This window comes from Ambystoma mexicanum, chromosome 4p, assembly GCF_040938575.1.
Source record: "Ambystoma mexicanum isolate Mex_15411 chromosome 4p, UKY_AmexF1_1, whole genome shotgun sequence".
In the NCBI taxonomy this organism is placed as follows: domain Eukaryota; kingdom Metazoa; phylum Chordata; class Amphibia; order Caudata; family Ambystomatidae; genus Ambystoma; species Ambystoma mexicanum.
Window position 1 is genome coordinate 69,471,727 of NC_090927.1, and position 113,668 is coordinate 69,585,394.

A 113,668-nucleotide genomic window follows, 5' to 3' on the forward strand; every position below is an offset into this window, starting at 1 on the left:
ACACAAGAGGTCACCAGTTGGCACAGGCTCTGTCAATACCAGGCAGAAAGACCATATGAAGGGTTAAACAATCTAACAGAAGGAGGAGAGTAATTGACAAGTCACTGGACCAATCAGGGACTAGCTTGTATTTAAATGGAGGTCTGTGTCTACAAATGATGAGCTTGTTTGTTTTGATTATGTTGCCAGGAGACAGGAGCGGAGGAATCGAGTGGTGACGGTTATCAATGGGCTTATTGAAGTTGAATGCTGAGGAAAAGAAAGCGAGTCAGTTTTATAAGAAGAAACAAACGTGTTGCGCCGTTGCGCTAAGTTAAATACTGTTAATACGAGCGATCGTTGAAAGTCGCCGTACAGTTGTGTGAAGAAAATCTGAACGACGGTCTGTCGGATCAGTTGCCGGTGAGAAGCAGAGATTTACGGAAAAGTGATTGTGCCGAGAAAATCCGTTGCCGAGTAAGTAAACAACGTGCTGAGAGGGAGGAAGACGTTGGCATTCCGTGTGTGAGGAAACCGATGCCTGAAGCGAAGGAAGCACTGGAATATCGCTAATTGGGGCTAGAGGTTGTGAAGCACGCAACGCCGGCACCAGGCAAGTTGCGGAGAAGCGTGTTTGAGGAGGGAGGCGGAGCCGACGCCGATCAGCTGAGACGCATTCGCTGGGCCCGTTGAAGGGAAGAGCCACGTACGATCGGACAGCTGATCCGTCCCCGCTGGGCCGAGGTAATTTCGGAACACAGTAGCGGAAGCAGCTGGTCAACGACAAGGGAGGACGAAGGTATGTGCCTGAGGAAGAATGAACTGGGGAAGTGAAAGACAGTACAAAGACAGTTTACAACAACTGATGTGTGTGTGTGTTAGCAAGTCCACGGGAAGTTGATTTGAGACATTTACATAAGACTGTATAAGTGAAAGAAGAAGAGGAGGTATCAAAGATAACAGAACAGAGATTAAAGACTGTAAGGGGAAGGTCTCAAGAAGAGAGAAGTGTTATTTGTGAAATGACCAAAAGAATGGAAATAAAAACATGAACTGCATAGATACCATGCAAGAAAAGGGAATCTAATGCAAAGTCTGATAAGCATAAGGAGAAACCTAGGTAAAGAGAGACTTACCTGGTGATCTTCCTGATGCCCAGAACAGTCATCAAAAGACAAGACGTGTCCTTTTTCCTAAAAGATAAAGAACAGAAAATAAACTGTTAATAAAGGTTGTTGCATTACCACGTTAACCTACTTTCAGTCTCAGTGAGTCTAATTACAGTTCCTATAGCGCGCAAAGGTCACAATGTTGGTGTCAGAAGTGGGATAATTGTCGAACACTGTGGAAGAACTCATTAAAACACTAAGTGAAGGGCAACAACTGTTATAACAGGCCTTACAGTTGCAAAACCAGCAAGCTCAAGCAGATAGGCAAGCTTTTCAGCAGGCGATACAACTTCAACAAGCACAGTTAATAGAGGCAACCAACGTGCGTAGACACTCTCAAGTACCAGCGTCAGTTCTTCAAAAATACTCTGTAGGCGAAGATCCAGCTCATTTCTTTGTGAACTTTGAAAGAGTAGCGAGGAATGCTCAATGGCCAATTGAAAGCTGGTATCATTATATAGCGCCCCTCATGACTGGCGAAATGCAGAGCACATACCAGGCAGCAAACCCAACTGGGGAAACACCTTACCTAGATATGAAACGAGTAGTGCTGGAGCGCTTGGGGCATGACGAAGAAGCCTATAGGATAAAGTTTCGTGAGATAAAACTACAGGCAGAAGAAACACCCCGACAACTATTCTATCGAGTCAAAGAACTAGGGGATAAATGGCTACAGACTAGTTCCAGCACCGCTCATGAGATTTCAGAAAAAATGGTCATGGAACAATTCGTCGAAGCCCTGCCCTTACCAATGCAACGTTGGGTTCGTCAACATCACCGACCCAGCCTGGTTGAAGCTGTTAACATTGCGTCAGCCTATCAAAAGGCTGGACAGGGTAGGACCATGTCGTACGTGGGAAGTACCAAACCGACTACAAGTACAAGTTTGAAGAATCCCTCTCTCCGACCGATCAGTACTACAAGATGGCCCAACTCAATGTTACGGAAACCAGAATGGGAAACAACTAAAATGAGACCACCGAGTGAGAGTCCTGCAGGCATTAGAACCTCTATTGTACTTCCCAAAGGAATACAATGCTTTGACTGTGAGGAATGGGGACATTTAGCCAAGATGTGTCCTAAAAGAGTTAAAGCAGAACCCATGTATGTGGGAAATCTGGAGGTCCCTAAGGAAGAAGAGTATCTAGATTCAACGGCAGTTCCGAAATCATCATATTCATATACCTGCGAGGCTGAAGTTGATGGAAAACCTACAAGAGCCATGATCGATACTGGCAGTTTACAAACAGTAGTAAGTACAAAACTTGTGGGGAATACTGGAGACTCGAATGATCTAATTCCTATACGATGTGTACATGGTGATGTAAAGCCTTATCCTACCAAAGAGATTAGTTTAAAAGTGGCCGGGGAACAGATGGAGGTAAGGGCCGCCCTCATGCCTGTATTGCCAGAGCCTCTGTTGATTGGTTCCGATGTACCCAATTTTTCACGAATCATAAAGAAAATAGAAGAAAGTTGGTTGAGAAATGCCCCTTTTTCGCATGAGGAGATTCCTGTACCGCCGACCAAAGAGAAGAAGGGGAAATCTGAGTTAAGAATATTAAAGAAAGTCTGGGCAGAGAAAAATGTTTGTCCCGTTGCAGTTGACTGGAAAATCGATGAAGGGGGCGATAGCTACCGAATGTCACAAGAAGTCGATCCACTATTAGCAAATGCTAGGGCCGCAGTTCAGTCGGTTGTAACTGGAAATAATCCTGGCTTTGTTCAAGAAAAAGGATTATACTATCGGATCAGTAAGGATGCCACTGGAACTACCGTAAAGCAGTTGTTGGTTCCCAAGAAATATTATCAAACCGTAATGGAAGTAGCACACTTACAGGTTGGCAAAGGTCACTTGGGAACCGAGAAGACCACCCAGAAGATTCTGGCCAGATTTTATTGGCCAGGGCTATATGCTCAAGTGGCTCGATTCTGCCAAGCCTGTCCCGAGTGCCAGAAGAAAAACAAAGCCAATGTGCAGAAGGCCCCTCTACAACCAATGCCAGTAGTATTGGAGCCTTTTAATAGAATTGGCTTAGATATTGTTGGCCCATTGGAGCCCTCATCCAGAGGGCATAAGTACATATTAGTGATTGTCGACTATGCCACAAGGTATCCAGAAGCGTTTCCTCTTAGATCAACTAGTGCCCAAAGCATTTGTGATGCTCTGATACCCTTTATCAGCCGAGTCGGAATTCCGAAGGAGATTGTTACTGATCGAGGTTCCAACTTCATGTCCACTGTTATGGAACAGGTTTGCGGGATTCTACAAGTGAAACTGCTGTGTACCACCCTCAAACCGATGGCCTTGTAGAGAGGTACAATCAAACGATAAAACAAATGTTACGTAAAACAGAAGACCCGGGAGGAAAGAATTGGGACCGGTTATTACCCTGGATTCTTCTCACATTACGGAATACTCCACAGTCCTCGACAGGGTTTTCATCCTTTGAACTTCTGTTCGGGAGGCCAGTGCGGACACTACTCGATGTTTTGAGGGAAAAATGGGAAGAGGAACCAAGTCAAGAGATTTCCCTTACTGAATATGCCTGCCAACTGAGGGAAAGAGTAGAAAAGTTGCAGAACATTGCCAAAGAAAACCTGTTACAAGCACAGACAAAACAGGAACACTATTATAATCGAAATACCCAATTGAGAACCTTCAAAAAGGGAGATAAAGTGTTAGTGTTACTGCCGACGTCTGAAAATAAAATGCTGGCTGCTTGGAGAGGTCCGTATGAGATTGAAGAGGTACTAGGACCACTGACATACAAAGTGAGACAAAATGATAGAAGGTTTTCAACTCAAACCTATCATGTAAACCTACTTAGAAAATGGGTAGAACCTATACCTATAGTGGCTGTGATCAATACCAAGGAGGTACCTATCGAGAACTTTCCTCAATTAAAAGAAGAACTTGGTCCAGAAGTGTTAAACATAAATCAAGATTTAACGGAAGTACAGAAGAAAGACCTCATGAGTCTTGTAGACAGATTTTCAAAGACCTTTTCGTCTTTACCAGGGAGAACGGACATGGCATGTCACCATATTGTGACACGGCCTGGAGAAATAGTAAGAATAAGACCATATAGAATTCCAGAATCAAAACTACAATCCATCAACCAAGAAATTAAGGAAATGCTGGAAATTGGGGTGATAGAACCTTCACATAGTGAGTGGTCATCACCCATAGTAATGGTGCCGAAACCTGATGGGACCGCACGTTTTTGCATGGATTTTAGGAAACTGAATGAGATCTCCAAATTCGATGCCTATCACATGCCACGGATAGAAGATTTGCTCGACAAATTAGGTAAAGCTAAATTTTTGACAACCATAGATTTAACGAAAGGCTACTGGCAAGTACCTCTACATCCAGGTGACAAGGAAAAAAACGCTTTTGCTACGCCAAGAGGGTTGTTTCAGTTTACCGTGTTGCCTTTTGGTTTACATGGGGCCCCAGCAACCTTTCAAAGACTTATGAATTCAATTCTTAGAGGACATGAAGAATATACAGGAGCCTACCTCGATGATATTATTGTCTTCAGTCAGACATGGGAAGATCATTTGGCTCATTTGAAAATTGTATTTCAACTATTACAGAAATCTGGTCTACACATAAATCCTAAGAAAACTTTCATAGCCAATTTTTACACAAGATACTTGGGATATTTTGTGGGGCAGGGTGTGATTAAACCACAAGAAGATAAATTGAAAGCCATAAAAAATGTACAATTCCCTACAAACATTCGACAAGTGTGGGCTTTTCTTGGTTTTGTCGGATACTATAGGAGGTTCATTCCTCATTTTTCAACCTTGGCAACGCCCCTGACCAATCTTCTGAAAACTTCCTCCTCAACAAAACAAGAGTGGTGTTCAAAGGAGACCAAGAGTGCGTTCAATAACCTGAAAAATGCTCTATCAGAAAAAGCAGTGTTACAGTGTCCAGACTTCTCAGCTCCATTCTTCCTACACACAGATGCGTCTGGAACAGGTCTTGGGGCCGTATTGTTCCAAAATCAAGGTGAAGCGGAAAGACCAGTACTTTTCATTAGCCGGAAACTACTTCCACATGAACTCCACTATGCTACGATTGAGAAGGAGTGCCTTGCGGTGAAATGGGCGATAGAGGCATTACGGTACTATTTATTGGGTAAAGAGTTCACCCTAGTGACAGATCATGCGCCTCTTATATGGTTGGCATGGAATAAAGACACAAATCCCCGAGTGCTTACGTGGTTTCTGTCACTACAACCTTTTACGTTCAAGACAATGCATCGCCCCAGAAAGTTAATGGCCCAGGCAGATTTCTTGTCCCGTAACCACTCCCTTCCCGAGCGTAAGGGACTAGAGGGAGGGGTATGTGATAAAACTGGGATAAAAACACACAAGAGGTCACCAGTTGGCACAGGCTCTGTCAATAACAGGCGGAAAGACCATATGAAGGGTTAAACAATCTAACAGAAGGAGGGGAGTAATTGACAAGTCACTGGACCAATCAGGGACTAGCTTGTATGTAAATGGAGGTCTGTGTCTACAAATGATGAGCTTGTTTGTTTTGATTATGTTGCCAGGAGACAGGAGCGGAGGAATCGAGTGGTGACGGTTATCAATGGGCTTATTGAAGTTGAATGCTGAGGAAAAGAAAGTGAGTCAGTTTTATAAGAAGAAACAAACGTGTTGCGCCGTTGCGCTAAGTTAAATACTGTTAATACGAGCGATCGTTGAAAGTCGCCGTACAGTTGTGTGAAGAAAATCTGAACGACGGTCTGTCGGATCAGTTGCCGGTGAGAAGCGGAGATTTACGGCAAAATGATTGTGCCGAGAAAATCTGTTGCCGAGTAAGTAAACAACGTGCTGAGAGGGAGGAAGACGTTGGCATTCCGTGTGTGAGGAAACCGATGCCTGAAGCGAAGGAAGCACTGGAATATCACTAGTTGGGGCTAGAGGTTGTGAAGCACGCAACGCCGGCACCAGGCAAGTTGCGGAGAAGCGTGTTTGAGAAGGGAGGCGGAGCCGATGCCGATCAGCTGAGACGCATTCGCTGGGCCCGCTGAAGGGAAGAGCCGCGTACGATCGGACAGCTGATCCGTCCCCGCTGGGCCGAGGTAATTTCGGAACACAGTAGCGGAAGCAGCTGGTCAACGACAAGGGAAGACGAAGGTATGTGCCTGAGGAAGAATGAACTGGGGAAGTGAAAGACAGCACAAAGACAGTTTACAACAACTGATGTGTGTGTGTTAGCAAGTCCACGGGAAATTGATTTGAGACATTTACATAAGACTGTATAAGTGAAAGAAGAAGAGGAGGTATCAAAGATAACAGAACAGAGATTAAAGACTGTAAGGGGAAGGTCTCAAGAAGAGAGAAGTGTTATTTGTGAAATGACCAAAAGAATGGAAATAAAAACATGAACTGCATAGACACCATGCAAGAAAAGGGAATCTAATGCAAAGTCTGATAAGCATGAGGAAACCTACGTAAAGAGAGACTTACCTGGTGATCTTCCTGATGCCCAGAACGGTCATCAAAAGACAAGACGTATCCTTTTTCCTAAAAGATAAAGAAAGAACAGAAAATAAACTGTTAATAAAGGTTGTTGCATTACCGCGTTAACCTACTTTCAGTCTAGGTGAGTCTAATTACAGTTCCTATAGCGCGCAAAGGTCACACCACCACTATGAACCCTTTTTGCCAGCCTTCTTACACCTCCACACCATAGCAGTCTTTTTTCCAGTCTTTCTTATGTAAGGGGTGTGGATGGTTAAGGATTTCAGTTTGTCTTCAATTCTTTTTGGGGTATTTCCGCAAATGTCTTTCGAGTTGCTGTGTTCTGTGTGTTGAGATGTGAGGTTTGATTTCATGTTGGGGTTCGGGTTTGCGTGGGTCTGTGCTTGTGGGTTATTTTTCAGTCGTTTGTTTTCCATTGAGGTGGGGTTGTAGGTGGAGAGGTAACATGAGAAGAATCTGTTTTTGTTCTGGTCTTGGTCTGCATCCTTATTCCATTTAGTGGTGTCCGCAGGTGGGTTTGGGGTGTTGCAAATTGTGGTAGATGGTATCCATTCCACAGTGGTGCAGCTTCCTTCCTTTTTCTGTTTTCCTTTCTTGTTTCTTTGTCTTCTTTACATTGTGGCATGTTTGTGATCTGTCTATTGATCTGGGGTTTGGGTTTGCGGTATGTTTCCAGGGGCAGATGCTCTCCTGGGTTGCTTTCTTTACTTGGAGTTAGTGGCGCAACTGTCCACTGAAGAGTACCATGGTGTCTGCGTGGCTAAGTTGTAACCCCTGTTTTGGGGCAGTTTTCGATTTTGATATATTGTAGTATATTCCAGGGGCAGATGTTTCGGGGATCTGTTATTTCCTGGTCTCCAGTTTGATCAGTGTGTTTTAACGTTTTCCTGGTTTCCGTTTAAATCTACGTGCCCGACATAAGTCTGTCTCGCTTTGATCGTTGTGTCTCTGTTTTGGGTTTAAAGTAGGTATGTATTGTAAGCTGGTGGCAAAAACTAAAGTTCTAAGTTACTAGCCAGCCATACAAATTCACTCGCCCCCTTAATTCTTTACATACACTGCACACCATTTCTTACTCGCCAAGAGCGAAATATCACTAGCAAATGGCTAGTGGCGAGCGCACATTTTGCACCCTATCGTAAGGTGGGTAAATGAATGGGGAGGCAGACAGTTGAGTAGATCAGTATCCCCTCTAATTATTTTTCTCCAAGTGCACAAATGTTTTTTTGCACACCTATTATGTTCCACCTCCGAAACCGACTAACAAGGTAAGGCAATGAGTGGGCAGGCATAGCTATTGAACTAGCATCTCTGGATAGTGTGCAGAAGGGAGTTTCCCCCATCTCCAACCACTGCAGTTCTTCAGAAATCAGTATGAAAAGGTGCATCTTGCAGAACAGTATCTGTGCTTCTCAGAGACCTCACAAACCAGTCCAGGACTTTAAGACCTGCCACATCACCTTGCCAAAGTACTCCTGTGCAGAGAAATGTATATGAATGAACCAAAAGAAAGCAGTGCACGCTCAGTATCAACAACAGACGCAGTTGTGGTTATTCATTTGTCGGGTGGAAAACTCTGACAGGCAAAGCAGAACATGTTTGTTATACGCTACTGGGAAGAATAAAACGGCTCATGTGGGTAACAAAGAATGACATGGCTGGCAGAACATTCAGTATGATACGTTATTTGCCGGACAGAATATTGGAGGTCAAAGTAACCCTAAAGCAAGCCACTAGAATGAAGTAATTCGAGGCCAAGGGGATTTGCGCCTCTCAGAATGTGTGTGCTGTGAAAAGAACTGCATCAGAATTGCGGCACCACACATTATGATAATCAGAATTCCTTTGCCTCTGCTTAGCATTATTATATTGCAGTGAGAACAGAGCAGTGATAACACTTACTCATAACCAGCTCTACATACAAGAGCCATACCAACCACTTTTACTACCTTTAAACAGACAACTATTCACAACAGAAAATAGGCAGTCTAAATGCACCCAATCAAAATAGGAAGCAATGGACACACAGGAGCCCACCCCCTCCTGATTGCAATGTCCTGGCAGCGCAGGGGAGTTACCTCCCCAAGGCTTTTTGTGATAATCTTTCTTTCAGAAATGTTCTTCGCTGCTTCTGGATTTTTACTACTCTTGATAAAGGTGATAAGCAAATGAGATTACTAATCAACTGCTCTGCACACACTACGACCCAGTGAACATACTCAACCTGCCAATGAACGCTCTGGGATAGAGCAGGTCACCCCCCTTGTGTAGGACATGTGGCATGTCCCGTGCATCACAAAAGGGTGCAAAGGAAAACTGGATCTTAAACTTAGGACTCTGTGGTAGCAATCACTTACATTAATTGCAATTGCTACCAGTAATGTGTGTGCATTACGATGCGGCCTGTAACAACAAGACTTATGGACATCAATCTGTGCTCAGAAAAAACACAGTGGACTCTTATTAGCTCTTCGTCACCCCGGTTTGGATTCATCATGGACTATTCTGACCACTGAGAGGTGGCGATATGGAGTCCCTGCTACACCTGCGAGAACAAAAATGCTTCTATACCTGCTAGGACGAGTGTAGTAGCAGCACCCGTACACTCACAGTGTCGTCTTACTTACGAATTTGATATAAATCGTGCTTCTTGAAGTAACCATTTTGGTGTTTTTGAATTTAACATCTGATGCATTGACTTTAATATACAAAGTTGCATGGTACTAAATATAATGATCATTAGCACCCGGAAGGGGGAGCCAGCCAATCAGATGGCTAGGAACGCAGCCCGCGTTCCAAGCCATCTGACCCCAACCCTCCATCCCTTTTTTTAATCATCCCCTGCCCCCAACACGTACCCCTCATTTCGGTGGTGGGGAGTGCCGCTGCCGCACCTCCCTCTTGGCTCCCGAATGCCGCCATGGAAAGGGAAGAGCCCTGCCTTTTCTTAACATGGCGGCTAGTATCTTCGAATAGTATTTTCCTTCCGCAAACGAGGCGCCGCGAGGTGCCCTTTCCACGGAACGAAACTACTTTTAATACGCCCTGTCCCAGTGCTTGAGACGCGGGCACATGGCGTTAATCACCCGTTCCAAGGGCTGGGACGGGTGGCCGGGTCCCGGTGTCCTCGTCGTAGGCCGAGCCATTGAAACGGGTGCCTAAGGACACATTGTAAATAGATCTGCTAGACTGCCTTCTCCCGATATATTAATCATTTGTATTATAATAAAAGCGTGTCCATGGAAAATCTTTGGGGTTTTAAAATAAAGGGGACCAATGGCTCTAGAACACTGTGCGTAAATCATAAGACTGGCATAATTGTATAGGCGTGATAGGAAGATTTAGGTATGTCAGGGATTTTCTGACCTTCCCGAGCAATATGCACAGAGTTGAGCGTGCTCTAGTGCCTCCACTCGATGTGCTGACGTAGGTAATGCCGGCGCACATGGCTGTACATGTTGAGGATTACAAATATAGCAGTGACCGCCAAATTGCACGGTCAAAAACAAACCGAGAAGCTGAAACCCGAAAGCGAATGCTGAATCCTAAAATGGGCGTGCAGAAGGAAGTGCGTTTGAAAGCTGCTTTGCAAAACTACACGAGAAAACATAAGAGCTACATTGGGACCCTGCCAGTTTGCTGATTGATATATAGTAGCTCCTAGTTCAAGCAAGGTAGCTCCTGCCTCCCGCTGGATGCCCAACTCCTAGGAGCTACTTTTAACTTCCGCTCACCAAATGTCAATTTCGGCCCCTCGTACAGAAGCATTACCATCCGCTCATGTCCTACCTTGATTTAAGAATGTCAGGTGTGTCTGGGTGTAAACAGGGATTCACTCAAGTGCAGTGCTCTGTGGAACCAAATACAGAAGAACATTCATTTTGACTTCACAGAGGGAAAGAACTCTTCAAACAAACTTAACGAACAAAAAGCCTATTGGCATTCAGAGCAGTTCTATTCTTACCCCTATATAGGAATTCACAAACTGAGTTAATGATGTCACCTAGGTATAGCTGTTTGGCACTAGGAGTGCAAAGTAATTGCTGGCAGCAGTTCTGGTTAAGGCTAACAGGCTCTTCTAGACTACAAACAAGAGCTAAGTGGCCCTCAGCAATTTAAATCCCTGATACTTCGTCCCATTCAGGTGGACATTTAGAAAGCAAATCATTTCAAAGCCTTGAACAATAGGTTTTCTGTCAGTAAGCAACTGCACCCCTAATCAACAAATGACCCAAGTGCAGCCACTGTATGTGTTTTTGGCCTTTTGCACATATTTCTATAGTGAAAACATGCAAGAGCTTGGCTTGCACCCCGCCCCCAGACCCTATCACCCGCCCACCAGTCCAAAAGTCTGTTCCAGCTGCTTCTCTCTGCAGCATTTTCTTTCCCCAGAGTGAGAGGGGGACCCAAGATGGATAACTGTTGGTGGGTTGGGGGCTGTGACCGTACGTGAGAGTACGTCAGAGCGAGTGTGAGTGAGTGCATGTTCGAGTGTCAGGGTGGTTGGAGGACTGAGGCTGGGTGCCTGTGTGAGAGTCAGGGTAGGTGGGGGACTGAGTGCGCACATGTGAGAGTGCCAGGGCGGGCGGGGACCTGCCTGGGTTTGGGCGCATGGGTTTGTTTCCTTATGAAAATGTCACGGAAGTTGGGGGACGGAGACTGAGTGTGTGCGAGTGCCAGGGCGAGTAAAGGCACGATGTGGGGGGGGGGGGGGGGGGGATCTGTGTGTCTATGTGCATGTGTGCGCCAGGAGTCAGGGGATCTGGCTGAACAGTCCAGAAGTGAAGATTGGAAAATGAAGGTCTCACTGAAGCGTGCCAGCCTGGGATCTTAAAAAAGAACAAAATCCACATACTTAAATCATAATGTGTGTGCTTCCAAATTACCCCCTTGCTGAGCTTATTTTCCTCTTTTTCATTCCTCTCTCTTCTAGTTTGCCTCTAAATTCTAGAACTTGTTATTCCCAATCGTGGACACATGTTTGGGAATAACAGGTTGCTTTTTTTGTTTGTATTTCCAACCTATTCTTTATTATCTTAGAGATGCAGAACACCCAGTCACTGAACAGTCCTGTTCCACTGAAAGACGGCCCTCAATTGCGACAGTTTTGCCTGCTCGCCTGCTCCCCATCTGCATTCAGCACAGCTCCTACCTGTGATATCTTAAGAGTGGACCTCCTCACGCACCCGCTCAGCCACCCTCATACGCACAAGGATACGCCGACACAGGAGCTGGGGTGCAACACTTCTTTATTCAACCGAATGCTCTCACGAACTTCCCGGTGGGCGGTAACCCCGCCCTCATGCCCACGTGGGTCACAGCCCACTGATTGTCAAACACAGACAGAGGACTCATCCTCTAAACATGTAAATGGTGACGACACCACACCCTCCCGTTACTAAACATTTAGTGGTGCCCTCAATTCATTTATTCGATGAGGCGGTGAGGCTTCTTCCTTGTTCTCTGGGGTCGACAATCCGCTCTTGCCGCCGTGTCAGTCCATGTTTCTACTGCCATGTCATTTTCAGAGTCTTCTCGATCTCCTTCATGAGGTGTGTCCCATTGAGAGAAAGTGTCATTCATGTTGGTGACACCAGAGGTGGTCAGGCATCCGCCTAAAATGAGACGAATTTCTGGTGACGGACCGGCGATCCCCTTCACCAGTGAAGAGCGATCCCTTCTTCTTGACAATGATGAGTTTCCCTTCACTGAATGGAGCTATGTTTTTCTGCTGTTGATGTTGTCTGACCACTACCAGGTCTCCTGGTGCTAGGTCACTTCCCTTGGCCCGGCGAGTGGCATCAGCACTTCGCTTCATGTTCGCTTTCATGAGCGTGTCTTTCTTCCTCATTTCGGTGTCATTCTCGTATTGATCCTCGTCTGCTATTACGTGGGGTTGTCGGGGGGAAATTCTCCCGGGGTCGGCTGGGCCGTCCGCGGACCTCCGGGCAGGGAGGCCCCAACCCCTCCCGTATATCCCAAAAAATTGAGTATGAGACACACGCAAGAAGCAAGGTGATTCTGCTGTTTATTAGGCAAAACGGCAGGGATGGGTCAAGGATCGTACGCGTCCGTCCTGACACTCTCTCTCAGTGTGGGGCTCGCAAGCCCTTTTTACCTTAGTATGACGCGCTACTTGGTCACCTTGGAAAGTTAGCAAAAAACCTATCGCCACTCTGGATTGGTTCCTCGAGTGGTAGGGTTAGTATAGCATACGTATAGGGAGCGATATTAGTGGTTAAGGGTTAGTCAGGTGGTATACATGGGTTGTCCCTTCAATTTGATACATGAAAATTGTTACATGAAGACCCCTGAGGATTGGCTAATGTTAATGGCGTCAGTGATAAGAGCCCCATGTTCTGATTGGTCCATTCGCGAGCCCCCCAGTCTGGGACCATCGCTGTTCCCAGCTCGCGGTGCACCTGTCATTTGCAACAATGTTTCACTATGGGTATGTGCAGACAATGTGAAGATTTATTCATGTGCTGGAAGGCCGACTACTCCCACCGCCGCAGATGTCCATTGAGTCGCTTAATTGTATCTGCCTGTGTCTTGGAACGGGGGATCCAGGTGCCTCCCTCCTCCTGGGCCTGGCACCCTGTCAGGTTCGACTCGGTCACGTGAGGTGGGACCGTGGTCGAGGCAGAATTCTGCACAATTAATATTATATTTTCCACTGTGTGCCTGGTTTAATTTGCAGGTGTGACCTTGGCGTCGGCTTGCGGCACACGAGTTTGCAACATTGTGCCCTTGACTGTCTGCTATCGCCGGCCTCATTCTGCAGGGTCAGCAACTGTACTCTTGCTCATTCAATGTTCATGGAAGCTCTTGCTTGCGGCCTACTTGGGCCTGGTGTATAGGTGGAGCCGTTTGGTACACAGGCGCTTTAGGTTATGGTATCATATTGCTTTATCCCCAGTATCAGGTCTTCGTTATATTTCTCATTGTAATACATGGGTTTAGGAGAAGCGTGAGCAAGCGTTTTGTATGAGTTCATTGTGCGTCTTGCGTTTCTGCATTTTGAAAAGCCTATGTGAAAAATAATAAAGATGCGCGTCGGTGAGTGTGTCCGTCACCTACGTCATAGCACTGAATATGTTCTTCGTGTGGATTGGTGTGGGAGTGTCCAGTGTGCATGGTTGCATGGGTGCGCTGACCGTAGGCTGGGTCGTCATGGCATCTCTAACGATGTGTTGATTTAGTGTTGGATGGTTCAGTCGAGTCCGTCCATGCCGCAGGTGTCGGTATGGGCAGGGCAGGCGGGTGGGCACATCCGTATGTTCCTGTACCAGGGTATTTGGTCGTCTGGTAGATGGGCAAACTCCTCTCGTGGCGGGTGCCTAGGCCGTGATTCTCTGGGCCAGTGGTGTGAGGGGATTGGTGGGAGCCTTTTGTTCCATTCTCCCACTTCAGTCCCCCCTCTGGTCGACTTGTCGACCACAAACATATCCTTTTCCTTATCTCCTCTCACTCTCCATATTTTAGTTACTCCTCCCAAATGTCCATAGTGGTTGACATGGTCTTCGAATGACCAATACATATACACACAGGTTCCTCCAGGTGTGCAATATACCCATTTCCCTATGTAGCTCCTTGGGTTTCTTGGATTTTCGAGCTTTACAGATGGTGGGTCCAGGTGATTGGTGATGATCTGGTTGCGCAATTTCTCTCTTTCTTTTATTATTGCGCCTGTGTGTTGGCCATCATCTGCCGGCATCAAGGGGTGCATACCAACCATTTCGATAATTTCTTCTGTGGTGCATGCCTTCCGGGCCTTCCAAAATCTTGTTATGATACAGTGCAGCTCCAGCAAAAATAATACATCCAACTATAATCTTCAGTCCCTCTGACAGCCAGGATAGCATCCATGACCATAATAGCGAAAACCAGCTGACATCCTTTTTCACACCTTTACTTTCATCTACCATTTTGGAGTACCTCTGGGCCAATTGTGATACTGCTACTGTCAGAGTACCATTGTCAGCATCGTTAGCAGGAATGAATGTGCAGCATGATTGTCCTATCTTTGCGCAAACTCCTCCTTCCATTGCTGTGAGGAGGTCCAGTACATATCTGTTATGTAGTGCTATCATCCTCACTGCTCGCAGTTCCTCTTTTATTGCGTTGAATCCATTTACTGTAGAGTTAATTGTCATCATCAGTTCCCATCTAGTTATCTGGAGCCATTTCGCGTTTGCGTAAGCCTGCAGTCCCGGATGCATTATTGAGGAGAAGAACATTGCTGCTCTGCTGAATAGTCTGTGTTCTGGCGGTATTGAAGTGAGTGCTGTTTCCGACCTTCCCCATAGGTAATTTCCTGTCAGAGGTTCTCCTTGTCTTTTCTGTCTATTCAGGACAGTGTTGTTGCCGTTGTTTTGGCTATCTGGTCCCGTCTGAGGTTGTACAGATCTCTTCTTCCTCTTGTTTCCTTCATCCATTTTGGGGAAGTTTGCCGCATTCACATGTTTCTGGGCACCACTAGTGATGGTACATTAACGTGTACCATTGTGCATATACCATTTCACAGAGGGGGCAGTGTGTGGTATGCCTTGTCTCCGCAGGCCCAGTAATGGTCCATTAATACTGCAGTTCCTGCTCCTCCCTCAGGTAACTCCGTCACGCTTGCACAGTTGGTGTTGTATCCCACGTCCACTTCTCCTCTATGTTGGTAGCATACCTTAGGTGCAGACAGCGGCAGTATGGTTATTGGGTCTTCATCCTTCTCTATCCACGTTAGCATGGGTATGTACTTGACCCAAATCGTCCAGCATCTGTCGTTGTGTTCATTAATAGTTGTAATATTTTCTGTTGTTACCATGTTGGTGCCAATAACTCCTATGTCCCATTTGTTGTCCATGTACACCTTCCCTGTTATTGTTACCAGTGGTCTTCCCCAACATCCTTGTTTACCAGGAACTTCAGTGGCGTACCAGTCACATGGTAGGTATTGTAGTGTTACTTCCTTTGTTTCTCCCTTTTCAGGACCACTTGTCATGTATCTGAAGGCCTTAGCATGCAAACTGCTCTTGTGGTAACTCAAATAAGTCTTGAGGAAGTTGTTTTCGTATGGATATGTGTCTCGTGTTTTCCACACCAGTTGCACCACCGTCCCTTGAAATCTCCCTTTCGTTTGGAACAGTGCCAGGTATATTATACATCGTGCTGTCTTCTCATCTATTTCCGTGGCAACGAATGTTCGAGAAGCGCTCATGGCGTATGGGATCAATGAGCAGACGTAGCAGCTGTCTTCTGTTGTCTGCTTACCTATTTTAGTCATGTGTTGGTACCACATGTTGTTCGAGACGTGTGCTGAATGTTGTATGTAGTTGTCAATACCTTTATTATCTGAGTATGTGCTGCGTTTAACTCTATTTCCCTTGTGTAGAATTTTGCTAGTACCACCTGACGTAGCGCCTGTTGCAGCAGTGGGTAGGGGTATATTAGGTTTGGGTACAGCCAAAATACTGATAGCATAACTGTTCTGCCATACAGAGGCAGCCAAGAACCCGGTGATCATCAAAATCCCTATCATCTTTATTACAGAGGCTAGTCTCACCGCCATTTTGCTCTTACCTTGCTGCAGTCCGGCAGCTAATTCTTGCGACGTTAGAGTTGCCCGCCTGAAAATTCTCAATATGCTTGTTATTAGTGTTAGTTGTTGTTTTCAAGCTCTCTCTATCAAGTAGTCGTTCAGTGCCCAGGCGAAGAGCTGTTCCTAAGCCAATCTAAGTGATCTATCTCTTAGGACAGGCAAGTATTGGTGCAGATGGGGCATTGATTGTTCTATGGCCAAGAGAAATGCTGTGTAGTAGACACGTACCCTCCTTCTTTTCAGGTACTTTGGCCTTTTTATGTGATAGACAAATTGGTGTGATAGCTCTTCAGGGTAGTTATCGTCTGAGGGTAGCATCTACTCCTGGGCAGTGAACCTTGTTAGTTATCTGTTTTCTTAGCAGTACAATAATACACGGTACCTGCATGTGCGAGAGAAAAAAAGAGAACATTCAAGTGTTTACATGTGTATAGGTGCAAGATAATGTCCTTCAGTCGGGTTATTACTGCAGTGGGTAGGACGTCGATAGGCAGGGGGTTTAGAGCTCAACTGGCGGAAGTCTCTTTACTCTTTGATCGCGTGACCATGGGATGGGCGGTATGGGAATTACCCTTCTCTATTTCAGTAGTTGTCTCTGGGGAACCTGGGGGGTGGTAGGGAAGGGAGACACTTTGGGCGTTGGCTGTGGTAGAAGTCTCTTCCTCCGTGGGTGACGTTGTTGCTGTTCTTCCAATGGCCCTGTCGGTGATGCTAGGGCGGGTCTGGAGTTTGTAGATCTTTACGTCGTGTAGGTGATTCCAGGCACGTTTGTTTTGTAACTTTACGGCTCTCGTTGATACTTCCTCTACCAGGTGGGGGCCAGTGAAGCGTGGGCTGTTCCACTTTCTGTTGAAATTGCGGAGTAGTACGTGGTCACCTTTAGCAATTTTGCACAGTTTTCCCTTTTCCAATTCTTTATCCGCGTCTTCTTGTTGATCACTCTTAGACCCGCCCCGCGTGCGCTCGAGCTGTTGAGACACAAACACCACACTAGTAATCAAGGAAGACACATATTGGTACATTTCATCACCAAGAACAATTGCTGTATTTTCATAGTCTGTGAATGCTCTTGATGTAGGCGTTAGAGGAAGGCACATTTGTCGTCCGGTCACCACCTCGTGAGGGGTGAGGTGGTGATCGGAGCCTGGTCTATTCCTTAGCTCAAATAGGGCTAGCAGAAGGCAATACAGCCAACTCTTCTTTGTTGTCTGCTGTATCTTTGCAATTGCCTCCTTCAGTAGGCCATTCAGGCGTTTGCATATACCGTTGGCCTGCGGGTGATATGCACAGGCAAATTTATGCTTGATATTCAGTAAGGATGTGATGTGCTGGAACATTTCATTAGCGAAATGCGGACCATGATCTGACCGCAGTACCTCGCACACTCCCCACCTGGGGAAAACCTCCCTCACTAGAAATTTAGCTGCTCTGAATGCATCTGGGTGTGAGCAGGGTCCTGCCTCAATCCACCTGGAGAATGGGCATACTACTACAATCATATACCTATTTCCTTGACATACGTTGATCATATCAACATAGTCAATATGGATGTGCAGGAAGGGTCCCTCAGGCCTGGGTATAGTACCTTTTATCACCTTCAGCGTGTGACCGGCCGTGAACTGTTGACATGTGAGACAATTGCTGATAAAATTCGTCACATGGGAATCTAACTCGGGACAGAACCAATCTTCCCTAATTCGTGCTGCGATAACTTCCTTGCCTGTGTGGGCTGGGTGGTGGAGTTGGCTCAGGGCGGTGTTCAATAGTGCCAATGGCATTACCATCTTTCCAGTGTTACCCTGGCGCCATAGTGCGTCCGTTGGTGACATTGTACATCCTCTTTTTACCCATATTTCTTTTTCTGCCATTGGTGCAGCCGCTTGTAGCTCCATTATCTGTGTGGCTGGGAGATGGGTGTATCCTTCTCTTATCAACATCTCCTTAGCTATTCCCCTCCCTCTCCCTCTCTCTGACTCTGGGGGGTTCCATATCTCACCAAAATATGCAGCATACTTCGCATGTGCGTCAGCTGCTGCATTCCCTTTTGAGATATGATCTTCTCCATTGGTGTGTGCGGTACATTTGACTAAAGCTAATTCTTGGGGGTCATTTATTACTTCAATTAGTTCAGCCAACAAGAGAGCATGTTGCACTGGGGTGCCGTCAGCTCTCCTAAACCCTCTTCTCCTCCATTTGGACAATCCGGAGTGGACAGTAGACGTGACATATGCGCTGTCACAATATATAGTCACTCGTTTGTCGAAACTTTCCTTCAACGCCAAGATCAGTGCAACCAATTTGGCTGCTTGAGCAGAGTAATGCTGTGGTAATTGTACGCATTTCATCGCCACACACACCGGTCCCTCTGTCATTTTTACCACTGCTGCCCCAGTTCTCCTTATCCCATCACTTTGGTCTATTGTTGAGGACCCATCAATGAACAAGAGCTCACCTCCATCTAGTGCGTTCTCTTCAACCTTTCTAGTACACGAGTACATTTCGGTAGTCTGCGTACAATCGTGTGCATAATCTCCTTCCTCAATTACTTCTGCTATAAACCTTGCAGGGTTAACCGTGCTGCATCTAACAATTGATAGTTCTGGTCTAGATAAGATGATCTCATAACCTGACGCCCTCTGCGTGGTGAGTGTGGACTTAGGCTTGTTCAATATTGCAAATAGTGCATGTTCCACAAATAGTGTGGTTGAGCACCCCATTGTGATTGTTGATGCTTTCTCTACCGCAAAGGCCGCTGCGGCGAGACCTTGTCCGTAAGGGAAATGTCCTAACATCACAGGATCCAAGTGACCACTGTAAAACGCTACTGGTTTGTAGCCCATGCTTGTTTTTTGAGCCAACACTGCTTTCATTACTGCTGAGTCGCAATGTGAAAATATAAAAAATTGTCGTTCATAATCTGGGGTGGCCAGCACCGGAGCAGTTGATATTGCATCTTTCAGTTCATCAAAAGCCTCTTTCATTTCCATTGTCCACCCCAACTTTTTCTCCCCTTTGTTAGCTTCTTTTAATGCCTCAAGAAGGGGTCTTATGTATGAGCTGTAATCAAATACCCAGGCTCTACAGTAGTTGCACAATCCCAGGAACTGCTGCAGTTCCCTCACTGTGTGGGGCGGCAGCGTTTTTGAAATAACCTGCGCTCTTTGTGGTGCAATCTTTCTTCCGTATTGAGATATGAGCTGACCAATGTAAAGTACCTGTTCCTGACAGTACTGTAACTTCTCATTGTCTACTTTGTAACCCTTTTCAGCCAATACCGTCAGCATCTTCAATGAGTCCTCTCTACATCTTCTTTCGCTTGTGCTGCAAATTATTATGTCATCAACGTACTGCAACACTGTGCTTTCCACTTCAATGTTACCCAAATCCATCTGTATTACCCTGTTGAAGATTGAGGGTGACTCGCAGTAGCCTTGTGGCAATCTGGTGTGTTTCCACTTTGTGTTCCTGTACGTGAAGCTTGTCAGATCTTGTGAGTCTGGGTGCAGGGGTATTGAGAAAAAGGCATTTTTGAGGTCTATCACTGTAAATCGTGACGCCTCTGCTGGAATGCCGCACAATATTGTGGCCGGGTTCGCTGCTATGGGGTATTCTGCTTCCACTATATTGTTCAAGGGCCTGAGGTCCTGTATGAAGCGCCAAGACCCCCCTTTGGCTTTGCGCACTGGGTATACAGCTGTGTTACATGGTGATTCTGATGGTACCAATATGCCATTATTTATAAGGGCTGTTATTGTTTCATATATGCCCTCATCTGCCTCTTTTGATAGTGGGTACTGTTTCACTCTGGGGAGTATTGCACCTTTTTTCAATTGTATTCTTACTCCCCCCTATACTTTTTATACACCCCACGTCATAGGGACTAGTAGTCCATAATGATGTCGGTACCTTTGCCATATCCTCCTCGAAGAAGGGAGCTGGGGTGGATGTGGGTGCTTCAAGTGCCATTGCAATTTTCTGTGCCACTTGTTTGTACGTCACTCTAAGCCATATTTCTACACTCATCATAAACACCATTTCACCTTCTTCCTTTTCTTCTGAGAAGAGCTCCTCATCTGACACCTGGGTGAGTCTACATCCCTTTGCTAGTGCTATCACTGCCCTCCATGCTCTCCCTTCTCCGTCATGGGCATGTACTGCAATGTAATCAGAAGTTGCTATAATGCTCTCTATGTTCACTGCAATCACCTTTCCTTCTGGTTCATTGGCTGGTGTTTCTGGTCTAAACAAATAGGCTGCTGGCCTCCTCCAGATCTTTCCTTCAATTCCTGGAATCCATGCAAATGCCATGTCTGTCCCGTACTGGAACAGTTCACCATCTACTGGCTCAGCCCTAATCACTCTCTGTCCACAGTATGCTTGCATAATTTGTCGTGCAGTGAGCATGTTAATTCCTGGAGTGGAGCAAATTATGCCGTCCTCCGTAAAGGAGATCGTCATATTCAACCTGCTCATTATGTCTCTCCCCAGTATGTTTACTGGTGAGGCCCTAGAATATAAAAGCGGGACTGACATGTCATAATCCCCAATCGATAAGGGAATGTTATCAGTAAAGGGAACCAATCCCCTAGCCCCAGAAAATCCTTGGGTGTTCATGGCTTCACCTGACATCTTAAATTTACCTTCCCTTATGCAAGACCGGGTCGCTCCGGTGTCAACAAGGAATGATAATTTTTTGTCACCTATCGTTACCTCTATGCGTGGTTCCTCCGCACTATTAGGTGTTACCGACAGGATGGGACACACCAAGGCCGTCTGTGGGCTGTCCTATTGAGGGTATAATGATTGACCACTTCCTGTGTAAGGGTTGTGTCCCAGGACCGTCACCCTTCCCAGTTGTGTTTGCTGTAGTTGTGTATTGGTAGAGGTTATGTTATGGTCTTGGATTTGGGCAGGTTGCTGTGCTTGCTGTACTTGGGGTTGTTGTGTTATTGCTACCTGTTGTTGTGGCAGCGAATATGTCTGTGGCTGTTGTTGTGTTACTGGTTGTTGCTGCCCATTTCCCCGTTGCAATATCTGCTGTTGCTGGATGCCCTGCTGTTCCTGTGTGGGCCCTTGTTGTCCCTGTTCACTCCATGATGGTGTGCCTGGTCTCACTCTACACGTGCGTGACATGTGCCCTACTAATCCACAAATCCAACACACCGGTGGTTCCCTGTTCTGCCATGGAAAGCTTCCTGGGTTGTCCTGGTATACTGGTTGCACGGTGGGGTAGAAATTTCGAAATCCTCCCCCCTGCTGTTGTGTGCTATATCCGTATCCTCTCCCCCTCATTATTCCTCCCCTTCCCCTGTTGTAATTATAATACCCAGCTCCTGGCATTGAGTATCCTCCTCCCATGTTATTCGTGTATGGTTGGAGTGGCGGCAGCTGTTGTGTTACAGTCTGTGATGATTGTATTTAGGAGGGGTCTTGTGCAGCTACTACTTGTGTGGGGTTTTGAGTCATTGTTGCAGGTGTAGTTATTAGTGCACCTTCCATTGTGTATTTAGTAAGTTTTTTCTGTACTAATTTAGCCTCTTCCGTTTTCCTATCGTCTTCCTTTTGTTTCATTTTTTCTTGCCATGTCCTACAATGATGCACTATTGTCAGTTGTATTTCTGGCCATGCTTTTGCTTCCATCCCCACTACTTTCTTCAGTTGTTTCTGGACTGCTTCTGGGAGCCCTTGTACTAGTATATGTTAGAATATTGCTGGTGTCTTGTCCCATTGTTCTCTAGTTTCCATGCGCCACTTCTCTTGAATTTCCTGGATATAATCAACAGGATTTTGGTTCTCACGCATCTTGCGTGAGGTAATTGCTCCTATGTCTGATGTATCCGGGTACTGTACCCTCAGTGCCTGCCATAAAGCATGTCTGCAGTTTGCGAATGGTGCCCCATCGTGTGATGTGTTTGTTATTGTTACCCCGGGGAAGCCTGCTCTCTTCCAGATGTCATCTGCTGCATCCCCTAATATTGATATTAGAAGGCCCTTTACATCCCCCACTGCCAATTTCTGTCCTGCAGTGTGTTTTTCCATTTCATATATCCATTTTCCCGCACCTCCACTTAATGATGGGAGCCTGCACTTTATATTTTCCTTGTCTGCATGCTTCCAGGGGACGTATTGTGGTCTAACCCCCTCCCTTTTCCAGAAGTGGCATTAGGTTGTGTCCTTGTTGGCCCTTTGGGTCCCACACAATCAAATCCGTACACCCCTCCTCTTCTTCCCTGTCTTCTACATCGTCAATGGAGTCCATACTTCCCCTGCTCGTAACTGTTTCTCCTCCATCTCTTCCCTTTCTTTTATCATTTCCTTTATTTAATGTGGGCGTGTGTATTCGTTCTCCCTGCCTGCGTCCAGGGAGGTCTCTAAGCCTGCCTGCATAGGGTGTTAGTTCGTGTGGGAAGGGCGCGAGCTTAGATGGGCATGTTGCACGTAATGAATGTGAGGTAGTGGAGCATGTGGGACGGGATGGTGACGGTGTAGTTGCACGTGTCTGCCTTTCCGCTATTCCTTGCTCTTCCTCCTCACTTCCCTCCAGTTCTTCGTGTCTCCTGCAGATCCATGGTGATTCTCCGTTTGTCCGGGTGATGTATAATTTATCTAAGCTTTCCCTCTCACTCTCTCTCCCTTCCTTCTCTATCCCTTCTCCTACCTCACTGCAAAAGTCCTCCATTAATGGCAACCCCAAATCTATCTTTTTCCCCTTTAATCGTCACTGTTCTTAAGTCTATTAGATCTGTTCCTCCCTTGTCTTCATTGCCAATTGCTCCCCTTTGTGCTGAGGTTGTTGCTACTTCTGTGCCTCCGTATACATACCTCCTTACTTCACTCCCCCCTCCCCGTTCTTCTCTTTCCCCTTCATTTTTCTCCGCTATTTCTCTATCAATTTCCTCTCTTTTCCTTTTCAATTCTTCCATTACTTCAATACTCATCTTTTCCATTATCCTTTCTTCTTCTTTCTTCTTTTCCCATTTCGCTCTTTCCTGCTCTAAAATACCTTCTATCATCCTTCTTTCTTCATATTTCCTTGTCGTTTCTGATAGTAATCTCTTTCTCCATATTTCCACTTCCTTTTCTTTCTCTTCTTCTTTCCTTTTCTTTTCACGCAGTGCTGCTCTCGATACCCTTTCTGCTACTGCCTTCACCCTTTCTGCTTCTCTCTTTTTCTCCTCAGTTCGTTCCCTCATTCTGTCCAACTCATCCTTGCTTTCTTTCCTTTCCCGTGCTCTCTCTCGAGCTGCTTGATCAGTGTATTCTGCTCATCCCTTAATTCTGCTAATCGTGCTTCCAAAATCTCTTCCTTTTGTCGTAACAGCTCCTCCCCCCTTTCTTTTCCCCTCTTCTCTTTTCTTTTCGCTCTTTCTAATGTTTTCCTCGTCCATTTTCCTTACCACCTCTTCCTCTTCTTCTGTTAATGAACCTCGTAATTTTAATAATACCTGCGCAGCTACCCAGTCATCCTGTCCTATTCCTGCTATTTGCTCTTTGTCAATCCCCCCTTCCCCTGCGGGTATTTTTGCGCGAGCTGAGCCCGTCGTGTTACTCTGCTCCCTTTCTGTGTGGCTACCTGTGGCTGTATATGGTGGCGGGCTGTATGCCGGGTTCGAGTACCCCTCAGCTTCCCTTAATTGAACCATGTCTCGTAGTTCTGTTAAAGGATATAACCCCCCTTCCTCCTTTTTCACTACCTTCGCTAGGGGTATATCGTCGCTCTGTTCCTTTGTTATTTCCTTTTCTTTTATGTTGTTACTCTTTTCTCCTCCCTCTTCTCCGTGTTCTGTGTGCATTCACTCTCTTTGTCCCCATTCTCTCCTTCCTTCTTAATCTTCTCTTCCGTTGGTTCCCCCATAATAAACATTCCGTTTGATCCTGGTCGGGACCCTTGGAACATCCTCCATAAGTTAAACACTTCTACGTGGTGCATCAACCTTTTTCCCTTGTATGTGTTATGCAGATGGTTTAATAGTGAATATTGTGTATATGGATCGAAACTGCCATTAGGCGGCCATGGTGTCGTCATTTTGTTGCCCGTCCCCTGTGTCCATTCTATGCTATACTTGATCAGATTCTCCCTATGGGGTGACAGTGTTTTACATATGTGCTGTAGTGGGGTAGTGAGGGTGTTCCCCCACCCTCCCGATCCTGCTCGGTATGACATAGTAACGCTTCACTTGTTATCCTTCCCCTATTTGGTAGCGGTTATCTTACTAACAGTTTACACTATACAGCCTTAGATTTTTACCTGGCCCCGTAAGTTTGGGGACTTGCGATAGTCCGCTAAGGGAAATTAGTAAAATATAGCATTTACATTTGTATATCCTTTTCTTTCTTTTCTTCCTTTACCGAACACCTTTACGGCCCTCTGCGGCCGAAGCGCACGTAGCCCCCTGCGGCTGCGTGCCCCTTGTGGCGTTCTTATACAGCCGTCCCACTTTCTTATACCCCTCCCCCTCTTTCTTCACCCTTCCCCAATCTACTCGTTACCGTTTATCTCCGTCTCCACTCCCTTACCACAATTCTCTTCCCCACCACTCTCCAAAATAAAAAATGCCTCGTGTTCGAGATGTCCTATGAAAGCCCTACTGGTGACGTCACCGATCTCTTAAAACTACTGGTACGTTCTTCATATGTTGTTTAAAGTTCAAAATACGCTTGCAAATCTATCCCCGTTAACCCCACAGCTGTCCTCCTGTCACGCCTGGAACAAGGTAATCAACAATATAATCGGACTGCGCACACTGCGTCGCCTCGCGTGTGATACGCCCCTCGACAGGAGGGCTTAACCAGCCAATTATCTTCCGTATTGGGCAACCAGCTAGCTACCGCCTACAGGAAAACGTCATCTATCTATCGAGTTTTCTGCTCGATCAATAGGGATCCTCATCTACTCATTGATCAATAATTACCAAATCGTAGGAAACCGCGCACATACACCCTTACACGTGGTCGCGACCTAGGCCAATCGGTGTCTACGAGCGGCCGAACGTGATGTTTTCGTGCTCCGCCCCCTTCTCTCCCGTAACGTAGCAGACTGCTCTCGCACTCGTCCGGCTACCATTCATTTCATTGCCAACACTAAAATATCAAACCTTTGCCGCGCACCTGTGCAACACCTCCCGCCTCCCGTATTCAGTTCCTCCCCCCTCCCTTACAATTTCACATTGCTTGTTGTGCGTGGCATACTCACCAAGTTCTCTTGATGCGGGGCCGCTCGACTGCACCCCTCCAAGCGGCTCGCCGCCTCCCCTCGTCTGGACCACGTCTGGACACTCGCCAACCGCGGGCGGGATACTTCTCAACCGGCTCCCGAAGGCCAATATCCGGATTGCGCTGTTCGGTCTTCTCGCAGTTCCGCGATGGTCCTGTAGCCTCAAAAGGGGGCAGCGGCAGAGGGGGCCGCGCCGCCGGGCCTCCTCACAACGGGAGCACTCGGAAAAATGAAAATAAAATCATATCTTAAACAGACCTCAGCAGTGCCTCCAACTTGTCGGGGGGAAATTCTCCCGGGGTCGGCTGGGCCGTCCGCGGACCACCGGGCAGGGAGGCCCCAACCCCTCCCGTATATCTCAAAAAATGGAGTATGAGACACACGCAAGAAGCAAGGTGATTCTGCTGTTAATTGACAAAACGGCAGGGATGGGTCAAGGATCGTACGCGTCCGTCCTGACACTCTCTCTCAGTGTGGGGCTCGGAGGCCCTTTTTACCTTAGTATGACGTGCTACTTGCGTCACCTTGGAAAGTTAGCAAAAAACCTATCGCCACTCTGGATTGGTTCCTCGAGTGGTAGGGTTAGCATAGCATACGTATAGGGAGCGATATTAGTGGTTAAGGGTTAGTCAGGTGGTATACATGGGTTGTCCCTTCAATTTGATACATGAAAATTGCTACATGAAGACCCCTGAGGATTGGCTAATGTTAATGGTGTCAGTGATAAGAGCCCCATGTTCTGATTGGTCCATTCGCGAGCCCCCCAGTCTGGGACCATTGCTGTTCCCAGCTCGCGGTGCACCTGTCATTTGCAACAATGTTTCACTATGGGTATGTGCAGACAATGTGAAGATTTATTCATGTGCTGGAAGGCCGACTACTCCCACCGCCGCAGATGTCCATTGAGTCGCTTAATTGTATCTGCCTGTGTCTTGGAACGGGGGATCCAGGCGCCTCCCTCCTCCTGGGCCTGGCACCCTGTCAGGTTCGGCTCGGTCACGTGAGGTGGGACCGTGGTCGAGGCAGAATTCTGCACAATTAATATTATATTTTCCACTGTGTGCCTGGTTTAATTTGCAGGTGTGACCTTGGCGTCGGCTTGCGGCACACGAGTTTGCAACATTGTGCCCTTGACTGTCTGCTATCGCCGGGCTCATTCTGGAGGGTCAGCAACTGTACTCTTGCTCATTCAATGTTCATGGAAGCTCTTGCTTGCGGCCTACTTGGGCCTGGTGTATAGGTGGAGCAGTTTGGTACACAGGCGCTTTAGGTTATGGTATCATATTGCTTTATCCCCAGTATCAGGTCTTTGTTATATTTCTCATTGTAATACATGGGTTTAGGAGAAGCGTGAGCAAGCGTTTTGGATGAGTTCATTGTGCGTCTTGCGTTTCTGCATTTTGAAAAGCCTATGTGAAAAATAATAAAGATGCGCGTCGGTGAGTGTGTCCGTCACCTAGGTCATAGCACTGAATATGTTCTTCGTGTGGATTGGTGTGGGAGTGTCCAGTGTGCATGGTTGCACGGGTGCGCTGACCGTAGGCTGGGTCGTCATGGCATCTCTAACGATGTGTTGATTTAGTGTTGGATGGTTCAGTCGAGTCCGTCCATGCCGCAGGTGTCGGTATGGGCAGGGCAGGCAGGTGGGCACATCCGTATGTTCCTGTACCAGGGTATTTGGTCGTCTGGTAGATGGGCAAACTCCTCTCGTGGCGGGTGCCTAGGCCGTGATCCTCTGGGTCTGTATTGGATTCCCGTGTTATTTGCTCCATGTCAAGTCCTTGCGGTGTGCTGCTGTGGATAACATATCTTATATATTGATCCGCGATGGATGTTTCCGGTCCACTCTTTTCTCTCGGGTGGCGGGAGAGAAAATCCGCAGGGTTTTGTTCCTTCCCTGGCCTGTGTATGATCGTGAATTGGTAGTCCTGCAGCCGAAGGGCCCACCTGGCTATTCTAGGTGGCATTTTTGCTTGAGGATTGCATAAATGAACGTGAGTGCCTGGTGGTCTGTTACGACTATGAAAGGTTTTCCATACAAGAAGAGGTGAAAATGCTCGCAGGCTCAGACGACCGCCAGTCCTTCCTTCTCTGCTTGAGAGTAGGCTTGTTCAGTCTTGGAGAGACTTCGACTGGCATAGGATACTATGTGTTTTCCACCTCCCTCCTTGTCGTCCAATTGCGTGAGAATTGCACCTAATCTAACGGGACTGGCGTCAACGATGAGTTCTGTGGTCTTTCTGGGGTGAAAATATGACATTTTTCGGGCATCAGAGATGCAGTCTTTTATGATTTGGAATGCTTCTTGGCATTTGGGTGACCAGACAAACTCTGTGTTAAGTTTGGTGAGTGCTCTGAGGGGTTCGCTGATGGACGCAAAATCTCGTATGTACCTTGTGCAATAGCTTGCAAGTCCTAAGAAAGATCTGAGGTCTGAGGTCGTCGTGGGTGGTTCAGCTTCATGGAGTGCGCTAACTTTTTCGGGGTCAGGCGTCATGCCCTTCTCCGAAATATGTGTCCAAAGAATCTGAGTGTCTTCTTGCGAAATTCACACTTTTCCTTGTTGAGGGTTAGCTGGGCTTCTTCCAAGGCCATACAGACTCTCATTAGCGGGTTGTCGTGTTGCTCTCGATTCTGACCGAAAACGAAGATGTCGTCGCTATAGTTCAGACAGTTGGGCACGCGTTTGATGACATTGTGAATTTCTGCTTGAAAAATTTCTCCCACAGAGGATATTCCAAAACTGATCCGCTTGTAGCGGAATAGACCTAGATGAGTGGCAAATGTTGTTATGTATCGGGAGTTCTTGCTGAGCTCTAGCTGTTGGTAGCCTTTATTTAGGTCTAACTTAGAGAATATTGTCACTCCATTCAGTAGATGCACCATGTCTGTTATTCGAGGAGCTTGGTGTCGTTCTCTCAGGATGGCTTCATTTGGTCTCCTCATGTCCACACATATCCTGATCTCGGGGGAGTCTCTCTTGGGCACCGGCACTATGGGGGATACCCATGGTGTGGGGCCTTCCACTGGCTCAATGATGTCTGCCTCAAGTAGTTGGGTTAGTTCATTCTCAACTTGCTGTTGAATGTTGATGGGGATACCCCTGTAATGCTGGGCTATTGGCGTGACGCTGGTGTCGATGTGGAGTTCAATTTGTTTGTCCTTCAGTTTTCCGAGGCCTTTGAATAGTGCCTGGAAAACTTGGTCGATGCTTGCCGATGGGTCTAAGTATTTGTGCACCATGATGCGGTACAATATATGAATGAATCCCATCTCTATGGCTGACCGATAGCTTAGGATGCATCCGCTCTCGGTTGCAGCCTCTAGCACGTGCATGGGGATGTTCCTCTCATGTTCTTTGTATTTGCATGATGCCATGAAGAACCCTTTGCATCCCAGTGGTGATTTTGAGCCGTATGGATAGATGAGGGCTCGTGCAGGCTGTAGACGAGGAGCGTTTGGTATGCTTTCGTATACTTTCTCACTGATCACGTTCATGGTTGCTCCCGTGTCTATCAAGAATTCGGCGGGTGTTTGATTGATTTGCATTCTCAGTATTGGGCTGTGTTCTTTTGCCGTGTTATTTCCAAGGGCGTATAGATATCCCTTTCTCCGCGGTGTTTCTTGGTGTTTCTCCTGTCTGCGGGATGTCTCTTCCGATGATGCACTTGACACGCTGTCTGACTGTGACTGTTCTATGAGGCATTGTACATATCTCCTGGGCCTTCTCCTTGTTTTGGATGAGGTGGTTTTGTTCTCCCTCCAGTCTCTCTTCTCTTGCCTTCTTTCGGGTTGTTCATCGTGGTGTCGGTGCCGCCCTTGTTCATGGAGTTGGTGCGCTGCTCTGTGGTGTTGTGCGGGCTGGTTCTGCTCCAGTTCCATTGTGGTTCTTCCACTTGCGCTGTGAGTGCTGCATCTGACCTTGCCAACCGCAGGATTTCCTCCAGGCTTCTTGGCTGTTGTAGTAACCTCTTCCGAAAATCTGCACTTTCACAGCCCACTATGATCTGTGACCTGATGGCCTCTTCATTGGAGTAATTGTTGAAATCACAGTGTTTCATTTTCGATCTTAGTCTCATGACAAATGCGTCTATGGTTTCTCCTCTGATCTGCTTGGTAGTGTGGAATATGTGGCGTTCATAGTCAACATTTGTGTGGGGCGTGAAGTATTCCGTGAGTGTTGTTTTTAGTTTTGTATAAGTGTCTATGGTGTTTTCTGGTATTTCGTCGAGGATGTCTCGCACATTTGATCCTACCGCATGGTTTAGGAGGTTTAATTTTTGTTCATCCTCTAGTGGTCCAGCCGCTTTTAAGCATACTTCGAAATCTCTCAGCCATCTTTTCCATCTTGATCCGAGGGTGTCGGTGTCAGTGAGGTCAAATTTAGCTGGTAATTGAGCTAAGAGGCTGTCTGTCATTTTCCTGTGCTCACTTCTGGCCGGAGTCACTGGGACCGTTAGTGACTCTTCTTCCGAGTCACTCTCTCTGGCTGGGATCCCTGGGGCCGTTGAAGATACTCCTCCTGATCCGCTCATAGGCTGAATTCGGTAGTCTCTCTTGTGGCTTTGTCGTGCAGCAGTGATGCTTGTGTCCTAGGCGTGGTGAGGCCCTCGTGACTGGCAGGGCACTGCGCAAGATGTGCATGGCTGGTTCGTGGGGCCTTGCTTTGTGGTGCAGATTTGGGGCTTATGAGGCCTGGGGCCTAGGAGGCGCGTGTTGTAGCTTGTTGGTGCCTTTTCATCCGTCGCGTTAGGGACACGTGACCTTACCCTTGTTGGGGATAGGTGGGAGGGTCGTGCCCTTACCGTTGCTCCAGGAGTTTCTTTCGGACCGTTGCCATCGGCGGGAGGCCAGTGCTCCTCGACCGCCCGGAATTCTGTGCAGGGAGCCGCTGCTCCACCTTCGGATGATAGGATGCCTGCCGGCGTTGCCGTTGGCGGGAGCGAGTTTCTTCCTCCGCGCCCAGGGAAAGCTACGCGGGGAGCTGCCACGGTTGCTCCACCCGCGTGGTGCGTGCGTCGGAGCCCGTTCGGCTCACACGCGCAGGGCTCTTTTGGACGGTGGGGAGCCTTCCCGCTCTGACCCACTGTCTCCGGGAGTCCGAACCGGGAGATGTTCCGCCGCTCCAATGGTGCTTGATCGCACGCCACAAGCACTTGGAACTCGAGACGACGGGCACGGTGCGGCAGGTGTCCGCCTCGTCGCCAGTGTGATATCTTTTTTTTAAACCTTTTATTTATTGGCATAAAGGTCAAGACAGGCACAGTTCAATTTACATGGCCGCGAGTAGGCATCACACTCGTACAATCGGCACCACACCATGGTTAGGTCATACATCTTGCATTAACAGCGTCTGACATCGCGGGAAGGCGACAAGCAGTACAGAGAAAAAGCAAAAGCAAAGGCAAAACGAAAACCAAAGGGAGAGGTTAGATCACCTGTGGGCTATCCGATTGTCCTGGTAGGGGAGATGAGGTCAGTTCCATTACCTCTCTGCCATTTAAGTAGCTACAAAATTCCGACCAGACATTTTTGGGGCGAGATGTCGGAGGCAGGGATCCAATGTACACCTCCTCGCACATTTGTGTCCATGTAAGGGCATTCAGCCACATCTTGAAAGTGGGAGGATTGCGGCGCTTCCAGCATTGCAATATGCATCTTTTGGCCACCATGATACTTACATTTACAAATTTTGACATTTTCCTTTCATTCTCACCCTCCCAGACCCCAAATAGTATGGCAAGTGGTTCCATAGTCAACGGAGAACCAATTATTTCGGCAAGTGCCTCTGTCACGGCCGTCCAGAATGTGTTAAGGGCGGGGCAAGCCCAGAACATGTGTATATGGTCTGCTTCGCACGATTTGCATTTGGGACACAAAGGGGTCGGGGTGCCAGTGAATGATGCGACTCTATACGTTGTGTAGTAGAGTCTGTTGAGGAGCTTAAATTGTATGCATCGGAATCTGGCGCTTAGGGAGACCCTACGTGTGTGTGTGCACATTTTGCCCCAGAGATCATCTGTGATTTCAACTCCGAGTTCCTTAGCCCAAGACTCGCGTGGTTTAAGGGAGTTGTCCGCAATATTATTCTGTTGCATTTTGTACAAATTAGAAATTATGCTTTTGGCACCTCCGGAATTTGCTATATATTGTATTTCAGGAGAGTCTGGGGGTTCAATAGGGTATGAGGGCCACATCGTCCGTACTGCGGCTCTGCGCCTATAATACTGTAGCATTTCGATTGGAGAGTTGGAGTGCTCAGGGCGCCATGTCTGGGGGGTGATAAAAACACTGTTAGGGTAGAGGTCCGCAAGGGCGTGGTATCCCAGGTTCTCCCAGTGGCGCGTGAGATTGGAGTCGTGTGTGGGGGGGAGCCCGGGGAACTGCCATAGGGGAAGCCATTTGTAGTATGGGCGCTGTTCCCGGTCAGAGCCCAAGATGTTCCTCCAGGCCCCAAGCGTAGCGGCTACCGGATCTGCCTGGGCGTCTGTTTGGAATGCGCGGTTCAATAGCAGGGACAATATATTGGTTCCACCTCCCGCCAGTTTCTCAAGTTTTACGTGGATGGGGGGATTCTGGAACGTGTACCAGTGAGAGGCGTGATGGGCTTGTGCAGCATTCCAGTACAGGCGAAGGTCCGGAGCCGCGAACCTGCCTCTGTCATAGGGCAGCGTCATGTGCTGCCACTTCTTGCGGACCGAGCCTGGATGCCAGAGAAATTGTGCGCACTCCGAATGGAGCTTCTTGAAGTATTGACTCCCAGGCCAGATCGGGACGTTAACGAAGACGTACAGGAGTTTGGGGACCACCACCATCTTTATCAGAGATAGTCTGCCCGCAAGGGATAAGGGTAGATTACGCCATTTGGAGAACTTGGAGCGGACTAGAAGGGCTGTAGCTTCATAGTTATCTGTCAACAGAGAGGCCCTGGTCAGTGACATTTGTACCCCGAGATACCTCACCCCATCCAGGGACCAGCGCAGAGGGTACTCACAAGACGGTCGTTGGGTCGCCACAGTGAGAGGGAAGACTTCGGACTTAGAGTAGTTGATTGTGAAACCCGAAAACTTACCTATCTTGGTGATATCTCGGATGATCGGGTCTAAATATGTGGAAGGATTTCTGACGTACAGGAGCACGTCGTCTGCATATAGGGAGATGATCTCTGGTGTGTTCATTAATCGTATGCCTTTACTTCCGTGCCTACCCCTTACATGATCAGCCCTGGGTTCTATAGCGAATGCAAACAGGAGGGGAGAGAAGGGACATCCATGACGAGTGCCCCTGTGTAGTGTGATAGGAGAGGAAGGAACAGAGTTTACAAGAACCCTAGCTCGTGGGTCAGTGTATAATAGTTTTATGTAAGAGGTCATTTTGGGGCCTACACCCATTTTCTCCAGCACAGCCCATAGATATTGCCACGAGACCATATCAAAAGCTTTTTGGGCATCTAGTGTTACCGCCACAGCGTCTGCGCCTGGGTCAATTCTAGACATCACATTAAACAGGCGACGTATGTTCAGTGCTGTGGATCGGCCCGGGATGAACCCACACTGGTCCTCGTGGATCATGTGGGACATGAAAGGGAGAAACCTGACAGCAATTATTTTAGCAAAGATTTTCGTGTCGGTATTAATAAGGGATAGAGGCCTATAAGACCCACACTCGTCCGGGGGTTTACCAGGTTTGGGGAGGACAGTTAGTAGGGCTTCTCTGAGGGAGGGGGAGAGGCAATTCAACCGAAGTGATTCGGCCCAGACCCCGTGTAGCACAGGCGCTAGTATAGCCACATGCTCCTGGTAGAACTCGGAGGTGAGCCCATCCGGGCCCGGCGCCTTGTTTTTGGGAAGGTTTGATATCGCCTGAACTATCTCCTCTAGGGTAAATGGGGCGTCTAATATTTCCCGGGTGTCCTGGGAGATAAGGGTCATAGGGATGCTCTCAAGGAGGTCGTCCAGGTCTTGGGACGAGTGTTCTGGTTGGGGACCATACAGATTGGCGTAGAAGCTAGTGAAAGTGTCTAGTATGGACCGATCCGACCAGTGCCGCACTCCATTACTATCTATGATGCTGTCAATGCGGGTCCCACCAGTCTCAGCACGCGCTAGCCTGGCCAGGGTTCTACCCGGTCTGTCCCCCTCCCCATATTTGCGGGCCGCTACTGGGCGTGTAAAGTATTGTACCTCCCTTATGGCGTATGACTCAAACTGTTCCAGTTCTGATCTGATCGCGGCTAGGGTCGTTGGGGACTGGGTGGTCAAATAGTCCTGTTCGAGTGCTTTAAGTTTGGTTTCCGAGTTGGTTAAGGACCGCCTTATAGCTTTCAGGACCCCAGCTTCCCTGGAGATGCACATCCCCCTGATGTAGGCCTTGAACGCCTCCCATCTAATCCCCTCGGATGTATCGGTCGTATTGTTCTTTTCAAAGAATGTGGTTATGTCTGCTAGGATCTCAGCTTTAAAGACGATGTCTGATAGGGCAGCGGATTTAAAGCTCCAGTGGGGTCTCAGCGGCGCTGCGTCACCGAGTTGTATCTGTAGGAGTACAGGGGAATGATCAGATAGTGTGCGTGCAAGTATCGTAACATCTGAGACTTTTCCCACCAGTCTGCCAGAGAGTAGGAACAGGTCTATTCTCGAGGAGCTGTCGTGGACAGTGGAATAGAAAGTATAGTCTCTGTCGTGGGGGTGGAGCGTTCTCCATATATCATGTAAATTTAGGGAATCCATATGTGAGAGAAGGCGCTTGGTCGCTCTTGGTGTGGGTCTGCGACTGGTCGTCGTCCTATCTAGTAAACTGTCCAGTGTTAGGTTCATGTCCACCACCCATATTATGGGGACGTCTATGTATTTCATAAGTATGGTCGCCACTCCATCAAAGAACTCAGGGGAGTCTATGTTGGGCGCGTACACGTTGACCAGTAGGCATTCTTCATGAGCCAAGGTGCAATGCAGGATTACATATCTGCCTTCTGGGTCAACGTATGACGAGCGGAGAGTAAAGTGGATAGACTTGTGGATGAGAGTCAGGACACCTCTAGCTTGGGTGGAGTATTGGGTGAAATATCTGTTAGCACCCCAAGTTCGTGCAATGGTCGACGATAGGTGTTTAAGGGCATGTGTCTCTTGTAGTAGGAGAACCTAGACTCCGTGCCGCTGCGCATAGGCCGCGATCCTACGGGATTTCGTGAAATTTGTCAGGCCGCGTACATTCCGGGACATCATTTTAATCGCCATGTAGGTGGCTTACGGAACATCCCAAGTGAAGGCCTTGCCCGTGATAAACGCCATGAGTGCCGCCATAGTGTCCCGCTGCCAACGTGTGTAACCCGTCTCAACCCCCATGCCATTTTGAATATAAACTACCCCAACTTTCCAACCCCCCGCCCTCACCGCCCTGTCCCAACTAGCAGTGTGTGGGTACCCACCCCTAACATAAACTATTCGATGCCATCCCCAACTTGGCAGTGTTTGAAAGAAAGCCCAACCGGGCGAAGATACAAACATTTAGATTCTACAGGAATTGCAGCTGCAGTGGGGGCCACCGCTGCCGTCCTGCCCACCAGTATTGATATGAATCTTGAATAAGCAATATAATCAGAGGCTCGGTTAGCATAAATAAGGTTACAGAGCAAGGATGCATGCATTAACGGGCATCTTGATTAACTCATGAGGGAGGGACAGCGGCCAGTTCTAGTCGTTGTCCATCGGGACCTCAGGCGACTCCGCCAGTGGGATCTGCGCCTCAATGAACTTCACGGCCTCGTCCGGGACTGTGAAGAAATAGAGCTTGTTCCGATGGGTGAATTTAAGGCGTGCGGGGAAAAGCATAGTGTATTCAATCTTTCTATCACGTAACAGTTTCTTCACCCCAGCGAATCTGCGTCTCTCCATTTGGACACCTACTGAGAAATCGGGGAAGATCCTGATTACCTGTGAGTCCATCCTTAATTCCCCCTTCTCTCTGGCCAGGCGGAGTATGTGATCCCTGTCCTTATAGCTGAGCAGTTTTGCTATGATAGGTCTGGGGAAGTCCCCGGGTCGCGGTCGGGGTGCCAGGGAGCGGTGAGCCCTTTCGATCGTGAAGAATGGCGAGAGCTCAGGGTCATCCAAGAGATCTCTGATGAGTTTTCCATGCGCCCTTTAAGTGCAGTTTCGGGGACCCCAATTATGCGAATATTATTTCTCCGCGACCTCGATTCGAGATCATCACATTTAGATTTGACCTGTTTCATGTCTCGGACGAGCTCTGATACCGTGTTTTACAGATCTTGGACGTTGTCTTCAGTGGTGCCAGTCCTCTGCTCCACTTCGGTGATTCTAGCTCCATGTTGGTCAAGCTTAGTCCGTAATGACGCCACATTCGCATTAATGTCATCTAGCTTTTCATGGAAAGCTGCAAAGTTTTTAGCCATGGATTCTATCATAGCTGCCAGGTCCGGCTGCGGGGGGTCTGGCCGAGGGTCACCCTCCTCCTGGGTTGTGGCGGACGATGCCTGGTCTCCCTTGGGTGTGGCCCTGGCGAATTTGTCCATAGCCCCGGCTTTGCTAGTGGCACGCGATCTATTAGCCATTCTTCCAGGGCAGGGTCAGGGCCGACACGACGATATAGGTTGTGGAGGAGGCCTGGATCGCCCCGCCAGAATGGTGGTTGTGAAGCGGCGGTGAGATCCCTGCGTGGCGTGTTCAGGCGGTACCGTTCCGCTCTGCGGGTATTTGAGAAAGAGTGGGCAGCCCGACCCAGCAATCCTTACTGATCAAAAATGTCCCAGGGAGGTAGAGCCGGGCTACTTGCAGGCATTGATATCGAGTAGTAGGCAGAGAATCGTAATTAGGAGCACCCACCTCTTTCAATGCGGAGGGTGGCTTATTCGCGTGTCTCCAGGAGGTCCCACTCCTCGACAGTGTTTTATGAGGTTGTCGGTAGTTGTAACGAACCAGCACGCACAAGCCTCTTCCTCAAGGTGGCCGGCCCCGCGGCAAGTATGTGAGGTGAGCTGGGCGGCCCGCTTGTTCAACGAGGACAGCAGTTTCGGTCTCGGTGATCTACCCGGGCAGTCCCAGGGTGGTGGAGTGAGTGAGTGAGTGGGTGCGGTGGGTCCCGTGGTGAGGCCTTAAGGCGATCCGAGGGTGGTGATTCTGGCCGCGGCCTCGGCGGTCAGCTCGGGCAGCTCCGGGACCGGCAGGCGGGGAGGCAGCACGCCCGCCCCCACGAGCGAAGGCACAGCGCCCGGCCCCGGCTCCACGGGCCAGAGTAGCCAGCCGGAACGGTCGGGAGTCCCACGAAGTACGGGCCAGAGCGGCCGCGGCACCAAGTCCCGGCCCAGGCTGCAGGATCGAGGAGGGCTCCCGCGGGAGGCGGAGCACCAGAGGCCGCCGGAAGGCAGCAGCGTCAGGGCCTCAGTAGCTGCAGCAGGCCCGGTCGCTCGAATCCCCGTGTAGTGGCAGCGTTTTCGCTCCAGATTTCGGCCACAGCAGCAGAAGAATCCCGGCAACAAAAACATGGCAGTAGCTTAGAGCAATGTTGTGGATGAGCGCCGATATGCCGAATAAGCTGGTGGGCGAGGACGGAGCTTCCAGACTAGGCAGCCATCTTCCTTGGCTGCTCAGCAGCGCCCCCGCCAGTGTGATATCTTAAGAGTGGACCTCCTCGCGCACCCGCTCAGCCACCCTCATACGCACAAGGATACGCCGACACTTCCCGGTAACCCCGCCCTCATGCCCACGTGGGTCGCAGCCCACTGATTGCCAAACACAGACAGAGGACTCATCCTCTAAACATGTAAATGGTGACGACACCACACCACCAGCCATCAGTCAATCCTTGCGTCCCATTCCCCATCCTGCTCGGCTCCCAGCGTGTCACTAAAACTCTGTTCCGTGCTAGCCTGTGCCTGTGCGCTCTCAGCGGCGTCTCAAGCATACCATTAGGGCTCTGCACAGCACTGGCCCACAATGAAGCTTTGCACAGTGTCTGCCCCCGACAAACGCGGAGAGCATACGTTTCCCCTTTTATTTCGCTGATGTTTCTCACCTCAAATGTATTGCCCTGCGGTTCGGTCTTTATTCCCTCTTGTCACTATTGCGGCACAGAGTAGTGCTGCCGAGTGTTGCCAACACGTTTGAAGATAGTAGATTACAATAATAGGACGCCCAGGAGCACTCCAGCAAGCAGGCTCCTTTGCACCTTTAACTTTTATTCTTGGAGCCTTCTCTTCACCTTCCATAATTGCGTTGCGTTACGATTCTGTTCCTGGAGGACTGCCCACTGCAGTAATAAAGTTCACAATATAACAAATCTTACATCCAAGCGCCTACTACTGGCAACAGCCATTCTGTACTGTGGTGCAGGAAAAAAGCAGTAATGCAGTGGTAATCACATTACCACTGCATTACTGCCGCATTACCGCACCGTCGTACAACAACTTTGGTGGTGAGGCAGGGTAAAACCCCCAGAAAAATGCTGGATGTAATTCCGCCACCTTACGGCCAAAATCAGCAGAATTGCCACCTATGGACTCCATAATGCTGGACTAACACTACCATACCACCACCAAGTAGCGGTAACAGTAATTCCGCTTGGTGGTATTCTGGCGGATTTACCACCAGAACACCACCAAACCTTTAATGAGGCCCTTTGTGTCATGCGCCCAAAGCGATTCTTCAGACGGCGTTGGTCCCACTGGGACAAGTGGCGCATGCCATCGTGCCACGCAGCAGGGTTATGCTGCGTTTCCTTCCCTTTCCAAAATGGCACCAACGGGACTTCACGCACTTTACGTCATGACATCATAGCCTCACCGCAAGATGGCGGTGCCCAATGTCAAGACACAATTCATTCAGGACACTGGATATAAAGCCTTTCCAACAACACCTCCCTCGATCAAAATGGCATGAAAATGCCCAAGCTCGAGGGAGAAACCTAACCCTTCACTAGCTGCAGCCAAAATGGCTGCAGCGAGTGAAATTACATTCAGTGTCACGTCAGCGCGCGCATTACATACGCGGCGTGAAACTGAATGAAATCCAAGCCCCAAGGCTGTGAGGAGGCATCTCGTCCTCCGCATTGCAAATGTAGTGCCGAGGACGAGATGCCTCATCCTTAGCACTAGTGGTTAAAAAAAAAACAGGAAGGGTTTTCTGATCATCTGGAAAAGGAACTTCCTCTGTATAGAGATGTCGACTGCACCACTGACTTGCTTACAGGTTCTGAAATTCCATTCAGGAGAATGTACTCCCTGTCATTACCCAAAAAGAGGCCCTTCCGCAACACCTAGTCAGGATCCTGGCTATGCTGCGCCGCGACATCCTTCCTTGGAGGCTTTGGGATTGGAGGGACTACGTGTCCCAGCATACCTTGAGCTGACGCAGGCACATCGCTGTGTCAATCATCAAGCGCTATGCTTGATTGGCGTACTGCGACGGGTCCGCACTATGGCGGACGCTTCAATAAGAAGTCACAAGGAGCAAACCGCGGCGCTCCTTAAAGAGTAAGTTTGCACTTGCATCCAGACCAGTTTCTGGTATTTCTGCTGCTTCTTGTTCCTGTCTCCCCTACATTCCCCCAGGTCCTGACCTCTTCTGTTCATTCCCTTCTCCACATTTCCTGCCCTTAGATGTCTCGTGCTCCGACTCGGCACGTTTACGTGGACTGCTTTTGGATTCGGTTTGTCTGGTCTCAGCCCGTGATATGTATTGATCTCTGTGCCCGTCGACTCTCTCTGGAATTTGTTCTGCTTTGGTTGTCTTGGATAGGACATCTGCCTTCTTACTCCCTCCCTCCCTCCTTAGCTGCATCCTCGTGCCGGCGGGTTAGCTCCCTGCGTTCTTTTCATTTTTTGTCATGCCTCTTGTCACACACGCAGGTCTTCGGATCTATGGATTGTTTAGGGGGGAAACGCATTCACTCGCAAACTAGGATTTTGATGACCTAGGTTACATATTCCATTCCTGTCTTATATTGATACCTGTTCTGATGAATCTAGCGATGTCATCACTACCTCTCTGGGGAAACTCTCATCCCATATGGCCTGGAAAGGGCTGATCCCGACCCTGGGGGTGCCTGAGGGAGGTCCATATGGGGTGGGAAGACAACCCTCGGGAAGGGAAGGAAACCCACTGGCAGGAACATGGTGTCGCCATTTTCATTCAGGGTACGACATCCCCCCGAAATGCCAAACATATATAACATATTGTGGTATAGATCTAGTCCAACCACTTTACATTGATAGTACAGCTCTTTCTAACCCTATTGACAAAAGCACTGAGACGAGAAAGAGCACAAGAGTAAGGCAGAGCGGTGAAGTTGCAGAACTAGAGATGCGTTTCAGTGGTTGGAGGAATCTAATAGGTGCCAGTGCATTTAAAACCCCTGCACCACGAGGAAGACGGAGTTCCACTAAACCCAATGCGGCTCAGGAAGCAAGACGGAAGCCAGCTACAGCAGGGAGTACTGAGCTCCCATCGGTGCCTTCACGAGAAGTGGAAAACACTGCAGAGAGGAGGCCTGGACACAGCGAGTACCGGAGAGCAGGTGGGACGCCAGCAGAAGGAGGAGATGGCACACTGGAGAAAACAAAGACCGCTGAGAATGCAGAAGCAGCCAGTCAATACCAGTGAGAATACTGGGAATTGGGACACTGGTGTGCTTAGCAGCGTATACTGCACGCCAAACAAAAGCAGTGACATTTACAGGACGTACCTGGGCAAGGGAGCTGGGACACCGAGTGCATTTCAAATCGAGATAAATGAAAAGGGACTGAAGACCCAATACCTGAATACAGTGAGCACTGTAAAAGCTCTGGCAGGAGAGGATACCAGGCAACCTGTTGCAAGTCTGGGACTCGCACCCAATTTGAAAGTGAATGTTGTGAAAGTCCTGGCAGGAGAATACACCATATATTCACTGGAGGGAGAACCCCTATCATGGCAGATTAATGGGGTAAACTATAGAGGTAACTTCTGATTCATTACACCGTCCTTTTTCATTTCAGCCTGGGGACTCATGTTATGGTCGCTGACCTTTCCCACGCGTTGGTCTAACACTCTGGAACCTCCCAGTATCATTTGCGACTCTGTGGTGTGGGACTACGGTTTGTTATGCTTCCACTGCAACATCTTGCTGGACTCAGTCTTACTTTCGGCTTGATAAACCAGACATACCTCTAGTTTAATTTGAAGAATGGGCTGATTACAAAATCCAGATCTCAGGTTCGCGCATCCTTGTTTTTTGTTCCCAAAAAGGAAACTTCAGAATTAAGACCTTGCCTGCATTATAGGGGCCTCAACCAAGTCACCATCATGGATAGATACCCTCTACCCCTAATAGCTGACATCTTGGAGGTGCAACAATCTTCACAAATTCGACTTACACGGTGCAACCACCTGATTCATATAGAACAAGGAGATGCATGGAAGACAGCCTTTAGAACCTCTTTTGGGCATTTTGAATACAGGGTAATGCCCTTTGGCCTTGCCAATGCCCTGTCCATCTTCCAGAGATTCATGGATAAAATCTTCTCCGACCTACTCCTGCAGTCCGTAGTCATCCATTTAGACATCTTAGTATTCTCTTAGAACCTTGCTGACCATCGCATGCATGTTATACAAGCTCTTCAATGACTAAGTGAAAACCATCTTCCCGCCAAACCTGAGAAATGTGTTTTGAGCAATCTACAGTTACCTATATTGGTTATATTCTCTCACCATCAGGAATTACTATGGATGTTCGGAAAGTTGATGCTATCCTTAATTGGCCTACACCATGCAATGTTAAGGAGATTCAATGATTCCTTGCGCTGTCAGAATTCTATAGGAAATTCATTTCGGTATTCTCTTTTATCATGTTGCCCACCATACAGCTACTCAAGAAAGTCATCACTTTCTGTTGGGACATTACTGTGGAGAACACCTTCTGTACCTTGAAAACGCTGTTGATCATAGCGCCTTTATTAGTCCAGCCTCACAGCACCAAGCCTTTTATTGTGGCGTCAGATACCTCCCAAAGCCGCCATCGGCACGGTTCTCAAAACAAGTTCAACCAGACAACCAAGAACATCCTGCTGCTTACCTGTCCAGAACCCTGACGCCTAATGAGCTCAAATATTCAGTCATAGAAAAAGAACTGTTAGCCACGAAGCAGCCATTTATTGAGTGGCGACATCTGCTGGTAGGAGTTTTCTTCCCAGAGGAAATACGCACCGACCAGTGCAACCTCCAGGCGCTAGAGAACTTAAAGTGTAAGAAACGCTGGCAGGCGAGAAGGTCTTATTTCTTCGCTCAATATACAATTATCCTTACTTACATTCCTTGACCTAAGAAAGTGGTTGCTGACTTTCTATCGCGAAAGACCAATCACCCCAAAACATTGACAGTAAAAGAGTTTCTACAGAAGACACAACAGGCCTTGAATACATTGCAACCTGATGGTCTCCTTGTTGATCCTGATGCGTGCAGACGAGATGGACTTTTGTTAAAAACAACTATTCAACTGTTCTTCAGTCTTTCGGATGTGTCACAGCTCCTTACCTGCCGTAGAGGCATAAAAGGTACCCTGGATGTGGTGGCACGTCATTTTTGGTGGCCTCTTCCAAATTGCAATGTTTACCAATACATGGCTTCCTGATCCACTTTCTTACACTCCAAGTGAAACCCGGGTGCTCCCTACAGTAAACCGCAACAGCATCCCTTACCTACTCAAACCTGGCAACACATTTCCGCAGCTTTTATTGTGGAACTACCTCAGTCTAATGGTTGCACAACAGTTAGGTCACTGTTGATTATTTTTCCAAATTGTCACACTTTTCCCCATTAAGAAAAGCCCCTACTGCGCGGACATGGCAGACGTGTTCTTGCATTACATTTTCCGTTTACATGGCCTACCCGAAACCATCTTATCTGACCGTGGATCGCAGTACATCTCAGAATTCTGGTCCCACCTCTGCAAGAACCTAGGAATACATAGGACACTCTCTTCTGGTTACCATCGACAGACCAATGGTCAGATGGAGCGTCTAAACCCAGGGTCTCCAACCAGTAGATCGTGAGCTACTGGTGGCCCTCCTGGGGCTTCCCAGTAGCTCTTTGCATCAGATACCAAAATGAGCACTGTGAGTTTATTTTAGTGTCTGAAGTCCCTGGTCCTCTTCCCCTGCCGCCTCGATCTCCTTTCCTTGCAAAGCAAACAGTTAAAAGCTATGTGCACAGTGAGAGGAGGGGCTGCATCGGGGCTCGAAGGGCTCGGGCAGTGTCACAACAAGGGGTTACTACATATCAATAACAAAAGCAAATAGGAAATGTGTGTTGTGGCCATTGTCACCAAGAGGCGAAAATGATGGCTGATTAAAAAGGTAAGGTGTGCATTAATCTGCATGCCTTGTGAAACAAAGCTGAGGCTGTGATTGTTTCAGTCTCACTGTGTTTCTTTAGATTTATTTCGGTTAGCATTACTTTGCATGCTAGTATGTGTAGGCTTTCAATCAAATATGGGGAAAATAAAGCTACAGGTGTAATAGTTTTTTGGCAAGTGTAAATGTGTGTAGAAAAAAGACAATCTGTGCCCCAGCTTGCAAGAAAAGGTACATCTAGCATCAAGTGTTGATGTTTATGGTGAAACTCTGCATTCTTTTTTATTGAAGATACTGAAAGGCAGTAGTACCACAACTTTATTAAAGGTTAAGATGGAATTTGCTGTGATATGGAGCAGCCCACATCTATGCATGTCCCAATATAGGAATTCAACCGCTAACAGCAATTTAAACTACTTGCGGACTGTATTCCGGTGCTTGCCACTGCATTTATAAAAACTAAATAGGAATGTAAAGTCACATGTGCCATTAATACCAGGACTTTAAAAAAATGATTTGAGTTCTGTGGCAGCCTTTGTATTACGAAAGAAGAATACAAATTAAGTAATTGGGTGGGAAAGTGAGCAGTGGTTTGTATGTATATACTTTGATATGTATAGGATTAATATATCTTACACCTAGTTAATAAGTTACAGAGCCCTCACCGCCAAACTTACCATTAACAACGTACAGACTCTCACGATCCACTTGATATATAGACCTCCAGGACCTATCGGGACCTTCGAGGACGACATCTCCAACATTTTATCCAATAACCTAAATAATTCCACACAAGTACTCCTACTTGGGGACATAAACCTAGGACTTAATGATCCTAAAGACTTACATGCGGCTAGTGTGACCAACACCCTTACGGAATTAGGCTTTACCCGGAGAGTGCTTCTACCTACTCATAACAAAGGCCGAATACTGGACTGGGTGGGGGACTACAACTGTAATGCCTCAATCTCCCACATATCCCCTAAAATGTGGAAAGACCATTACCTTGTAACCTCCCTTACAACTGAAAGACCTACCCCTATGCCGACTATACTAGCTCCTGCCATTCCTACCAGGAATAAAAAGAACATCACCCACGACAACCTACTCCCTCTCATTCTCCCCACGCTCAATGTGCTCCCTGATAATCTGGGACCTGACGCTTTGGTCAAAGAATATAATCAAGTCATGTCCGCCTCCCTAGACCTTATCGCTCCATTTAAACTGAGACAAAGTAAACCAAAGGCCCATCTTAATTCTTGGTATACGCCACACCTGAAAACCTTGCGACTAAAGAAAAGACAATGCGAGATATCCTGGAGAAACTCTACCTTCTGTGGAAAACAAAACTAACCTCACTGCTATATCTGCTCTATATAAAAGTGAAATACTCGCAGCAAAGCGCGATACCTACAACTCCAGAATAGCACAGGCCAAATCCAGTACCAAGGAACTTTATTGTCATCCTGAAAGTGTTAGAAAACCCTATCCCAATACCTGACAACTGTATAAAAGATAAACCTTGGTGTGCTAATATACAACAAGCACTAGCCAATAGAATTACAACCCTACAAACTAAAATTGCTAAGAAAAAAGCCTCCTTAACTAACATCAAACCTACCCCCCTGCGACGCCACCTAATGACCTCAATGACCCCCCCCCCGCTTCAAGTTCACTAAAGTCACAATAATAGAAACTGAAAAAATCATCCTCTCTCTCAAACCATCTAACTGCCAGGGTGATTAATGCCCTCCTCAATTGATAAAAGATGCGGCTAGAGACCTGGCCCCCTTCATCACAAAACTCATTAACGCTTCTTTTTCATCAGGTAATATCCCAGCTAACCTCAAGGAATCATGGGTGCTCCCTCTATTAAAAAAGCAGACTTTAGACCCTCTGATACCTACTAATTACCGTCCTATCACCACAGTGCCATTTCTATTGAAAATCATAGACAAAATGGCCTACTCACAAATCCAAAAACATCTGGAATCAAACCACTTACTGGGATCTCGCCAATCTGGTTTTCGACCCCAGCACAGGACCGAAACATCTTTAAAAGACCTGAAGACCCAGATCAATGAACTTAGAGACAAAGGAAATTCAGCCTTTCTCCTTCTCCTGGACCTATCCGCAGAGTTCGATCTGGTGGATCACAGGGTTCTATGTAGCCATCTGAACTCCGTGGCCCACTTTTAAACAGAAGCCATAACCTGGATACAATCTTTTCTGAGTAACCGGACTATGGGAATCTTCTCTCCAACTGCAGCTGCGGACCCTATCCCAATCACCTGTGAAGTGCCTAAGGGATCCTGCGTCTCACCTACCCTATATAATATCTTCACTAAGCCCCTTTTCGATGATCTGGATCATATTGGTAACACCTACACTAACTATGCAGATGATACTCAGATCCTCCTAGCACTTACTGGTGATTATGACAAGACTTTGGCCATGGTGAATAGGGTCTATCTTATCATCCAGGCATGGATGGCCACCGACGGACTATGCCTGAATGATGATAAGACTGAGATCATCATCCTAGGCACCACCCTACTAAGCTCCAAATATTCTTCCTTTAACATTGACAACAATATCATCACTGTTGCCAGGGAGGTGAAGACTTTGGGGTTCTACTTGGACTCTATCTTATCCTTCAATAGGCAGGTCAATGCCATGGCCTCGTCGGCTAGTCTGGTTCAGGTCAAAGTTTCGGATGCAAAGGATCGAATTACCAAAGGGTCGAATCAAAAGGACCGAAAACCAAAGGGTCGATTTTTGTTTAATTTTTTGTAACTTTTTTTTTTGTTGGGAGGGCCACCCCCAAGACCCTTTTGTTGTGGTAAAAACCACTTTTTTTCCAAAATGGAAACCCCCCCAAAAAATAAATAAAAATTCGACCCTTTTGTTTTAGGTCATATTGACTCGACCCTATTGGATTCGAACGTTTAACCGGACACCGGCCTCGTCCACTGCATAAACATGCAAATTGATCAGAGCAGGTAGACCTTTCCTGTCAAACGGCAGTTGCACCACCTTGGCTCGGGCACTTAGTTTGTCCAAGTTAGACTACTACAATGCGCTCTACATAGGTGCGAACAAACAAATCATCAAGAAAATCCAAATCCTGCAGAATAACGCCCTTAGAGCAGCCCTAGGAATTGCTAGACGAGAACATATATCCAATATCAGAAGATCTAACAATTGGCTTTCAACATCAGACAAAATCAAACTGAAAGTCGCCTCACTTACCTGCAAATGTTTGACTAACGCGGCACCTTGCTATCTGACAGAAAGACTCACCAAGAAATCTTCAATAAGGACTACCAGACTATCCAATACCAACTATCTGACTGTCCCCAGATTTAAGCTCTCCAGAATTGGGGGCTGTAGTTACCCAGTCAAGGCAGCCCAACTGTGGAACTCCCTACCTGCCACACTCAGAGCGGACCATCCTTACCAAAACCTCCGCCTGAATACTATAAAATGGCTCAAAGAATCTGACAGCTAGATATGTACCTCCTACCATTTCGAACTAACGCCGCTTCTGTAAATACTCTAGATATTAGAATTACTTTTGACCGCAATGTAGTTGTTTCGTGCTTATTGACTTAACCCATGTACATACACTAGATATTAGAGTTACTTTTGACTTACTGTATTTCCTGCCTCTTGTCCTTGCCCACTTGGCCCCTTTCTGCTATATTGCGTGCCTTAAATGTATTGTTTCATCTTGATGTGTAACCAAGCTGTGAATTATCTATGCTATGCGCCCTGATGCCTACGGGTCCGGTGCGCAATACAAATAAATAAACAAACAAACTGTACAAAACAGGATCATGAATACAGGGAGAGAACACTGAGGAGAGCCATGGGATGGGAGAACAGTTAATAGGGTTGATCCCATTTGGATATGTACACAAATGGGGAGATCTACGGAGATCTGTGGGGAACCTGCATGGATATGTTCACATTCTGGCAGGGGGTTTTCAGCCTTTCAATACTGGGTTGAAATGGTGCAATTTAGGAGCAGTGTTTTTCCTAAACAATTGAGCAACACACCATCCATTGTACAAGTAATTCTCTAACACATGGAAAATTCCCATATGTCTGAGGGAGGTGCACGTGCAATCCAGGCATAGCCCATTGGTCATGCACCAGAAGGACCTGCATGGACAGGAGGTGATCCTGTGACCTGTTCTGTGTTATCGCCTCCTTCATAAAGGGCAGATGGGTGTCAGGTCGCTACCCATTATGAATTAGTCGCCTCTCGCTACAACCAGACTCTCTTCGCTCAACATTTTCATGTAATGATTTGTATTTTGGCTGGTTGGGTTGTTATATGATTTGTGCAGGTTTCAAATCAATGAATGTTATTTTAGCCCTGTGATTTACACTTTTTACATATCACTTGATCACATGGTTTCCACATGTTAATTGTTTCAATCTTGCCAATAAAACATTAAAGAGTAGTCAACAAAGTAGGCTTTGGCCTACTTTTTCCTTGGCTGAATTCTCTGACTTAGCATGTGAACAAATTTCATGAATTGGTGATACACTAAAACTAGCAAAGGATTTTATTTTGACAAACCAAAATGTGCTATATGCTGATTTCTTTTTTTTAAAAGTAAAATACATTGACTGAAATACTCTTCAGATTTACTTTGCACATGCAGCCCCAAAAAAGACACAAACTACCCTTGTTGAAATCCTGAAGACCAATGTGGATGCACCATCCAACAAAAAGGCAAAAGATGCCCATTTCCACTCAGAGTGGGACACCATGTTTCGTCTTCCAGCATAAAAAGAAAATGTGCATCTTTAATCTACGGTACATAATTTACGATGGGAAAAAGCATAACCTGATGGGCATTTTGCAATAATACGCACAAACTATGAAAATAATGTTCCCAAGGGAAGCTCTCTGCGATCCTAAAAAGTTGGTAAACTAAATGCTGCAGTGCAAATTCTGTTAGTCATCCTTCAAAGTTGCTAATTATTTGTTGAAAAACAAATGTATTTTTTGTACTTTTGCAAATGGTGCAATTGTGTAGGACGCAGCGACTCCAGTGACAGTCTGTTAGAGATTTTAAAAACTGTCCTGAATTTATGTTGGTCATGTCAGGTGTGCAGTTTGGTGCATTAAGGTAACTAACTGCACTACGATTGGCTATGCAAATATGCCCTGTTCAGATGAACTTCCTGAAATCAAAACTTTGATCCCATCTGACAGCATCCGAGTGCTGTGCTGTTTCAAGCTGCACACCAAATTACTGAGCGCTAGTGGATAGCAGGCAGTGTCAGCCTTCACATTGAATGTCCTGATTAGTTTCCTACATTCTGATATTTTTTGACAATTTGTAGGAGACAGTTTCTAATAAAAAAAGAATGTAATAAAGATTTTTTTGAAGTTGTTAATATAATAAATGCACGTTATTCCTTGTTTTATATAAAGAGCAAATACATGGAACAAAATAATCTTGGTACAAGTGGTCATACTCATGGACATCACCACCCCAGTAGCTCTTGCCAGTAGCTCTCGCCTATTGGCCGTTAACTACAAGTAGCTCTTGCCAACGTAAAGGTTGGAGACCCCTGGTCTAAACCAAACACCGAAGCAATACCTGAGCTGCTTTTCCTCAGCTACTGTTGAAAACTGGGTTGATCCTCTCCCCACTACAGAATGTACACACACACACACACCCCACTCCCCCACCCCCGCCCAGATTTGGCTGCAATCTTGAAGTCGGTTAGTAGGGTGCAGGTCCCCCAGATTGCAAAGTTTCGTAGGATTTGTTCAAAAATAAAACAATTATTAAAAATAAAAAATAAAAGGTTTTCCAAAGTTGCGGTCTACTTCACATTCTTTTTCCCATAGACAAACAAGGTCACGTTTTGCCGGACCGTACAGCCCAATCCGCTGGGCGGATTTGGACCAGGTCTGAAACAACTTGGGCACAAAGCATTTAAAAAAGAGGCCTTTTTGTGGTGTGGGATTATTCCATGCAGTAGTTTTTAAAATATTTGATGGAGAAGGGGGTTCCCTCCTCTCCCCCAAAAAATTGTTACATCCTCCATAGTGGATTGCCGCCATCTTTCTTTTTCTCGATGCGAGAGATAGCCACGGCAATAGCCGAGGATATCAGAAAAATCCATTTGCAGGTCAAAAAACATGCTTTCCCCGCTTTGAGGCTAAGCAGGGTCAGTCCCACTTTGAAGCTAAGCAGGGTCAGTCCCAGTTACTGCATGGATGGGTGACCAAATGGGCATCCAAATTATTATTTTTTAAACCGTGTTACTGTCAGTCCTTGAACGTATCGCACTCGGAGACCATTTGTTTGCCTTTTGCTAATTTGCATTCTGGCATTTGTAGTCTCCCAGTCAAGATGGGGGAATAATGCCACAACTGAATACTTTTTGCCTAACATCGTTCTATAAGGATTTATATGAGTGACACTATGATATTGTAACGCCCACCTGGTATTCACGGGGACGTCACTCAGCCTGTTCTGACCTCGAACCCTTCCCTGGAGGCTTTTCGACTGGAGACTGGGCCTTGTTTTCTTAGATAGTGTGCTCTCCGTCCTGCCTTCAGCGCAGGGGCGCGTTGATTGATGCGGGCTCGTTGCTGCCTAGTTACTTCACTGGCAAGAGTCTGACAGGTAAGTATAATGAGTCTTTTGAACAGTTCTCTAACTTTGTTCCTTTCCTTCCTTAGATGATGGCTGGCGTCCGGGGCTGGCGGCGTGCTGCTGAGATGAGTAGCGCTAAAGGTGAGTGAGAGCGCGATGCACCCCTTTCGTATTTGCATTGAACTTTTTCTGTGTCTTTTAGGTGCCGCAACGTTTTCAGCATGGATGCTGGTTATGAAGAACAAATGTGGTGGGTAAGCGCGGTATGCGGTGCCTCTAAATGTTTCCATGCTAACCTGGAATGTCTTTTCCCTCTTGCAGATGGATGAGAAGTTCCGGAGAGCTGCTGGGATTCAGGTAAGCGTTTGAAGCTCGTACAGTATTTAAAAATAAGCAAAGATTTGCAGAATGCTTACTGATGCCTTTTTTCTGTTCTATTCCCTTTTCCTTAGGAAGCGACGTGCTGGGATGGGAATGACATCACCGAAGATGCCCGCAGAACAGAAGGAGCGATGACTGATGGGCAGAAGCGCCGCAAGGTAAGGCTGTTCCTAATGGTGTTCTTGTTCTTGCAGGAGCTGAGCGCAGAAGAAAGATGCAGGCCTACTGGAGACCGATCCGAACACGGCGAGTGTCACGCTGCATGTGCAGAAAACGAAAAGCATGTTTCTCAGCCTGGGTGTGGCTTAAATAGTCTCTGGGTATCCCAGGTGCCTCTGGGCTGAACCACACCCAAAAGACTAGGCCGCACATGCAGTTCTGGGAACCGAAATATGTGGGGGCATCCATCTTGTCCCCATCAATGCACTACAAGTCCAATCCCCAATGTTTTCCTATGGGAACGAGTGAGTCTGGTGCCACAAGCGCCAAGTCTGACTCCAAGTGGGTCTTTGGAGGGATGGAGAGGCCCTTCAGGGCCATGTAGGTGATCGTGGCCTGGCTCCAGCCTGACATCTTGGAGGACTGGGGACATGAGGGACAGGAATCATGACAGTACCCTTGGGCTCGTTCCCACATCCGATCTTCCATCAGGGCCCCCACTTCCACTTCCCAGTCTTGTCTTAATTGTATTACCTCCTTTCCTACTTTAGATATCATCATCTCGTATATTCTAGATATCTTATGTCCCCCCTCTGCTATGTCATATATTACATCTATGGTAGCATCTGGTTCTTCCTCCAACACCACTTCAGGCCATGTTCCCTTAATTCTCCGCAACAATCTCTGGTATGTGATATACTGGCCAGCATGCAACCCGGTTTCCTCTCCCAGTACCTCAAAATCTAATATAGTACCCTCTTGCCAGATATCATCCATTGTTGCTATCCCAACCAGTTCCCAGTGGTTTCTGATTATCATCCTCAGTTGCTTTTCACCACCCGCCAGTGCAACTAGGGGTACTTGCGGGGAACACGGGGATGGGTTCTCCATCATATGGCATGCCCTATGCCACATCTTCCATCCAAGTACCATCATCTTTGGGCGCCCTTCCATTTCCGCCTTGGGCAGCCACACAATCTCTTTTAAATAAAATGGGGCACAATCTTGTCCGAACAACCTTGATTCAGAGGTCACCTCCTCTGAGAGCCATTTAGCAACATATTGCAGTTGGCTTGCTATATAATAAACTTCAAAATTAGGCAGTTTTATCCCCCTTTTCTCATAGAAATTCTGCAGCTTCCAGAGGGCCACCCTGTTCCGTGTGCCATGCCACAGGAAATCCCTGCACATACTGTCCAGTCTAATGAAGAACTTCTTTGGTATCCAGTGCGGTATATTCCCAAAGTAGTGCAGGAGCCTAGGTAGGACCACCATCTTCAGCATTGCCCCCGTCCCATCATTGCTAAGGGTAGTTTCACCCAGAACCTCATGCAATTTTCAATTTTCTTAATGGCCACCTCTGTGTTGCGCTTATGTTCCTCTGCCACCGTATGGCATATATCACACCCAAATAGCAAAAAGTGCTGACCTCCCAAGGTATCTGTAACACCGGTAGTTGATTCAATGGGATCCCTTTATATCCACCCAATGGGAACATGCTAGACTTCTGAGGGTTCACAGCTATACCAGACAGCTACGCATATCTTCCCATCACTTCCAATATGTATTGGAGGTTTTCCTCCAGTTGGCACAAGTACAGCAACATGTCATCCGCATATAGGGAGATCAGATTTTGTTCCCCTCCCACCGCAATGCCCATCGTATCATATTGTTGTCTCAAGTATATCGCTAGGGGTTCCAAAGCCAGAATATAGAGCATAGGAGATCAAGGGCATCCTTGTCTGGTACCCCTGCGGTGTTGCCATCATTCCGATATCACTGCTCCTGTTTTGACTCTAGCCAGCGGTTCGCTATATAACATTTTCGCCAAATGTAAATACTCAGGCCCCATCCCGTAACCAGCCATGGCCGCCAACAACCATGGCCATTTGACCGAGTCGAAGGCCTTTATTGCGTCCAGTGACTCAATTGCCAACTCCCCTTCATTTTCGTTTCCATATTCAATAACTCGATGGAGTCGTCTGTGATTATTAGTTATGTTCCTATTCGGGACATAGCCCGTCTGGTCGGGATGTATTAGTTTACCAATAACCCTCCGTAGTCTGTTTGCCAAAATGGCCGTCAATATTTTACTGTCTTGATTGAACATTGACAAGGGTCTATATGAACCGCAGCTATGCCTCGGCTTATTAGGCTTGGGAAGCGGTATTATGATTGCTTCCCTAAGTGACACTGGCAGTCTGCCCAGCTCGTATGCTTCATTCATCATTTCTAATAGTGGGGGGAGCCCTTCTCCTTTAAATACTTTATAGAATTCACTTGGGAGTCCATCCGCCCCTGGGGTTTTACTGGTGGGCAACTGTCTCACCACCTCTTCTACCTCTTCTAACGTGATTGGTGCATCCAACTCTTTTCTTTCTTCCGCACTAATCTGTGGCAATCCTATATCCTCCATTGTTTCTGCTATCACCGCGCAATTGCTCTTCCTCTCATCCCCATATAGTAGCCTGTAATAGTCTGCAAAATCCTGGTTGACTCCCTCTTGGGCATCAACTACGCTACCATCTTCCCTTGTTATTGTTCTAATCATGGGTCTGGGGTCTCGCTTTTATATAGCCACGCCAAGATCCTTCCTGGTTTATCTCCTCCCGCATGCTGTCTCTCTATACATTTTTTATAATTAAGGTTACACAATCTTTCCCATTGTTCCGCACATTTTTGCTGCAACCTGAATATCAGGTCGGTGTCTTCCTTAGTATTATTTCCACCTCTCAATGCCCTTTCCAATTCTTTCTCTGTCTCTTGTAGGTCAGCTAGGATCCCTCCCTGCAAGCCTTTAGATTTCGCTATAGCTATCCCTCTTATCACAACTTTGAAAGCTTCCCACAACGTGCCCACCGAGTCCACACTGCCAGTATTCGTTTCAAAGTAATTAACAATCTCATCCCTCATGTCTTCCCTAAAAAGGGGGTCTCTCAATGCCTCTGCTCTGAGGCGCCATGTCGGAATCCTCACCCTCAGGGGTCGGTATTGCCACTCAAGGATCAAGGGCGAGTGGTCCGAGAGGATCCTCGCTTCATATTCTGCTTGCGTGATCTCCGTCAGTACATCTAGCGTTACGAAAACATAGTCCAACCTAGTATGTAACTGCTGCGGGGCAGAATAATGCAAGTATTGCCTCTTATGGGGGTGTCATGTCCTCCACACATCTCCAAGCCCAAAGTCATCCAACAGCGTCTGCAACGCTTTAGCGGCTGGGGCAGGTCTATCAATTTTCCCATCGGATCTATCAACCTTAGGGTTCAGTATGCAATTGAAGTCTCCTCCCCAGATCACCGCACTCCCCACACACATGCCAAGGTTGTTGTATCGTGGTCTAAAATATGCTGCTGCATTTTGGTTCGGGGCATACGTATTTACAATACTTATCTCCCTGTTTTCCACCATTCCCCTCATTATGACCATCCTCCCGTCCGTCTCAGCTATCGTCTGCACCAGCTGAAACGGGACATGTGGCGCCACCCAGATTAGTACTCCTCTAGCATAAGCCGAATATGATAAGCCTGCTACAGTTCCCTTCATTTTCTTCCCAATCATCTCCATCTTGTCCCGCGTCAGGTGCGTTTCCTGCAACAGGGCTATGTCTATCTTTTGTCTACGCAGGTATAACTTAACCTTGTTCCTTTTTAAGTAGCTATTGAGCCCCCTGACATTCCAAGTAATTATTTTAAGGTCCACCATTGTCTATTAAACTCCCACCCCTTCTCCCAGCCGTGCAGTCCATATCAAAGTTTAATTCCTTTCTGTATAGGCTTGTTTCCCAACTAAAAATCCCCTTAACTAAAAACACGTCCAACACCCCAACTCCCCTCCCTCCGACCTCCCTCCCCTGCCCCAACAATACCCTCCCCAACTGTTGCCCAGCTCCATCCCATCATCTCAGGCACCCCCGCATCTAGCCCTTTCTGGCAATAGCCCGTACTCGCAGCTCAGCAGGGTAAAGTCGCCCTAGTGGCTGCCTTATTACTGCCATCATCCTGCTGCTCCTGTTTGCTTCAGGTTCACCAAGCTCTATGCTACCTAGTTTACATGTATACTTCATGCTCTATAATCCAGTCCAACAAATGCAGCAAGTCCCAGGGTAATACAATACAACTATCTATGCCATAGTCCCCTACGGGCCTCCTCCCCCTTTTATGATTTCCCCCACATGAAAAATGCCCATCACTTATCGTGCTCCTCACGGTCCCGTTCCCCTCCTCGCTCTGGACAGGCCTGCAAGTCCAACCATGCTGCCACCTCCTCTGGAGAGTCGAAAAAAAACACTTTGCTTTTATGCAAGACTTTGAGCTTCGCAGGATACAGTAACATGTACTTAATTCCAGCTGTGCGCAGCCTCCTCTTGACCGGCACATAGCTGTATCGCTGCCTCTGCACTAGCATGGTGTAGTCAGGATATTGTCATGATGCCCGCTCCCGGGGAGCCGGTTCAAGCCCTGCGTCCCCGAAAGCGGACATCCAGTCCTCAAGGAAGGACCCAGCAACCCCATATAGGGGCCCTTTGGACAGTGTCCTGGCGCCTATGGCACCAGGCTCATAAAAGACATCAGTCCTGGCGCCATAGGCGCCAGGCTCATTATGGGAGTGCTTGGGTCCTCAAATGGCCATCACCTAGCTCTGTAAAAGGGGTACAAAGCATGCTCGGCTTTGCCAATTTCTATCGCAGGTTTATCCCGCAATTTTCACGCGTGGTACAACCCATTACTGCACTCTTGAGGAAAAATAAACGTTTTGAATGGTCTGAAGAAGCCGAGCAGGCCTTTCAGGATTTAAAAGCTAAGTTTACCTCTGCACCTATATTGAAACACCCGTTTCCAGATCTCCCTTATGTCGTCGAGACTGACGCATCCAGCCTAGCCATGGGAGCTGCCCTGTCCCAAAGAGATCCCGAAACCAACCAACAGCATCCCGTAGCATTTTGGTCCAGAAAATTCTCGGCACCCGAGGTTAATTATGCAATCACGGATAAAGAACTGTTAGCCATTAAGTCCGCTTTTAAAGCCTGACGGCATTATCTGCTTGGCGCTCGACATACCATCACAGTGATCACTGATCACCGGAATTTACAGTATTTGAAAACCGCCAAGGCTCAGTCATCACGGCAGCTCTGATGGGCTTTGTTTTTCGCTGAATTTGATTTCGTGATTACCTATCGACCTGGCTGCAAGAATGGCAAAGCAGACGCCTTATCCCGAATTGGAATGGGAGAATCTGATACAAACTCAGAACCAGTACCAATAATTCCCGAACAGAGGATTCTAGGCATGACTTCGTTACAGACGCTTGAAGACATTCAAGCCAGAGTGAAACAACTCCTGGACCCTACAACCTTACAGGATTGGATACAAAAGGGATCAGACTTTACCATAGATAATGGTTTACCTTATTTCCAATGACGCTTATTCCTGCCACATAAGGAATTACACAAACTAGTTATTTTCGGTTATCATGATACAATAATAGAGGGACACCCCGGTATTGCCAAGACAGAGGAAAAGGTGAAACGACAATTTTGGTGGCCCTCTTGGCGAAAAGATGTTAAATCTTTTGTGATGTCCTGTGGTGTTTGCGCCCAAAATAAAAGTCAAAAGAAAAGATCAGCCGGTCTCCTTCAACCTCTAGACATACCGCCAGCACCCTGGCACACCCTATCAATGGATTTTATTACGGACCTGCCTCCTTGTTCGGGGTACAATACTATTCTGGTAATTGTGGATTTGTTTTCCAAAATGGCCCACTTTATTCCTTTGAAAGGTTTACCTACAGCTTCTGTCCTAGCCAAAGAATTCCTCGAAAATATTGTTCGGCTACATGGATTCCCATCTATACTAATCTCTGACCGGGGAAGCCAATTCATTTCCCACTTCTGGCGCAAATGTTGTCAAATGGCGCAGATCTACGTAAGATTATCGACCAGTCACCACCCTCAGACCGATGGTCAGACCGAGAGGACAAATCAGACCCTTGAGCAGTACTTACAGTGTACGTTACAGCAATCTGAAAGCAACTGGAAAGACATTCTTTGGATAGCCGAATACGCATATAATAATTCAGTACACTCTGGAACTGGCCACAGTCCTTTTTATACTCTGTTTGGGCATCACCCTCGAACCTCAAACCTTGATTCACCTCAGAACCTCGGAATGCCTGCAGTAGAACATCTGCATTCTACAATTACCCAAGCCTTCAAAGAGGCAACTACGCATTTACAACAAGCCAAGAGAAAATACAAGAAGAATGCTGATCTACATCGGAGTGAAGCACCTCTGTATCAGATTGGGGATCAAGTGTGGTTAGCTACCAGACATTTACCACTCAAAGGGCCCCGAACTTTTAACCCAAAATATCTAGGACCTTATTCTATTACGGCAATAATTAACCCAGTGGCTGTTAAACTTGATTTACCAGCTAGTATGCGAATTCACCCTGTTTTTCATGTGTCCCTTCTGAAACCAGTGGTACCCGGAACCCGACTACTCAAACCTCCAGAACCTATTCTAATAGATGGGGAGCCCGAATTCGAAGTGAAGAACATTTTAGACTCAAAAATGTTTAGGTCAAAACTGTTCTACCTAATTGATTGGAAGGGATACGGACCTCAGGAGAGGTCGTGGGAACCCAGCGACCATGTGCATGCACCTCGATTAGTCAGGAAATTCCACCGACTCTTCCCAGATAAACCAAAACCCCCAGAGGGAACAACCTTGGGAGGGGCTTTGGGGGGGGAGTGCTGTCATGATGCCCGCTCCCGGGGAGCCGGTTCAAGCCCTGCGTCCCCAAAAGCGGACATCCAGTCCCCAAGAAAGGACCCAGCAACCCAATATAGGGGCCCTTTGGACAGTGTCCTGGCGCCTATGGCACCAGGCTCATAAAAGACATCAGTATTGGCGCCATAGGCGCCAGGCTCATTATGGGAGTGCTTAGGTACACTTACCTGATGCAGACCATGCTGCAGGATCATGGCCTCCTTGAGGCCTGAAAGGAACTACTTTACCTGTGGGACTAATTTACCATCCGGGCGTGGTCGGGGAAGGATACATACCTGATTGGAGGAAGGATACATACCTGGAACTTCTTCCAAGGCTATTTAAACCCCACCCGAACAGCCACACGTGCTTCGCGTTGTTCTGCATCTAGCAGCTGGACGCTCACCGTGTCTGCTCCTGCATCCTGACTTCTGCCACGCCTGCCAGCATCCTGGATCACCTGCAAAGGAAGAGAAGAAGAGAACAGAAGAAGGAAAAGTCCTTACCTGCTAAAACCGCATCCCGGAGACATCTCGCCGACAATCCTGAAAAGGAAGACTTATTTGAAAGCTCATTGCGTTGATCGCTGCAGCGCTGCATCCCACTTACCTTTACAGGGCGCCTCCATGTTCAGCAGCGATCATCCGGATTCGCGGTCACGCCCCGGCGCCTAGGGAGAAAAAGACCAGAACAAAAGGTGAGAGAGAGAAGGGAATAAGGAAAGCTAAACCTCCATGTTAAGACTTACCTGTTGATTCATTCCCTCTTCATTTCGGGACCGCGCCGCATCCTGGCATTTCCGGACCCCGGCTCCTAAGGGGAAAAAGAGACATCAGCATTAATGAGCGAATGAAAAGACATTACCAAAAAACGCTCATTACAGACTTACCTGATTTCTACAAGGATTTCACCTCTCATCTCAGGTCTGTGCCTGTTCCCCGGCATTCCGCACCCCGGCCCCTATGGGGAAAAAGACACTAGCATTAGTACAATAATGCATGGACACAAGGGGAACCTTTTATCAAAAAACTTACCTGGAAGCCAAGCAAGTTTGGTTCTCACCAATCCGAAAATCCAGTGAAGTAACTGGATACCAACGCGCCCCTGCATCAGAAGCAGGATGGAGAGCTCGTCCTTCCAGACCATAAGGTGAGACGCTACGAGGAATCACAGAAGGGTTTCGAGGAGGGTGAGAGGGGAAAGTGGGAGGCCGACTCCAAAATTTTCTCTGTCTTTATAGTTCAGGATCTTTGCAATTATCGCCCTGGGGGGAGCTCCAGGCCACGGTCTCCTCATCAAGGCCCTGTGCGCTCGCTCAACAGTAAATCCCTGTGAAAGTTTGTCAGCCCCAATCTCTTGCAGGATCATACTTTCTACATAGTCCGTGGGGTCCTGTCCTTCCTCCCCTTAAGGCAGGCCGACCACGTGAATGTTGTTACATCTCGCCCTTTCCTCTGCTTCTTCTGCTCGGTTCTCAAGGTTAGCTACTTGCTGTTTCAATATATGGACCTCTTTTGTGTTGCTTGCGCTGGTTTCTGTATTGGTTTTCATCGCACTCTCCAGGCCACTCGTTCTCTCCGCGAGCGCTCTAACATCTTGTCGCAGTAGGGCAACTTCTATTCCCACTGTGTCTATTTTGGCCTCCAATGCAGTCCGTAGGTCCGCCATTGTTACTTCAGCTCCGTTATAGCTGCTAGGATCTGATGATTTTCCTTTGTCGGGGTATCTCCCTCCAGCGCAGCTGCTGCACCGTGCGCCGATGCAACAGGGGTCTGCTGAATTTTAGCAAAGACATCTATTGTGGGTTGTTTGGCCTTGGGCTTAGCCCCTCTCGCCGCCATTGTTCTGTCTTGCCTGTATGTCTAGGGCTAGTGTTGTGGCAACGTGCCAATTGAGTTAGATCATTCAGTTGTGAACCCACGAGGACAGCTGGAGCTTGACAGCGCCATCGTCCGAGACCTAAAGCAGGTAGCACTATGCGCCAAGCTGTGTTTCAAATGGATTGCACCCTCCCACGTTTCCGATACCACCAGTGTTCGAGCTCAACTTTGCTTGCACTGTGTCCACTGCAGTGGCAATCTATGCGTTTGTCCTCCAGGGCAAGGGATTTACCCTTCCTCTCCTCCAGCATCACCCCATCGCTCCTCGAGCCCTCACAGTACCTGGTGTCACACCAACCCCCTCAGCGAGGGTTTGCCTGCAGTGTCAGTAGCCCACCCAACAGGCACCTTTATTCAGTGCATACAACCATGCAGCGGCTGCTCGGGATGAGCCAGGTGTGGTTCCTCCTAAGTGCCATCTCATCCGTATTGTGCAGCACAGTAGTCTCGCATGACCGTCTTCAGTACATGCACCCCATTTTCTTCGAGTTATGCCCAAGGCCAGCACATTTGCCCGGCTATATGTCTTCGAGTGTATCAGGAAGGCGCTCTTTTCCAGCTGGTTGCACATGCGGGGCAATGATTTCCTCTGTTATAATGACAGGAAAGCAGGGCATGCAGTGTTATCAGTTTCTGTATTGAAATGCAGCAGAAATGGTGCTTGCACTGCCCTTTATTCGTGAGGGCGACGTTTTTGCTTCCCCAGCCTGGTCTCAGCGAGAACAACAATGGGCCTCATTACGAGTCCGGCGGTAACCGCGGCGGTATAACCGCCTGGATACCGCTGGACTTGTATTACCATTTCGCCTCCGTGATTCCCGGAATTACCGGGGCATTACAACCCCGGTTTTCCGGGAATCACGGAGGCGGAATGGTGTTAATCCCCATTCCCATTGAGTCGTATGGGACTCGATGGGAATGGGGATCATGGAAACACCGGCAGCATCTCGTAATGCTGCCGGCGTTTCCTCGTCCGCCTGCAGGCGGGCGGTGTTAAACCCGCCAGGTCAGATCTGGCGGGAACATCACCTCCCGCCTGCAGGAGTCGGGATCAGGCGGTCCGGAAACAACAGTGGTGGCGGGTTTACCGCCACCGTTATTTCCGGACCGCCTGATTTGTAATGATGCCCAATGTCTCCGCTTCACCTGCTCCAACCCAGCGATTTCATGTATATTGGCAGTAGTGTGCAACAAGATCCGCGCCGGCTTCCTCGCACAGTGCGGGTCCTTTACTGTATTTTCGCAACAATAACAATGTGTCCGCTCTGCCGGCCTCGGCTCAACAACTGATCGTACCGCAGCAAAGGCGCACCCTGTGGTCCGCACTGGGTTTGCTTGAACCGCACGGAGCTTTGGTCGGCACAGACACTGCTACAATTGTTTCCGCTCGGGACACCTTTCTCAGATCAGATGCTCCGCCGCCGCTGCCCCCAGGCGCCACACACTGCAAAACATTGTGTCCACAGTGCCGAGCGCTCCCATACCCAGTGTAACAGTGGGCTCTGCAGTAAGAACGCAGTTCCAAACAACAGCAGGCCCCACACAATCCGGTCCTCCTCTTCAGCCTTCGCCGCTCGGGTCTATATGGCAGCTTCTACCATATCGGGCTCAATTCCTTTGTTGGCCGCCATTTTGTGCCTCAGCTTCTTTCTCTTCCTTTTCAACCTCTGATTCACTTGTAATTTTCAATTATGCAGGGCACACGTTCCAACATCGATGCTTCAGTTTATGGGTACCATGAGTTGTTTTTCCGCGTGTTTTCGCCGGATCAATTTCGGATCTCCAGGAGCAGCTCTACGAGACACGTCCTACTTCATGGCTAGTTAGCCATGCCCCGTCATAAGAAAGACATTCTTGAGATTACGGTTAAACGTAATTCACACAGGAGAAATTCTGGCAAAAAGAGGGAAGGGAGATTCCGCTATCCAACTGTGTGAAATCTGTAAAAACCCAGAGGAACAGTCGGTTGGACATCTACTTATGGTCTGCGAGGGTACTAGGCAGGAGAGATCTAGGTTTTTTTAAAGATAGGGTTTCGGCTCCAAATATTATATGCCAGAAACCTTTTGGGACCTGCTGATCTCTGGGCACTCACAGGGTTTGACAATAGCCGCGATCAAGGTTCTAGAAAATTGCAATATTGTGTTTTAAATAATTATACACCTGATTATTTCATGGTGTTTCTCCATTTTTGCCTTTTTTTATTATTTCCCTATGATTAGAAAATATAGGATTGAGAATTAAGTAAATATATTGGGGAGAGGAAAAAAAAAAGAGACGTAATGTTTACTGTACTTGATGATTTTTTTTTCTTTTCTCTTCTTTCTTTTCCTTTATGTGTCTGTGCTTTATTATGTAGTATTTTCTTATCTTGTGCCATTTGTCTGAAGTATGTTTTAAGGATGATGAAATATGAATGCTTTTCTGTTTTAATTTTTTGTCTGAAGATTTTGAAAATGTGGATGATATGGTTAACTTTTGTTTCATGTGAAATGTTGGATCTTCTTTTGTAAAAGGTAATTTTTTTAAACCAAATACACATTTATTTTAAAAAGAAAATTTGTAACACAGCATTCACACTCTATTAATTAAACAAATATCGTCATATCCTTAAATTAGTTTCCACAATACAATGCTCTGCTGTTCCGAGATTATAAATACCTATGGCCATATTACGACCCTGGCGGTCCCATAATGAAGGGTGCTGGTACGGGACCGGCACCCTTCATTGCGGGAGCGCCTATTACGAGGTTCCCTTTGCGGGACTCGGAACAGACCTCTGGTAAAACCAGATGTCATTTCCGGGTCCCGCGAGGGGAAGAGGGAGCTAATAATACGCTGTTAGTAACGTGCCCGTTATTACCTCCCTCCCCATTCCCATTGAGCCCTATGGGGGCTCAAATGGGAATGGGGAATGGTTCCTTCAAGGAGGAATTACCCGGTCCTCCAATGTTGGAATGACCTGGTTATTCCTCATTGAAGGAACCCGGTATGGAGGCAGCCATGGCGCTAGTAGCACCATGGCTACCTCCATACTCGTAATGAGGCCCCTAGTGTTAAATTACCATGTAATCAGAACGTACTAAATAAGGGAGGATGCCTATAAAATGGATAATTATGAAACCGATGGTGTCATCACTCCTGTCCCGGCAGTAACCTCTCCCCATGTGGCCAGCGGATGGCAGGAACTGCCTGATCTGAGCCAGGGGACGGCTAGATGAGGGAGGATCAGATGCGGGGTAGCCCTTGGGGAGGTGTCAAGGCACCATCAGACGAGACATGGAATCCCCCCTTTTCTTTCGTGGATACCCCATCCACTTGCCATGCCTTAATGGCATATTGTCATACCTCCCCTCAACCACCTATGAAGGGTACTAAAAACACTCTCACAGGACATGTATACAAGTCAACAAAACCCGACTTGCCTTTCAAGACTCCTGGAAACCCTTTTCCAGACTTTACATACAAGTTATCAAAACCGGACTGCCATTCCCAAGAAAACAAATACACTGTGACCAAGAAGATAAGCAGAGTAAAGAAGATAAATGAAGGCCAAGAGCACAAGTCACACTCTAGTTGTTATAGGAACATACTTGATGACAGGAGATTTAAGCCAGCAGACCAGCTGACAGACAAACTGTGCTGGAGAACGCTACTTCTCTGTGTTGACCAGGCACCATGGGGCTGGTACAAGGTCCGTGGAGCAAACTGGCTCACCGACAAGGAAGAGGAGAGCAGGTTGCAGGCGAGGGCACATGGCGAGGATGCCAGAAGTAGACGGAAAGGTTCTGGGTGTTCGCTGGTACTGCAAGGCAGCCTCCACTCGACTGAAGCCTGGAATAATGCAGAAACAAACAAGCGGGAGCCCGAAGAAGCAGGGGCAGCAAGAGAGAGCGGAACAGAAGAAGGCCGCAACAGGCTTGCAGCGGGAGAATCGACATACACCAGCAAAAGCTGGTGACTCCACCCAAAAAAAGCAGGGACACTGGGGCGTATTGGCAACCCTATCAAAAACTGAATAAACGTGAAAGAAGTTTATGAGAAAGAACAAGCAAGTGAAATTCTTCTAAAGGGGCAGAATGGAATATGTACAAGAGACTGTCAAGTTTGTGAGTGTATGCAGTAGGCCTATAAGAGAAGCCATGGCAGGATAGTATACAAGGAGGCATCAACACAGGACAGAACAAGAGACATGGGTTTAAGTTTGCACAGTGTTCACATGTGAAAAGCCCTGGCACGGGAGCATACCACGCAGATGCCAGCTGCAAGCGTGTTCATGTGAGAAAGCCATGGCAGGAAAGCATACCAGACATGGTGAAGTGGAACAGAGTGCAATATATGTAAGGAAGTCCTGAAAAGGATATATCAGGACTAGCAAAAGGCTGTGGAAACATATTAAAGAGGAGAGAAAACCTGGTAGGAGAGTACACGAGGTATTATAACAAGATACAGACCGAAACCAGATTGTTTTGTTTACCAGTTGTGTTATTGATCAAGAGAAACTTAAAGGAACTGATATTTTTGAAAGTTATACAAAGAGTAGAGAGAAATTCAGAGGAAGGGAACCACCCTCTTTCTCCCTCTCACCACCTGCACTCCGATTGGCCTCCACTTGCACTTATTGGCCTATCGGGACCCGCAGGCTTCAGCTGGCCCCCCTCACCAAAGGCCCACTTCCTAAAACCCTGTCTGTTACATGGCCAGGTCTGTGGGTCCTCCCCCACCAACCCCCAACGTTCACATGGAGGCTGATGAGTCCTCCACACGTTCTGGGCACTGGAACAATGGATCACAAATCTTTTTCTTCGAAGGTCTGTCCCTATATCTAACTGTATCGACCATCTTCTCCACGCCTGTGACTGTTCCGCCTCTCTCCCCCAGCTGCTGCATCGTGTTCTGATCCCTGCTCTGTGTAAATTAGAATCTAGCTGTGTCCAGCTGCTTATTGTGTTAGCTGTGCCCATTGACTGTACTGTGTTTCACCCCGTTTGCTAATTTTGTTTTGCCTGTGCCCAGTAGCTGCATTGTGCTACTCTGTCCTGCTGTTGCTGTCTCGTTCCGTCTCTTCTGCTTGCACCCCCTCCGCTCTTCTCTCACTCCCTACCCACCCCCCCTCTCACCTCTACTCCCTCCTCCACATCACCTACGGCACTCTCTGTTTCTCCTATCTTCTCCAACAGTGTCTCCATTGACTATCCCACCCTTCTCACTGAGTCTGGTAGGAAGAAGTTCAAAAAGGATATCCTGGTCTCCAACCTGGGTCTCTCTGTCGTTGACACCAACACCAGCACTTCCTCCGGACAGACCCTCACCGACATCCTCTTTGTCGTTGTGATGCTGGAAATGCATCGGAGGGACAGGGCCTTCGCATCCTTGTCCTTTACTGCCTTTTTATCGTGTGTTCTGTCGTGTTTTCCACGCAGGAGTTCATGTGGGACTCCTGGCGGTGCAGCTCTCTCTCTTTTGGTTTGGTGAACAGACCCATGGGATACCCTTACGGCACCCATGGGTGGGGGTACAACCCTGTGCCCCTAGTGTATGTTTTTGGGCACCTGTGGGTGGCCCGCAGAGCAGGGTATGGGCTGGTGGCGGCTACATGCTGAATTTGACAGGTGCTCTGAGTATCCTCCATTTTGGGATACCCAGACCCTGGCATTGGAATCAGTTGATTCCTGATGGAAAACAAGATGGCCCCTGTGGCCTCTTTCTTTCTATTGCCTGTTACCTTGTTTTCCCAAAGTCCTGGGAAGCCCTGACTCTGTCCCTTCCCCCTGACAGGCTGTTGGGTGGAATTTCCATATATGTTGTTGTGAAGCCCAGTCAAGACTGGCTGGAGCCTTCCCAGTGACTGTATGTTGTGGGTATGCCCTGTGGGTGGGACCTGGGTGAATGGAGTGTGTGACCAATATGCACTTCTTGTTGTGGCTGTCTGGTTTCTGGTACGAGAGATAAAGACTGAGACAACCCTGCCCGAAACTGGCCTGAATGCAGTGTGTAGTGTTGAATGGCTGGGTACTTGTCCTAATCCACATTCCTTGTTGTGAGTGTCTGAGAGGGAGGAGAATGGCCTGAATGCACTGTGTGCCTGATTGTCTGACTGACTGCATGAATGCCCTTCTGTATGATTGGCTGCTGCGTGTGACCCAGCAGTGTGGATGAGAGACAAGATAGTATATCTGGGGACCTCTCACCACTGGAAATTGTTCAGAAGCTGTGTCTACACTTGAAGAGTAACTGGAACGGCTGATCCTTGATGCCCAGCTGGAATAAGAAGACTTGCTGTTGCATTTGCTTCAACCTGATCTGAAAGCTGCCGAATTCGTCGAAGTGTGATCCGAGAGAGGACCTGGTAAGACGCCTTCTTCCCGTGCCCCGAGGGACCATCGAGCACCGCTAACCTTCGCTGAAGCTCCCTGGAAGTCAGACCCTCGAAAGGCTGCTGACCCGAGATGGGACCGCGGAGGAGAACGAAGCAAAGCACCCGTACTTCGCCGCTGTCGAAGTCTATTGCCGTCGACCAGGGTTCGCAGGTTTGTATAACCGCTGGAGGCCCGTCGAAGTTGTGTTGCCCAGCCGTGGGGACCACTTGACGCTGTGCCGCCGACGATCGGAGCCACCCGCTCCTTTGCCTAAGAACATTTAAATAGAAGGACTCCCTTGTCCACAACGTCTACCGCTTTGTCCCGCCGGAGAAAGTCGAGGACGACCAACGTGCCGAGGAGAATCCGCCGGTGGGTTTCCCGCCACCTGAAGGCCACAAAGACTTCAACAACTCGACGCCCTTGTTAGCCACAGTTCCTCTGAAACTCTTTGCAGTCCTGAACAATCAAGCGCCGAGGTGCCCCGCACACCTCATCCTCGCAGGACGTCGCTGACGAGCACCGCCTGGATCGACGTCGTGGTCTCGGCACCCTTGAACTTCTCATCACAGCCGTCGACGACAAATTCACCATCTTCGACGCCTCTCGACGCTCCGTGGCTCCTGCTTTGAAGGGAGTCACTCAAGAAGGAGCCTTCGGCGCGTCTTTGAAGAACTCTACTCCACCAGGTACATTGGGGGGGTAAAACATTATAGGAGGAAATAAGACTATTGAACACTATCTGGACTGGGCTTGTGCTATATATCTCTATTTTACAGGTTGCCCAGGTGGGGGGATCTCCACACAGAACTGTGTCTAGTGGTAGGGGGCAGAACTCTGCCTATTGTTTCAACCATCTTGTGTTATTTCCTATCTCTATTGCTGGTGTCCTTATTATTGATCTGTGTGACATTTTAACCGTACAGTTGATGCACTTTAATGAGAATTGATAACATTGGTGGTACCACTTTAGAATTGTATATATTTATCATTGTTGATTTCCGAGTACAAAGTGCGTTATTGTGATCATGTACATACCTTTGAATATTAATTATATAAAGACTGTGTTTTCAGTAATACAGTGTGTGGACATTCCTTTATGGGGGTGCGGGGACTACACTGTACTTAAGAACCAGCCTGCATCACCTCCTGAGAAGCTAGGCCTTGATTGCTCGTCCATTGCTCCTGAATAGAGAATCTTGGCTGGGGTCCTCTGTGCCTCTCCCCTACCATATAGAGAGCGGAAGTACAGGCACCCCCCACCAGTATCTTTACACTGGTGGCAGCGGTGGGATGCTTATGGTTTTAAGAATCAGTGTATAACCGTGCCACTTACAAAATATCTGCACTTTATTGAATTAAGGTTTGGTTGTGTACAAAATAACTGCATTACAAGCGATGGAGTCTATTGCAAATGGCAAATTGACTAGGATGAGCTTAGAGGCTCTCCAGAGTGCTTGTGAAGCCAGAGAGTTAGACTTTGTGGATAAGTCTAGGGCTGAGCTTATAGCTGCCCTGGTGGACTACCAGACTGATGGTGAAACTCTTGATGGGGGGGAATGCAACCAATGAGGACTCTGACCCTGGGGGTTCTACTGAATCTGTTTCTGGGAATGCCACCATTCCTGCTGCCTCTGTTCCAAACCCCATCACTGCTCTTCAGGGGGAGGCCCTGAAGATTGAACTTTTAAAATTGGAGCTACAACGGGAACAGTTAGTCTTTCAATACAAAAAGTTGGCAACAGAAGCTGAGTTGCAGAAAGAGGAGTTGGCACAGCAAGTGAGCTCAAAGATAGGGACACTGAGCACCAAAGAATCCAGCTACAGAAAGCTAGAGTGAAGACTTCAGCTAAACCAGTTGAGAGTGGTAGGTCCCCAGCCACCAAATGTATGAAAGATTTGGTTGGTGTGTTTGTGGAGGGTTCTGATATCCTCCAATGGATTGAAGCGTTTGAAATGGCTTGTGCAATTCATGATGTTGACAAGAGATTGGGCTAAGTGTTTGTTAAGCAGAGTGCCTCAAACTGGGTATGACTGCATTCTGAAGCTGAGTGTGGAAGACGGGTCAGTATGAGTGTATGAAATCTGCTTTAATTGCCAAGTTTGGCAAGACACCTACCCAATACTTTAAAAGGTTCAAGGATTTTAAGAAAAGAGAGAATGTGTCTTGGGTTGACTGGGTGAGTGCTGCGCACATGAACATGATGGGGTGGATTGATGGATACAAAGTGAAAACGTTTGTTGAATTGTCCCACCTTTTGGATCCCTTTAAGCTGGCTAGGCTGGCTGACAAGTGGGTCTCCGACCGGGTGTCCCCTAAGGACTCTAGTGGGAAGGACAAGGACAAAGAAAAGGGGGCCTCTAGGAAAGCTGAGGAGTCCCAAAAGCAGTCACAGTCGGGTAAACCTAAACCCTCCTCTCCTAAAACCCACAAATCTAGTGCAGATAAGTCATCTGTGCGTGGGAATAAGAGTAGTGGTCCACCTGCTGCAAAGCAGGCTCCCAGTGGTGCCAATACCGTACTCCGCACTCCTGGCACTTGTTGGGACTGTGGGGCTCTGGATCACAAGAGGGGTGACTCCAAGTGTAAAGGTAAGGCACTTGGAGTACAGGTGGTCAGCCTGACCTACCCTTACCCCATGTCTGGGGTGGAGGTCACTGTCCTCCCCTCCTCTACAGGGATCACATTTGGTGTTCCTGTAGAGATTTCCTTAGTGTCCCTTGGGGCCTTGGACCAGTACGCGGAAGTACTGGCGACTATCCCACAGAACACCCATAGATTTTTTAGAAGTGTCCTCCCGAATGGCCAGCCTTCTACTGGTTTGAGAGGCACTGGGGCAAGCATGACAATGGTGGACAGGACCCTTCTCAAGCCACAGGACTGTGTAGGTGCTCCTCTGAGAACCACCAGGTTGGCTGGTGGGCCTCCCAAATTATTGCCCGTAGCCTTAGTCACACTCTTAATTGGAGACAATACAGCAAAGCTTCCTGTCCTGGTTCAGGACAATGTCCCTGCTAACATTCTGTTAGGTAATGATCTAGTAGAGTTGGGATTGATCTCGGATGGTCTTCCCCTGACTGTTGCTGCGGTCACTTGGTCACAGGTGACACCAGGTCTGGCTGTGAGTCAGGTACCTGAGCCCAAGGTGAGGCCTAAGGCAAGACGAAGGAAGAACAAGAAGGCCACCTCTGTGGAGGGAGCTCCTCCTCTTCCTGCTGTTCCTACAGGACCAATTGGGATCCATGCTCCGGGCGGGCTGGGTCCAGTGGTAAACCCCGTCTCAACTCCTGTGGGAGAAGAGCCAGAAGACTCTCCTGTGGGAGAGGTTCTCAACCCGGAGGATCATCCCGATCTTCAATGCTTGTTAGCTGAAGGGGGACCCTCCCGGACAGACTTCTGTAAAGGACAGAGAGAGTGCCACTCTCTCGAGGGTCTGAGGAAACAGGCCCTGTCCCAGGCACAAGGAGAAGTACCTAGGACATTCTGGATTTATTGGGAGGGTGAGCTCCTTGTTAGTGAGCCCACTAAGCCTGAACCTGGTGCCCTCAAGAGGTTCGTGCTACCCCAGGTTTACAGGCCCTTCCTACTGCAGTTGGCGCATGAGGTGCCCTTAGCTAGTCATCTTGGTACCAAGAAGACTAAGCAGAGGCTCTCTGCCCATTTCTACTGGCCTCAGATGGGAGTAGAGGTGGAGTCCCACTGCAGGACCTGCCCAACTTGTCAGTTGTCTGGCAAGACTGGAGGCAGTGTCATTGCCCCACTGCAGCCATTGCCAGTGGTTGGCACACCATTTGAGAGGGTGGGCATCGACATCATCGGTCCCCTGGACTCTCCCACTTCAGGTGGACATCGGTTCATCCAGGTCTTGGTAGATCATGCCACCAGGTACCCTGAGGCTATACCCCTTCGGACTGTAACTGCCAAGGTGGTTGCCAGGGCTCTCCTGGGCATTTTCACCCGTGTTGGATTCCCCAAGGAGGTTGTCTCTGACAGAGGATCCAACTTCATGTCTAGTTACATGAAGACCATGTGGAAAGAATGAGGAGTAACCTACAAGTTCTCCACCTCTTACCATCCTCAGACCAATGGTCTGGTTGAGAGATTTAATAAAACTCTCAAGGGCATGATAGGTGCTTTGGAAGAGCCCCCAAGGAGAAAATGGGATCTCCTACTGCCATGCGTGCTGTTTGCCTACAGAGAGGCATCTCAAGAGGGTGTTGGTTTCAGCCCCTTTGAGTTACTCTTTGGACATCCCGTGAGGGGACCCCTTGCCTTGAAGGTTTGGAAGCCACCCCTCCAGGTCCCGCCAAGCAAGTGAGGGACTATGTGTTAGCCCTCAGACGGAGGATGACACAGATGATGGGTCAGGCAACAGCGAATCTCAAGGCCAGCCAGGAATTGAACAAATACTGGCATGACCTTAAAGCATCGGAAGTGGATTGGACTCCGGGACAGGAGGTCCTTGTGATGGAGCCCACCAAGCTTCTGGCATTGGCAGATAAATGGACTGGACCCTTCAAGATAATCTCCAAGATGGGTGAGGTCAATTATCTGGTTGATATGGGAATCCCAGGGGTAGCCCCTCAGGTATTCCATGTTAATAGGCTCAAGCCTTTCCACAGGAGAGCAGAAGTCTCGTGTCTCTTGCTAGTTTCAGAGCAAGAAGAGGATGAGAGTGAGTCCCTTCCTGATTTGCTGTATAGCAACCCTCAGGATGGCTCAGTGGAGGGAGTGCATCTCTCGCCAGATTTGACAACAGAGCAGCAGAGGGCCTGCAGGGCTTTGCTCCAGCAGTATGCCTCTCTGTTTTCACTGACACCAGGCCTTACACTGTGGTGTAAGCACGAGATTGAGGTCGCCAAGATGTTGGATCTGGGTGTTATTGAACCCTCAAACAGTCCCTGGACCAGTCCCGTGGTCCTTGTCCCCAAGGCAAGTTCCCAGGGAGGTACCAAGGATTGGAGGTTCTGTGTGGACTACCGAGGAGTCAATGCCGTCACCAAAACTGACGCGCACCCATTGCCACGGGCGGATGAGCTCGTGGACACCATAGGTGCTGGCAAATTTGTGAGCACCTTTGACCTCACCTCAGGCTATTGGCAAACGGGCCATGCCAAGGAAAAGACGGTGTTCTCAACACCAGAGGGACTCTACCAGTTTAGGGTCATGCCTTTTGGGTTGAAGAATGCCCCTGCCACCTTCCAGAGATTAGTCAACCATGCGCTCAGTGGGATGGAAGCCTTTTGTGTGGCTTACTTAGAGGACATCACTGTCTACAGTTCCACTTGGGAAGAGCATTTGACACATCTGGGTAAGGTGTTGCAGGCCTTGAAAAGGGCTAACCTCACTATCAAGGCCACCAAGTGCCAGATAGCTCAAAGGAAAGTCACATATCTTGGTCATGAGGTAGGAGGGGTTCAAATCCAACCTCTCCCCAGTAAGGTACAGGATGTACAGGACTGGGAGACTCCCACTACTCAAACCCAGGTGAGACACTTTTTGGGCCTCACTGGGTATTATCGCCATTTCATGGCGAACTATGGAACCATAGCTGCACCACTGACAGCTCTGACGTAACCCAAACAACCTAGGAAGGTTAATTGGACTGAAGACTGTCAGAGGGCCTTTGATGGCTTGAAAGAAAGTCTGTGTAGGGCACCCTTGTTGTGTGCGCCTGACTACAGCCGACCCTTTATCGTCCAGACGGATGCCTGCGACACCGGAATTGGAGCTGTCTTGTCCCAGTTAGATGACAAAGGGAGGGAACATCCTATCATCTTCATCAGTAGATAACGCAAGGGTAGAGAATTTAGGTGGGCTTCTGTTGAGAAGGAATGTTTCAGTATAATTTGGAGCCTTAGGCATTTTAGGCCCTACCTTACGGGGTCTACCTTCAAGGTCCAAACAGATCATAAGCCCCTGAAGTGGCTTATGCAGATGAAGGGTGAAAACCTGAAACTGCTCAGGTGGTCCATTAGCCTGCAAGGGCTAGACTTCACCACAGAGCACAGACCAGGGAAGAGTCACGATAATGCAGATGGCCTTTCCAGAAGGTATGATGACCGTCTGGATGAGGGTGTCTATCCCGTGGGAGATTAGGCACCCTCCACCTCAGTCTGGGGGGGGCAACTGTGATGCTGGAAATGCATCGGAGGAACAGGGCCTTCGCATCCTTGTCCTTTACTGCCCTTTTATCGTGTGTTCTGTCGTGTTTTCCGTGCAGCAGTTCATGTGGGACTCCTGGCGGTGCAGCTCTCTCTCTTTTGGTTTGGTGAACAGACCTATGGGATACCCTTACGTCACCCATGGGTGGGGGGTACAACCCTGTGCCCCTAGTGTATATTTTTGGGCACCTGTGGGTGGCCCACAGAGCAGGTTATGGGCTGGTGGCAGCTCCATGCTGAATTTGACAGGTGCTCCGAGTATCCTCCATTTTGGGATACCCAGACCCTGGCATTGGAATCAGTTGATTCCTGATGGAAAACAAGATGGCCCCTGTGGCCTCTTGCTTTCTATTGCCTGTTACCTTATTTAAGTCCTGGGAAGCCCTGACTCTGTCCCTTCCCCTCGACTGGCTGTTGGGTGGAAGTTCCATATATGGTGTTGTTGTGAAGCCCAGTCCAGACTGGCTGGAGCCTTCCCAGTGACTGTATGTTGTGGGTACGACCTGTGGGTGGGACCTGGGTGAATGGGGTGTGTGACCAATATGCACTTCTTGTTGTGGCTGTCTGGTTTCTGGTATGAGAGAAAGACTGAGACAGCCCTGCCCGAAACTGGCCTGAATGCAGTGTGTAGTGTTGAATGGCTGGGTACTTGTCCCAATCCACATTCCTTGTTGCGAGTGTCTGAGAGGGAGGAGGATGGCCTGAATGCACCATGTGCCTGATTGGCTGACTGACTGCATGAATGCCCTTCTGTATGATTGGCTGCTGCGTGTGACCCAGCAGTGTGGATGAGAGACAAGATAGCTGTGTCTACACTTGAAGAGTAACTTGAACTGCTGATCCTCGATGCCCAGCTGGAAGAAGAAGACTTGCTGTTGCATTTGCTTCGACCTGATCTGAAAGCTGCCGAATTCGTCGAAGACTGATCCGAGAGAGGACCTGGTAAGGCGCCCTCTTCCCGTGCTCCAAGGGACCATCGAGCACCGCTAACCTTCGCCGAAGCTCCCTGGAAGTCAGACCCTCGAAAGGCTGCCGACCAGAGACGGGACCGCAGAGGAGAACGAAGCAAAACACCCGAACTTCGCTGCCGTCGAAGTCTATTGGCGTCGACCAGGGTTCGCAGGTTTGTGTAACCACTGGAGGCCCGTCGAAGTTGTGTTGCCCAGCCGTGGGGACCAATTGACGCTGTGCCGCCAACAACCGGAACCGCCTGCTCCTTGCCTAAGAACATTTAAATCGAAGGACTCCCTTGTCCACAACGTCGACCGATTTGTCCCGCCGGAGAAAGTCAAGGACGACCAACGCACCGAGGAGAATCCGCCGGTGGGTTTCCCGCCACCTGAAGGCCACAAAGACTTCAACGACTCGACGCCCTTGTTGGGCCACAGTTCCTCTGAAACTCTGCGGCCCTGAACAATCAATCGCTGAGGTACCCCCGCATACCTCATCCTCGCAGGACGTCGCTGATGAGCACCGCCTGGATCGACGTCGTGGTCTCGGCACCCTTGAACTTCTCATCACCGCCGTCGATGACAAGTTCACCATCTTCAACGCCTCTCGACGATCCGTGGCACCTGCTTTAAAGGGAGTCACTCAAGAAGGATCCTTCGACGCGTCTTCGAAGAACTCTACTCCACCAGGTACATTGGGGGGGGGGGGGTAAAACATTATAGGAGGAAATAAGACTATTGAACAATATCTGGACTGGGCTTGTGCTATACATCTCTATTTTACAGGTTGCCCAGGTGTGGGGCGGGGGGGGATCTCCACACAGAACTGTGTCTAGTGGTAGGGGCCAGAACTCTGCCTATTGTTTCAACCATCTTGCGTTATTTCCTAGCTCCATTGCTGGTGTCCTTGTTATTGATCTGTGTGACATTTTAACCTTTAATCAACGTACAGTTGATGCACTTTAATGAGATTTGATAACATTGGTGGTAGCACTTTAGAATTGTATATATTTATCATTGTTGATTTCCGAGTACAAAGTGCGTTATTATGATCGTGTACATACCTTTGAATATTAATTATATAAAGACTGTGTTTTCAGTAATACAGTGTGTGGACATTCCTTTGTGGGGGTTCGGGGACTACACTGTACTTAAGAACCAGCCTGCATCACCTCCTGAGAAGCTAGGCCTTGATTGCTCGTCCATTGCTACCGAATAGAGAATCTTGGCTGGGGTCCTCTGTGCCTCTCCTCTACCATATAGAGAGCAGAAGTACAGGCACCCCCCACCAGTATCTTTACAGTCGTTCCTTCGCCAGACCTCTGGACACCCCATATGGTTTCTGTGCTCTCTCTTTTCTCTCCCTCTCCCATTAATGGTGGCACCCAGTACGAGGCCCTCCTGGCCCCCTTCCACTCCTCTAAGGTCATAGCAACGTCTTGGTCCAAGGCCCTCAGGCCAACCTTCCCCTCTTTGATACTCTTCCTGTGCCTCATCAACTTCCTTCCTTCTCCTGCTGTGCCCTCTCTCTCCTCTCTGGCTTCCTTGCCTCCCACCTCTGTCTCCTCCTTGCCTACCTCGCCCTTTCCACCTTCCTCTTCTGCCCCCCTCAGGCTCCTTCTAACCCTCTGCAGGGTGTACCTCTGATTTGTGCCCCTCCCTGGAAGTTTTTCAAGGCTGACAACCTTCTCCATATTGCCACTCAACTCTCGCTTGGCTGTCAAACACTCCTCTGACATCTGCCATCTCCTGGAAGAATTCAACCTCAATGTCCTCAGTCTCACTGAGACATGGTTCACAGCCAGCTCTGTCACAAGCTTCGACATTCTCCTCCCTGATGGCTAAAAGATCCTCTCCGTGCCCAGATCCAACCGTTCCAGTGGGGGTGTAGCCTTGATATTCCCAGAGTGGATGCCTGCCTTTGTGATTCCTTTGCAGGCCTACTACTCCTTCAAATGCCTTGTCTGTAGGCTCTCTCTCTCTCCTGGCCACTCTCTTACCATTGCTACTATCTATCGGCCATCTGGTCCGACTACCTCTTTCCTCTCCGAGTGGGCTGACCTCTCCTCCTCCCTCCTGGCCTTGACCACTCAAATCCTCCACCTTGGTGACCTCAATATCAACCTGGATGCTTACTGTCCCTCTTCAGCACTCTTTCGCACCCTCTGCGACTCTCTATTCTTCCCTCTGGCCCGACTCACTTTGCAGGGCACACTCTGGATGTTCTCATCTCTGATGTCTCCCTCTCTAACGCTCTCACCACTCCTCTCTCCTGGAGTGATCACTTTCTCCTTTCCTCCCATCTCTGCCTCTCTACTCCACAGGCCAAACCTACTCCAGCACTGCCACCTAGCTGTTCGGTCATCTGGCCCATTATGCATGTGTCAGTTGAGGCTTTCGCTGCCACTTTCTCTCCCCCTCCTTCACCTCTGGCTGACTCTCATCCCGACACTGCCCTTTCCAAGCTCCACTCTATCTCTGATACTCTTGATGTTCTTGCTCCTATCATGAGGATCTGCTTGAAACCCAAAGCCAAGTGCAACACTTAGTACGACTCTGACCTAGTTACCTTTAACACAAGTGTAGGGTGGCTGAGAGGAAATGGCAGGCATCTTGTGCACCCTCTGATCAAATTGCCTGCCGCCTGCTACAAAGGCAATACCGGCTTTCTGTCCGCACTAAGAAGAGAGCCCACAACGAAGCCTGCGTCTCTGCGGCATCCAACAACTCAGCTGAACTCTTTAAAATCTGCAAGGAGCTGGACAATCCTGCTGCAGTCTCTACTTCTCCTGTCCCCTCTCAGACCCTATGTATGGCCGTGGCCTCTCATTTCATCTCTAAAACCCAGTACATCCTGTCCACCCTCTCGTCCCCTCTCCCCTCTTCGCTACCTCCAGCCACCCTGCAGCCACCCCTCCTACCTCTTTCTCTTCCTTTCCTCTCTTCTCCCCTGATGTGATTTCCAGACAAGTCTGATCTATGAAGGTCTTGTCAAAACAGTGCAAAACCATCAAGGGCCATATCAACACCCTCGCTCCTGGCCTGTTCAACTTCAGCAACCACTCCTTCGCCTCTGGAACCTTCCACTCCCCTCTGAAGCACTCTTGTGCACTCTTCTCAAGAAACCCACAGCCGACTCCTCCTGCCCGGCTAACTATCGCCCGATCTCTATCACTCCATTCCTGGTCAAACTCCTGGAACAGCTCGCCATCTCCCAGCTTAATCTTCACACTGATTCTGTTGGTTGTCTTCATGACCTTAAGTCTGGCTTCAGAAAAGCCAGAAGCACTGAACCTGCTCTCCTGAACATCTGTGAAGACCTGCTCTCCAACCTTGAGTCTAATCTCCACTCTGTCCTCATCCTACTTAATCTCTCTTCTGCCTTTGACACAGTCAACCATGCCAACCTACTGAACCGCCTCGGTGATAGCCTGGGCTGGCTGACCTCCTTCCTCTACAACCAACCCTCCTAGGTCCAACATGGGTCCTTCTTTTCCTCTATCGCACTCTCCACCTGTGGTGTTCCCCAGGGTCTAACCTCTCTCCCTGGCTTTTCAACCAATATCTGGCACCCCTCACCCACCGCATTGCTGCTCTCTGCTCCAATTGTCAGTGCTATGCAGATGAAACTCAGTTTTCAGGCTCCCCTCTGCCACCTCTTCGCACTCTCTCATCTCTGACTGCCTGTCTGCAATCCAGGAATGGTATGCTGCCAATGACCTCTGCCTTAATGCCAATAGACAGAGATCCTCCTCATCGGCACTCCTGCACCGTCCTTTCCTGTCACTCTGTGGCCCGCCTCCCTTGCCCCTCTTCCTGCTCCCACCTGTGAGGCTAGAAACCTCGGGGTAATCTTTGATGCCACGCTTTCCTTTTCTCCACACATCTCTGACGTCTCTAAGAACTGTGCCTCCTCAGATGTATTCTTCCTTTCCTCTCCTTCCCCCAGAAGCTCACTGTCTCTAGAGCTTTGGTTCTCTCTAGGCTGGACTACTGCAACAGCCTCTTTCTAAATCTGCCTGCTACTGCTCTCTGTCCTCTACATCTCATCCAGAACAGGACTACAAAACTTGTCCTTGGCCTCATGCCCAGGGATCGTATCTCTCCTGTCCTGGAATATCTCCAGTGGCTGCAAGGATGCATGGTCCACAAGACCTTCTGTGGCCTGGGTCCACAATACCTTCAATTCTCCCTTCGAAAATACCTTGCATTTCGAGCTCTTCACTCCTCCAACTGCCTCAAGGTCAGTCGCTTCTCCAAGCAACGAGTTGGGGTAGATCTCTTTCTTCGGCTGGGGCCTCCCTCTGGAACAGACTCCCTGCCACTCCGAAACTTGAGGAGAACCATCTTCGGTTGCGAAAGCACCTCTAGATCTTCCTCTTTGCTTCTGCCTTCGCTCTTCCTCTCCCCTGCTGATCTCTGTCTGCTTCGGCACCGAGTACATGGATGCCCTCAGATATCGGGCCCAGATTCCTGCACACACAGCTGCACACCTGCACTGCTTCCTGGCAACCCTTGCACTTGGGTCTGTGTCTGCAACCCTATAGTCCCTTTCCTGCACTTATTTGACACCCGTTGTCTGCACCTTATTCTTGCACTTGCCACCTGCTGGCCACACTACCTGTTGATTTGATCACGTGTTCAGCACTTTTCACTCCTCCCCTGCCCGTTGCACTTTCCCCCTTCCCTCTCACCTGCACTTGCACGTCCTCAATGTCACTGGGCCTAGTAAGATGGTGGGTTTGTCCTCACTTATACCCCTCCCTTGCCTCATCACGCCTTGAAACACTTGTGTATGGGCGGGATATAAATAAAATAATATCATATCATAGACTGATAAGAAAACCACCACGAGACAAGGAAGTGCCAATAAAGTATTAAAGTATGTGCCCTTTATAAGAACACTCTTCCGTTCCATTTGTGTTGTTGTATTTACAAAGGGAAGTGTCCAACGTCCTTGTCTGGTCCCTCCCCACAACCAACCAAGTGCGACTTCACTGCAGAGTGCTTTCCCCTTCACCACTTCCACCATCTCCCTTCCTTCTACAGGATGAAAGAAATTTGGTTTGACAGATTAATAATACACAAGCAAACATCTCAGTTTGTACTGCCCCCTTATCAGTGAGAATCAGCAGATATCACATTGTTGTGGTTTTCCTATTGGAAATTTAGGAATACAAGTCCCAGAATGCAAAGAAGAAATGCAGGCTTGGAGGAACACCTGCAGAGCGGCATTGCGCATGTCTGCAGGTAGATGCCCCCCCCCTAGACCAGGGCAGACCCTGTACTAACCTGCCAGGCTGTGCACACGCCCACATAATGCCCCACAGGGTCCACCAGCAGTTTATAGTGTCCTGCTTTAAACATTACGTGTTTACCTGTGCGTCTAGGAGAACATCCGAGACTCTATACCGAGCGGGTATCACCTCGCGCCAGTGTTTCTTCTACAGCGCATGCGCACATCTGCGGTTCCGGTAATAGAACTGTAGTGTCTCAGATTACGCACATGCGCAAATGTACGTTTCCGGTAACGGCTAAGAATGGTGTTCTCCACCGGAGAGCAGCCTGAAGTGTGTGCTACCGATGTGTATGATGCGCAAATCATTTGTGATGAGTTTATGTTTCACAGCTTGTCTTATATAATGTTTTAATCCTGCCCGAGTGTTTTTACCGCTTTAATTATTACATAAAATTATCTCCCAACTGCCCCAATGATTCACAATCCAGTTTGCTGATGTTTTTTACAAATGCATCGATAAAGCACGGGCAGATTTGGCAGAGGTTTATATAGGGAATAAAGAACCCCTTGGCATATGTTATTAAGATACTGGAAGAACTGAGGCGTTCCCTGGCCGAGTTCCTTTATAAAGTCATGAAATCAGAGCTGTCTTGCAATAACCTTCATGAGTACCCTAGGGGGTGTTGTATTCCTTATGATATATGGTCACACATTGCCATCCCCAATCAATATCTACCCTCTTGCTTGATCTAATGTAAGGGATGTTCCATTTGCGAATCTATATCGTCCACGTAAGAGTCTAGATAAAAAAAGCTAATATGCATCTTATGTCTTCCCGAAAAACAGCTTAAGCAGTTAATAAAATGCATTAAAAAAGTGTTCATTTTGTGCTGTAAAAAAAGGATACCATATAGATTGCTATACGTGTTAAATTCCAGCATGCACAAACTAAACATGGTTCCATGAACAGTTTCTTGTCAATGAATGTCTGTAAAGTGTCATAGAAAAATATTTTACAAGCAAGGAATTTGAAAAGCTTGTCATGGCTTTAATTAATTGCTGCAGTGGCAGCTGCAATTCTGCTCTGTGCTGGCTCAAGCAGCAGACATTGTGACGTCTCTAACTGAAGCGTAATGATTGATTACAGAGATTTTCTTTTACAGGTCGGTTGTGCTGTCCTAACTAGCCTATAATGCAGCAATCACTTCCGATTCGGGGGGTGTACAGGGTCGGTAACAGCCAGTAATCCCGAGCCTATGTATGCATAGAGCCCCCTGTATGCCACCTAAGCACAGGTGATTTCTGTTCGCACCTTGGGTTTTGTCCAGGGTCTAAATCGTTTTTTCTTTACCAGAGATAGACTCCATGGGGGTAATTCATAGAATTCAGCGCACAAGTGGCGCACGCGGCTGGCGCACAGTGTGCGCGTGCGAATCCCTGCGCCAGCTGCGTGCGCTAAAATCCATTTCTGCGCACAGCGTATTCATGGATTCCAGCCACCAAAACCAGCCGTGGCGCACAGTGGCGCAGCGACCCTGCAGCTGCGCAAGTTACGCCCCCAAGAACGCCCCTTGCGCAGGGAAAAGCCATCAATATACCCAATCCAGCGCAAAGGGCTGCGCTAACCCTGTACCAGCACGGCAAGTGGGCTACGTGTATCACTGGGGTGCACGGGAAGTACCTCACGCGATTGGCCCCGTGCGAGCAGGGTACGCGTATTTCAGGGGTGCGCGGGAAGTTCCACATGCGATTTCTGCAGGGTACGCGTATCTCAGGGGTGCGCGGGAAGTGCCACACGCGATTTCAGGAGGGTACGTGTATTTCAGGGTGCGGGGCAAGTTTCACACGCGATTTCAGCAGGGTACGTGTATTTCAGGGGTGCGCGGGAATTTCCACACGCGATTGGGCCCGTGCGAGCAGGGTACGCGTATCTCAGGGGTGCGCGGGAAGTGCCACACGCGTTTTCAGCAGGGTACGTGTATTTCGGGGTGCGTGGCAAGTTTCACACGTGATTTCAGCAGGGTACGTGTATTTCAGGGGTGCGCAGAAATTTCCACACGCGATTGGGCCCGTGCGAGCAGGGTACGCGTATCTCAGGGGTGCGCGGGAAGTGCCACACGCGATTTCAACAGGGTACGTGTATTTCAGGGGTGCGCGGGAAATTCCACACGCGATTGGGCGCGTGCGAGCACGGTACGCGTATCTCAGGGGTGCGCGGGAAGTGCCACACGCGATTGCAGCAGGGTACGTGTATTTCAGGGGTGCGCGGGAATTTCCACACGAGATTTCATCATGGTACGTGTATTTCGGGGTGCGGGGGAAGTTTCACACGCGACATCAGCAGGGCACGTGTATTTCAGGGATGCGCGGGAAGTTCCACACGCGATTTCATCAGGGTACGTGTATTTCGTGGTGCGGGGGAAGTTTCACACACAACATCAGCAGGGTACGTGTATTCCAGGGGTGCGCGGGAAGTTCCACACGCGATTCCATCAGGGTACGTGTATTTCAGGGGTGCGCGGGAAGTTCCACACGTGATTGGGCCCGTGCGAGCAGGCTACGTGTATTACAGGGGTGCGCGGGGAGCACCACACGTGAATTGCACGTGTGGGTCCTCCCAGGTGTTCCCTCTACACCCTCCACGGCCCCTGCAGGTGGCTCACACCACAGGGGCCTACCCTGCACATGTCCTGCAGGCACCCCATCCACCATGGCCATGACCCCCAGCCAACCCACATGTCAACTTGCACTACTGCCCACCAACGCATGTCCCCCTGCACCCCCAGCCACCAGGGGCACCCTCCACCAGGCCCCCACCCATGTCCAACTCATGTCTCCCACCACCCCCACCCCCCAGCACTGTGGGGCACCCTCCACCAGGCCCCCACCCATGTCTCCCACCACCCCCACCCCCCAGCACTTTGGGGCACCTGCCAGCAGGCCCCCACCCATGTCCAACTCATGTCTCCCACCACCCCCACCCCCACCCCCCAGCACTGTGGGGCACCTGCCAGCAGGCCCCCACCCATGTCCAACTCATGTCTCCCACCACCCCCACCCCCCAGCACTGTGGGGCACCTGCCAGCAGGCCCCCACCCATGACTCCCACCACCCCCACCCCCCAGCAGTGCAGGGGCACCCACCACCAGGCCCCCACCCATGTCTCCCAGCACCCCCACCCCCCTGCCACCAGGGGCTGCCTCCACCAGGCCCCCACCCATGTCTCCCACCACCCCCACCCCCCAGCCACCATGGGCAGCCTCCACCAGGCCCGCACCCATGTCTCCCACCACCCCCACCCCCCAGCAGTGCAGGGGCACCCTCCACCAGGCCCCCACCCATGTCTCCCACCACCCCCCAGCACTGTGGGGCACCTGCCAGCAGGCCCCCACCCATGTCCAACTCATGTTCCCCACCACCCCCAGCACTGTGGGGCACCTGCCAGCAGGCCCCCACCCATGACCAACTCATGTTCCCCACCACCCCCACCCCCAGCACTGTGGGGCACCTGCCAGCAGGCCCACACCCATGTCCAACTCATGTTCCCCACCACCCCCACCCCCCAGCACTGTGGGGCACCTGCCAGCAGGCCCCCACCCATGTCTCCCACCACCCCCACCCCCAGCAGTGCAGGGGCACCCACCACCAGGCCCCCACCCATGTCTCCCAGCACCCCCACCCCCCAGCCACCAGGGGCAGCCTCCACCAGGCCCCCACCCATGTCTCCCACCCCCCAGCAGTGCAGGGGCATCCTCCACCAGGCCCCCACCCATGTCTCCCACCCCCCCACCCCCTAGCAGTGCAGGGGCACCCTCCACCAGGCCCCCACCCATGTCTCCCACCCCCATCCCCAGCACTGTGGGGCACCTGCCAGCAGGCCCCCACCCATGTCCAACTCATGTCTCCCACCACCCCCACCCCCCAGCACTGTGGGGCACCCTCCACCAGGCCCCCACCCATGTCTTCCACCACCCCCACCCCCCAGCATTGTGGGGCACCTGCCAGCAGGCCCCCACCCATGTCTCCCACCACCCCCACCCCCAGCCACCAGGAGCAGCCTCCACCAGGCCCCCACCCATGTCTCCCACCACCCCCACCCCCCAGCAGTGCAGGGGCACCCTCCACCAGGCCCCCACCCATGTCTCCCACCACCCCACCCCACAGCACTGTGGGGCACCTGCCAGCAGGCCCCCACCCATGTCCAACTCATGTTCCCCACCACCCCCACCCCCCAGCACTGTGGGGCACCTGCCAGCAGGCCCCCACCCATGTGCAACTCATGTTCCCCAGCCAACATGTCATCACAATCTAGATCCCTGGTCCCTATGGTCAGCCTCCAAATGCAAAACACCCACCCGAGTATTGCATCCACCCACTCATAATTTGCAATTACATCACAGAACACCAATTGCAAGTTCCGAAACAAACACTAACTAATAAAATAAACTATATACAAAAATGTGGCCTATGTCCGAAAGGTCCAAATAAAATCAAAACAAAAATGAAACCTAACACTACCTACATAACTATGTACAAGGGCAGCGGGCTAGTTTGACGGCTCACTTGTGGATGTCCCGGGCCAGGGCATCATCGAACTCCTGCTCAATGTCCCGGAAGCGGTCCTCCTCCATGGCCCCGAGGGTCCGCAGGGCCGTCGACGTGTCCACCTCCAAACCCCTGCGGATTGCCTCGAGGCACTCGGCCCGCCTCAGGGCCCTCCGCATGGAGTTCTCCGCCCTGACCATTGTGAGCTGTGCCTCTTCCGCCCTCTGCCGCTCCGCATCTATGGCGTGGCCCAACCTCTGCCACACGGAAGACACTCTCTGTCCTGGGTCCTCCTGCCCTCCGGCCGATGCTTGCCCCTCCGATTTTGAAGACCCCGAGCCTTCATGGCTCCCACCACGTTGCTGCTGCTGCTGTGCCTCTGCCCGTGGACTGCCTCCTGCTGCCTGCACATCCTCCGCCGGCTGGGGTGCAGTCGTTGATGTGGCCACCCCTGCTGGACGTCCGACTCCCGACTGTGGCAGGGATGCCTCCTCCACCAGCCTGGCCGCACCGTCAGAGGCAGCTCCACAGGGCACCCAGGTGACTGATGGGTGGGAAGATGGCACGGAGGACGACTGGCGCGTAGGGGGTCCAGTTGAGGAGGGGGTCGTAGCAAGCCCCATCATACGGAGGAGTCCGGCCTGGGTGACCTGTCCCAGCAGGCTGACGTGGTCAACGAGCCATTCGAGATGACGTGCAGTCTCCTCATGAAAAGACTGCAGGTCACCTCGCATGGCCCGTTGACGCAACGCCACACAAGTCAGGACAGGCTCAACCCAGACACGGATAGCCACGTCCGCAGGCAGAGGAAGGCCAGTTGACGTGAGCTCATCCCCTGCCTGAAAACGGGTCTGGACGTAGGCATCCCTGCTGGTGCAAGATGATGCAGCGACAGGATTGCACAAAGGCACCTCCGCGGCGGACTGTGCTGCCTCCTGTCCCTGGTCCTGCACTGCACCACTAGCACCAGTGGGATCCCCACCTCCAGACCCCGTCTCTGGTGCTTGCACGGCCTCCTCCTCAACCAAACCCCCCACCAACCTGGATGACTCCGTGCCATCTTCCCCCGTTGGGCCCTGTGGGGTCCCAGCTGCCCCTTCTGCTGCCGAGGAGTCCAACTCCAACCTCCGCCTCTTGGACCTCCCCCCGGCAGCTGCGGCCTGGGACGCGGCACCGGACTCCTCACTCCTCGACGAGATCACAACATGGGAGGGGAGCCGGGCCTTGCATCTCCGGCTGGCGGTGGGATCCCCGCCGCTGTGCTCCACAGCACCTTCTCCGCCCTCTTCATCAGTTGACGCTGCAGACAGGGAGAAACAAAACACAGGCATCAGGGCACTGTACAATGGACACATACACACATGACAGTTGTACATGAGTGGCATTGGCAAACCTCAGACATGTCATCACAATCCCCAACACACATGTCACACATGAGCCATACCACAGCCATATCGCAACTGCCAGCACCATCCATACACATACAACAGCATGAGCAGGCAAAGGTGAGCCAGACATCACATGCAACACAGGAAGTGCACCACACATGTACACACACCACCACACTTGCATGCATGTGTACACCTCTGGCAAGTGTCGCAGTGTTCAGACGGGCATCCATGTCACATCTGCCAATCAGGCTTCCACATACCGCTGTCACATGCATCCATGTTGCATCACTGTTGCACCCTTGTCAAATACACACACATGCACATGTACACAGTGCTGATACATGCAGCCGAAAACAACATACATGTGTGACATCACGGACATGTCTACTTACATACACATTCATCCAAACATGTGTGCCCTCACAACTGCATTTGGCATGCAAGCCTACACACACAAGCACCATCCATGTCTCACACATTCCAGCCCTCGCATGTGTTAGCCCCACGGCCCTGTACACCCCCACCCATACTCGACCCCATACAAACAGATGTGCAACCTGCACACTACTGAAAAATCACCACACGCACTGCTCACAATCAGGATGCATGTACACTTACCGCTCGACTCCAGACGGGTCTGCCTCTCAAGGACTTGGACGTGGAGCACTGGGGATATGCGTTCCAGGACCCTCATCTGTTCTTCCGACAAGTGGCCCCGGCGCCCCTTGGCATCCGCTGCCTTCAAGAGGCGCCCGACCTTGTTCAGGGTCCTGGACCTGAAGTCCTCCCAGCGCTTCTTGACATGTTGGAAGTCATGGACTGCCACCCCCTCCGCGTTGATGGCAGTCACGATGTCAGTCCAGATCCGAGTCCGTCCTTCCTTGTCGGCGCGGGAACTTCCGAAGAGGGCATCATACTACCCCAGGACTTGCTCCACCAGGACACCAACTTCGGTGGCACTGAAGCTGGTGCCCCTCTGCCTCTCTGGCCGGGGGTTGTCAGTGGTCACAGATGGTGTTTGCCCCGACATGACAACCCCAGAGGCAGGAGTGGGTGGGCAACTGGGTCCTGGGGCTGGGCTGTGGAGCGATGGAATCCAAGTCGGGAGTCTTCGGTTCCAGCAGGGGTGGTCACATCAACAGCACCCCTGGCTGATGTGCAGGCAGCAAATGGCAGGGCACGTGGGCAGCAGGCAGTCAGGCAGCAGCAGATGGCAGGTGGGAGCGTGCTCGGGGCTCTGGGGGGCAGTAGTTCGGCCTTCTGGGCAGGAGCGTGGTCTTCCGTGTGCTTACGCGTGGCCAGCTTGATACGGAGTGATTTGGCACGTGAAAAATCTGCACTTCAGCGTGTAATTCGAGGAAAGGCCCTTAGCGCGTAAGCACGTCTGCACGCATACGCATTTTCATTGGACAGAAGGCCCCTCAAGCGCAAGCGCCCCTGTGATGTGACGCGTACAGACGTGCATGGGCATTTCAGCGCGCGTGAAAAACTGCACGTCCGCTTGTAATACGAGGAAAGGGCCCATCCGCGTAAGCACGCGTGGAAAACTGCACGTCTGCGTGTAATACGAGGAAAGGGCCCATGCGCGTAAGTGACGTTACGCGTGCGTGCGTTTCCCTCAGCACGGGTTAAAGGTGAGCGGGCCCAGCAGTTCGCTGTATGTGCCTTTCATGGAGACTGACGTGTGTTGCTGCTTCCTGTTGTTTCGCGCACCATCACAACTTCACAGCTATCAAGGACGTATCTCTTCTTTTGGTGGGGGTATTGGCTACGCGTGTTTTTCTGCATCGCGCTAGTCAGACGGTGAGTCGCGCACGCTCTTTTTCCCACTGCGGGTGCCCCTGTGTATCGCACCCATTTTCGATGTCATAGTAGCCTGCGTGTCCCACGCGTACGTGTCATTCGTGTTACTGGGTGCCACCGCGTACTGCGGGAGGTTGAATCCACGCACGTAGGCTGCAGGGTTGCGTGCACGGTTTTACTGCAGTTTTGGGGTTCCTGAGCGTTGCGTGACCCGTCACCACATCACCGGGGTCACATACAGCCTTGCAGGTGCAGGGGGGCTGTTAACATCTTGCTTCCCACCCCCTTCACCCCAATTGCCCAGGTCAATTGTGGTGTACACCTCCCATTGGCACCACTCCATCTGTGCCAGCACTACTACATCTGTGCCATGGTTGGGAGGGCACCAAAGGTGAGGGGCGCCTCAGCTGGGCGTCCTCCTCGTGGCGGGCGTGGTCGGGGACGTGGCCGTGGTGACCAGGGAGTAGGGGGACTCCAGGGTGTCCAGGGCAGCCACAGAGGGGGAAGAGGCAGGGGTGCGCCACTTGAGCACAATGTTTTGCCATGTGTCGGTGCAGCCATGCCACCACCCCCTGTGGTTCGAGGGGATGCAGCTCCTGCATCTGGCACTGGCACCTGTACGACCCGGCAGTCCATTCCATCGACTGCCACGGGCCCAAGGGTAGTGGTAGCTGCAGGTGCAGCTGTGGACACCGCCACCCAGGCTCAGGGTCTGCCAGCGCAGGCTGCGTTGGCACTTGAAAAGCCCTTGGTAGATCTCCAACAGGCCAGGGGGAAACCATAGGGGCACGCCCGGCTGCTCAGACCAAGACACGTGTCCCTGGGGCAGTCATGTCATCTGCTGCCCCGAACAGCCGGGTGTTGGCAAGTGCAGGGGCAGATGCACCAAACAGCACCCCGATTGTGAGTCTGCCAACCAGGACCGTTGCGGTCAATGACCCTGCCACAGCTGATGTTGCTGCGCAGGGTCCATTAGTGGGCACCCAGCTGCCACTGACACAAGTCAGGCCTTTGGTCATCCCTCCACCTGCCACTCCCTTGGCTCAATCCACCGAACCCACTGGCCATACTGGTCAGGGCGGCATTAGCCAGCCAGGGTCTGCGCCACAGTCCAAGAGGAGGAAGGTTGCACCTGCAGCACAGGCTGGGACCCCACACACAGCCCCGACCTCCTGCACGTTGAGGAAGAAGCCTTTCTGTAAGCAGGAACTGGACTTCCTCGTGGACTACGTGCGGGGCCACAGCCGTGACATGCTAGTGGGTGCCAATAGGCAGAATACGGCTGCCCAACGTGACACCCACTGGAAGCATGTTGCGGAACATGTCAGTTAATTCGGCCATGAGGTGCGCACGGCGCAGGAGTGCAAAAAGCGTTGGAATGACATCAAGCGCAGCACTAAGGCTAAGCGTGCCTCTAATTACAACTTGACTCTGGTGACTGGCGGTGGACCTGCACCAGAGGAGGAAGAACTCGCTCCGCATGAGGCTCTCGTTGCATAGTTCATACCACCTGAATTGGTCGAAGGAGTGGGAGAGATGCTGGACTTTGATGCCCAGTCCAGTGAGTGTTGATGCGTGTTTGTTGAGGACGTGTGTGTTTCACTTGTGGGATGTGTTGTGCATGATTGCTGCTACATGTGACGTGTACATGGTTCTGATGTGTAAGTAATGCAATGCTTCCGTCATGCATGTCTCCTCTGCCTGCATGCGGGACTCCATGTGGGCATGCTCCCTTGCCCCTCCTCTGCCACTCTGCACCCCACTACCACCTTTGCACTGGTCTGCTTCAATCTTGCCAATGTGTAGTTTCTTGTTCATGTGTCCTGTGTAGATGCTAACTTCCAGCGTAGAAACTGGCAGACATATGCCGTGTGGTACAGCCTTAGTACTCGATGCAGGGTATCTCACTTGTACTGTGCATGGGTCAGATGTCCCGCAGGGACATGAGTGCCCATTCATGCTCCATGTGCATTGCGCGCATGCCCCTATGTGTCCTTGACTGGATGATCACTGTAATATGAGTCCTTGGTTACATACATTGCCTGCCATCTCATCGGCCTCCCCATGTCAACTGTGGCTCAGTCCTGCGTTGCACACATGTTTAGGCTCTGACAATCTGTGTGGCTCACAGGCCTCAGCCTGTTCAATGGCCAATGACTCTGTCCAACTCTTGTTGTGTCTTCTTCACACGTGGGCGGCCTCCAGAGTTTTCATCATGTGTCCTGCCTACTGTCCCAGCATCATTTGCAGTGTTGTAATTTGAATCACATTAAGCTGTTGATGCCAGTCAACACTGCCTGTCAATACACAGGTGTATGGTCAGCCTTTTGATACCATGCTAGACATCCCTGCTTTGGTACTGGGGTGGAGGGATGCTTGGCTTCTAGACATGGTACACATTGAATGCACAATGCACGTGATGTATGAATTTGACATTGCACTGCCTTCACATTTCCTGGCACACACCATGGAGTGCTTGTACATGTAGGTAGTGAGTGGCGTACACATTTTCTGCACTGCATAGACCCACTTCCATGGAAACTGCCACCTTTCAACAGGTCTGATCACAGAAGCTATTCAAAGTAGACCCAGCATGCATGCCAGGTCATATGTTGTGTGTCACATGTCTGCCGGATGCCTTTGCTGTCGGTGTGTGTGTGTGTGTCGTGTGCTTCTGACATGTGTAGTGACCTTTTTTCTCTCTATTTTTCAGGTGATGATGCAATGGAGGCAGAGGATGGTGTTGTCATGCCAGACACAGGGTTGGTAACACCACATCAACCCGGCACTAGTGGGGGTCGTGGGGTGGTAGGCCACGAAAACCCCCAAATGCTGCAGTCCATCTTGTCTCTGGCTGCCTATGAGTCCAGCCTTGATGACGACTCTGACGTCCATGTTGAGTTGGATGAGCATCAAGTCCATGTGTCAGGGGTGAGTGATTCTGATGTGGACACTCCTCTGTCTGCGACACCTGCACTGAGGGATCAGACAGTCTTGGTTCCTCCGCCCGTGGTGGATCGGGACGCAGGGTCACCCTCCACACCAGTCACTGATGTGCCTGGGACATCACGTCGACGGGGGCATGTAGTCGTGCAGCCGCAGGCGGTGCCAACACAGCGAGGACCCCCGGTCCTTGGGTCCCGCAGGGGTCAAGCCCGGCAACGCGGTCGCCGCGCACAACCACTGTATACTGAGTGGGAGCAAGACATGACTGCCAATTCCGAACGGCAGGGGGCAGCAATGAAGAACATCGCTGAGAGCATGGAGCGTGTGGCCCGATCTGTGCTCCCCCCTGCTAGGCAGGTGCTTCTCCAGCAGCAGGCGGCACGGTCCACGGCCCGCTCGCTCAGGCTGGGCATGGCGGCCTCAGACAGGGCACGCCAGGCTGAAATGTCGTCTCTGCGTCAAGCAATTGCTGCTCACGCAGAGGCGCACATGGATGCCCCGAGGGAGGAGTATGCTTCCCTCAGATCCACTCTGGGTGTCCTTATGATGTCCCAGAGGCAGCAGGCAGAGGAGAGGTTTTCACAGCTTGAGCGTACCATCTCGGCTGAGCTACAGGCTTGCCGGGAGGTGCAGCGGTTGTCCAGCCAGGCCTTGCAGGAGGAACTCCGTGTTACACGTGCTACCTTGCAAGAGGAAGCACGTGTATCACGTGTGGTTTTGCATGCAGACCTATGTCACATCGCCACACTGAACCAGGCTCACCCGTCCGGCAGACTTGCTGCCGACGAGGGGCAAGCTACGGCTAGGCGTGGCCAGGCTACTGTGCCACGTCCTCCTTTACAGGATGAGCCAGACTCGGACGACCATCTATCTCCCACATAGGTCGGGCTGTGCAGGCGTTGAGCCCATGGAGGTTTTTTTTTTGGCTCAGCATCATCGCATGTGGATGTTGAGCAGCACCCTGTACCTCCCCCTTCCTGGGTGCCTCCCCTCCCCCCCGGGTCGTATGTGGCCATTTTTGATTTTTCTTTTAGTTTAGTTAGTTAAGTTTCTGTTTGATAGTTAGTTTAAATAGGTAATGTAGGTTTTCCATTGTTAGTGCAATTAGGTAATAGTTGATTTAGTTTAAAATTGCTAATCTATTGTGCTTTCATGTGACGGTGCGGTGCTTTGTGGCTTTTGAAGGCATCCACTGTCTGTTCCAGCTGGGCCTTTCATGGTTGTCTTGTGTATGTGTTTGCTGCTTGGGGTCCTTGACTCACATATGCCACTCCTGCCTCCCTTATCCATGGGCTCGCAAGGATGGTTCGGTGTTACAGAATATTACACAAGGGCTTTGGACTGTCATATCTGTGGCATGTCTGGTGCTGTGTGACTTGTGTTGACACCCCTAGTGGGGATGAGTTTGGTGTCATTGTCCACTGTTCGGCTTTTGCTAGATGGGGTGTGTCATGAATAATGTGTACATTGATTGCTATGCATTGTGTAGTATGTTCCATATCTTTCCTGTACACGTGCTTGTTGCAATTCATGCTGTAGATAGTGTACCACACTTTGGATGTGAAAGACGGACTGATGGTGTGATTTGTGATGTGACTCTCTGACATGGTCAAGTAATGAGATGCCTGATGAGACACACACAGATGACTTTGAAGCATTAATCATGTGTTTCATGCCCTTTCTGCAGGGGGATGAGCCTCCAGAGCACCTTTGCCAGCAGACATGGCCCATTGGACGACGGAAATCTGGACCCGTTTGTTGGTGCCCACATGCACATGTGTGCACTAGCAGAGGCACAGTGATTGCAGACCCACATCCTAGAACTGCTGACAAGTTCCAAGGAACTCCAGGCAAGGTGAGCATCACAGGGGGGCCACGACACAGCAAAGCTTGCACCAGGCGAGTTGCACATGCAGGCTTAGTCACAGCACTGAGGGTGAGCTTAGACGAATATTGGTGTTGAAGCACACAATGCAGCTCAGATGTGTTTGTGGACTGATGGCTGTTGATAGTAGGATTGTCTGGGACACATGCAGGGGCAGTGGCACATACCCTCCGGTACACCAAGGTCCATTGAGGCACTTGTATCAACCATGTAGCCTTCCGAGACATGGAAAGGGGCAGCTCACAGGGACATACAGCAAGGGACATACTCGGGTGCAGTGCATTTCATTTCCATGTACTTTATGATAAATGCACTGCCAACTTTGTTTCAGTCATGGTGGTACGCAACTTGCACTGAAGTCATGGCTTGCTATATGGGTCTGTCTGCTTACCCAGGGAACATTGCATGTTGTGTGAATTGTGACACATTGGTGTTCCATTTGCCACGCACCCACCGGCGGCTGACTTACTGCATTGACTGTGTATGACCCGTCACAGGGGTACTGATCTATATGGGTACAAAGCATCTACACAAGATTGTCTGTTTGTAGAGTAGTTTGTTGCTATGGGGCATGTTTGGTGGTGTGTTTTGTGTAATTGGCACGTACAGGTTGTTGACTGTGGCTCTCTTTGCAGCATTGCAGTGCTCCTATAACCGGACCTGAGAGTGCGCAGGCAGGAGGCCAGCACTCAAAACCAGAGCTAAGTGTCTTGTTGTTTTTCTTTCAAACTGCTCTGCATAGGCTTGCTGGGGGGGTGCACTAATGCATGGATGTATGTGTGATTCAATTTGGTATGTTTTTTCCCCCTAATCACACGGAATCCTATGCAATTTTGAACCCTGTACCCTCTACCCGGTGTTCCTGCTTCCCGTACCTATCCAAGCAACGTTCCCTAACCCTCTTTCCCGCTGGGGTTGCGGATGCCTGTGAAAGCCCCGAATTTGCAGGCGCCAAAACCCTAGAGGGGGTGGTTGGTTCGTACCACTCCTAAGCCTGGACTACAGAAGGTCATAACAATGATGTCTAAGTTTGTTTGGATTGTGTATGTGTTCATGCAGGTAGTACATTTTCGTTCATTCCCTACTTTCATGTGTCATTCCTCCTCCCCTCTCCTGCCACTCATTCCAGTTATCCAGTGTGCCAACACCTGTCCCGACTGCATATCCCTGAACCTCCTTCCCCACCAGGGTCTCAGGGGCCTGTGTGAGTTTGACCTTGCAGGCACCCGGGACACGGTGGGGGTGGTTGTTTCGTGACCTGTGACAATACACATCCGTTCATGATGCATCATCCTATGTTACGAACCACACATGGTTCACATCCTGTTGTGACATTGTTTTACTGTGCTACCTTGGTTGTTGCATCATTGTGGTAGTACTTGGCCTTTGTGAGGTACTGCTACGTCAAGTCATCTACTGGAGGGTGTTCGGGTTCGTTTTTATGCCTTGGATTTTGTGATTTTGGAAATGAGTGTGGATTCTGAGGGTTCAGGCATCTTTTTACACACAAGGTGGGAGATGGTGACGAAGGGTAAAGGTGATCCTGTGGCCAGGTGGAATTGAGGGTTGGAGGCTCCATGACCAAGGTGCAGTTGTTCAGTGGGTCATGGTCATTTGTGAGGGAGGGGGGGGTTGTTGTTGATAGTTGCCTTGCCCTACAGTGTGATGGGAACTCTGGCATTGTAATGGTGGTATCCTATGTACATGTTGTATTCTGCTGATCAATGCCTGTTCATGTGTTGTGTTTTCCTTTCAGGTGCGAGGGGATAGTTGCGGTTTGACATGCTGGGGTGTACACATGGTGAATGTTCACATGTGATGTGTAGGGAACACTGATGGTCACTTGAGTGCACATGCATATGTGGAGTGCATGTCCTTGCAGAACCACACACTTGCACTCTGATGCACTACATGTACTCCCACCCTTGCATATCCATGTGTACACTGTTTGCCTTCTGGTGCCCACTGTGTCCCTGCAGCACATGTTCTGTGACCGATTATGGATCCAGTACATGCCTAATTTGATGTTTGATGTGGTCTGTCACTTAGATGTGATGCTCAGGGTGTGCATCACACACAATGGCTGTTCACTGTGCTGTGCGCTGAGCAGTGTGTTGCAGGAGTAGGACACTGCACACATGAGCTGCAGTGTTGATTTTGCAATGCATAATGTGCATGTAGACAGGCATTCATTGTTATGTTACGTCTACGACTGTTGTAATGCATTTGGAAATGACTTATTTTGGGTGGGAGATTTTGTTGGCCTGTCATTTCATCTGATTCCGGGTCAGGCATCATTGTCTGATGCCACTGTACATTTAGGACATGGCAATGTGTACCTTATCGTTACTGTGTTGGTGTATGGGTATTGCTTGCCATGTCATGTTGATGTTTGGGAGGGTTTGAGTGACATGACAGTGATGGCCATGGCCTGTTTTGCAGGTGTGTGTGATGCACACCTTGCATGTCAGGGTCATCCGCTTCTCAGAGCAACTAGCTGGGGGTAGATTTCTCTCCGCGGCAGGGCCCTCCCCCTGGAACAGACTTCCTGCCTGACTTGAACTTGAGGGGAACCATCTCCAGTTCTGGAAGCACCTCAAGACCGTCCTCTTTGCTTCTGCTTACTCTCTGCCTCTCCCTTGCAGAATTCTTCACTGGAACTGCACAGGAGCTGCAACTGGGCCACTCTCACCGACCTCGGTCCCTGGCCCAGCCATTCTCCACTTGCACTGCCTCCCTGGCAACCCCTGCACTGCAGTACTGTCTCTCTATCCCTACAGCCCTCCCTTCCCAGCACTTGTCTGCACTTACCTTTGCAGTTGCCACCAGCCGACCTATGTATTATTTGTTTGGGCTACTTCCCCTGTACTGGACTCCCCCCCACCCTTCCCCTTGCACTTTTCCCTTCCCCCTACCCCTGCACTTGCACGATCTCAATGACACCTGGCCTAGTAGTACCGTTGTCTGTCTTCCCTTGTTCCCCCCTCCCTGCGTCATTGCGCCTTGAAATACTTGTGTATGGGCCATATCATGTCATATATCATATGTGTGCCTTTTGGTCACACAGGATAGCTTGTGTTGAAGTAGCTAGGGATGCAGACGATGTGGCACTTCCATGGCAACTATCTCAGGGTGGTAGGGTTGTGACAGTTGACTGTCTCTTTGTCATCATCGATTGTCACCTGGTATGTGCCAGGCCTGTGTGCACTCCGCAGGGGTGGGAGTTTAGGTGAAAAATGTGGCCACAAGCTGGGTGTCATGACCACTGGCCCCAAGGTGTCAGACCTAGCCCAACATCCTTGGAAGCAGGGTCATGATCCTCATTCCAGGCACCAGCCGGCCCCCGTAGGGGCCTTTTGGACCTTGTCCTGGCGCCAGTGGCGCCAGGCTCATGCTCATAAAGGGACCCAGTCCCGGCACTGGAAGCGCCAGGCTCATATAAAAGGGATTGGTGCTTGGGTGGACTTACCTGCTGCAGACCATGCTGCCTTCCTACCTGCAGGATGAACTCTTCATCCAATCCAGCTGGGACTACTTTAACTGCTGGGTGGGGCCAGCACCACTCCCAAGAACCACATACTGGAACTCTTTTCTTACCTCTGGAGGCTGTGGAAGAAGACGCCTAATCACTACTGAAGGCTATTTAAACCCGATTGGTTTTACGTGCTTCGCGTTATTCTGCAATAGCAGCAGGACGCTCACCGTGTCGGCTCCAGCTGATCTTCTTCTTCTGCACCTGAAAACAGGACAATCTTCAACTTACCTTCCTGAAATCCAGCTCCAGCCTTCCGTGACATATGAAAAGGAAAACGAGAACATTAGAGTAGCACGAGAAAATACCAGAGCTGCTCTTACCACCCGTCGGCGCCTTCCAAGGCCCCGTGCCGCGATTCTTCGTTCTCCAGCCATCTGCAACAACAAAGAATACAGGTTAGCGATAACTCCATGATATCTGCTTACCTGTGCCACGGTCTCCGCGAGCTCCGTTCTGCGCCATTTGTCCGCACCTGTAAAATACAAGAAAGACATTATTAGAGCTCAGGACTCCATTTCTACTCACGTGCCTCAAGTGGTCCTCCGGCACGATCCTTCGGCATCAGTCTTCATCGCCGGTTGCACCGCGACCTGAAAGAAAAGGAAAGACATTTAAAAGTGCATTTAACTTCAGATGAACCTTTTGCTTGCCTGCAAAAAACTCCAGACTTTTCCACTTACCGGATCAACATACTGGACCTGCAAAGAGGCAAGATTCTGAAAGGACAATAAAAGACTCAAATAAGGCACTTACCGTTCGTGCAGCTAACGACGGTCTTGCCTTCTGGACTCTACCTCCGCAATAAAAGGCTGAACTATCGTCCAGTGAAGTAACTGGCTACAGCGCCCCTGCACAGACGCAGGAATGAGAGCGCCGCATTTACTTACCTAAGGTGAGCACGTGTGGCCTAGGGGAGTCGTAGGAGTGTCAGGAAGGGGAAAGGGCCGAAACCCCGTCAGGCAGACGTTAACCCCTGTTTCCTCTCTGCCCGCAGACATCTCACTCTCCGATTAAGATCACAGTAAGGAGGGGACCCTTCCAGGGTGGTGCCAAAGACCTGCGAGTGACTCTGGAAGGTTCGGAGAACGCCCAGACCAGACCCGCGCCTCCGAGGGATTCAGGTGAGCGTTACAGAACGCGAAGCCTACCACAAATATCCCACCCAGGCGCAATGGAAACCTCAGATACAGACCAATTGGCCCAAACGCTTGGGGAGCTGAGGGCCGAGGTACCTGCATCTCGTCAAGAAACAAATGCCTTATGAAAGGAATTGATCGTTTCCAAAGAGCGAGCGGACGACCTGGCCAGGCAATTGCTACAAATTCAAGCTGGGCAAGCACCTTTGCCTACCTCGGGAGGGAATTATCCACATACAACCTCAAGCAATCCGGTGCAGATTAATCTGCCAGGGAACGTGCCCCTGGCTCCACCAGAACGTTTCTCAGGTGATCCTAGACGCTACGCAGTATTCATCAACCAATGCCGCTTGCACTTTTTGTGTAGACCCGCTGCATTCCCAACTGACCAAGCTAAAGTAGCGTTCGTACTTTCTTATCTTAGTGGCAATGCGGCTGATTGGTCCATTCCTTTAGTGACACAGGATGATCCGATCCTCCAAAACTTCCAAGACTTTCAGGCCAGTATGGAAAAGTTGTTCGCACGGCATTCACACGGGCAGGCCTTGGACAATGAACTCCTATCCGTAAGACAAGGTAACCAAGATCTCCTGGCGTACATAGCATCTTTTAACAGACTGGTGGTTGAAACCAGGTGGCCTGAAGACAAGAGGATCACGCTTTTCCACAGGGGGCTACGTGGAGAACTTAAAGATGTCTTAGCACAGGTGGTAAATCCTCCGCAAGAGTGCTCCGATTATATCGACTTAGTAGTTCAATTAGAGTATCAACTACAGAATAGAAAGGCCGATCGCTCCAGATTTGAAACCAGGGCGTTCTCAAAGACTCAAAACCCTGCTAAAGGAAAGGATTCCGTGGAACCCATGCAGATAGGCATCGTGAAAGGACCTTTAACTCAAAAGGAACGAGAAAGGCGAAGACAGTTACAGCTATGCCTCTACTGTTGGAAGTCTGGACACTTCCTTCGAGATTGTTCAGTGAAACCGGTCAAGAAAGCCTTGGGAGCTTCCGAAAAGGATGCAAAACAACAAGAATCGGGAAACGACCTCGCCAGGCAAGAGTAGAGGTCCGCTTGCCGAGCGTAAAAACCAGTTCCTTGACCTCGCATTTCATACTGCCTATGGTCCTCATAAGCCCCGACCAACCAGATCGTATGCATGCTATTAAGGCATTCATTGATAGCGGATCAATCGGTAACTACGTGGATCAAGATATGGCAGCTAGGATGAATCTTCCTTTGTGTCCTAAATTGGTAAAAGATGTAATCACTACAGTGGATGGTACAGAAATAGTTTCCGGACCAGTCTCTCACACCACCGTGGAAGTGACGCTGCTCTGCCAGGACGGACATCGGGAAGGAATCGTGTTTGATGTAATCAAGGCCCCTCAGTTTCAAGTAATTCTAGGAGTTCCTTGGTTGGAAAAACACAATCCTCAGATCGACTGGCGAGCCAAGGTAATCCGGTTTCCAGAGTGCGCCCAAACTTGTTATTCTCGGCCCGACATCAGGCTGGCAGCCATCGCTTCCGAGAACCTCCAATTGCCTCCTGAATATCAAGAGTTTAGTGATGTCTTCCAGAAAGATCAGGCCAACACCTTGCCTCCGCACAGGTCATACGACTGCCAGATAGACCTGATACCCGGATCCACTCCACCGTGCAGTAGAATATATGCTCTTACTGAGCCAGAAAATCTTCACCTCAGACAATACTTGGACCAGTACCTGGCTAAAGGATTTATTCGTCCCTCAAAATCTCCAGCTTCTTCAGCTTTGTTCTTCGTCCCGAAAAAGGAAGGTGACCTGAGAACGTGTATAGATTATCGCGCCCTGAACCAGATTACAGTCAAAAACAGGTACCCGCTGCCTCTGATTCCCGAACTATTGGACCAAGTAAAGGGCGCCTGCATTTACACAAAACTAGATCTCAGAGGAGCCTACCACTTGGTACGAATCAGGGAGGGGGACGAATGGAAGACGGCCTTTCGCACAAAATACGGATTATTCGAGTATCAAGTAATGCCTTTTGGACTATGTAATGCACCGGCCGCCTTCCAGTTCTTTATGAATGACGTTCTCCGAGAGCTTATTGATGTTTGTGTAGTCGTCTACATTGATGACATCTTGGTATACTCCTCCTCTGAAGCTGAACACCGACGACATGTCACCGCAGTTTTGCAGAAGCTTCGCCACCATCGTTTATTTGCTAAGTTGGAAAAGTGTACCTTTCATGTAAAGGAAATCGAATTTTTGGGGTTTATTTTATCACCCAACGGTGTTCACATGGACACAAGAAAAGTGGATACTATCACCAAATGGCCGTCTCCGACTTCGGTAAAAGGAGTACAGAGCATGTTGGGCTTCGCTAATTTTTACCGAAGGTTTATCCCCCGAATTCTCTCGAATAGTCCAACCTATCACGGCTCTCCTAAAAAAGAACAAAAAATTCGAGTGGACTCCAGAGGCCGAACAAGCCTTCCAAGATTTGAAAGCCAAATTTATTTCTGCTCCAGTCCTGAAACATCCTCGTCCAGACCTTCCTTATATCGTCGAGACCGACGCATCTAGCCTTGCAATGGGGGCAGTTATGTCACAAAGAGATCCTGAAACACACCAATTACACCCTGTGGCGTTTTGGTCCCGCAAATTTTCGGCCCCGGAAATCAATTACACAATCACGGACAAGGAACTTCTGGCAATCAAGTCCGCCTTTAAGGCCTGGCGGCATTATCTCCTAGGAGCCCGGCACACTGTCACTGTAATTACTGATCATCGTAATCTCCAATATTTGAAGTCAGCCAAGGCCCAATCTTCAAGACAACTCCGTTGGGCTTTATTTTTCGCGGAATATGATTTTGTGATAACGTTTCGGCCGGGCGTCAAAAACGGAAAAGCGGATGCCCTTTCACGAATAGGTGTTAACGAACTCGCAGCTAATCCAGAACCAGTACCCATAATCCCCAAACAAAAGATTTTGGGAGTCATCAACACAATGTCTCTTGACGACATAAAAAAGAAGATTAAGCAAGTAATAACTCCCAAAGATTCCTTGACTTGGCTGCAGAAAGGAAAGGATTTTACGATAGAACAAGATCTATTATACTTCCAAGGCAGACTTTATTTACCGTGTGATGACTTACAGAAACAGGTCATCACCTGCTATCATGATTCCTTAATAGAGGGACATCCGGGTGTAGCCAAAACCTCTGAAAAAATTAAAAGACATTTCTGGTGGCCGTCCTGGAGAAAGGATATCAAAGACTTTGTGGCCTCATGCGGCATTTGTGCACAAAACAAGAGCCAGAGAGAAAAACCAGCCGGGCTACTGCATCCGATAGACATTCCACCGTGCCCTTGGCACACCCTCTCAATGGATTTTATCACAGATTTACCCCCTTGTTCCGGATATAATACAATTCTAGTAATTGTCGATCTATTTTCAAAGATGGCTCATTTTGTTCCACTGAAAGGATTACCCACAGCTTCCATTCTAGCCCGAGAATTCCTTGAAAACATCGTTCGCTTGCACGGGTTCCCTTCAGTCTTAATCTCTGATCGAGGGAGCCAATTCATTTCCCATTTCTGGAGGAGTTGTTGTCGTCTTGCACAAATTGACGTGCGACTCTCTACCAGCCACCACCCTCAAACTGACGGACAGACTGAGAGGACTAACCAAACTCTGGAACAGTATCTTCGTTGCATGTTACAACAATCAGAGGGTACTTGGAGGGACATTCTTTGGATTGCTGTATATGCGTACAACAACTCAATACATACCGGAACAGGTAAAACCCCTTTCTTCCTGTTGTATGGGGTTCATCCTCGGACCTCTAATTTAGATCCGCCTCAAGATCCAGGAACACCCGCTGTGGACCATCTTCATGCGACCATAACTCAAACATTGAAGGAAGCCATCACACACCTTCAACGAGCCAAAGAATCTTATAAGAAAGGTGCTGATCAACATCGGAAAGAGGCCCCTCAGTACCAAGTAGGAGACCAAGTCTGGCTGTCTACTAAACATCTATCTCTAAAAGGACCGTGCACCTTTAACCCAAAGTACTTAGGACCCTACGCGATCACGGCTGTGATAAATCCTGTGGCAGTTAAATTAGAATTGCCCACTCGAATGAAAATACACCCTGTATTCCATGTTTCACTCCTGAAACCTATGCAACCCGGAACCCGTCTGACTAAACCTCCAGAGCCCATCCAAGTAGACGGAGAAACCGAATACGAGGTTCAGAACATCTTGGATTCTAAATTTTTCAAGTCAAAACTGTATTACCTGATTGATTGGAAAGGGTATGGCCCCCAGGAGAGATCTTGGGAGCCTTCGGAAAATGTCCATGCTCCTCGTCTAATCAGAAAATTTCATCGGACCTTCCGCAACAAACCAAAGCCCCCGGGGGAGACCAATTTGGGAGGGGCCTTGAGGGGGGGTGCTGTCATGACCACTGGCCCCAAGGTGTCAGACCTAGCCCAACATCCTTGGAAGCAGGGTCATGATCCTCATTCCAGGCACCAGCCGGCCCCCATAGGGGCCTTTTGGACCTTGTCCTGGCACCAGTGGCGCCAGGCTCATGCTCATAAAGGGACCCAGTCCCGGCACTGGAAGTGCCGGGCTCATATAAAAGGGATTGGTGCTTGGGTGGACTTACCTGCTGCAGACCACCCTGCCTTCCTACCTGCAGGATGAACTCTTCATCCAATCCTGCTGGGACTACTTTAACTGCTGGGTGGGGCCAGCACCACTCCCAAGAACCACATACTGGAACTCTTTTCTTACCTCTGGAGGCTGTGAAAGAAGACGCCTAAGCACTACTGAAGGCTATTTAAACCACACCCGATTGGTTTCACGTGCTTCGCGTTACTCTGCAATAGCAGCAGGACGCTCACCGTGTCGGCTCCAGCTGATCTTCTTCTTCTGCACCTGAAAACAGGACAATCTTCAACTTACCTTCCTGAAATCCAGCTCCAGCCTTCCGTGACATCTGAAAAGGAAAACGAGAACATTAGAGTAGCACGAGAAAATACCAGAGCTGCTCTTACCACCCATCGGCGCCTTCCAAGGCCCCGTGCCGCGATTCTTCGTTCTCCAGCCATCTGCAACAACAAAGAATACAGGTTAGCGATAACTCCATGATATCTGCTTACCTGTGCCACGGTCTCCGCAAGCTCAGTTCTGCGCCATTTGTCCGCACCTGTAAAATACAAGAAGGACATTATTAGAGCTCAGGACTCCATTTCTACTCACGTGCCTCAAGTGGTCCTCTAGCACGATCCTTCGGCATCAGTCTTCATCGCCGGTTGCACCGCGACCTGAAAGAAAAGGAAAGACATTTAAAAGTGCATTTAACTTCAGATGAACCTTTTGCTTGCCTGCAAAAAACTCCAGACTTTTACACTTACCGGATCAACATACCGGACCTGCAAAGAGGCAAGATTCTGAAAGGACAATAAAAGACTCAAATAAGGCACTTACCGTTCGTGCAGCTAACGACGGTCTTGCCTTCTGGACTCTACCTCCGCAATAAAAGGCTGAACTATCGTCCAGTGAAGTAACTGGCTACAGCGCCCCTGCACAGACGCAGGATGAAGAGCGCCGCATTTACTTACCTAAGGTGAGCACGTGTGGCCTAGGGGAGTCGTAGGAGTGTCAGGAAGGGGAAAGGGCCGAAACCCCGTCAGGCAGACGTTAACCCCTGTTTCCTCTCTGCCCGCAGACATCTCACTCTCCGGATTAAGATCACAGTAAGGAGGGGGCCCTTCCAGGGTGGTGCCAAAGACCTGCGAGTGACTCTGGAAGGTTCGGAGAACGCCCAGACCAGACCCGCGCCTCCGAGGGATTCAGGTGAGCGTTACACTGGGTCCGGGCTTCCTCGCCACGTGCCCTGTCCCCTCCCATGGGCAGCGCCTGTGCCTGTGGTTGTGGATGTGGGGGCACCACCATGTCCACCGGGATGCCCTGCCGTGTTGCAACATTGTGCAGGACACATGCTGCCACAATGATCCTGTACACTACTGGTGGTGCATAGAGTAGTTGCCCACCAGAGCGGTCAAGGGAGCGGAAACGTGACTTGAGCACTCCGAATGTGCGCTCCACTATGCCCCTGGTTGCAATATGGGCGGCGTTGTATCTTACCTGGGGTGGTGTGGTGGGGTTCCAGATTGGCGTCATCATGTGGTTGCTCAGAGGGTAGGCACTGTCCCCTGGGGAGGTGATAATAGTTGAGATTATTAGGGTTTGGATATTTGTCTGTGTGTGACTTGCATGCATGTGCAAGGGCATTTGTACTGACCTAGGAGCCATGTGTCACCATGCTGCCCAGCTTCCAGGGCCCGGCTCAGGGCGGACATTCTGTATATGAAACTGTCATGGGTGGAGCCAGGGTAGTTTGCATAGACAGAGGTGATGATTCCCTTTGCATCACATACCACCTGTACATTGCTGGAATGCCAGTGCTTGCGGTTTTGGTAGATGTGCTCAGTGGCCCTAGGTGGACGTAGGTCCACATGGGTGCAATCTATGGCACCGAGCACTTTGGGGAAGTGTGCCACCCTGAAAAAATCCAGGACAACGGCCTGCCTTTCTGCGGGTGTTCTGGGCATGTATATGTGCCTGCGGACTGGAGGGCGCGCTGTCATGATTGCCAGTACCTGGTGTAGGCAGCGTGACTGCGTGGCCTGTGAGACCCCCCCCCCACTATGGCAGTGGTCCGCTGAAATGACCCAGTGGCCAAAAAATGCAGGACATTGAGCAGTTTCTCCAAGGGGCTCAATGCTTGGGAGCAAAGGGTGGGGGATGTAAGGTCATCTTCCCACTCCCTGACCAGGTCTAGGATGATATGGGGTGGAAACCTATACCTGCCGTAGACCTGGTCGTCAGGCATCCCAAAAAGGCTTGTCCGTGGCGCGAAAATGCGTGCCCTGGTTATTCTCCTCCTCCTGCGGTGTCCCACAATCAGTGCAGCGACAAATGGGGCATTCATTGTAGCTGTATATACGCGTTTGTTGTTTGCGCGCACTTTTATGCTGTGCGCGGGGACGCCTCCGCCTGCCTTCGTGTGGGCGGACGCGTTGACGCCTTTGCACGTCTTTTGCCGTGCACGGGTTTCCCGTATTCGGATACGTGGTAAGACTGTACGTCCGAGTGTCATCGCATGTGATCGGAGGGGAGTGAACGTACAAGCGATTGGCCTGGGTACGTGTGTTTCGGGGTGCACGGGAAGTTCCACACACGATTAGCCTGGGTACGTGTGTTCCGGGGTGCGCGGGAACTTTCACACGCGATTGGTGGAAATCCATGTGTGTTCTGTCATCACGTGCAATGAGGGAAACACCTGCGCGCGTCACGTCACAGACACGCTCACGCGCTAAGGGCCTTTGGTCCAATGAAATCGCATATGCATGCTGCCGTGCATACGCGCTAAGGGCCTTTCCTCGAATTACACGCTGACGTGCAGATTTTTCACGTGCCAAATCACTCCGTATCAAGCTGGCCACGCGTAAGCACACGGAAGACCACGCTCCTGCCCAGAAGGCCGAACTACTGCCCCCCAGAGCCCCGAGCACGCTCCCACCTGCCATCTGCTGCTGCCTGACTGCCTGCTGCCCACGTGCCCTGCCATTTGCTGCCTGCACATCAGCCAGGGGTGCTGTTGCTGTGACCACCCCTGCTGGAACCAAAGACTCCCGACTGGGATTCCATCGCTCCACAGCCCAGCCCCAGGACCCAGTTGCCCACCCACTCCTGCCTCTGGGGTTGTCATGTCGGGGCAAACACCATCTGAGACCACTGACAACCCCCGGCCAGAGAGGCAGAGGGGCACCAGCTTCAGTGCCACCGAAGTTGGTGTCCTGGTGGAACAAGTCCTGGGGCAGTATGATGCCCTCTTCATAAGTTCCCGCGCCGACAAGGAAGGACGGACTCGGATCTGGACTGACATCGTGACTGCCATCAACGCGGAGGGGGTAGCAGTCCGCGACTTCCAACATGTCAAGAAGCGCTGGGAGGACTTCAGGTCCAGGACCCTGAACAAGGCCCGGCGCCTCTTGAAGGCAGCGGATGCCAACGGGCGCCGGGGCCACTTGTCGGAAGAACAGATGAGGGTCCTGGAACGCATATCCCCAGCGCTCCACGTCCAGGTCCTTGAGAGGCAGACCCGTCTGGAGTCGAGCGGTAAGTGTACATGCATCCTGATTGTGAGCAGTGCGTGTGGTGGTTTTTCAGTAGTGTGCAGGTTGCACATCTGTTTGTATGGGGTCGAGTATGGGTGGGGTTGTACAGGGCCGTGGGGCTAACACATGCGAGGGCTGGAATGTGTGAGACATGGATGGTGCTTGTGTGTGTAGGCTTGCATGCCAAATGCAGTTGTGTGGGCACACAAGTTTGGATGAATGTGTATGTAAGTAGACATGTCCGTGATGTCACGCATGTATGTTGTTTTCGGCTGCATGTATCAGCACTGTGTACATGTGCATGTGTGTGTATTTGACAAGGGTGCAACAGTGATGCAACATGAATGCATGTGACAGCGGTATGTGGAAGCCTGATTGGCAGATGTGACATGGATGCCCGTCTGAACACTGCGACACTTGGCAGAGGTGTACACATGCATGCAAGTGTGGTGGTGCGTGTACATGTGTGGTGCACTTCCTGTGTTGCATGTGATGTCTGGCTCACCTTTGCCTGCTCATGCTGTTGTATGTGTATGGATGGTGCTGGCAGTTGCGATATGGCTGTGGTATGGCTCATGTGTGCGAGTTGAAATGACATGTGTGTTGGGGATTGTGATGGCATGTCTGAGGTTTGCCAATGCCACTCATGTACAACTGTCATGTGTGTATGTGTCCATTGTACAGTGCCCTGATGCCTGTGTTTTGTTTCTCCCTGTCTGCAGCGTCAACTGATGAAGAGGGCGGAGAAGGTGCTGTGGAGCACAGCGGCGGGGATCCCACCGCCAGCCAGAGACGCAAGGCCCGGCTCCCCTCCCATGTTGTGATCTCGTCGGGGAGTGAGGAGTCTGGTGCCGCGTCCCAGGCCGCAGCTGCCGGGGGGAGGTCCAAGAGGCAGAGGTTGGAGTTGGACTCCTCGGCAGCAGAAGGGGCAGCTGGGACCGCACAGGGCCCAACAGGGGAAGATGGCACGGAGTCATCCAGGTTGGTGGGGGGTTTGGTGGAGGAGGAGGCCGTGCAAGCACCAGAGACAGGGTCTGGAGGTGGGGATCCCACTGGTGCTAGTGGTGCAGTGCAGGACCAGGGACAGGAGGCAGCACAGGCCGCCGCGGAGGTGCCTGTGTGCAATCCTGTCCCTGATCCTGTCCCTGCATCATCTTGCACCAGCAGGGATGCCTACGTCCAGACCCGTTCTCAGGCAGAGGATGAGCTCACGTCAACTGGCCTTCCTCTGCCTGCGGACGTGGCTATCCGGGTCCGGGTTGAGCCTGTCCTGACTGGTGTGGCGTTGCGTCAACGGGCCATGCGAGGTGACCTGCAGTCTTTTCATGAGGAGACTGCACGCCATCTCGAATGGCTCGTTGACCACGTCAGCCTGCTGAGACAGGTCACCCAGGCCGGATTCCTCCGTATGATGGGGCTTGCTACGACCCCCTCCTCAACTGGACCCCCTACGCGCCAGTCGTCCTCCGTGCCATCTTCCCACCCATCAGTCACCTGGGTGCCCTGTGGAGCTGCCTCTGACGGTGCGGCCAGGCTGGTGGAGGAGGCATCCCTGCCACAGTCGGGAGTCGGACGTCCAGCAGGGGTGGCCACATCAACGACTGCACCCCAGCCGGCGGAGGATGTGCAGGCAGCAGGAGGCAGTGCACGGGCAGAGGCACAGCGGCAGCAGCAACGTGGTGGGAGCCATGAAGGCTCGGGGCCTTCAACATTGGAGGGGCAGGCATCGGCCGGAGGGCAGGAGGACCCAGGACAGAGAGTGTCTTCCGTGTGGCAGCGGTTGGACCACGCCATAGATGCGGAGCGGCAGAGGGCGGAAGAGGCGCGGCTCACAATGGTCAGGGCGGAGAACTCCATGCGGAAGGGCCTGAGGCGGGCCGAGTGCCTCGAGGCAATCCGCAGGGGTTTGGAGGTGGACACGTCGACGGCCCTGCGGACCCTCGGGGCCATGGAGGAGGACCGCCTCTGGGACATTGAGCAGGAGTTCGATGATGCCCTGGCCCGGGACATCCACAAGTGAGCCGTCAAACTAGCCCGCTGCCCTTGTACATAGTTATGTAGGTAGTGTTAGTTTTCATTTTTGTTTTGATTTTATTTGGACCTTTCGGACATTGGCCACATTTTTGTATATAGTTTATTTTTTATTAGTTAGTGTAGTTAGATAGGTTTCCTTTCTTTTGTTGGGATAATGGACCCTGGCTTGTTCCCATGTACATCATTCACTGTTGGATTGTATTTTTTTTTCACATTTTAACCATGGAGCAATGGCTTTCTTTTATATTTCCCATTGGATTTTGTTTTGTGGACAGTGACTTTGGACACCATTACTTTGGAATTTTATTTTTGGTTTTGCTTTTTTTCACGCACATGCTTCTTTTAATTTTTGTACATTCACATTTCTGTTTCTTTATTTTTGATTCTATTTATGTTTCCTTTAATACATTTTTTTTGGTGAACGTCAATGTGTGGTATCTCATTGGTTTCATGCATTTCATGATATGGGTTTTGAGATTCACTGACACCCATTGGGTGTATGTGAGGGAAATGTGTTTGTTTTGGAACTTGCAATTGGTGTTCTGTGATGTAATTGCAAATTATGAGTGGGTGGATGCAATACTCGGGTGGGTGTTTTGCATTTGGAGGCTGACCATAGGGACCAGGGATCTAGATTGTGATGACATGTTGGCTGGGGAACATGAGTTGCACATGGGTGGGGGCCTGCTGGCAGGTGCCCCACAGTGCTCGGAGGTGGGGGTGGTGGGGAACATGAGTTGGACATGGGTGGGGGCCTGCTGGCAGGTGCCCCACAGTGCTGTGGGGTGGGGGTGGTGGGAGACATGGGTGGGGGCCTGGTGGAGGGTGCCCCTGCACTGCTGGGGGGTGGGGGTGGTGGGAGACATGGGTGGGTGCCTGCTGGCAGGTGCCCCACAGTGCTCGGAGGTGGGGGTGGTGGGAGACATGAGTTGGACATGGGTGGGGGCCTGCTGGCAGGTGCCCCACAGTGCTCGGAGGTGGGGGTGGTGGGAGTCATGAGTTGGACATGGGTGGGGGCCTGCTGGCAGGTTCCCCACAGTGCTGGGAGGTGGGGGGGGTGGGAGACATGGGTGGGGGCCTGGTGGAGGGTGCCCCTGCACTGCTGGGGGGTGGGGGTGGTGGGAGACATGGGTGGGGGCCTGGTGGAGGGTGCCCCTGCACTGCTGGGGGGCTGTGGGGGGTGGGAGACATGGGTGGGGGCCTGGTGGTGGGTGCCCCTGGTGGCTGGGGGGTGGTGGGAGACATGGGTGGGGGCCTGGTGGAGGCTGCCCCTGGTGGCTGGGTGGTGGTGGGGGTGGTGGGGAACATGAGTTGGACATGGGTGGGGGCCTGCTGGCAGGTGCCCCACAGTGCTGGGGGGTGGGGGTGGTGGGTGACATGGGTGGGGGCCTGGTGGAGGCTGCCCCTGCACTGCTGGGGGGTGGGGGTGGTGGGAGACATGGGTGGGGGCCTGGTGGAGGCTGCCCCTGGTGGCTGGGGGGTGGGGGTGCTGGGAGACATGGGTGGGGGCCTGGCGGAGGCTGCCTCTGGTGGCTGGGGGTGGGGGTGCTGGGAGACATGGGTGGGGGCCTGGTGGTGGGTGCCCCTGCACTGCTGGGGGGTGGGGGTGGTGGGAGTCATGGGTGGGGGCCTGCTGGCAGGTGCCCCACAGTGCTGGGGGGTGGGGGTGGTGGGAGACATGGGTGGGGGCCTGGTGGAGGGTGCCCCTGCACTGCTGGGGGGTGGGGGTGCTGGGAGACATGGGTGGGGGCCTGGTGGTGGGTGCCCCTGCACTGCTGGGGGGTGGGGGTGGTGGGAGGCATGGGTGGGGGCCTGCTGGCAGGTGCCCCACAGTGCTGGGGGGTGGGGGTGGTGGGGAACATGAGTTGGACATGGGTGTGGGCCTGCTGGCAGGTGCCCCACAGTGCTGGGGGGTGGGGGTGGTGGGGAACATGAGTTGGACATGGGTGGGGGCCTGCTGGCAGGTGCCCCACAGTGCTGTGGGGTGGGGTGGTGGGAGACATGGGTGGGGGCCTGGTGGAGGCTGCCCCTGGTGGCTAGGGGGTGGGGGTGCTGGGAGACATGGGTGGGGGCCTGGTGGAGGCTGCCCCTGGTGGCTGGGGGGTGGGGGTGCTGGGAGACGTGGGTGGGGGCCTGGTGGAGGGTGCCCCTGGTGGCTGGGGGTGGTGGGAGACATGGGTGGGGGCCTGGTGGAGGCTGACCCTGGTGGCTGGGGGGTGGGGGTGGTGGGAGACATGGGTGGGGGCCTGGTGGAGGCTGCCCCTGGTGGCTGGGGGGTGGGAGTGCTGGGAGACGTGGGTGGGGGCCTGGTGGTGGGTGCCCCTGCACTGCTGGGGGGTGGGTGTGATGGGAGACATGGGTGGGGGCCTGCTGGCAGGTGCCCCACAGTGCTGGGGGGTGGGGGTGGTGGGAGACATGGGTGGGGGCCTGGTGGAGGCTGCCCCTGGCGGCTGGGGGGTGGGGGTGCTGGGAGACATGGGTGGGGGCCTGGTGGAGGCTGCCCCTGGTGGCTGGGGGGTGGGGGTGCTGGGAGACATGGGTGGGGGCCTGGTGGAGGGTGCCCCTGCACTGCTGGGTGGTGGGGGTGGTGGGAGACATGTGTGGGGGCCTGGTGGATGCTGCCCCTGGTGGCTGGGGGTGGGGGTGCTGGGAGACATGGGTGGGGGCCTGGTGGAGGGTGCCCCTGGTGGCTGGGGGGTGTGGGTGCTGGGAGACATGGGTGGGGGCCTGGTGGTGGGTGCCCCTGCACTGCTGGGGGTGGGGGGGTGGGAGTCATGGGTGGGGGCCTGCTGGCAGGTGCCCCACAGTGCTGGGGGGTGGGGGTGGTGGGAGACATGAGTTGCACATGGGTGGGGGCCTGCTGGCAGGTGCCCCACAGTGCTGGGGGTTGGGGGTGGTGGGTGACATGCGTGGGGGCCTGGTGGAGGGTGCCCCTGCACTGCTGGGGGTTGGGGGTGCTGGGAGACATGGGTGGGGGCCTGGTGGAGGGTGCCCCTGCACTGCTGGGGGGTGGGGGGTGGGAGACATGGGTGGGGGCCTGGCGGAGGCTGCCCCTGGTGGCTGGGGGGTGGGGGTGCTCGGGGGCCTGGTGGAGGGTGCCCCTGGTGGCTGGGGGGTGGGGGTGCTGGGAGACATGGGTGGGGGCCTGGTGGTGGGTGCCCCTGCACTGTTGGGGGGTGGGGGTGGTGGGAGTCATGGCTGGGGGCCTGCTGGCAGGTGCCCCACAGTGCTGGGGGGTGGGGGAGGTGGGAGACATGGGTGGGGGCCTGGTGGAGGCTGCCCCTGCACTGCTGGAGGGTGGGGGTGGTGGGAGACATAGGTGGGGGCCTGGTGGATGGTGCCCCTGCACTGCTGGGGGGTGGGGGTGGTGGGAGACATGGGTGGGGACCTGGTGGAGGCTGCCCCTGGTGGCTGGGGGGTGGGGGTGCTGGGAGACATGGGTGGGGGCCTGGTGGAGGCTGCCCCTGGTGGCTGGGGGGTGGGGGTGCTGGGAGACATGGGTGGGGGCCTGGTGGTGGGTGCCCCTGCACTGCTGGGGGGTGGGGGTGGTGGGAGTCATGGGTGGGGGCCTGCTGGCAGGTGCCCCACAGTGCTGGGGAGTGAGGGTGGTGGGAGACATGGGTGGGGGCCTGGTAGAGACTGCCCCTGGTGGCTGGGGGTGGGGGTGGTGGGAGACATGGGTGGGGGCCTGGTGGAGGCTGCCCCTGGTGGCTAGGGGGTGGGGGTGGTGGGAGACATGGGTGGGGGCCTGGTGGTGGGTGCCCCTGCACTGTTGGGGGGTGGGGGTGGTGGGAGACATGGGTGGGGGCCTGGTAGAGACTGCCCCTGGTGGCTGGGGGGTGGGGGTGGTGGGAGACATGGGTGGGGGCCTGGTGGAGGCTGCCCCTGGTGGCTAGGGGGTGGGGGTGGTGGGAGACATGGGTGGGGGCCTGGTGGTGGGTGCCCCTGCACTGCTGGGGGGTGGGGGTGGTGGGAGACATGGGTGGGGGCCTGGTGGAGGCTGCCCCTGGTGGCTAGGGGGTGTGGGTGCTGGGAGACATGGGTGGGGGCCTGGTGGAGGCTGCCCCTGGTGGCTGGGGGGTGGGGGTGCTGGGAGACATGGGTGGGGGCCTGGTGGTGGGTGCCCCTGCACTGCTGGGGGGTGGGGGTGCTGGGAGTCATGGGTGGGGGCCTGCTGGCAGGTGCCCCACAGTGCTGGGGGGTGGGGGTGGTGGGAGACATAGGTGGGGGCCTGGTGGAGGCTGCCCCTGGTGGCTGGGGGGTGGGGGTGGTGGGAGACATGGGTGGGGGCCTGGTGGAGGGTGCCCCTGGTGGCTGGGGGTGCAGGGGGACATGCGTTGGTGGGCAGTAGTGCAGGTTGACATGTGGGTTGGCTGGGGGGCATGGCCATGGTGGATGGGGTGCCTGCAGGACATGTGCAGGTTAGGCCCCTGTGGTGCGAGCCACCTGCAGGGGCCATGGAGGGTGTAGAGGGAACACCTGGGAGGACCCACACATGCAATTCACGTGTGGTGCTCCCCGCGCACCCCTGTAATACACGTACCCTGATGAGATTGCGTGTGGAACTTCCCGCGCACCCCTGTAATACACGTGCCCTGATGGAATTGCGTGTGGAACTTCCCGCGCAACCCTGGAATACACGTACCCTGCTGATGTTGCGTGTGATACTTCCCCCGCACCCTGAAATACACGTACCCTGATGAGATCGCGTGTGTAACTTCCCGCAAACCCCCGAAATACACGTACCCTGATGAGATTGCGTGTGTAACTTCCCGCGCACCCCCGAAATACACGTACCCTGATGTGATCGCGTGTGTAACTTCCCGCGCACCCCCGAAATACACGTACCCTGCTCAATCGCTTTTGTAACTTCCCGTGCACCCCCAAAATACACGTACCCTGATGTGATCGCGTGTGTAACTTCCCGCACACCCCCGAAATACACGTACCCTGCTCAATCGCGTGTGTAACTTCCCGCGCACCCCCAAAATACACGTACCCTGATGTGATCGCGTGTGTAACTTCCCGCACACCCCCGAAATACACGTACCCCGCTCAATCGCGTGTGTAACTTCCTGCGCACCCCTGAAATACACGTACCCCGCTCAAGCGCGTGTGTAACTTCCCGCGCACCCCTGAAATACACGTACCCCGCTCAATCGCGTGTGTAACTTCCTGCGCACCCCCGAAATACACGTACCCCGCTCAATCGCGTGTGTAACTTCCCGCACACCCCTGAAATACACGTACCCCGCTCAATCGCGTGTGTAACTTCCCGCGCACCCCCGATGTACACGTACGCCGCTCAATCGCGTGTGTAACTTCCCGTGCACCCCGAAATACACGTACCCCGCTCAGTCGCGTGTGTTACTTCCCGCGCACCCCCGCAATACACATGCCCTGCTCGCACAGGCCCAATTGCTGTATGTTGCCACTTTTGTGATGCGCTAGGATTCTACCGCCTGCCTTCGTGTGGCGGACGTGTTTCAGCTTGTGCGTGTCTTTGGCTGTGCGTGGCTTTGCCCTATTCGATTCCATGAATAGGTGTGGTTCGAGTGCGTGTGGGCGTTCCGTCTGCTTCCCTGCAGTACATCCCCAGTTACGCCCTTATTTTCGCGCGTTGTTCCCCATTCCGCGCGTTACGCCCCGTGTCCCGCCCACTTTCTGGTGTATGCGCCGAGGTTGTGCGCTTTCACTGTGCGCGTCGCGCACGCCTTTCGGGATGTTGCAGTGACTTGTGCGCCATGCACGGGTTTGGCGCACATCCCGAGGAAAACACGCGCAGGGACTTCCATGAATCGTGCGCGTGCGCCTGTTTTTTTGCGCTTGCGCATGCTTGCGCCTGCTTGCGCCTGCTTGCGCAAAGATTTTCGGCGCACGTTTGTTCCATGAATCGGATGTGTATTGCACAAACCCAATCTCCCGTAACAAAAAAAAACAAGATGGCTGCTGCCATAGTAAATCGAAAAGGGAAATTTCTATAGCAGTCTCGGGCATAGCTCTCAACTCACACGCTTTTGGCGGGTGTCACCCGCTTTGTAAAGGGCTGACTCACCCGCCAAGCCTCCTGCACGCTCATTCATTCCAATGGGCGTCTCACCCGCCAAAAACAAAATCGGGTGATTTCACCCGCCTTTGCGACACAAATGGTTGAGAGCTATGGTCTTGGGTGGGATGGAATGTCGGGACTGGAGCACAAAGCTCCATTCCACCAGGTAAGTGGGGAGCGAGCGAGGGAGGGAATGAATAAGGGAGGGTATTTCTCTGTTGCCTCGCCACAATCAAGATGGCAGCATCTGGGGAAGGGCCTTGGGTGGCTGCAGAGCCATCCGAGACCACCTGATTGGTTGAGCGGCCTTCCCCCGGTGCAAATAAGAAAACCATCTCCAGGCTTTTATGCAGATACTGCAGGCTGCCATGTATTATAAGCTAATGAATACCTGTCTCACAGTCTCCACTACAGTGTTCTTTTATACTAGCTGTATAACCTATCCACTCTATGAATCTTCAGTCAGTTTCTCCAAAAGATGGAGTCTTAGGGCCTGATTCATGGAAGTGTTTTATAATGGCGCAATCTCATAGGAAAACGTTCTGTGAATCAGGGCGTAAATGTCATGAACCTTCACCCTTAAAGCTCTAGGTGGAATCTGATCAACTGATTTTAAACAGGTTTGGGGTTCTGAGAAATAATTTCATGTTCTTAAGAAGAAACATTCCATAGAGAGGAGTCCACACTAAGCAGAGACATCTCAACCCGAACCTCATTACACCTTTTCCATTCCTTTATGACATGTTTGACACATGGCAGGGTCAAGCTAACCGGAAGTCTTTCTTCCATGTAAAGTAAACAATCAAGTGGGGTTGGATAGACATATTCCTTTTCAATAGAGACCCAGTTCAGACAGCCAGCCTTGTCCAACATGAGCCAGTGATGTAGAGTTTGCAGCATGAAAGCAGCATGATGCTGTCTTATATTAGGAACACTAAAACCTCCTAAGTGTACTGGTCTCCTAAGGACATCTTTTGGAATTATCGCCCCTCTATAAAAACGTATTAAACAGTTTGTTTATTTCATGTACTAATTTACCCGAAAGCCGGAGAGGGAGCATACTAAAGACATATAACAATTTGGGGAGCAGAGTCACTTTGATCGTGCTGATTTTACCCCAAAGCATCAGGTTTAATCTTTCCCATTTAAGACACACGTGAGGCTCAGAAATGAGAGACAGACACAAAGTTGTAGTGTTTTCAACATTTTCCATGTTTACTAAAACAAAAAGGGGTGGGATAAAAGGCCTATATGTACCCATCCTAATGAGAATGGCCCTACCTATGAAACTAAAACTAAAGCAAGTTGACCTTGCGTCCAAATGATATCTGACCCTCACACTAACATATAGAAAAATATGTTTAGGGTAAATGTCTTTGGTTCCAAAATAAAAAGAGTGAACGTTCAAATAGGTAATTCCAACAAACCTTATATTCAGGAGTTGGCTCCCTTCCCCTGAACCAATTCAGGAAGTCTATTGTATATATGCTGTTCAAACAACGTTCTATCCCAAATGAGTGAAAATAATTTTGCCACCAAAAAAGTATTCTTCTCAGGATGGCAAAACCAAATGTCTCATGGAACACTTTCTCAGTATGGCAAAGCCAAATTTCTATTTCATAGAACACATTTCTCAACTTAATCCTTTGGTATCCCGGTTTACTCTCCTGCCATGAATATCTCTTTAACTAAAAACAAACATTGATATCCTGGTTTACTCTCCTGCCATGGATATCTCTTTTTTGACTCGCACAGATCTCCAGGTATACTCTCCTGGCAGAAATATCTCTTTTCCAAAAAGGTTCTTTACCTGATACTATTATCAGGTCTTTTTTTTATAAACCTCCTTCCACTTTACCACTTTAATTATTACACAATCATATTTCTTCAATAAAACACTTGTTGACTGTAGTGGCTACTTGCATCAATTTCCCCCATGCAGACATTTAATATATGAGGGGTTGATCAAGCCCTGTCTGTCAACCTTTCTTTTAATCTCTCTTGGCAATGCTTGTTCCAGTTTTTCTCCAACTGACATCTCATGTCAGGAGAACTGCACACCTTTTGTAATCTTATCTTTCTCACAATGTCTTTTGGTTTATGACAATGCTGGTTCCAGGTTTCCTCCAACTGACATCCCATGTCTGGAAAATTGTACCATGTTTGGCTCTTTTTAATTAGCTTCTGTCGATATTAAAAAATAACCCCCAAATATTCATTCACCTTTTCACACGTCCCGGGCCTCTCCCACTCTAAGGCTGACTCACCGGCATATCGTGCTGTTGCTGCAAGAGTCTATTGCCGGGCCATCTTCCCCTTCTGAGCAGAGGTTCATTTGGTTCCTGTGTCGGCGTCTCTCTTCGCCGGTTTAGAATGCTGCCAACCTGCCGCAGGCAACCGTACACCGCTCTTCTCGCGGCTCATCTTCTTGGGGCTGCCTCTTGTAAGAAACCAGAAGGTGTGTCTCAACGGCTGTTCCCCGCGGGGGTCACTCTCTAAGATGGCCAGGGTACAGCCATCGCCTTTGGATCCAGACCCTGGGGTGTACCAGTGCAGGTGGATCACCTGGGGGAGGGATCTTCAAGGAGTGGGACACCTGATGGCGAGACGCAGTATCCCCCTCCCTATTACATCTTTACCCCATATCCCAATACTATGGTCAGGCAAGGTCAGGCAATTACTGGTAACCACTCACACCTGACTTCCATTAAGCTTTCCCCACACGGATAAAAGGCATAGCACGAGATCACACTCTGAGCAAAGAAATGCACACAAAAGAACAGCATTTTCCAGATGGCAGCTGAACAAGGGAAGAAAGACGGCA

At 50.3% G+C, this 113,668-nt stretch overlaps 1 long non-coding RNA gene across 1 annotated transcript; it reads right to left on the reverse strand.

Moving 5' to 3' along the window:
• Positions 1-1,113: 1,113 nt before the first annotated feature.
• LOC138453004 (uncharacterized) lies at positions 1,114-77,555 on the reverse strand. Its single transcript, XR_011260349.1, has 3 exons — positions 77,481-77,555; positions 6,645-6,701; positions 1,114-1,172 (listed from the first exon to the last, which is right to left on the reverse strand). It is a non-coding gene; the product is annotated as an uncharacterized lncRNA (long non-coding RNA).
• Between the last annotated feature and the right edge of the window lie 36,113 nt (positions 77,556-113,668).